Source organism: Somniosus microcephalus, unplaced genomic scaffold (assembly GCF_052327205.1).
Source record: "Somniosus microcephalus isolate GS21.2 unplaced genomic scaffold, FLI_Smic_1.0 scaffold33, whole genome shotgun sequence".
NCBI lineage: Eukaryota > Metazoa > Chordata > Chondrichthyes > Squaliformes > Somniosidae > Somniosus > Somniosus microcephalus.
Window position 1 is genome coordinate 444,339 of NW_028225220.1, and position 144,179 is coordinate 588,517.

The window sequence follows — 144,179 nt, forward strand, 5'->3', positions numbered from 1 at the left end:
TCTCTTTGAAACTTATAAAATTCTAACAGCACTAGACAGACTAGATGCAGGAAGGATGATTCCGATGGTGGGGAGTCCAGAACCAGGTGTCACAGTCTACGGATAAGGGGTAAGCCATTTAGGACAGAGATGAGTAGGAATTTCTTCACCAAGAGAGTGGTGAACTTGTGGAATTCTCTACCACAGAAGGCAGTTGAGGCCAATTCATTAAATATATTCAAGAAGGAGTTAGATATATTTCTTAAGGCTGAAGGGATCAAGGGATATGGGGAGAAAGCAGGGAAAGGGTACTTAATTTGAAAGATCAGCCATAATCTCATTAAATGGGGGAACAGGCTCAAGGGGCCGAATGGCCTACTCCTGCTCCTATCTTCTATGTTTCTATGTTTCTATTTCACGCATGGCAGACTGGTCACATAAGTAAAAGCCCATGGGATCCAAGGTAATGTGGAAGTTGGATCCGAACTTGGCTCAGATGCAGGAAACAAAGTTCGAAGGCTGTTTTTGTGACTCGGAGGCTGTTTCCAGTGAGTTCAGCAGGGCTCAGTACTAGGCCCTTTGTTTTTTGTGGTATATATCAATGACTTAGACTTGAACGTAGGAGTATGATTAAGAAGTTTGTAGATGATACAAGAATTGGCCGTTTGGTTGATAATGAAGAAGAAAGCTGCAGACTGCAGGAAGATATCAATGGACTGGTCAGGTGGGCAGAACAGTGGCAAATGGAATTAAATCCGGAGAAGTGTGAGGAAATGCATTTGGGAAGGGCTCACAAGGCAAGGGAATACACCATAAATGGTAGGACACAGAGAAGTGCAGAGGATCTCAGGGACTTTGGAGTGAATGTCCACAGATCCCTGAAGGTAGTGGGACTGGTAGATAATTGGTTTAAAAAGCATACGGGAAGTTTGCCTTCATTCGCCGAGGCAAATAATATAAGAGCAGAGAGGTTATGCTTGCACTGTATAAAACACTAGTTAGACGACAGCTAGAATATTGTTGCAATTCTGGTCACTTCATTACAGTAAGGATGTGATTGCACCAGGGAGGGTGAAGATGAGATTTACGAGGATGTTGCCCGGGTTGTGGAATTTTAGCTATGAAAAAAGATTGGATAGGCTGGGGTTGTTTTCTTTGGAAAAAAGGAGGCTGAGGGAAGACCTAATTTAGTTGTACATAATATGAGGGGCCATGATAGAATGGACAGGAAGGACCTATATCCCTTAGCAGAGGGTTCGATAACCAGGGGGCATAGATTTAAAGTAATTGGTAGTAAGTTTAGAGGGGATTTGAGGAGAAATGTTTTCACCCCGAGGGTGGAGGCAGTCTAGAACTCACTGCCTCAATGTGTTATGTTTTATTCGTGTATGGCATCTGGGCATTGCTGGCAAGGCCAGAATGTATTGTCCATCCCTAGTTGCCCTTGAGGAGGTGCTGGTGATCCGCCTTCTTGAAATGCTGCAGACTGTGTGTTGAAGGTACTCCCACAGAGTTGTTAGGGAGGGAGTTCCAGGATTTCGACCCAGCGACGATGAAGGATCAGCGATATACTTCTAAGTTAGGATGGTGTGTGACTTGGAGGGGAATTGAAGCTGGTGCCATTCCCATGCGCCTGCTGGCCTTGTCCTTCTTGGTGGAAGAGGGCGTGTGTTTGGGAGGTGCTGCTAAAGAAGCCTTTGCGGATTGCTGCAGTGCATCTTGTAGATGGTATACACTACAGCCATGTTACACTGGTGGTGAAGAGAGTGCATGTTTAAGGTGGTAGATCGGGTATCAATCAATTGTGCTGCTTTGTTTTGGATAGTGTCGAGCTTCTTGAATTGGAGCTGCACTCATCCAGGCAAGTAGAGACTATTCCATCACACTCCTTAATTGTGCCTTGTAGATGGTGGAAAGGCTTTGGGGAGACAGGAGGTGATACACTCACAGCAGAATACCTAGCCTCTGACCTGCTCTGTTGCCACAGTATTTATGTGGCTGGTCCAGTTAGGTTTCTGGCCAATGGAGACCCCCAGGACGTTGATGGTGGGGGATTCTGTGATCGTATTGCCATTGAATGTGCCGTCGTCAGTGAACATCCCCATTTCTGACCTTATGTTGGAGCGAATTTCATTGATAAAGCAGCTGAAGATGGATCGACCTAGAACACGGTCCTGAGGAACTCCTGCAGCGATGTCCTGGGGCTGTGATGATTGACTTTCAATCACCACAACCATCTTCCTTTGTGCTATGTATGACTCCAGCCCGTGGAGCGTTTTTCCACCGATTCCTATTGACTCCAGTTTTACTCCGGCTCCTTGATGCCACACTCGGTCAAATGCTGCCTTGATGTTAAGGGCAGTCACTCTCACCTCACCTCTGGAATTCAGCTCCTTTGTCCATGTTTGGCCCAAGGCTGTAATGAGGTCTTGAGCCGAGTGGTCCTGGCGGAATTAAACTGGGCATCAGTGAGCTGGTTAGTGGTGATTAAGTGTCACTTGATAGCACTGTCGATGACACCTTCCATCACTTTGCTGATGATTGGGATTAGATTGATGGGGCAGTAATTGGCTGGGATTGATTTGTCCTGATTTTTGTAGACAGGACATACCTGGGCAGTTTTCCACAGTGTCGGATATATGCCAGTGTTCTAGCTGTACTGGAACAGCTTGGCGAGAATTGCAGCTAGTTCTGTAGCACAGTTCTTCAGCACGGGAGCCGGGATGTTGTCGGGGCCCATGGGCTCTAGAGGCCGAAATCATCATCACATTTAAAAAGTACTTGGATATGCACTTGAAGTGCCATAACCTACACGGCTACGGACCAAGTTTTGGAAAGTGGATTAGGCTGGATAGCTCTTTGTCGGACACCACGGACAAGATGGGCCGAATGGCCTCCTTCTGTGCTGTAAATGTCTATGATTCTATGACCTGCTGAGTGTTTCCAGCATTTTCTGTTTTTATTTCAGATTTCCAGAATCTGCAGAGCTATGCATTTGTATTAAAATAATGATGTTAAGCGAATATAATAAAAGATGGAAAAGTGTTCTTTTTGTGATATTGCCAACGAGAAAGTTCCCTCTCCTTTCTAAACCCCCCTTGGGGCTGGAGTAGAATAATCCCCTTTGCCTTACATTGCCCGTTAAATTTCACTGAGTGCAAGTTAGCAGAGAGTGCTGTGAGTTTGAGTAAGTGTGTGAGTTCTTTAATTGTTATTTCTCTTTAAATCATTCTTGATAAGATTACTTAAGCAGTTTAAGTAAAGGGGAAAAGTTAAATATTTGGGATTCTGTTGGTTTAAGTAGAGTAAAACAAGGTTACACTGCAGTAGGAGTAAATTGGCACAGCAGGCAGTGGAAACCAGTTTTCTAACCAATCAGCAGGGGTGACTCATTTGGCTGTTAACAAACAAACAGTATAAAAAGACCAGTCCTAGTGCGAGCCAGCAGAGAGTGCTGTGAGTTTGGGTAAGTGTGTGAGTTCTTTAATTGTTATTTCTCTTTAAATCATTCTTGATAAGATTACTTAAGCAGTTTAAGTAAAGGGGAAAAGTTAAATATTTGGGATTCTGTTGGTTTAAGAAGAGTAAAACAAGGTTACACTGCAGTAGGAGTAAATTGGCACAGCAGGCAGTGGAAACCAGTCTTCTAACCAATCAGCAGGGGTGACTCATTTGGCTGTAAACAAACAAACAGTATAAAAAGACCAGGCTAGTGCGAGCAAGCACTGAGTGCGAGTCAGAAGAGAGTGCTGTGAGTTTGGGTAAGTGTGTGAGTTAGGGTAAGTGGGGTGTTAGGTGCTCTTTTCAATCTTTATCTCTGTGGGTTGTAGTTAATAAGGCCTTTCTGGTGCAGAGTGACTACTGGTAAACCATTAAACTGGTGTAATTAGAGGGATTGATTTAAATTAAATCCAATTAATTAAAGGTGATACTAGCATCTATAATCAGGTGTCCATAACTAACAATAAAAAATTTAATTAATTACATAGAATGGAGCAGGTGATGTGTTACTGTTGCGAGATGTGGGAGCCGGTGAACCCCATTGAGGCTCACAGTGATTACGTCTGTGACAAGTTTCTGCTGCTACAGGAACTCCAGCTCCGTGTTGATGAGCTGGAGTCTGAGCTTCAGACACTGCGACACATCAGGGAGGGGGAGAAGTACCTGGACTCTGTGTATCAGGAGGTGATCACACCTATGAAGTTCATTCATTCAGATGTAGCCTATGGTCAGGGACAGGACGGTGTGACTACAAGTGAGGCAGGTATGGAGAACCAGGAGGTATAGCTGGAGGAGCCGCAGCCATTGCTCTTGTCCAGCAGGTTCGAGGTTCTTACTCCCTGTGGGGACGGGAGCAGGGACTGCAGGGAGGATGAGCAACCTGGCCACAGCACCGTGGAACGGGGGGCCATTCAAGAGGGATGAGTAACTAGAAATGATGTAGTGGTAGGGGATAGTATTATTAGGGGGATAGATAGAGTTCTCTGCAGCCGAGAGCGAGAGTCCCGAAGGCTGTGTTGCCTACCCGGTGCCAGGGTTAAGGACATCTCCTCTGGGCTGGAAAGAAACTTGCAGTGGGAGGGGGTGGATCCCGTTGTCGTGGTCCATGTTGGTACAAACGATGTAGACAGGACTAGGAAGCTGGTTCTGTTAAAGGAGTATGAACAGCTAGGGGTCAAATTAAAAAACAGAACCTCAAGGGTAATAATCGCTGGATTATTACCTGAGCCACGAGCGAATTTGGCTAGGACATATAAAATTAGAGAGTTAAATTCGTGGCTCAAAGACTGGTGTGGGAGAAATGGGTTTTGCTTCCTGGGACACTGGCACCAGTACTGGGGCAGGAGGGAGCTGTTCCGTTGCGATGGGCTTCACTTGGTCAGTGCTGGGACGAGAGCCCTGGCGGATCATATAGCTAGGGCTGTAGGGAGGGCTTTAAACTAACTAGTGGGGGGGAGGTTCCAAGAGAGCAAATATTAAAAATAACAACAGAGAAGGTCATAGACTTAGGTAGCAGTGGGGAAATTAAAAACCAGAGCGTGTCAGGAAGGGGCAGAAGGTATGGAGTAAAAGGTAAAGTAATAAAAAGGGCAAAAGCAGGAACTAAGTATCACAAAACATCTTTGAAAGTTCTCTATCTGAATGCACGTAGCATTCGTAACAAAATAGACGAGTTAATGGCACAAATAACTACATATGGGTATGATCTTGTGGCCATTACAGAAACATGGCTGCAGGGTGACAATGCCTGGGAATTAAACATACCAGGTTATTTAACGATCAGGAAGGACAGGCAGAAAGGGAGGGGAGGTGGGGTGTCTATGTTAATAAAGGAAGGAATCACTGTAATACAGAGAAATGATATTGGTTCATAAGATCAGGATAATGAAACAGTTTGGGTGGACATAAGAAATAATAAGGGGGAAAAAACACTAGTGGGCGTAGTCTATAGGCGTCCGAACAGTTGCAACTATGTTGGACGGAGTGTCAATCAGGAAATAGTTGAGGCTTGTAATAAGGGAACATCTATAATTATGGGGGATTTTAACTGTCATATTAATTGGACAAATCAAATTGGGCAGGGCTGCCTTGAGGATGAGTTCATTGAGTGTATTAGGGATGGGTTTCTTGAGCAGTATGTAACTGAACCGACCAGGGGGCAAGCAACCTTAGATCTGGTGTAACGAGACAGGATTAATAAAAAAAAGGTCCTCGTAAAGGATCCCCTTGGAATGAGTGACCATAACATGGTTGAATTCCATATTCAATTAGAGGGTGAGAAGGTTGGATCTCAACCAAGCGTGCTGAGCTTGAATAAAGGAGTCTATGAAGGTATGAGAGCGGAATTGAGTAGAGTGGATTGGGAAAATAGATTAAAGGGTAAGACGATACATGATCAGTGGTGTACATTTAAGGAGTTATTTTACATCTTCCATAAAATATATATTCCACTGAGAAGGAAAGGGTGTAAAGGAATAGACAGCCATCCGTGGCTATGTAAAGAAATTAAGGATAGCATTCGACTAAAAACAAGGGCATATAAGGTAGCCAAATCTAGTGGAAGGATAGAGGATTGGGAAAACTTTAAAAGACAGCAAAACATAACAGAAAGATTGATTAAGAAGGGGAAGATAGATTATAAAAGTAAATTGGCAAAAAATATAAAAACAGATAGTAAAAGTTTTTATAGTTATATAAAAAGAAAAAGGTTGGCAAAAGTAAATGTTGGTCCCTTAGAGGATGAGACGGGGAAATTAATGGTGGGAAATGTGGAGATGGCAAAAACACTGAAAGAATATTTTGTATCAGTCTTTACAGTAGAAGACACTAAGAATATCCCAACACTAGACAAACAGGGGGCTATAGGGGGGAGGAGCTAAACACGATCAAAATCACTAAGGAAGTGGTACTCGGTTAAATAATGGGTCTCAAGGCGGATAAATCACCTGGACCTGATGGCTTACATCCTAGGGTCTTGAGGGAAGCGGCGGTAGGGATTGTGGATGCATTGGTAATAATTTTCCAAAACTCCCTGGACTCAGCAAAGGTCCCGGCAGACTGGAAAACTGCTAATGTAACACCCTTATTTAAAAAGGGCAGTAGGCAGAAGGCTGGAAACTATAGACCAGTTAGCCTAACATCTGTGGTAGGTAAAATTTTGGAGTCCATTATTAAGGAGTCATTAACAGGACATTTGGATAATCATCATTTAATAGGACAAAGTCTGCATGGTTTTATGAAGGGGAAGTCATGTTTGACAAATTTGCTGGAGTTCTTTGAGGAAGTAACATATAGGGTGGTTAAAGGGGAACCAGTGGACGTAGTGTATTTAGACTTCCAAAAGGCATTTGACAAGGTGCCACACAAAAGATTATTGCTTAAGATAAAAAATCACGGGATTGGGGGTAATATTCTGGCATGGATAGAGGATTGGCTATCTAACAGAAGGCAGAGAGTTGGGATAAATGGTTCATTCTCAGAATGGCAATCAGTAACTAGTGGTGCTCCGCAGGTGTCGGTGCTGCATCCCCAACTCTTTACAATCTATATTAACGATTTGGAGGACGGGACCGAGTGTAACATATCAAAATTTGCAGATGATACTAAGATGGGAGGGAAAGTAGTGAGTGAGGAGGACATAAAAAACCTGCAAGGGGACATAGACAGGCTAAGTAAATGGGCAGAGATTTGGCAGATGGAATGCAATACTGGAAAGTGTGAGGTTATGCACTTTGGCAGGAAAAATCGTAGAGCAAGCTATTATCTTAATGGCAAGATACTGGAAAGTACTGAAGTACAAAGGGATCTGGGGGTCCTGCTGCAGGAAACTCAAAAGGTTAGTATGCAGGTGCAGCAAGTGATTAAGAAGGCCAATGGAATGTTGGCTTTCATTGCTAGGGGGATAGAATATAAAAATAGGGAGTTATTGCTTCAGTTGTACAAGGTATTGGTGAGACCGCACCTGGAATACTGCATACAGTTTTGGTGTCCATACTTAAGAAAATATATACTTGCTCTCGAGTCAGTACAAATAAGGTTCACTTGGTTAATCCCGGGGATGAGGGGATGGACATATGAGGAGAGGTTGAGTAGATTGGGACTCTACTCATTGGAGTTCAGAAGAATGAGAGGCGATCTTATTGAAACATATAAGATTGTGAAGGGGTTGGATCGGGTGGATGCGGGGAGGATGTTCCCGATGATGGGTGAAACTAGAACTAGGGGGCATAGTCTTAGAATAAGGGGCTGCTCTTTCAAAACTGAGATGAGGAGGAACTACTTCACTCAGAGGGTGGTAGGTCCATGGAATATGCTGCCCCAAAAAGCTGTAGAAGCTACATCATTACATAAATTTAAAACAGAAATAGACAGTTTCCTAGAAGTAAAGGGAGTTAAGGGTTATGGGGAGCGGGCAGGAATTTGGACATGAGTCTAGGTTCCGATCGGACATGGCCCTGTGGCTAGCGGAGCGGGCCCAGGGGCCGTGTAGCCTGCTCCTGCTCCTATTTCGTGTGTGTAATTCTGTTAGATTCAGGAGATGGTTCTGTGATAGTAGAATGGCGGTTAGGATCAGATCAGCCATGATCTTATTAAATGGCGGAGCAGGCTCGAGGGGCCGATTGGCCTAATCCTGCTCCTATTTCTTATGTTCTTATATTCTTATGAGATTTCTGCCTGATCCCTGTGCCCCTCTATCTATATATACTGTCTGTCCAGTACATTTCTGGTGAAATTTCAACCTCACCCTCTGGGTATTATTCTGATGGGCAGATCGCACGCCCTGTCCAGAACTTGGCTGATTTTAATTCTACTGAAATCAGGTAAGAAATGAAATATTTAGTCAGACACACCAGCTTGCTATAGAATTTCACCACTCAACAAAAACAGACCTATTTCCCATCAATACTCGACTCAACAATGGAACTTAATCAGTAGTTTTTGTTCAACGACCATTGATGCAGCTCCTGGTAATTAAAGGATTTTCAGATGCCAAGGGCCTAAGCTCTGGAATTCCCTTCCTAAAGCACTTTTTTATTATTCGTTTATGGGATGTAGGCGTTGCTGGCAAGGCCAGCGTTTATTGCCCATCCCTAACTGCCCTTCAGAATGTGGTGGTGAGCCGAATACTTGAACCGCTACATTCCGTGTGGTGAAGGTACTCCTAGAGTGCTGTTAGGTAGGGAGTTCCAGGATTTTGACACAGTAACAATGAAGGATCGGCGATATACTTCTAATTCAGAATGGTTTGTGACTTGGAGGGGATCTTGGAGGTGGTGGTGTTCCCATGCGCCTGCTGCCCTTCTCCTTCTAGGTGGAAGAGGTCACAAGTTTGGGAGGTGCTGCCGAAGAAGCCTTGACGAGTTGCTGCAGTGCATCTTGTAGATGGTATATAAAGCAGCCACGGTTTGCTGGTGGTGCAGGGAGTGAATGTTTAAGGTGGTGGACAGGGTGCCAATCAAACGGGCTGCTTTGTCCTGGATGGTGTCGAGTTTCTTGAGCGATTTTGGTGCTGCATACATCCAGACAAGTGGAGAGTATTCCATCACACACTTTAATTGGGCCTTTTGATGGTGGAAAGACATTCGGGAGTCAGGAGGTGAGAGACTCGACGCAGAATACCTAGCCTCTGACCAGCTTTTGTTGCCACAATATTGATGTGGCTGGTCCAGTTAAGTTTCTGGTCAATGGCGACCCCTAGGATGTTGATGATGGGGGATTCAGCAATCGTAATGCCGTTGAAAGACAAGGGACTATGGTTAGACTCTCGCTTGGTTGAGACTGTCATTGCCTGGCACTTGTGCAGCGTGAATGTTACCTGCCACTTATCAGCCCAAGCCTGAACGTCGTCCAGGTCTTGTTGCATGCAGGCATGGACTGCTTCATTATCTGAGGAGTTGTGAATGGCACTGAACACTGCAGTCATCAGTGAACATCTCCATTTCTGACCTTATGTTGGAGGGAATGTCTTTCATGAAACAGCTGAAGATGTTTGTGCCCAGGACACTGTCCCGAGGAACTCCTCCAGCGAAGTCCTGGGGCTGTGATGATTGACCTTCAACCACCACATCCACCTTCCTTTGTGCTAGGTATGATTCCAACCAATGTAAGATTTCCCCCGATTCCCATTGACTTCAGTTTTACTAGGGCCCCTTGATGTCACACTCGGTCAAATGCTGCCTTGATGTCAAGGGCAGTCACTCTCACCTCACCTCTGGAATTCAGCTGCTTTGTCCATGTTTGGACCAAGGCTGTGATGAGGTCTGGAGCCGAGTGGTCTTGGTGGAACACAAAGTGGGCATCAGTGGGCAGGTATTTGGTGAGTAAGTGCCGTTTGTTAACACTGTCGATGTCACCTTCCATCACTTTGCTGATGATTACGAGCAGACTGATGGTGCAATAGTTGGCTGGATTGAATTTGTCCTGCTTTTAGTGGACAGGATATACCTGGGCAATTTTTCACATTGTCAGATAGATGCCAGTGTTTTAGCTGTACAGGAACAGCTTGGCTACAGACGCGGAAAGATCTGGAGCACAAGTCTTCAGCACGAGAGCTGGGAGGTGGTCGGCGCCCATAGCCTTTGTTGTATCCAGTGAGCTCAGCCATCTCTTGATATCACATGGAGTGAATTGAATTGGTTGAAGACTGTCTTCTGTGATGGTGGGGAGCTCAGGAGGAGGCCGATATGAATCATCCACTCAGCACTTCTGGCTGAAGATTGTTGCAAACGCTTCAGCCTTGCCTTTTGCACTCACGTGCTGGGCTCCACCATCATTGAGGATGGAGATATTCATGGAATCTCCACCTCCCTTTAGTTGTTTAATGGTACACCACTGGATGTGGCAGGACTGCTGAGCTTTGATCTGATCCATTGATTTTGGTATCGCTTAGCCCTTTCTGTAGCTTGCTGTTACACGTTTTAGCATGCATGTAGTCCTGTGTTGCAGCTTCCCCAGGTTTGCACCCTTTGTTCGGTACGGCTGGTGCTGCTCCTGGCATGCTCTTCGAAACTCCTCATTGAACCAAGCTTGGTCCCCTGGCTTGCTGGCAATATTAACATGAGGAATATGCCAGGCCATGATGTTACTGATTTTGGTGGAATACAATCGTGCTGCTGCTGAAGGTCCACAGCGTCTCATGGATGCCCAGTTTTGAGCTGCTAGGTCTGTTCTGAATCTATTCCTTTAAGCATGGTGGGGGTGTCATACAACACGATGGAGGGTGTCTTTAGTGTGAATACGGGACTTCGTGTCCACAATGACTGCGGTTGTCAATGTTACCAATACTGTCATGGACAGATGCATCTGCAACAGAGAGATTGGTGAGGATGGGGTCAGGCGGGTTTTGCCCTCGTATTGGTTCTCTCACTACATGTCACAGGCCCTTACTGGCAACGATATCCTTCAGGAGTCGGGAAGCTCGGACAGTAGTGGTGCTACAGAGCCACTCATGGTGATGGACATTGAAGTCCTCCACCCAGAGTATGTTCTGTGCGCTTGTTACTCTCAGTGCTTCTTCCAAGTGGTGTTCAACATGGAGAGGTACTGATGTGCGATAACCCAGAACTTACGATCTGTCAAGTTTCTTCATGGCAGATCATAACCAGCCACTACAAATTCACATTCGGTGGTGCAGATTTGTGTGATTGGCACAACTATTGCCCAGTGAATACCCACCAAACCCTTACACCTGGCAAAAGTAGGCATAAGTCTCTCTTAAATGCATGAGCATTTAAATAAATGTTAAAACAATTTTTTTAATGCTTTAAACATTCACTTACTTTTAAAATTACTTCAGGTTATTTTTGACCCGTTTATAAATGTTTGAATTTATTATTTAAAAAGTTTAATCTATTTTAAAATTTTTAATTATAGGGTATTTTAATTAACTTTGAACTTGTAATTTTTTTTTTATTTCAGTGTTGTGAAATTGTATTTATCAGGTGATTGCTATTCTGCTTATGGGAGGAAGGGTTTCGACCTGAAACGTTGACTCTATTTCTCTCTCCACGGATGTTGCCTGGCCTGCTGAGTTTTTGCAGCATTTTCTGTTGTTGTTCCGGATTTCCAGCATCCGCAGTATTTTGGTTTTGACATTTCAGTACTTGCCTATTGTATGGAGAAATAGATGTAATGAACCAGCATTATATGTTGTGGTTATATATTATATAAAAAAGAAATAATGAAATAATTTAGCCAGAATTAAACAATGCGAATCGACCATATGTTTTACCAAAACAATATCTGAGTAGAACATAAGAACATAAGAACAGAAGAAGTAGGAGCAGGAGTAGGCCATACGGCCCCTCGGGCCTGCTCCACCATTCAATAGGATCATGGCTGATCTGAGCCTAGACTCACGTCCACTTCTCTGCCCGCTCCCCATAACCCCTAATTCCCTTATCAGCTAGGAAACTGCCTATCTCCGTTTTAAATGTATTTAATGTTGCAGCTTCCAGAGCTCTCTGAGGTAGCAAATTCCATAGATTTACTACCCTCTGAGTGAAGAAGTATTCTCCTCATCTCAGTTTTGAAACGGCAGCCCCTTATTCTAAGAAAATGCCCCCTAGTTCTAGTCTCACCCATCAGTGGAAACACCCTCCCTGCATCCACCCGATCAAGCCCCCTCACAATCTTATATGATTTGATAAGATCGCCTCTCATTCTTCTGAATTCCAATGAGTAGAGGCCCAACCTACTCAACCTTTCCTCACAAGTCAAACCCCTCATCTCCGGAATCAACCGAGTGAACCTTCTCTGAACTGCCACGAGAGCAAGTATATCTTTTCTTAAATATGGAAACCAAAACTGTACGCAATATTCCAGGTGTGGCCTCACCAGTACCCTGTATAACTGAAGCAACACTTCCCTGCTTTTATACTCCTTCCCCCTTGCAATCAAAGCCAAGGTTCCATTGGCCTTCCTGATCACCTGCTGTACCTGCATACTAACCTTCTATGTTTCGTGCACCAGGACCCCCAAATCCCTTTGTACTGTAGCACTTTGCAGTTTCTCTCCATTTAGATAATAAATTGATCTTTGACTTTTTCTGCCAAAGTGCATAACCTCACACTTTCCAACATTATATTCCATCTGCCAAATTTCTGCCCACTCACTTAGCCTGTCTATGTCCTTTTGCAGGTTTTTTATGTCCTCCTCACTCACTGCTTTCCCTCCCATTTTGTATCGTCGGCAAACTTGGATATGTTGCACCTGGTCCCCTCCTCCAAATTGTTAATATAGATTGTAAAGAGTTGGGGTCCCAGCACTGACCCCTGCGGAACACCACTAGTCACTGATTGCCAACCCGAGAATGAACCATTTATCCCAACTGTCTGTTTTCTGTTAGATAGCCAATCTTCCACCCATGCCAGTATATTACTCCCAGTCCTGTGATTTTTTATCGTGTGCAGTAATCTTTTGTGTGGCACTTTGTCAAATGCCTTTTGGAAGTTCAAATACACCACATAATAATAATATAATAATAATCAACTTTATTGTCATTGTTAGTGCACAAGTGCAGCACAACAAAATGTAGGCTTGCAGCTCCCGAGAGTGTACATTTAGGTTAAGACATTTAACATTCAACATTCATTTGGCTTGTAATACATAAACATAACCATAATAAAGTGCGTTGGCAGATGTGCAGGCTTTAGAGTTTATTTGTGGAGTTCAGTAGGATGACAGCCCTGGGAAAGAAGCTGTTCCTAAATCTGGTTGTTCGGGTGCGAATGCATCTGTCGCGTCTCCCAGATGGCAGGGGGGTGAACAGACTGTGGCTGGGGTGGAAAGGGTCTTTGATGATGGTCAGTGCCCTCCGTAAACAGTGTTTCTGGTAGATATTCTCTATGGTCGGTAGCCGGGTGCCAGTAATGCGTTGGGCAGTTTTGACTACCCGCTGCAGGGCTTTCCGGTCACAGGAGCAACAGCTGCCATATCATACCACTGGTTCCCCTTTATCCAACCTGTTTGTTACGTCCTCAAAGAATTCGAGCAAATTTGTCAAGCATAACTTCCCCTTCATAAAACCATGCTGACTCTGTCCGATTAAATTAAGCTTATCCAAATGTCCTGTTACTGCTTCCTTAATAATGGACTCCAACATTTTACCAACCACAGATGTTAGGCTAATGGGTCTATAGTTTCCAGCCTTTTGTCGACCTCCCTTTTTAAATAAGGGCGTTACATTAGCAGTTTTCCAATTTGCTGGGACCTTTCCTGAATCCAGGGAGTTTTGGAAAATTACCACCAATGCATCCGCAATCCCTGCCGTTACTTCTCTCAGGACCCCAGTATGTAAGCCATCAGGTCCTGGGATTTATCTGCCTTAAGTCCCATTATCTTACCGAGTACCATCTCCTTACTGATTTTAATCATGTTTAGCTCCTACCCCCTATAGCCCCCTTTTTGTCCAGTGTTGGGATATTTTTAGTGTCCTCTACTGTAAAGACTGATACAAAATATTTGTTCAGCATTTCTGTCATCTCCATGTTCCCCAGCACTAATTTTCCAGTCTCATCCTCTAAGGGACCAACATTCACTTTAGCCACTCTTTTACTTTTTATATAACTGTAGAAATTCTTGCTATTTGTTTTTATATTTTTTGCTAGTTTACATTCATAATCTATCTTCCCTTTCTTAATTAATCTTTTAGTTATTCTTTGCTGCCTTTTAAATGCTTCCCAATCTTCTATCATCCCACTAGATTTGGCTACTTTATATGCCCTTGTTTTTAGTCGGATACTATCCTTTATTACGTTACTAAGCCACGGATGGCTGTCTTTTCTTTTACGCCCCTTTTTCCTCAGTGGAATGTATTTTTCTTGAAAATTGCAAAATATCTCCTTGAATGTACATCACTGCTCATGTGCCATCTTACACCTTAATCTATTTTCCCAGTCCACTTTAGTCAACTCTGCTCTCATACCTTCATAGTCTCCTTTATTTAAACTTAGTATGCTGGTTTCAGATCCAACTCTCCCACCCTCCAACTGAATTTGGAATTCAACCATGTTATGGTCACACATTCCAAGTGGATCCTTTACTTGGACATTTTTTATTAATCCTGGCTCATTACACAGGACCAGATCTAAGATTGCCTGCCCCCTGGTTGGTTCAGTAACATACTGCTCAAGGAACCCGTCCCTAATGCAGTCTATGAACTCTTCCTCAAGGCTGCCCTGCCCAATTTGATTTGTCCAGTCAATATGAAAGTTATAATCTCCCATGAATATAGCTGTTCCCTTATTACAAGCCCCAACTATTTCCTGATTTATACTCCAACTAACAGAGTTGCAACTGTTAGGAGTCCTATAGACTACGCCCACTAGTGACTTTTTCCCCTTATTATTCCTTATCTCCAACCAAACCGTTTCATTATCCTGATCCTTTGACCCAATATCATTTCTCACTATTGCAGTGATTCCATCAGCCCATCGGTGATACTCACATAAGAGTATTTAGATAAACATGAAGCTATTTAAACATATTGGTTTAACTATTGGCGCCTGAACTTCCCGGAGCTGCAGTTCCACCGTTCGAGGGTAGAACAGAGAATATGTGAGAAACAGTGAGCGGTGGGAGTGAGTGGGACTGGAGATGGACACAGAGAGGCGAATGAAAGCTTTGATCTAGAGCATGTAGTGACATTGTACTTTTATCAGAGGGATGGAGAGACAGAGAGAGACAGGCAGACAGAGACGGATAGATATAGAGAGACACAGGCAGAGAGAGAAATGCAGACAGAGACACAGACAGAGATGAGAGTGAACGCAATTAACTACAGCATGAGGTGACCCTGTACAAGAATCAATGGGATGGAAAGAACGTTATAGAGAAAGAGACATAGAGAGAGAAAAATGATAAAATATAGAGAGAGAGCCAGAGAGAGCGAGGGAGACAGAGAGAAAAGAGAGATATTGAAACAGAGAGAGGAGAGTGAAACCAATGAACTGGAGCACGTGAGAAACCTATACACTAATCAGAGTAATGGATAGATAGATAGATAGATAGATAGATAGATAGATAGATAGATAGATTGATAGATAAATAGATAGATAGATAAATAGATAGATAGATTGATAGATAGCATGCCAGTGAAAAAATACACTAGAGTGGTTGTCAATCAGTACACCAAATAAAGGAATGAAGAGAGAGATAGCCCACAAGACAATAGAAAGATGGAAACAGAGAACCTCGAGCAGGCAGGGTGATAAGGGAGGTAAAGTTGCAGGAGGGTTTTATAAGATCAGGACAGAGCAGCACAACCGGGAGAGACTGATTTCCGGGAAAGGTAAAAGAAGGAGAAAGACTGGGAAAGCCATTTCATGGGCTTTCTCTTCACGCTTATTTAATGGCATATGGCAGACATATACCGACATTAAAGAGTTGATGAGAATATTAAACCTTGCTGGGCAGAGCGATTGGGGTGAGAGAGTGCGGCAGGAAAGTGGCCGAATCATACCGGTGTGCTGCATGTTCTACTTCATTGTTCTGACCTCCTAGACATGCAGTAAAAGCAGTCCCTCTGCTCCATGTACAAGATCCACGACCAAGTTACGATGCGGCTTTCGGGCAAAAGGGGAACCCATTTCATGGAGGCAGGACTCAGGGTAAGAGCACTGGCAGACTGTGACATAGCAACAGTGGGGCAATCAATCCCAAGATGGGAAAACTTCTATTAAACCCCCGAACATGGGGCCGTGTATTTTCAATTCCGTAGTTGTTGGTGCGTGAGTCTGGTAAATGGTGCTGGATTTAATCTGCTAGAGCATCAAGAAGAATGACACCCTGCCAGCGGCCCTTTGTCACAGCATCCACCGTGCTGAAGGCAGTTGGCCCATCTTACGTCTAAATGGGAATCTCTGAGACTCTGGGGACAGCGCTGGAGACATTACCTGTAGCCTGAAGAACCTTCCCAGTGCTCTGTACTGGAAAACGGCCCCGGTCCGCTGGATAAACTCCTGTGGAACACTTGGACACAAGAGGTCCCGAACCCTTGGTTCTGTCAAAATGCATCTACACTCTCTGCAGTCAGGTCAATAGAGTCTGTCTGTCAGGGAGAGGGTTTGGAATCATTATCTCGACCTGTGTTTACTGCTTGACACTGGCTTACTGGAACCATTGGGCTCTCAGTTGCCCCTCCGTCATTCTGCTCCGTGTCTCTGACACTCCAGCACTGTAGTGTCGGGCTCCAAATGTGTCTGTTGGTGTCCTTACCTGTCACAGTTTCCCCAAATTTATGAGGAGCCGGAATTCTTGTTTTATTCTCCCTCACTACGTTCCTTTCTCTGTATGGAGCTGTCCTAATTATCACATCACATTTAGTAGTGGCTGGAAAGAGTCACTGGGTTTGGAGGCACCTGTTCCGCTTTTCGTTATATTCGGGAGATTGAACAGTTGTGTGAAAGCGAGTTTCATTCAGCCTGTGATTGTTAATCCCGTTTTGTTCTGTAGCGGATATTTTACATTAGAGGCAGAATGTATCAGATGTGATATCGGGAAAAGCAAATGGGCCTGAGCGACAGTTTAGTCTGGGTCTCCTTTTTCACCAGACACAGTCATATAGGCCGCCAACTAAAGGGGAATTGTCCGTGGATCGGCTCTCTACCTCTGTATAGTCCAGGGCGAGGAACACTAGGGGACGCGGTTAACGTGAATAAACCAAAGACTGAATGTTTGTTCAGAGTGAGATCATTATAGCTGCAGTACTGGGGGGACCCACTGGAACCATTGTGGGGCCGATCACTGATATTAAACTCCAGCTTTAGTGCGTGTAAGGGACGAAGGGAATTCTACCGGGTGATTAACAATCACGGTATTTATCAGAATGGAGAATGATTTCATATTAACGTGTTACATATAATTACCTCAATATGTTATAATTTAAAGCAACTGCTGCTCTCATGTGTGAGGTGACCTGTTGCTGCTCCGGGCCTGTCCCAGTGGGGTTATCGGTCCAGCTCTACCCGTCTGGTGTTGACCGCCAGCGGGAATGGTGACCGGCCCGAGTCGGGAATCTCCCGGCTCGGAGTGTTCATGGATCTCACATTCTCCTCTCTGTATCGGTGAAGTCAATTTAAAAAAGTGAGCGCCGCTACACTGTGAACCACTCTTGGGAAAGGCATTAACTGGGATTGAATCCATCTGATTGTCGGTGTTTAATCACTCAATCCTATTCCGAATACTTTAGTGCTGGGTAAAGGGCTGCAGCACATCAGAAAGTGAGAGGATTCATTCTTCTTTATATGTAATAAAATGATAATATCAGTGATAACGATCAGTAAAGTTGGTCTGAGACCAAAATCATCTCTCATGGGGATTTACGTCCGTGTTTCCCTGATAGACTCCTATTTTCACTCACAAACCGGTAATCAGTGTTGAATAACATTCGGGTGGAGTTAGCGCGGGGTCTTGGAGTCAGAGTCAAATGTGCGGCACTGTGGGAGTCTGGACTGCACAGTGGGGCACAAGAGTGTGTAGCTCTGGGGGGCTTTGGAGATTTGATAGTCAGGGGAATAGACAGGCGTTTCTGCAACCACAAATATGAGTTCCCAATGGTGTATTGCCTCCCTGGTGCCGAGGTAAAATATATCATTGAACGGGTGCAGGACATTGTGCGAGGGGAAGGGGAACAGGAGAAGTTGTGATCCATATTGGAAACAATGGCATTGGCAGGAAAAAGGCTGAGGTCAAACAGGCAGAATTTCAGAAGATGGAAAACTATTAAAGAACAGGTCCTCAAAGGTGATCTGCTCCGAATTTCTCCCAGTGCCACGTGCCAGTGAGCACATAAACAGGAAGAGAGTGCAGGTGAATGCGTGGCTGGAGAAGTGGTGCAGGATGGAAAACTTCAGATTTCTGGGGCATTGTGACCAGTTGTCGGGTAGGGGGGACCTGTACAGGCAGGACAGCTTGCACCTGAGCAGGGCTGGGACCAATGTCCTCATGGGGAGTTTTATTAGTGCCCTGGGCGAGGGTTTGAACTAATTTGGCCGGGAAAAGGGCACCAGGATGTAGCAGCAGGGAGGAGAGACCAGGTGCATAGAAACAGCAACAGAACGAACAGTAATTGCAGTAAGTAAATCTAGGAGGGACGAACAGCAACAGAACAAACAATAACTTATTAAGAGAAGTAAGGAAAATGAGGAAAGAAACAAAGCCGACTAGCATGGTTTTGGAATGCATGTGTGTTAGTGCAAGGACTGCTACAAATAATGTTGACGATCTACAGGTGCAAGTTGCCACGTGGGTTTATAATAAATTCACTTTGAAGGAAAACTGGCTTAAACATGGGCAGGAATGTGAACTAAACATTCATGGCTACAATATAGTAAGGAGGGATAGGGAAGGGGAAAAGAAGGGCTGGCAGATTGATCAAGGATAATATTACAGTTCTAGAAAGGGACGGTATATTAGATAGTTAAAACACTGAATAGATGAGCTTAGAGTTACGGGACAGAAAATGAGCTGTTACATTTCTGAATGCGCTGTTACATTTCTGAGGAATGAAACAGTACTGGATCTAGTTCTGGGTAATGAAGTAGAGCAAGTGCAGTGTGATTCAGAGTGAGAACATCTGGGTAATAGTGATCATAATATAATTATGTGTAACTTGTTATGAACATGGTAGAAGAAAAATTAAATGTGAAAATAATCAAATGGAAGAGAACTAAAATTTCACTGATTTGAGAAGTGATCTAGCATATGTGGATTAAAAAAAGACCAGGAAAACAGTAAAGGGACAATGACCGGCCTTGAAGGTGGAGATGATTCGGGCACACTACAAATATATCCCCATAAAGAGGGGAAATTGGGTATCCAAAACTAGAGCTCCCTGGATGACAAAGAAAATAGAGATTAAAATAAAACAGAAAACTGAGGATTATGACAAAAGGAAGATAGAGAATACAATTGAAACCAGGCAAATTAAAGAGAGTGCAGAGGGCAATTGAAAAAGGATATAAGAGCAAAGAGAGAGAATGCTAAAATATTAGCTTGTAATGTAAAAGGAACCCCCAAATCTTCTACATACATATAAGAAGTGAAAGGATAGTTAAAGGAATTGTGAGGCCGATTAGGGGCAAATAATGAAATATTCTTGTGGAGGCAGAGGGCATGACTGAGCTACTGAATGAATACTTTGCATCTATTTTCACAAAGGAAGAAGATGAAGTTAATGCCGGAGTAGAGGAGTGGGGAGTAGAGATATTGGATAAGATAAAAAATATAGAAAGGAGGTGCTAAATATGTTGGCACCACACAAAGTTAACAAGTCACCCGGTTCAGATGGGTGAATCCTAGCTTGCTAAGGGAAGCTAGGATAGAGATAACAGACGCTCTGATCACAATCTGTCAATCTCCTTGGATATTGGAGTGGGGCCAGAGGGCTGGAGGATTGTAACTGTCACACACCTCTTCAAAAAAGCGGAGAGGGAAAAACCAGGAAACTACAGGCCTGTCAGTCTAACGTCAGTGCTGGTGGGAAAAACTACTAGAGACCATTGTCAAGCACAAAATTAATTTTCACTTGTAGAAGCATAGGTTAATAACGGGCAGTAATTCGTTTCTGACTAAACTGATTGAGTTCTCTGATGAAGTAACAGAGATGACTGATGAAGGTGCTGCAGTACATGTTGTATCTATGGACTTTCAAAAGCCATTTAATAAAGTATCTCACAGAAGATTATTCCGAAAATAGACGCTCATTATATTAAAGGGATGATGGTAACTTGTGTAGTACATTGGCTAAGGAATAGGAGGCAGAGAGTAGTGGTGAAGGAATTTTTATCTGACTGGATAGAATTATGAAGTGGGGTCCCCCAGGTGTCGGTATTAGGACCATTGCTTTTCTTGCAATCTATAAATGACCTGGACTTCTGTGCATGGAATACAATTTCAAATATTGCAGGCGATATACATTTACACAACTTATTAAATAGTGAGTTTTATAAATGTCATAATTCATCAAGAAACTACTCGCAAAATAATGCTGGATGGCCAACTGTTGGCACCGTCCAAGGAGTATAAATACTCGGGCGTCGGCCCCAGCCTGCCAGGGACATTTTGTAAGACAAGGAACTAGTGAAGTACAACTAGACCTCCATGTTCTGAAACAAGTTGATTAAAGCCTTGCTTTATGCACAAACCAATTGTGTAGTGAGATTTATTATGTCAGTGAACATTATAGTAGCAGAATTCAGAAAGACATCGACATACCCGTGAAATGGGCAGACGCATGGAACATGCAATTTAACGTGGATAAGTGTGAAATGCTGCACTTTGAGTGGAATAATATGGAGAGACAGTATAATCGTAATGGTACTATTTTGAGGGGTGCAAGAACAGAGGGAACTGACAAATATTTGTAGATGACTGGGGAAGTTGAGAGGGTGGTTAAGAAAGCGTATGGGATACTTGGCTTTGTAAATATGGGTATTGAATATAAAAAACTAGTCAATAATGCTAAAACTTTACAAATCTCTGGTTATGCCTCAGCTGGAGTATTGGATACAATTCTGCACACCAGGCTTAAGAAAGGAGTTTCGGGTTATAGGCAAACAGCTGGGGATGTGGAACTAAATTGAACAGCTCTTTCTAAGAGCCGGCACAAGCAGAACGGGCCGAATGGCCTCCTTCTGTTCTGTATGATTCTGTGATCCGGATGCGGGGTCGGTGATTCATTTTGTTTATCAGACTCACGCAGATCAACGGCAGTGGAAGGAACCGGGGCTCTTTGCATCTATTAATGGGCAGGTTCCTTCTCATTGGTGTATTTTACCAGGCTGCAATTCACGGTTAACACATTTCAAAATCTATTGGTTATTTTGAAAGAAACATTGGTTTCTGTACAAACAGTAATCCACGAATTAAGTTCCAGTTCAGTCGGGGTGTCGGAAGGTGCTGGAGGGCCCGCTCGGTAACCGGGAACAACATTCGGTTAATGTTCATGTCCCGTCGCTGTAACTGGCTCCGGGGAAGATGCTGCGGTCTTTCCTGACCATCTTTTTACTGCAGCTTCTCAACTGTGAGTCATCGCTGATTATTAATATTACAATCTGTGCCTCATTAATACAATTATTGCTCTTTACTACTGAACATATTGAAGTGATATGGAAAGCAAATGTTATTTTCTTGAATTGTAATAATGTCATCTGGAGCTTAATGGGATGTCGGGGCTGGTTTCTCAATCGCCTTCACATGCTGCTCCTGTACAGACAGAGCAGACGGGAGTTCAAAATCTAATCGGACGATTTAAACTGAACCTGTTCGAAGTAGAGCGCGTTCACTGATAGAATGGAATGTATCGGGCTCTGGGTCCATTTACAGAAAACTGGTATATTTTATTCAAGTTTGCAATTGAGTGGGATCGTATGAGGTGAATATTGAAATGGTTTATTTAATTTGTAGAATTTTCATTTAATACATATTTTGGGCAGTTTGTTTGATTTTAAGTTCCATCAACTTCAAATAGGGAATCAATTCTCCATTTCTGTCGGTGACAATGAGCGGGTTTAGAATATTGTTCATCTGATTAACACCTATTTTAAATTCCCACTCGAGATTTGTGTAAAACTTAGATTGAAAACAGAAATCGGTCACAAATACCGCGGCAGTTTTGTTTTGTTTTGTCCCCTGCGGCTTTTGTACAGACAGAGCAGACTGGAGTTGAAATTTTAATCGAATTATTTAAACCGAGCCTGTTGGAAGTAGAGCGCAGTCACTGTTAGAATAGAGTGTATCGGTGTCTGGGGTGTAAGTGAACACGCACACATATCTGTGACTGATATTTCTCAGTAGAAATGCTGTCTGACCCCCGTGTTTTGCAGAGTTTGTCCAGCGTTAGGGTGTTGTACAAGGTATATAATATTGTATAATAAAATATTACCTAGCGGTGCAACCAATATTGTTTCAATTAGCATTAATTCTTAGTATTTGTTACTACTCTATCCCAAAAGAATATGTCACTGAAACTTCTTGAATCTCTGGGGAGTTTACTGTGAGTGTTGTTGTTTAGTTTATCTATGTATACGCTTTTTATTACCACGTTAATATAATTATTGGTCTTTACTACTGAAGACATTGAGGTGATGTGGAAATTTAAGGTTGTTTCCTTGAATTTTAATAGTGTCCTGTAGAGTTTAATGAGATATCGGACTGATTTCGCATTCGCCTTCCACCTGTACCTTTTGTACAGACAGAGCGGACTAGAGTGGAAAATATATTCGGATTATTTAAACTGAGCCTGTTAGAAGTAGAGCGGTCACTGTTAGAGAAGACTGTATCGGAGTCTGCGCTGTAAGTGAAATCTCTGAGTGCAGAACATCATTGAAAGCTGCACCTACTGCCGACTGAACTCACACACACATTTCTGTGACAGATATTTCTCACTAGAAGTGCTGTCTGACCCCCGTGTGATAGAGTGAACTGAAATATTTTTAAAAGTTTTTCAGTATTAGAATGTTGGATGAGTTTATAAATATTTTCTAATAAAATATTAACTAGTGGTGGAACCAATATTGTCAAAATTAACATTAATCATTAGTACAATTACAATTAAATACACTCTCCAACTATTGATGTTAATATAATTTCCTAAATCTTTGGAGAATTTTCTGTGTGTGTTGTTGCTTAGTTAGTGATTACCTTCTAAGTTTTGAACTTTTAATATTAAATTATTTTTCCAGATCTAACAATTACATGTACAGAGTCATGTAATAATTAAGCTTACTCAGTCTGTGTCCACATGCCCCATTCTTTTCATACAGAGTCATGTAGAATTTAATGAGCTATTGGGATTGTTTCTAAATCTCCTTCCACATTCTCCATACTTTTTATAAAGTGTCATGTAGGGTTTATTCATATTTCGGGACTTGTTCCTCAGTCTCCTTCCACTTGCTCGATATTTTTACCTGAGGTTTTTGGTCGGTGACTCCATTCAGTTTCTCTCTGTGTCCAGTGTGTGTTTGGTTATATTTATTAACCTCTATCAATAACAAATGCTGGTTACTGACAGGGAAATATTATCGTACTGCTATCAGACACTTGATCTGTGTTTAAATTTATATTATTTTTAAAAACTGATTAAATTATCTACAAAACAGGACTTTAGTATTCAAAGAACATTTTCTGCAAATCATAGGACGGAGAAAAAGCATGAAATGTGTATCACTCCCTGAATCATTTTCTCAAGTCGCCTGCTGATCACATTCAATTTGAAGAAAACGGGCATCTTTTCTTCAAATTTGTCATTCATTGGGATCGCATGAAGTGAATATTGAAATGCTTGATGCATTTTGAAGAATTCTCTTTTAAAACATATTTTGGGTTGGTTGTTTCATTTTAAATTGCATCAACTACAAGTAGGGAAACTTTACCCATTTCTGTCGATGTCATTCTATTCAGATATAAGAATATTTTACATCCGAATAGCAATTATTTTAAATTCCCAGGTGAGCCTTGAGCGAAATTTAATTTTAAAACCGAAATCTAAGGCACTACCGCATCAGTTTGTTTTATTTTGTCCCCTGCAGCTCCTGCACAGACAGAGCAGACTGGAGTTGAAATTCTAATCCGATTATTTAAACCGAGCCTGTTGGAAGTAGAGCGCATTCACTGTTAGAATAGAGTGTATCAGAGTCTGGGGCGTAAGTGAACTCACTGAGTGTAGAACACCAGTCAAAGCTGCACCTACTGCCGACTGAACACGCACACACATTTCTGTCTCAGATATTTCTCAGCAGAAGTGCTGTCTAACACCGTGTGGTACAGTGAACTGAACTATTTTAAATAGATTATTCAGCATTAGAGGGTTGGAGAAGGAATTTAAATATTGTTAAGATAGAAACTACTTAGACGTGGAACCAATATTGTTCAATTTGCATTCATTATCAGTACAATCATTGTTAAGTTTACTCTCCAAACAAATATGTTCCTGACATTTCCACACTGTCCGGGAGTGTGCTTATTGTTGTTTAGTCACTGATGACCTTCAAAATTATGAACATTTTATCTGAAATTAATCATTCTATTTCATACATTTGTATTAACAGTGTCACGTAATAATTAACGTACCTCAGTCTCCTTCCACATGCCCATGTTTTTATACAATATCAGGTAGTGTTTAATAAGATATCCGGACTGGTTTCTCAATCTCCTTCCAACTGCTCGATAACCTTTGCTGAGTTTGTCGGTCGATGACTTCATTCAGTTTCTCTCAGTTTTTAGTGTGTGTTTGGTTATATTTATTAATCTCGATCATTAACAAAGCCTGGTTTACTGACAGGGTAACATTATCGCACTGTTATCAGATGCATTGTACGTTTAACGAACTATGTTACCGTGATTTATTTGATGTTATAAAATTGATTGGAAACTAAAATCCTGCTTTATAGATAGCTTAAAGAACATTTGCTGTAAATCAGAGAACGGAGAAAAATCATGAAATGTATCCCACTCCCTGAATCATTTTCACAAATCGCGTGTTGATGAAAATCAATTTACAGATAATGGGCATATTTGATTCAAATATGTCATTCATTGGGATCGTATGAAATGAAGTGAAGTGAAGTGAATATTGAAATGTTTTTGTTAATTTGTAGAATTTTAATTTAATACTTATTTTGGGTTGTTTGTTTGATTTTAAAATGCCATCAACTTCAAATTGGAAACAATTGTTCAATTCTCTCGGTGACAGTAAATATGTGTATTATGTATTGCATCTGATCAAAACTTACTTTAATTTTCAGAGGATCTTTGTGTCAAATTTAGATTTTAAACCGAAATCGAGCACAAACTCTGCACCAGTTATTGTTATTTTGTTCCCTGTGGCTCTCGTACAGACAGAGCAGACTGGAGATGATATTCCAGTCGGTGTTTCAAACAGAGCCTGTTGGAAGTAGAGCGCGGTCACTGTTGGAATAGAGTGTATCGGAGTCTGGGGTGTAAGTGAACTCACTGAGTGTGGAACACCAGTCAAAGCTGCACCTACTGCCGAATGAACCCACATAGAGATTTCGGTCCCAGATATTTCTCAGTGAAGCGCTGTCTGACACCATGTGATGCAGAGAATTGACCTTTTTTAAAAAATGTGTTCAGCGTTGGAGCATTTGACAAGGACTATAAATATTGTAAAAGTTAAATATTAACTAGAGGTGGAACCAATATTGCCTCAATTAGTAATCATTATTAATGGAGTTCTTATCAAGTACACTCATCATAAATGATGCTATTGAAAGATCCTAAATCACACCGGGTTTTGCTGTATGCTATTTTTGTTTAATTTGTGAGGATCGTCAAAACTATGAGCTTTTTATGTTAAATTAAGCTTTCTATTCCATACATTTGTACGAACAGTGTCATGTAACAATTAATGTTACTCAGTCTCTTTCCACATGGTCCATACTTTTTCTACAGAATCATGTAGTGTTTAATGAGATAACGGGACATGTTTCTCAATCTCTTGCCACATGTCCCATACTTTATATACATTGTCATGTAGTGTTTAATGAGGTATAGGGACTTGTTTCTTAATACCCTTCCAATTACTCCATAGTTTTAGATAGTGTCATGTAGCATTTAATGAGATAGCGGGACATGTTTCTCAATCTCCTTCCACATGTCCCATGCTCTGGTAGTTTTGTGTAACAAATCCTGATTTTGTTTGTATATTTAACTTCGGCAGATAGCGATCAGAGCACTTTTTCCTGTTCTTGTCAATATTCGATGCGTGTTTGCTGATTTTCTAACCATTGTAACGTTTATCCAAGCACTAGTTAAGGGCTATGGAGATATTTTGTTTGAAATTACTCTTTGCGCTGTTAACGCTCAGAGTCTGGATTGTTTGGTGTGAGCTCCCTCTGGTGTTTTACTGGAGGTTTTAACCTACAATTAAAGATTTTCTATTCATTTGCTTCTTAAACATAACAGGACTCATTTAATTGTGAAAGCTGTTCAAGTCGGACTTGAAATCATTTAATATAAAATAATTATTTTGATTCTTGACAGACCTGATAGTCTGACATGAGAACACTTTTCTTATAAACACTCTCTAGTGACTCTATTTTGTAATCTCAAAATGACCAATTCTAACAGAAGCGTTGAGTTTTTAACGTTTTTGAGTAAATACTGAAAGAATTTTCCCACTCGTCTGTCAATGGTTAACAATAAAAGATGAATTTGCAGGACAGCAGAGTGTTGGGAAGGACTGCAGAGGCTCTCCTGGAATGGAAGTTTGTAACGCTCTGTCAACATTACAGAGCCCGGGCCAAAACGAGACCAGAGAGATTCTGTTTGGAAACTGCTCTCATTCAAGTATTCTTGACAAACGCAGCTGAGGACAGGAATCGGTTTCACGTTGTCTGTAATATACAACCGGGGGAATAGAAAGAGACCTGGAGATCTGTGGGACACAATATCATCAGGGGGGTTGGGAGCAGGTCAACAAACTGGCTGCATTTCAAAAAGCAGCAAAGCTTAAGCAGTGAATGAGAGGACCATTAACCGAACATCATTAACAGGTAAAATGATGGACCAATCGGCGAGGACAGTTTACAAGAGAATTCGCTCAGCAGGAACTTAATGAGGAACACCCAGCACGGAGATAGGAGGTGGGAACCCGCCTGACAAACGGCTCATTTTGTTTTGTTTGGCGAATTTAGAAATAAAATGAGTAGCAGAAACTTCCAGTTACAACTTTATTGAAACGTTGACATTTCCACGTGGAAAACATTGGTTTAAAATAAAAGAGATGAAATGCATCACACAATAAGATTATCTGTAACATAATTTCAATCATATTTGTGTTCCATCATGAACTTTGCATGGGAATCCTTTACCTCGCTACCTAATATCACTGTGAGAGAGCCCTCAAATTCGGCTGCCCTCAAAAGTTGTCACCATCCTCCGGCTGCTTCACGACGACATGCCATCCGTGTTCCAGACCAATGGATCCACCGCAAACCCAATTCACGTATGGACCGTGGTCAAGCAAGGTTGTGTTATCGCAGCAACGCTCTTCTCAATCTTCCTTGCTGCAATGCTCCATCTCATCCTCAGTAAGCTCCTCGCTGGAGTGGAGCCAATCTACAGAACAAACAGGAACTGTTCAACCTCCATCACCTCAAGTCCAGTTCCAAGGTCGTCCCATCCTCTCTCATCAAATTACATTATGCAGACAATGCTTGCTTCTGCGCACACTCTGAGGTCGAACTCCAAACCATCGTCAACACCTTCACTGAAGCGTACGTGAGCATGGGCCTTACCCTAAACATCCGTAAGGCAAAGGTCCTCTATCAACCTGCACCCGCCACACAATACTGCTCCCCGATTATCAAAATCCATGACGACGCCTTGGACAACACGGGCCACTTTCCGTACCTCGGGAGCCTACTGTCAACAAGGGCAGACATCGATGACAAAGTCCAACACTGCCAGTGCAGCCTTCGGTCGCCTGAGGAAGTGAGTGTTTGAAGACTAGGACCTCAAACCCAGCACCAATCTCACAGTCAAAAGAGCAGTAGTGATACCCGCCCTCCTGTATGCTTCAGAGGCATGGACCATGTACAGAAGGCACCTAAAAGCACTGGAGAATTACCACGAATGCTGCCTCCGCAACATCCTGCAAATCCATTGGCAGGATAAAGGCACCAACGTCAGTATTCTCGCTCAGGCCATCATGTCCAGCATCGAAACTTTGTCCACGCTCTATCAGATCCGATCGATGAGCCAGGACATCCGCATGCCCAGTACGAGACTCCCAAAGCAAGCGCTCTACTCGGAGCTCCAACACGGCAAGAGAGCCCCAGGTGGGCAGAGGAAACACTTCAAGGACACGCGCAAAGTCTCCTTGAAAAAGTGCAACAACCCCACCGACACCTGGGAATCCCTGGCCCAAGACCGCACAACGTTAAGGAGAAGCATTCGGGAGAAGCAGGTCCATCACCACCGCCATCTCTGGGCACCTACACACTGGTAATAAATGGGGCCCGAGCACCGTCATCACAAGGAGAGAGTGCGCCCAGGGGTCAGTGTGTGTTTGTGTGAAAATCATTCTCGATAAACTGTAGGCACTTTACAAATGTCAGGTTGCTGCATAGATTGTATTTGCGGTTTTATAAGGAATGAAGAACAGATGAAATCACAGACCCCGGTATCAGTTCTTTCGCAAATTGATGGGAAATTTTACCGCACAGTTCTTTGTATTTGTGACTTTTCTTTCTGACAGTTTTATCCATTTCTTGCCCTAGCGAACTCTAATTCTCAATGTCTCATTTCAGGCAGACCCGGGAACAGTCAAGCTCACCCGTCAGGTAATCGCCTTTTATTGTCACGTTATCTGGAATCTCTCTGCTCTGATCCATCCCATTGAATATTAAGGCTGGATGACAATCTCAGGGCCTTTTTGATCACCGATTAACCCGCTCCTCGTGTGTCCCTCGGACAGGAAGAGTGTTTCCCGCGGACTGTTACTAAAGATCTTTAATTCCAGCCGAGAGGCGGCTGCTGCCTTCATGCAGAGCGACAATAAACGGGGTCCCTGAAGGGCAGAGTGTGAAGGACCGGCTGCACTGACACTGCTGCCGGTCCCACAGCAGCTCTCACATTCACCTCACCAATCAGTGCTGACATTAGGATCACATGACCATCCAGCCCCGCCTCTTCCTCTATTGTCTCCTGGGATTGGGGGGAATTTCCTCCAATCCTGACTGGGGCTGTGCTCTCACTACGTTCGGCCAATCGGTACTGACCATGATGGACAGCTGACCATTGCAGCCACGCCCATCTCCCGACCTCTGGAGGCTGGAATATATTCTGAGCCAATCACCACCCGGCCCCGTGGGTGCCGCTCTGGTGCTGGGAACTTCCCGCTGACTCCCGGTTCCCTGCTCGTTCACACCGTTTATTAATATTTCCATCTCCCTTTTGCCATGTTTAATATTTACTCCGGGTTTTATTCGGGGTCTGGGCACAGTCTGATGTTCCCATTGATTCCTCACATGGTCCCTCTGGCCTGGTGAATGGGGGCGGTCCGTGCGCTGGGAGACTGCGGGTTTAATACACTCTAACCGCTTGATGTTATTTCTGATATTTTACAGAGACGGTGAAGCTGAGACTGGTGAATGGGGGCAGTCCGTGCGCTGGGAGACTGGAGATTCACTACAGGGGACAGTGGGGGACTGTGTATGATTATCTCTGGGACCTGCCGGACGCCGCTGTTGTGTGCCGGGAGCTGGGCTGCGGGGCCGCGCTGTCAGCACCGGGCGGGGCTCACTTTGGGGAAGGGTCCGGACCCATTGTGACGTTTAGTGTTCGGTGCGGCGGGACCGGGGCCGCTCTGCGGGAGTGTGATTCAGATCAATGGAGTCACTATTCCAGGTCACACTCCAGGGATGTCGGCGTCATCTGTGCAGGTAAACATCTTTCTTCTGTCTCTCATCTCCCGCCGCCTCTGATTGTTTCCGGAATAAAGCGGAAGTAAAATTATCAGCGGGTGTCCGTCCCCGGAAAGAGAGAGATTATAATTCCAGTATTCCCCGGTTATTATTAATGTTATATTATTAATATTAGGATTAATGTTTGTGTTATTATAATATTACTGTTATTTAATACAATAAACACCCCCACCGGGAGCAGTAAATAGCTGACACGCGGCACATTTACAATGCAGACAGAACAAGTTTCCATTGAGATTTGCCCCAAAGCCGCAGTGAATGAGCTGACCCGCTGGAAATGCCACAATCTCAATCCAACTCTCCATTCTCAACCCAACAGCCGCTACCGGGCATGCGCCGTGAGCCCGGCTCTGCGCCTGCGCTCATCGCTTGTTGTGCGATCTGATATTTTCCACAGACTGTGAATCTGAGACTGGGGAGGGTGGGTTCTCAGCCTCAGGGAGCCTGGGCAATGGGTCCGCGGTTACTGTGGGCAGCACGGGAGGAAATACACAGTAAGATCCCACAGATGCCTGTACATTCCCATTCATTTCCAGTTTTGATAAATATTGAGAAGATAAAAAGGACAGAATCTTAGACAAATGACTCCAATAGGGAGTTCAGGGGAAACAAATTTACCCAGAGAGTAGTTCATTTGTGACCCGCTTATATTTATGGCTCCGAGTTTTGCTCACCCCACAAGTGGAAACCTTCTCTATTCTACCCTATCAAATGCTGTCATATTCTTAAATACCACTACTAATTCCGCCCCTCAGCCGTCTTTTTTCTAGCTTGTTCAATCTTTCCTGATAGGTATTGCCTCTCAGTTCCAGAATCATCGTTGTAAATCTTTATTTTCTCAGTGCCTCTTTATCCTTTTTATAAATTGGAAACCCGAACTGTGCACAGGATCGGACAAAGTCAACATACATTTCCAAAGGGTAAATCATGCTTGACTAATCTACTGGAATTTTTGGAGGATGTAACTGGTAAAATAGATAAGGGAGAACCAGTGGATGTGGTGTTTTTGGACTTTCAGAAGGCTTTCGATAAGGTCCCGCATAAGAGATTAGTGTGTAAAGTTAAGGCACATGGGATTGGGGGCAAGGTACTGAATTGGATAGAGAACTGGTTGGCAGACAGAAAGCCAAGAGTTGGAATAAACAGGTCTTTTTCCGAGTGGCAGGCAGTGACTAGTGGGGTACTGCAGGGATCGGTCCTTGGACCCCAGCTATTCACAATATATATTAATGATCTGGACAAGGGAACTAGATGTAATATCTCCAAATTTGCAGATGACACAAAGCTGGGTGGGCGTGTGTGCTGTGAGGAGGATGCCGAGAAACTCTAGGATGATTTGGACAGGTTGGGTGATTGGGCAGAAGCATGGAAGATGCAATAAAACGTGGATTAATGTGAGGTTATCCATTTTGGTAGCAAAAACAGGAAGGCAGATTATTATCTGAATGGCAATAGATTGGGAGAAGGGCAAGTGCAACGAGACCTGGGTGTTCTTGTGCACCAGTCGCTGAAGGTGTGCATGCAGGTGCAGCAGGTGGTTAAGAAGGCAAATGCTATGTTGGCCTTCGTAGCGAGAGGGTTTGAGTACAGCAATAAGGATGTCTTGCTGCATTTGTACAAGGCCTTGTTGAGAGCACATCTTGAGTATTGTGTGCAGTTTTGGTCACCTTATCTGAGGAAGGATGTTCTTGCCATGGAAGGAGTTCAGCGAAAATTCACCAGGCTGATACTTGGGATGGCAGGAATGACGTATGAGGAGACATTGGATCGATTGGGCTTGTACTCGCTGGAATTTAGAAGAATGAGAGGGGATCTCATCGAAACTCATAAAATTCTAACAGGACTAGACAGACTAGATGCTGGAAGAATGTTCCTGATGGTCGGGGAGTCCAGAACCAGGGATCACAGTCTAAGGATAAGGGGTAAGCCATTTAGGACAGAAATTAGGAGGAATTTCTTCACCCAGAAAGTGGTGAACCTGTGGAATTCTCTACCACAGAAGGCAGCAGAGGTGAATTCATTAAATATATTCAAGAAGGATTTGGATATATTTCTCAAGGCTAAAGGGATCAAGGGGTATGGGGAGAAAACAGGAACCGGGTACAGAATTTGGATGATCAGCCATGATCGCATTGAATGGCGGAGCAGGCTCGAGGGGCTCCTATCTTCTATGTTTCTATGATAATCTAAGTATGGTTCAACCAAGGTTCTATACAAGTCAAACATAACTATTTTCCTTTTCAATTCTGTCCCTCTAGAAACAAACCTGTGTTTGCTTTTTCTATGGCTTTATTAACTTGCGTCACTACTTTTAATGATTTGTGTACCTGTACCTCTAGATCCCATTGCTACTCTACCCAATTTAGGCACTTACTTTCCAAGAAAAATGACTTATTGTGTTGTTTACTATCCACTCTGCTACTACCCGAACTCAAAGTGTTTATTTACACCAAATTCCCAGAATTTCCCTCTAAAACAAAAGCAAAATACTCCGGCTGCTGGAAATCTGAACTAAAATCCGATAATGCTGGAAGCACTCAGCTGGTCAGGGAGCATCTGTGGAAAGGCAGAGTTAACGTTTCAGGTCGATGACATTTCATCATTACGAAAGCAAGAGGGAATATTCGGGGGCAGCTGCTGTTATTGGGGGAACAATCCGTGTACAGAGATGGTAGCCATTATCAAACGGAGTGGTCTGTGTCCCGCTTATCAAAGGGAACGGCCTGTGACCCGGTTATCAAAGGGAGCGTGTAGAGGTTCTGGATCGTTGCCAATTAACCCTTTCACTCCCAAGTTCCAAAAGATTCGACTTGACCCGTATTGGTGACAGTAATTATATTTTGTTCAGTTTAAGTGAGATTTGATACATTACAGCATCTGAGCGGTAGTTAAACAAGGTGCAATCAAGATTTATATTTCCCGTTATGCCCTGGGTAGAAGACGCGATATCCAGGGTTCAACTCCAATCGGCCCTGGCCTCGAGGCTCGCCCGGCCGCCTGGTGTGACGCGTGTGGGTCCTCCAACAACCCGAATCCCTCCTCGGCTGGTCTGGAGGATGTTCCCAAGCTCTTTGCTGACTGTCTCTACAATCTATGTGTTTCAGAAACCCCCTTCTTATACTTCATCCCAGCAAAGCCTCTGGGGACCAGTTAACCCAATCACTGACTTACACCTGAAAGCCCGTGTACAATTACAGGGATGCCCCGAACCTAATGATCCCGCCTGCCCCCGTCAGGCCCTCATCCCGTAACACCCTGACATCATCTGTTTTTGACCATCAAGACTCCTATCTGGGGTGGTTCTGGCAACACAAACGGAACATGTCTCCATAGGCTGAGATGTGGTGTCCTTGCTGTTTGACTATGTTTTTAATTCACTGCAGATATCAGAACATTCGACAAAGTGGCAGCCACACAGGACCTTGCTAGTTCTGTTCCCACAGACACGCTGTCTGTTCTTATTATTATGTTTGCTGAGAGGCAGTTTTAAAAAGTTAATCAAGGGAGGCCCAGCGGCTCGGTTTTTTCCATTTTAAAATCTAATCAGGTCTACCCATGGCATATTACATCAGGGTTTACAGGTACAGTTATAATCAGGGTTTACAAGTATGGTTATAAATGAAGCAATAACACAATGAAATCTTTAAACTAGAATGCATAATATAATCATTGATTTAGTTCAGTTCAGCAAGAGAAAATAAAAATGCGGATTTCCCAGGATTATCACAACCTGTCTGGGACCCGGTTATCAAAGGGAGCGGTCTGGGTCCCGGTTATCAAAGGGAGCTGTCTGGGTCCGGTTATGAAAGGGAGCGGTCTGGGTCCGGTTATGAAAGGGAGCGGTCTGGGTCCCGGTTCTCAAAGGGAGCGGTCTGGGTCCGGTTATCAAAGGGAGCGGTCTGGGTCCGGTTATGAAAGGGAGCGGTCTGGGTCCAGGTTCTCAAAGGGAGCGGTCTGGGTCCGGTTATCAAAGGGAGTGGTCTGGGTCCGGCTATGAAAGGGAGCGGTCTGGGTCCGGTTATGAAAGGGAGTGGTCTGGGTCCGGTTATGAAAGGGAGTGGTCTGGGTCCGGTTATGAAAGGGAGCGGTCTGGGTCCGGTTATGAAAGGGAGCGGTCTGGGTCCGGTTATCAAAGAGAGCGGTCTGGGTCCGGTTATGAAAGGGAGCGGTCTGGGTCCGGTTATCAAAGGGAGCGGTCTGGGTCCGGTTATGAAAGGGAGCGGTCTGGGTCCGGTTATCAAAGGGAGCGGTCTGGGTCCGGTTATCAAAGGGAGCGGTCTGGGTCCGGTTATGAAAGGGAGCAGTCTGGGTCCGGTTATGAAAGGGAGCGGTCTGGGTCCCGGTTATCAAAGGGAGCGGTCTGGGTCCGGTTATCAAAGGGAGCGGTCTGGGTCCGGTTATCAAAGGGAGTGGTCTGGGTCCGGTTATCAAAGGGAGCGGTCTGGGTCCCGGTTATAAAAGGGAACGGCCTGGATCCGGTAGCATAAGTGTTGGTCGGAGTTAAGAGATCCTGTTTACTGAGAGCTGTACTGACTGTGGATTTGCGTTCCCTGAAATTAATCCGGGCAATTCGGTGTATGTGCTGAACGGTTACTCGCTGTTAGTGGCGGAGGTCGATGAGGGAGGATCGGGATCACTGCGGCTCCCTTCACATCGGCACTCTCTGTCTCAGTTAAACAGGAACCGAGGGGAGAGCGAGTGGGGAAGAGAGAGAACATGGCTGGAAATCTGCACTCCGGCCCGTGTTTCTCATCAATCATGTCCACTATAGTCGTCGTCTTGTGAGGACATTTGCTGAAGTGTTTGATTAAATGAATAACTGGTTATGGGAATTTCACTGTAAAACTTTGAATCTGATGTTAGAGATCGGTCCCTATATGGCGATGTAATATTATTAATTGAGCTTGCATCTACTGCTTTTTGTGGGAAGGAGTTCCGCACTTCTACCAACCTTAATATGAAGAATTGTTCCTGAACTCTATTGAATGGCCTGGCTCTGATTTAAAGGTTCTGTCCCCTGGTCCCAGACTCCCCGTCGGTGGAAGAAGTTTCTCTCTCTCTGTCCTACCAGTTCCTTTCAAAATTCTATAAACACCATTTAAATTTCCCCTTAACCTTCTAAACTTCAGTTAATACAAGCCTAGTTCATGTCATCCCTCCTCATAATTTAACCCTTGGAGCACTGGCAGTGTTCTGGTGAATTTGCGCTGCACTCCTTCCAAGGCCAATATCTTCGTTCTGTTGTGCGGTGCCCACAACTGGACCCAGCTCTCCAGATGTGGTCTAACCAGGGCGCTGTATAGCTGTAGGAAAACCTCCTCCCGTTTACATTTTAGCCCTCTAGATATAAAGGCTAACATTCCATTAGCATTTTTTATTATGTTTTTGTAACTGACCACTGCAGTTTAGTGATCTGCGTACATGTACCCCTCAATTTCTTTGGGCCTTCAATGTTTCTACCTTTTCAGCATTTAGAAATTCACGACTCTATCTGTTTTTGATCGAGCGTAGTTCTTGGCCTTGATCCTCAAATGTCCAATCAGCGAACAACAGCAATCAGCAAACAAACCGAATGCTCAACTATGTAAGCAAAAGAGTGCAGGGCAAATCAGGGTGTCTGGATTTCACGGAACAGAGCTCCATCCAGTCACGCCTTGTGCTGTGTGTATACATCCGGTCACGAGGCACAAGAGCTCAGAGTTAAACTAGACAGTGCTCTGACCAGGCCTCGCCTTGTGCACCGTGTATAGTTCCGGTAACGAGGTACACGGGGACAATTAAACCCTGGAAGTGGTGTAGAGCCAAAACTGGAGTCAGATCTCTACAAACCGCTGTGCTGAATAATGGGCCTTGTAGCGGGATGTGATCTGCTGGAGGCAGTAAATGGGGCGAAATCGTGAATCAGATAAAAAAAACTTTAATTTGAACATGTCAATACAACAAGGTGTGAAATACTGAAGGGAGAGAAAGACAGACTTAGGACTGGTGTCCGGATATTCTTCTCACAGAGAGCGATGGAGGATTGGTCTGGAATCTGGTGTAGATTGATTGAGGAAAATAGAATCATTGACAAGGCAGATGCGAAAAGCCGTCTTTAGGGTCATTCTGGGTTAATGAGCTGTACCGGCTCCAACCGTCATCATCAAACGGATGCATCGTGTGTTGTGTAAAGGCAGGGTGTTCCTGGAGGGAGACGGGGTGGTCGGGAAATTCTCCCCTCGGTGTCCTTCAGTTACAGGGTGAAAGCGAGGGCGCCCTCTGCCGGCCCATCTCGGCCTCTACTTTCTGGAGGAGAACATGGATGCGGCCGGCAGTGGAGCCAACCCAAAGTGGGTGCAGGGAGGACAGAGATTGCTTGACTTCGATTTACTCTTCTCTCTCTATCGATACTTTGCCGCGTTCTCTCTGCTGATACAGTGCGTGTTTGTAACATCAGAGTGACGGCCACTGGGTAAGGTACCAACAAATAAAGCAATATTATAAAAAGCCAGACAGTCACATTATAACCAATAGCGTTAGAGGAAAAACAGCATCATCGGTATTGGACCAGAATGGAACCAATCTGAGAACCAATAGTGTCAGACCTGTCATTAATCAGATGTGTACTCATTTGCAAATATTTTATGGTGAATATCGTGAGTATTGTGATTATTATGATTATTCAGATCACAGATTTCCTAGACTAGTATCCGGAGACTCCCCATGCTCGGGCAGACTGGAGGTCCAGTACGGTGAAACCTGGGGAACAGTGTGCGACCTTCACTGGGATTTGAATGACGCCAATGTGGCCTGTGCTCAGCTTCAGTGTGGAGCCGCGGTGTCCGTGCCAAGAGGGGCTTATTTTGGAGAGGGCACTGGACTTCTACGGAGTGATGTCTTTGAATGTACAGGCAGCGAGACAAGTCTGGTTGGCTGCCCTCTTTCTCCAGTAAATCACCACCAGTGCACCCACAGGAACGATGCCAGTGTGATCTGCTCCGGTGAGTACAGACTTACTGAACAACAGACAACTTCCTCCTTAATATTGGGAAAACTGAGGAAGGTGACATTCCTGTGTTTCTCTCTAACAATATCATATATAAACTAGTCCTTACAGTTTACTATTATTGTTATAGGTCTGGCCGAACACGTCAAAATATCCGCAATAATTTGTCAATAGAAAGTTTCTAAACTTAAAGGTTTCTTCTGAAGTAAGCAGATTTGTTGCTAGTTTATTTACCGCCTGCACTGAACGTATTTTTCTCTTAGACAGTTGATGTCACAATCGGTGTCTAACAACTCGCTAGTCGCGCACTGTCTCATTAAACTTGTGCACACCTCATAGACCATCACGGTAGGTTCATTAATAGGACACCGCCTCATTCACTACGGGTTATCATCATTAATCACACGCTGACATCATTGACCGAGAACATCGTTCAATGTACTTTGACTCATTAACAAATTACAGACTTTATTAACTACAGGTTAACTTAAGTAACAACTCAGAACCCTTGCTAAAAATAAGCTGACTTGATGAACTGTGCATTGACGTCATTAGTTTGGTTCCTTTTTTGTTAACCATCCCTTGATTCTGACTTGATTTGTCGTGCACTGATGTTATGGGCGGTCGATTGTCCTCGTTGCCCAAACACGGACTTTCTGGTCCCTTCACTGCGCTCCTTAACCATCCGCTGACGTCATTAAACCGACACTGTCCTAAACCCCGGGCACCATTTCCATTGCTGATGCTCCTGTGTGATGGTGCCTGCACTGCGGTCATTAGCCCAACATTCACTTGATTAACAGCGCAATGATGTCACCAGCCGTGCACCGTCAACTTTACCGGTACACTGACTTAGGAGACCCGCACTGAACTTCTCAGTGTTGCAGTCACTTTAATTAGCATCAATCGTAGTAACAAGACACTGATCACTTATCTCATTAACTGTTCACTGACCTAGATAATTGACCATTGTCCCCAAAAGTCGGACATTGACTTCATAAACGCGCATTGACCTAATTAGATACTTTGATGTGAACACCAGGCCCTATTAATTGTACCACATGGCAATAGCATTTCGACCCACCCTGTCCAGAGTCACACTTACTGAACAGCGGGGTATCAGGGGGCGGCTGTACTCCCGCACTGGTCAGTACAATCAGGCCAGAGGGAGAAGATTGGGCAGTTATATTATAGAATCAATTCTCTTTACTCCCCACAGCTGATATGATGGGAAACAAATCCATATGATCAGAAATAGGAGATTCCGTACCTCTAGCCTGTTCGGTCATTCTATTAGATCATGACTGATATGTATCTCAACTCTATTTATCTGCCTTTGAGCCATATTCCTTGCTACCCTTAACAAACAAAAATCTATCACAGTGTTGAACATTTCGATTGAACTCAGCATGCAAAGGCTTTCCTTTGGGGAGCAGGTGGAGAAATTCCAGATTTCCACTACCCTTTATGTGAAAAGTTTCTTCGCAATTTCAGTCTTTGACCCAACTATCGTCAGCTGCTTCATAAGTTGCCTTCCCTCCAACATAACGTCAGAAGTGGTGCTGTTTGCTGATGATTGCAGAGTGTTCAGCTCCATTCGCAATTCCTTAGATAATGAAGCAAGCCATGGCCACTTGCACCAAGACGTGGACATCATCCAGACTTGGGCTGATAGTTCGCAAGTAACATTCGTGCCACACAAGGGTCAGGCAATGACCATCTCCAACATGACATACTCTGACCACCTCCTCTTGATATTAATTGGCTTTACCATCGCCGATCCCCCACCATTAATATTTTCTGTGTGGCCATTTACTAGAAACCCTACATGACCAGCCACATAAATGCCGTGTCTAATACAGCAGGTCAGATGCTGGGTATTCTGCAGCGAGTGGTCCACCTTCTGACTCCCCAATGCCTCTTCACCACCGGCAAGGCTCAGGTCAGGAGTTGATAGAATCCTCTCTAGTTGGGTGCAGCTGCAACAATACTCAAGAATTTCGACACTATCCAGATGAAAGCCGTCCACTTGATTGCCTGCCCATCCACCACCTTAAACACCCAGTCCCTCCATCACTTTAAGCACTGTTGTCATTCTGCTGAATCTGCGCTGCATCACCTCCAAGGCCAAGATATCTTTTCTGAAATGCGGTGCCCAAAACTGAGAGCAGTGCCCCAGTTTGGGTCTGACCAAGACTCGGTACAACTGAAACATCACTTCCTCACTTTTATATTCCAAGCCCATTGAGATAACGGCCAACAATCCATTAGTTTTTCAGGAAGAGCTGTCAACTTTGAGTTATCACACAACTTCTTGGGGTCTTGCAGTAACTTTGATTGCTACAAAGAAATAACTATTTGATAAATTACGGACGTGCGATAGTGGTGGATAAGCTTCCCCCATTTTCTATTTTGCCCCTTATATATACTAAAGGTGATTTACATTCTATTTGAATCTGTATTTGTTTCCAAAACAGGGAACCATGGACCCCGATTGGTTGGTGGGGAGAACAGGTGCTCCGGCCGGGTGGAAGTGCTACACGGAGACCAGTGGGGGACTCTGTGTGATGTTTATTTCAGTTTAGAAGATGCCAGCGTGGTCTGTGAGCACCTTCAGTGCGGGGCAGTCACCGCAACCCCGGGAGCAGCTCACTTTGGGGAGGGAACCGGCCCAGTGTGGAAGGAGAACTACAGGTGCCGGGGGAACGAGTCCCGATTGTGGGATTGTCCGGTTTCATCCTGGGATCAGTTTCGCTGCTCACATGGAAATGACACCAGTGTCATCTGCTCGGGTGAGTCCACTCAGTGTATTGAACTGAAATACACCAACTGTTCTCCTGTCGAGCAGAGTCTCACACCAGTGGCACTATTTCTGTAAGTCACTGATTCACCCGTTTTACTGATCAAGATCACCTTCTTCCTCTGACACTAAGCGAGTCTGAGGTGTGTGTGTCGGTCGATTGGACTGAAGTATATTAGCAATGAATCAAAGGCTTTCAATCCAGTGCACGTTTAATAAATACATATCTCGTGTTACGGTGTAAATCTTTGTAAATACAAAGTAACACCCAGCGGTCGCCACCAACAGCTATTGAAACGGCAAAAAGCCCCCGGGACCACTGCTATAGCACGGAAACACTGCACCAGTATTGGAACCGTTATCAATGTTACCGGTTCAAATATGAATCAACATAGAATTCTCCGCACACATCAGCTGTATTTTAACAGAACATTCTGTTAATTTCTTGCCAGATAAATAGTGCGAGATGAGTTTTAATATCCATAAACTGCTCTGTATCTCTGATTATTTCACGAACTTTCCGCACATCACAGTTGTCACGGTGTCCTGGAACACATTTATCCATCAACCAGCCCCAGCTTATAACAGATTATCTGGTCCGTTATCTCATTGCTGTTTGTGGGAACTGACTGAGCGCAAATCAGCTCTCGCGTTTCACACTTAAAACATCGCAACATGTGGACAGGAGGAGGCCCTTCAGCCCCTCCGGCCTGTCCTGCTGCTGTCGCAGTGACAACAAATCAGAAGTACTTCAGTGGCTGTGAAGAGCTTTGGGCCGTCCTGGGAAGCGCTCCATCAATTACACTTCTGTTTGTTTCTCTCCACATCAGCTGAACTGTGAGCAGCCAGAAGCTATTTTGTGCCCGTGCTCCTGCCTTTGATCAGAGCTCATATCAATAGCCAGCCTGGGCCGCCCGCCCTCAGTTAGTTTTTAGCCCCTTTCCCCAGATTAGCCTCCGGAAGCTGCTCGGCATCTCTCTAAAATCAATTCACTGAGAAAAGGTAATGGCGGAGAGGATCACCCTACAAGCGTTGTGGGTAATTATTACAGAAATATAATCATTAAAATTAACAATAACTGTCCGGGTGAGAGTTAGTAAATTATGGGATATTTTGGCTCAGTTTAACCGTTGCTCGCAATGTGTTTCTGTTTGTAGATGAAGGTTGGCCGCCGAGACTGACTAATGGGGGAAGCCGCTGTGACGGGCGAGTGGAGATTTACTACAACGGCAGCTGGGGGAGAGTGCGGGACAACCTCTGGGACCTAAATGATGCCAACGTGGTCTGCAGACAGCTGGGCTGCGGCTCTGCGATAGCCGCTTATAACTCTTCAAAGTACGGAGAGAGTGTGGGTGAATGATGTCCAGTGTGAAGGAAACGAGTCTCGGCTCCGGAACTGCAGCTCATTCACATTGAATCCATCTCTCAATGACAGCATCGGCGTAGGGGTCCTGTGTTCAGGTGAACAAATGGTTCAATTTTACAGAACCATCAAGGGGAATATCTAATCTGCTGAGAAAAGTGGTAAATTGGTCACTTGTTCCTCGGTGTCTCTACATTGGTTATTTAACTCAGGGGGTGAGCGAAAAGCGAGAGGATACGGGCTGAACTGGAAAAAAACGAGAACTTGCATTTATATAGCGCCTTAAACGAAAGACAACCGTCGTAAGGTGCTTCACAGGAAGAGAGATGAAGGTATTAGAACAGGCGACTAAAAGCCTGGCCATTTGGGTAGTTTCAAGAGCTGGTCTTAAACCAGGAGAGGCGGAAGGTTTAGGGAGGGAATTCCTGATCTTGGGACCGAGACGGAGAAATTCACGGCCGCCAATTGTGGAGGGAGGAAGTGAATGATGCACAAGAGGCCACATTTGGAGAACAGTAGAGTTCCCGAAATGATTCGGGCTGGAGGTGGTTATAGTGATAGAGGGGGTCGAGTGCATGAAGATATTTGAACCTGAGGATGGTAATTTAAAACTGGAGGCTTTGGCGGACAGGAAGCCAATCCAAAGCAGTGAGCACAAGGATGATGGTGAGTGTGACCTGGTGCGGGTCAGGATATCAGGAGTTTTCGGGTGAGCTGAAGGTTATGGAGGGTGCAGGATGGGAGGACGGCGTTTCAGCAGCAGATGGGCCGAGGCAGGGATGGAGGTGAGTGATGATACAGAGGTGGAAGTCGGCGGTCTTTGTGACGGAGAGCACGTGGGATTGGAAGATCAGCTCGGCGGTCAAATGCGGCCGAGTTTGCAAGTCAGTTCCATTGTGCAGCATAAACGTGCAGACAGATGTGCTGGAGATTCACTGGTCTAAGTTCCATTATGTTGTGTATAAGTATGGAAGGATGTTTTGGCATGGACTGGTCTAAGTGTTATTACACAGCATATGAATGTAGACAGACATTCTGGGCCTGAAATGGTGTAAGTTCCATTATGCTGTACGTACGTTGCATTCTGCAGTATGCAGTGTGCAGCGGAAGTGATAAATAAAGCTGTGGATAAGTCTATAAGCTAGTATTACGGGGGGAGGAATCTGGTGAAATTAACATAAGCCTGAAGATAAAAGAAAGAGGAGGTCTGAGTGAATGTCAGACCAAGGTAACCAATACGGGTAAGATTAACGGTTAGGGAACAGATACACTTATAGAACAGAATTATAAATTGATTGTTAAAAATAAAGTGAGTGGCACAATTAATAAAAACAACTTAATTTGGCTGTACATCTATGTGCACAGCATTCCAAACCAAACGGGAGAACTGGAGGCAATAAATCGAACGATGGAGAAATGAATAGAATGTTATCCTGAAAGGATTAGGGGAAGTGGGGTGGGAGGAGGCTAGTGTGGAGCATGAATACCGGGTTGGACCCCTTGGGTCGAATGGCCTGACTCTGTGCTGTACATTCTGTATAATTGTATGTAATATGTAAGTGCAGACAGATGTTGCGGGATATAATATCATGTACCTGTCACAGACACATTAAAAGCACCATTTTCTTTAGCTGGAGAAGCAGCAATGTTTGGATTGAGTGATGAGATAAATGTATATTTGAAGTATAATCCTCCTGTATTGTTCTCTAACAGGACACGTGCAGTTAAGGTTGTCCGACGGTGGAAGCCCATGTGCTGGGCGAGTGGAGGTTTATTACAGTGGGACCTGGGGCTCAGTTTGTGATGATTCCTGGGACCTGGCCGACGCTGACGTGGTTTGCAAACAGCTGGGTTGCGGGAATGCGGTGGATGTGGAACTTCCTACTGCTTGTGGACCAGGCTCAGGCCCAGTTTGGTTGGATGAACTGAACTGTTCGGGAAACGAATCGTTTCTCTGGGAATGTCCCTCAGCACCGTGGGGTAAACACGACTGTACTCATAAAGAAAATGCGAGGGTGGTGTGTTCAGGTAAGGGAGCTTTCTATCTGCTCATTTCTGCAGGGTTATATGCGAGGCTTTACTCGGGAGATTTTACATAGAATCTACAGCACAGAAACCGGCCATTTGACCAAAATGGTCTGTGCGATATTTTTGCTCCGCACGTGCCTGCTCACTCCGTACTTCATCTAACTCTATCTCCATATCCTTCTGTTCAGTTTCCCTCATGTACATATCTAGCTTCAACTAAAGGCATCTACGCTATTCGCCTCAACTACTCTATCTGATAGCAAGTTCCACATTCTAACCACTCTCTGGGTAAAGAGGTTTCTCCTGAATTCCCTGTTGGACAAGCGGCTATTTTATATACAGGTAACCTTGTTCTGGACTCCCCACAATTGGAAACATCTTCTCTATGTCCACCTACCTATTCCCTTCATAATTTTAAAGACCTCTTTGAGGACACCCTTCAGCCTTCTCTTTTCTAGAGGAAAGAGCCGCAGCCTATGCAGACTTATTTGATAGTTCTAAATTTTGCGTTCTGGTATCATTTTTACAACTCATTTTTTGCTCTTTCTCCAGTGCTTGTATATCCTTTTTTAGACCAGTATACTATACATTACTCTAAGTGGGTTCTAAACCAAGTTTCCATACATGTTTTAAAGTAATTTCAAAAATAACAACAGAAAATGCTGGAAAAACTCAGCAGGCCAGGCAACATCCATGGAGAGAGAAATAGAGTCAACGTTTCAGGTCGAAACCCTTTGTCAAGACTGAAAAAGCACAGGAAATGAAACACATTAAAAGGCCAGGCTGGGAAAGGACAAAAGAGAAGTGAAGAGACATTGAGAGGTATTGAAAACGAAACGAGATGGTGATAGGAGTAGTGGAGACAAAAGACGGCTCTAGATTAGGGGGGAAGGGCCAAAACCAAAAGATGTGGATAAAATATAAGTTTAAATGTAATGGGGGCCGAGGTTATGATCTGAAATTGTTGAACTCGATATTGAGTCCGGAATGCTGTAAAGTGCCTAATCAGAAGATGCGGTGCTGTTCCTCCAGCTTATGCTGAGCTTCCGTGGAACATTGCAAGTGCCCGAGTACAGTGAGGTCTGAGTGGGAATGGGGCGGTGAATTAAAATGACAGGCGACCGGAAGCTCGGGGTCACCCTTATGTACTGAACGGAGGTGTTCCAAAAAGCGGTCACCGAATGTGCGTTTGGTCTTCCCAATGTAGAAGAGACCACATCGTGATCAGCAAATACATTATACTAGTTTGCAAGAAGTACAAGTAAATCGTTGCTTCAGCTGGAAGGGCTGTTTGGGGCCCTGGACAGTGGGGAGTGGGGAGGTATAAGGGCAGGTGTTGCATCTCCTGCGCATGCACAGAAAGGTGTCGGGCGAAGGGGAATGGGTGCTGGGGATGATAGAGGAGTGGACTAGAGTGTCTCGGAGGGAGCTCTCCCTGTGGAATGCTGAAAGGAGGGGGGAGGGGAAGATGCATTTGGTGGTGGGATCACGTTGGAGGTGGCAGAAATGGCGGAGGTTAATTCATTGAATGTGGAGGCTGGTGGGGTAAAAGGTGAGGACAAGGGAAGCCTATCGTGGTTCCGGGAGGGAGGGGCAGGGGTGAGGGCAGAAGTGTGGGAGATAGAATGGACACGGTCGAGGGCCATGTCAACCATGGTAGAGGGGAATCCTCGGTTGAGGAAAAAGGAACTGCCGCCGTGACATTGGCCATCTCCATTTCACTGCTGCCCTCACTAACTCCAACCTACCTCCCACTGAACTTGCAGCACTCCATTCTCTGATCCAACTCTGACATGCCATTAAACCTGCTGACAAGGGTGGTGCTGTTGTTGTTTGGCCAACTGACCTCTACCCAGCGGAACATGAACACCAACTCTCTGACACCTCATCCCACCTCCACCTGGACCATGACCCCACTACCGAACATCAAACCACCGTTTCCAAGACGGTCACTGACCTCATCTACTCTGGGAATCTTCCCCCAGCGGCCACCAACCTCATAGTTCCCCAACCCTGCACAGCCCGCTTCTACCTCCTTCCCAAGACCTAGAAACACGACTGCCCTGCTAGACCCATTGTTTCAGCCTGTTCTTGCCCCACGGAACTTATCTCTTCCTATCTCGACTCTATCTTTTCTCCACTTGTCCAGTCTCTTCCCACCTACATCCACAACTCTTCTGATGCTCTCCGCCACTTTAACATTTTCCAGTTTCCTGGCCCCAACCACCTCCTTTTCACCATGGACGTACAATCCCTCTACATCTCCATCCCCCACCAAGATGGCCTGATGGCACTCCACTTCTTCCTTGAACAGAGTCCAGACCATTCCCCATCCACCACCACCCTCCTCTGACAGGCTGAACTTGTTCTCACATTGAACAACTTCTCTTTTGACTCCACTCATTTCCTCCAAATCAAAGGTGTTGCTATGGGTACCCGCATGGGTCCTAGCTATGCCTGCATTTTCGTGGGATATGTGGAACATGCTTTGTTCCAGTCCTACTCAGGTCACCTTCCTCACCTCTTCTTCCGGTACATTGATGAATGTATCGGTGCCGTTTCCTGCTCTTGCCCTGAGCTAGACAATTCCATTCACTTTGCCTCCAATTTACACCTTTCCCTCACCTTCACATGGTCCATCTCTGACTCTTCCCTTCCCATTTTGGAAGGGGAGGGTGAACAGCCAGTTGTAATGGTGCATATAGGTACCTACGAGGTAGCTAAAAAACAGGATGAGATCCTAAAAGCTGAATATAGGGAGTTAGGAGGTAAATTAAAAAATAGGGCCTCAAAGGTAGTAATCTTAGGATTGCTACCAGTGGCACGTGCTAGTCAGAGTAGAAATAGATGAATACATGGCTAGAGGAATGGTGCAAGGGGGAGGGATTCAAATTCCTGGGACATTGGAACCGGTTCTGGGGGAGGTGGGACTAGTACAAACTGGATGGTTTGCACCTGGGCAGGACCGGGACTAATGTCCTAGGGGGAGTGTTTGCTAGTGCTCTGGGAGAAGGTTAAAACTAAAATGGCAGGGGGTTGGGAACCTGAGCAGGGAGGCAGATGAAAGGGGATCAATGATAGAAGCAAAAGACAGGAAGGAGACAAGCAAAGGTGGCAGTCAGAGAAATCAAGGGTTTAAATCAAACATGGCAACAGTAAATAATAATTCTAAAAGTTCTAAGAGTGTTAAAAACAAGCCTGAAGGCTTTGTGTCTTAATGCGAGGAGCATTCATAATACTGTGGATGAATTAGCTGTGCAAATAGAGATAAACGGATATGATATGATTGGGATTACGGAAACATGGCTCCAGGGTGTCCAAGACTGGGAACTCAACATCCAGTGGTATTCAATATTCAGGAAAGACAGGCGAAAGGGAAAAGGAGGTGGGGTAGCATTGCTGGTAAAGAGGGGATTAACACAATTGTAAGGAAGGATATTAGCTCTGATGATGTGGAATCTGTATGGGTAGAACTGAGAAATACCAAGGAACAGAAAACTTTAGTGGGAGCGGTATACAGGCCCCCAAACAGTAATGCGAACATTGGGGATGGCATTAAATGGGAAATTAGAGAAGCGTGCAATAAGGGCACAGCAGTTATCATGGGTGACTTTAATCTACATATAGATTGGGCTAACGAAATAAGTAACAATACTGTGGAGGAGGAATTCCTGGATCGTATACGGGATGCTTTCCTGGACCAATATGTCGAGGAACCAACTGGAGACAAGGGCATCTTAGACTGCGTACTGTAGAGTCATAGAGTCATAGAGTTATACAGCACGGATAGAGGCCCTTCGGCCCATCGTGTCCGTGCCGGCCATCAAGCCCTGTCTAATCTAATCCCATATTCCAGCATTTGGTCCGTAGCCTTGTATGTTATGGCATTTCAAGTGCTCATCCAAATGCTTCTTAAATGTTGTGAGGGTTCCTGCCTCCACAACCCTTTCAGGCAGTGAGTTCCAGACTCCAACCACCCTCTGGGTGAAAAAGCTCTTTCTCAAATCCCCTCTAAACCTCCCGCCCTTTACCTTGAATCTATGCCCCCTAGTTATTGACCCTTCTACTTAGGGAAAAAGCTCCTCAGTATCCATCCTATCTATGCCCCTCATAATTTTGTACACCTCAATCATGTCCCCCCTCAGCCTCCTCTGCTCCAAGGAAAACAAACCCAATCTGCCCAGTCTTTCTTCATAGCTGAAGCGCTCCAGCCCTGGTAACATCCTGGTGAATCTCCTCTGCACCCTCTCCAAAGCGATCACATACTTCCTGTAGTGTGGCGACCAGAACTGCACACAGTATTGCAGCTGTGGCCTAACCAGTGTTTTATACAGCTCCATCATAACCTCCTTGCTCTTATATTCTATGCCTCGGCTAATGAAGGCAAGTATCCCATATGCCTTTTTTACCACCTTATCCACCTGTTCCGCCGCCTGCAGGGATCTGTGTACTTGCACACCCAGATCCCTCTGCCCCTCCGTCTTGCCTAGGGTCTTACCATTCATTGTGTATTCCCTTGCCTTGTTAGTCCCCCCAATGTGCATCACCTCGCACTTTTCCGGGTTAAATTCCATTTGCCACTGTTCCGCCCATCTGCCCAACCCATCTATATCGTCCTGCAGACTGAGGCTACCCTCCTCGCTATTTACCACCGTACCAATTTTTGTATTATCCGCGAACTTACTGATCATACCTTTTACATTCATATCCAAGTCATTAATGTAGACCACAAACAGCAAGGGACCCAGCACCGATCCCTGTGGTACCCCACTGGCCACAGGCTTCCAGTCACAAAAACAACCTTCGACCATCACCCTCTGCCTTCTGCCACTAAGCCAGTTTTGTATCCAATGTGCCAAGGCACCCTGGTTTCCATGGGCTCTTACCTTCTTGACCAGTCTCCTGTGCGGGACTTTATCGAAGGCCTTACTGAAATCCATGTATACCACATCCAGTGCATTACCCTCATCCACACACCTAGTCACCCCCTCAAAAAATTCAATCAAATTAGTCAGACATGATCTTCCCTTGACAAAGCCATGTTGACTATCCCTGATTAATCCTTGTCTCTCCAAGTGGAGACTAATTTTGTCCCTCAGAATTTTTTCCAATAATTTTCCTACCACTGATGTTAGGCTCACAGGCCTGTAGTTCCCCAGTTTTTCCCTACTTTCCTTCTTGAATAATGGTACTACATTAGCGGTTCTCCAGTCCTCTGGCACATCCCCTGTGGCCAGAGAGGTCCTGAATATATGTGTTAGAGCCCTCGCAATCTCTTCCTTTGCCTCACACAGCAGCCTGGGATACATTTCGTCCGGGCCTGGGGATTTATCCATTTTTAGGCCTGTTAAAACCGCCAATACCTCCTCCCTCTCGATGTTAATATGTTCGAGCATATCACAGTCCCCCCGCCCTATTTCTATGTCTACATCGTCCTCCTCCATAGTGAAAACAGATGCAAAAAATTCATTTAGAACCCCTCCTACATCTTCCGGCTCCACACACAGATTGCCACTTTTGTCCCTAATAGGCCCTATTTTTTCCCTAGTTATCCTCTTACCCTTAATATACTTATAAAACATCTTAGGATTTTCCTTTATTTTGCTCGCCAGTGTTATTTCATGGCCCCTCCTTGATATCCTAATTTCTTTTTTAAGTATCCCCCTGCACTTTTTGTACTCCTCTAGGGCTTTCTCTGCCTTTAGCCTTTTGTATCTGCCAAAAGCACTCCTTTATTTCCAAATCCATTCTCGTATATCCCCAGCTATCCAAGGTTCCCTGTGGTTTTTGGAACCACCCTTGACCTTTACGGGAACATGTTGCCATTGTATGATCTCAATCTCCCTTCTGAAAGCCTGCCATTGCTCCGATGCAGATTTTCCCACAAGTAGCTGATCCCAGTCCCTTTTGGCCAGATCCTGCCTTATCCTATTAAAATCGGCCTTCCCCCAATTTAGAACCTTTATTTCCGGCCCATCCCTGTCCTTTTCCATGACATTTCCATATGTCATGAGAAAGGATTAATTAGCAATCTTGTTGCGCGAGGCCCCTAGGGGCGGAGCGATCAAAATGTGATAGAATTCTTCATTAAGATGGAGAGTGAAGTAGTTGACTCAGAGACTAGGGTCCTGAATTTAAATAAATGAAACTACTGTGATATGAGTTGCGAGCTGGGTAGGATCGATTGGGTGGATAGGCAATGGCAAACATTCAAAGATCGCACGGATAAATTACAGAATTTGTTCATCCCTGTTTGGCATAACAATAAAACAAAAAAGGTGACTCAACCATGGATAACAAGGGAAATTAAGGATAGCATAAAACCCAAGAGAGAACATACAAATTGGCCAGAAAAAGCAGTAAACCTGAGGACTGGGAGCAGTTTTGGATTCAGCAAAGGAGGAAAAAGGAATTAATCAAGAGGTTGAAATAGAGTATGAGAGTAAGCTTCAGTGAACATAAAAACTGACTGTAAAAGCTTTTATAGGCATGTGAAGAGAAAAAGATTGGTGAAGTCAAACATAGGTCCCTTGCAGTCAGAATCAGGGGAATTTTTAATGGGGATCACAGAAATGGCAGATCAATTAAATACATACATTGGTTCTGTTTTCAGAAAGGAGGACAATAATAACCTCCAAGAGATGTCGGCGAACATAGGTTCTAATGAGAGGGAGGAACTGAATGAAATCAGTATTTGTAGGGAAATGGTGTTAGGGAAATTGACGCGATTGAAGGCCAATAAATCCCGAGGGCCTCATCATCTACATCCTAGGCTGCTTAAAGAAGTGGCCCTGGAAATAGTAGATGCAATGCTGGTCATCTTCCAAAATTCTATAGACTCTGCAACAGTTCCCATGGATTGGAGGGTAGCTAATGTTCCCCCACTGTTCAAAAAAGGTGGTAGAGAGAAAACTTGGAATTATAGACCAGTAAGCCTGACATCAGTAGTAGGGAAAATGCTGGAGTCCATTCTAAAAAATATTATAGTAGAGCACTTGGAAAACAGTGACAAGATCGGACAAAGTCAACATGGATTTACAAAAGGTAAATCGTGCTTGACTGATCTACTGGAATTTTATGAGGATGTAACTGGTAGAACAGATGAGGGAGAACCAGTGGATGTGGTGTATTTGGACTTTCAGAAGGCTTTTGATAATGTCCCGCATAAGAGATTAGCGTGTAATCTTAAGGCACATGGGATTGGGGGCAAGGTACTGACGTGGATAGATGACTGGTTGGCAGACAGGAAGCAAAGAGTTGAAATAAACGGGTTTTTTTCTGAGTGGCAGGCTGTGACTACTGCGGTACTGCAGGGATCAGTCCTAGGACCCCAGCTATTCACAATATATATTAATGATCTAGACGAGGAAACTAGATGTAATATCTCCAAGTTTGCAGACGACACAAAGCTGGGTGGGTGTGTGTGCTGTGAGGAGGGTGCCGAGAAACTCCAGTATGATTTGGACAGGTTTGGTGATTGGGCAGATGCATGGTAGATGCAGTATAATGTGGATACATGCGAGGTTATCCACTTTGGTGGCCAAAACAGGAAGGCAGATTAATACCTGAACGGCAATAGATTGGGAGAGGTGGCAGTGCAACGAGAGCTGGGCGTCCTTTTGCACCAGTCGCTGAAGGTAAGTATGCAGGTGGAGGAGGCGGTTAAGAAGGCAAATGGTATGTTGGCCTTTGTAGCGAGAGGGTTTGAGTACAGGAACAAGGATGTATTGCTGCAGTTGTACAGGGCCTTGGTGAGCCCACACCTTGAGTATTGTGTGCAGTTTTGGTCGCCTTATCTGATGAAGGATGTTCTTGCCATGGAGGGAGTGCAGCGAAGATTCACCAGACTGATACCTGGGGTGGCAGGAATGACGTATGAGGAGAGCTTGGGTCGATTGGGCTTATACTCGCTTGAGTTTAGAAGAATGACAGGGGATCTCATTGAAACTTATAAAATTCTAACAGGACTAGACAGATTAGATGCTGGAAGGATGTTCCCGATGGCGGGGGAGTCCAGAACCAGGTGTCAGAGTCTAAGGATAAGGGGGAAGCCATTTAGGACAGAGCTGAGGAGGAATTTCTTCACCCAGAGAGTGGTGAACCTGTGGAATTCTCTACCACAGAAGGCAGTAGATGCCAATTCATTAAATATATTGAAGAAGGTGTTAGATATATTTCTTAAGGCTAAAGGGATTAAGGGATATTGGGGGAAGGCAGGGACAGGGTACTGAGTTTAATGATCAGCCATGATCTCATTGAATGGCGGAGCAGGCTCGAGGGGCCAAATGGCCTACATCTGCTCCCATCTTTTATGTTCCTATGTTTCTTCCTCGACTTCTCCATCTCCATCTCTGGGAATAGGTTATTGACCAACATTCACTACAAGCCCACTGACTCCCACAGCTACGTGGACTACACTTCCTCCCACTGCGACTCCTGTAAGGACTCTATACACTCTCCCAGTTTCTCCATCTCCCCTGCATCTGCTCCGTCGATGCCACCTTCCACACCAGTGCTTCCGACATGTCTTCCTATTTCCTCAACCAAGGATTCCCCTCTACCATGGTTGATACTGCCCTCGATCGTGTCCATTCTATCACCCGCACATCTGCCCTCATCCCTGCCCCTCCCTCCCGGACCCACGATAGGTTTCCCCTTGTCCTCACCTTTCACCCTACCAGCCTTCACATTCAATGGATCATCCTCTGCCATTTCCGCCACCTCCAACGTGATCCCACCACCAAACGCATCTTCCCCTCCCCTCTGCTTTCAGCATTCCGTAGGGACCACTCCTTCCAAGACACCCTAGTCCACTCCTCTATCACCCCCAGCTCCCCTTCCACTTTGCCCGGAACCGTCCCGTGCAAGCACAGGAGATGCAACACCTGCCCTTATACCTCCCCCCCTTCCCACTGGCCAGGGCCCCAAACACCCCTTCCAGGTGAAACAGCGATTGACTTGTACTTCTTGCAAACTAGTATAATGTATTTGCTGCTCACGATGTGGTCTCCTCTACATTGGGGAGACCAAACGCGGATTGGGTGACTGCTTTGCAGAACACCTCCATTGAGTCCGTAAGGATGACCCCGAGCTTCCGGTCACCAGTCCTTTTAATTCACCGCCCCATTCCACTCAGACCTCGGCCCCCATTACATTTTTACTTATATTTTTTATCCATAACTTTGTTTTGGCCCTCCCCCTTTTTTTCTCTCCCACATGGCAGCTGCCTCCCATTCTGCCAGCGCATTTCACATCTAGTCCAGAGCCGTTTATTGTCTCCACTATTCCTACCACCATCTCGTCTCGTTTTGAATACTGCTTAATGTCTCTTCACTTCTCTTTTGTTCTCTCCCAGCCTGGCCTTTTAATCTGTTTCATTCCGTGTGCTTTTTCAGTCTTGACAAAGGGTTTCGACCTGAAACGTTGAGTCTATTTCTCTCTCCATGGATGTTGCCTGGCCTGCTGAGTTTTTCCAGTATTTTCTGTTGTTATTTCGGATTTCCGGCATCTGCAGTATTTTGCTATCGTTTAAAGTAATGTCCTTGCTTTTCAATTAAATTCCACTTGAATTGAACCTCTTTGCTTTGTTTGCGTTCTTATGCCCTTGTTAACTTCCATTGCTAGTTTTAATTATTAGTTAAAGTGTATCTTTTGTTCCTCTATCCCAATTAAGCGTTTATTTTCCAAAGATTTTGTGGCCTCCTTATGCTGCTTATGAAAATGCACCACCTAACACTTACCGATAAAAAAATTAATTTACCATTTACACGCCCATTCTGCAAGTTTATTAATATCTTCTAATATTTTGTTGCAATCTTCCTCGGTATTAACTATAGCCCCCAGATTGGTGTACTCCATTTATTTAAAATTGTACTTCCAAATCCCAAGTACAAATCGTTTATGCAAATGATGAACAGTAGCAGTCCCTGTACCGATCCTTGGGGAACACTAGTTCTGAGCTTCCACCAGTCTGATAAATACCTTTAACCCCAACTATCTGTTTTCTGTTTTGTAGCCAGCGAGCTATCTATTCTGCTACTTGTCCTCTGACTCCACATCGCCTGACGTCAGTCCTGTTTCTATGACGTGCTAACTTATCGAAGACCTTTTTCAAATCCATGTATATTGCACCCACCACATTACCCTTGTCTATATTGTCTGTAACTTCTTCTTTAAATCAATAACGTTGGTAAAGCATGACTTTCTCTTAAAATCCGTGTTGACTATTCTTTATTACATATAAAAGCAAAACACTGTAGTTGCTGGAAATCTGAAATAAAAACAGAAAATACTGGAAATATTATGCAGGTCAGGCAGCATCTTTGGTGACACTGACAGAGTTAACGTTTCAGATCGATGGTTTTTCACCAGAACTGGAAAAATATGTAACAGGTTTTTAAGCAAGTACAGTAGTGGGAAAGCTGGGAGTGGAGCAAAGAACATACGCAAAGTCAGGGGAGAATAAATGACAAAACTGGTGATAGTGCCAAGCAAAAGGAGATGGTAATGGGACAAGTAACGAAACTAAAGTTGGGTCTAGTGGAGGTGTAAATGGGAACAGCAGAATCATCAGCAATGGCTGCCATCTGAAAGAAATACAGCAAAGTTATGATCTGAAATTGTTTAACTCAATTTTGAATCCGGAAGGCTGTAATGTGTCTAATCAATAGACGAGGAGCTGTTCCTTGAGCTGACATCGAACTTCCAATTTCAGCAATTGCTGTGTTTTTACTATCCGGTCTGGCCCATATGATCAGCATCCCATACGCCCCTAACTCAGTGAATTTTGAGATCGGCACAATGCTGCACTAATCTTCCATCACCATCACCTCTGTGCCCAATTATCTGGCCAGAATCTGCCCCCGCACAGAGAATGCTTCCTACCATTTTCAGAATTCTCGTTCCCCCTATACCCGTTGCTCTGGCCTCCTACCGTCTCTAGTTCCTTTCATTGGGAACTGCCAACGTGACATCGGCCGTCTCAGTTTCTCTGCTCCACTCACTCACTCTAATCTACCTCCCTCTGACATTGCAGCAATCCATTCTCTCGTACCTAATCCTAATATTGTCATTAAACCTGCTGGCAAGGGCGGCGCTGCTGTTGATTGGCGAACCGACCTCTAACTTGCAGAGTCTGAACGCCCAGTCTCTGAAGCCACCTCGTACCTCCCCGTGGACCAAGACCCCACCACCGAACATCAAGCCATCATTTGAAAGACGGTCGCCGACCGCATCTTCCCTCAATGGCCTCCAACCTCATAGACCCCCAACCCCACACAGCCCGATTCTACATCCATCCCAAGATCTACAAACAGGACTGCCCTGGTAGACCCAATGTTTCAGCCTGTTCTCGCCCCATGGAAATGATTCCTTCCTATCTCGACTTTTTTTCTCAACTTATCCAGCCTCTTCACGCCTGCATCCATGAATCTTCTGACACCTTCCACTACTTGAACAGCTTCCAGTTTCCTGGCACTACCCATCTGCTTTTCGCCATGGACTCTACACATCCATCCCCCACCAGGACGGCCTGAAGATTCTCAGCTTCTTCATTGAATAGTGGGTCAACCAGTTCCCATCCACCACCATTCTCCCCTGCCTGGCTGAAAATGTTCTCACATTGAACAACATCTCATTTGACTCCACTCACTTCTTCCAAATAAATGGCATTGCTCTGGGAAGCCGTAGCTGTGGTTGTCTTTTCGTGGGATATGTGGAACATTCTTTGTTCCATTCCTAGTCAGGCCCCATTCCTCACATCTGATTCTGGAATGTTGGTGACTGTATCGATGCCATTTCCTCCTTTTGTGCCGAACTGGCAAATGTCATCAACTTTGTGAACAATTTCCAGCGCTACCTGGCCTTGACATGGTCAACCTGAGACTCTTCCCGCCCTCGACATCTCTCTCTCCATTTCTGGGGATAGGCTATCGACCAATATCCGCTATAAGCCTACTGACTCCCACAGCTAACTTAACTACATTTCCTCCCAGGCAGCTTCCTGTAAGGATTCTATTCCATTCTCCCAGTTTCTCCATCTCCATCGCATCTGTTCTGATGATGCCACCTTCCATCCTAGTGTTTCCGATATGTCTTCCTTTTTCCTCAACTGAGGATTCCCCTCCACCATGGTTGAAAGGGCACTCGAACTGTCCTTTCCATTGCCCGTACCTCTGCTCTTACCCCATTCCTCCCTCGCAGAACCACGATATGGTTCCCCTTGTCTTTACCTTCGACCCCACCAGCCTCCACATTCAACAGATCAACCTCCAACATTTCTGCCACTTCCAGCATGTTCCCACCACCAAACACATCTCCCCTCCCCCTTCAGCATTCTGAATGGACTGTTGCTTCCGCGACACCCTGGTCCAATCCTCAATCACCCTCAACACCCCGTCCCCTTCCCACAGCACCTTCCCATGCAAGCGCAGGAGAATCAATAGCTGCCATTTTACCACTTCCCTTCCCACCATCCAGGGCTCCAAACATTCCTTCCAGGTGGAACAGCGATTTACTTGTACTTCTTTAAATTTAGTATTGAGCATTCGCTGCTCACGATGCGGTCCCCTCTACATTGGGCAGGCCAAACGCAGATTGGTGTTCGCTTTGTGGAACACCTCCACTCAGTCTGCAAGCTGACACCAAGCTTCCAGTTACCTGTCATTTTTATTCTTTGCCCCCCTCCCACTCTGACCTCGCTGTCTTCAAACTCCTACACCAGTCAATGAAGCTCAACGTAAACTCAAGGAACAGCACTTCATCTTTCGGTAAGGAAATGTACAGAGTTCAGGACTCAACATTAAGTTCAGCAATATCAGATCATAACCTCTGCCCAAATGTTTTCTTGCAGTAGCTATTGCTGATGATTCTGTTACTCCTATTAATACCTCCTCTCGACACATATTGGTTTCTTTTGCCCCATTACCATCTCCTTTTGCCTTGCACCATCATCTCTTTTGTCTCTCAATCTCTCCTGCCTTCCACTCTATCACGGACCTTCCCTTTTGTTCTTTCTCCCCTCCCCAATTTCCCGCTCCTGCACTTGCTTAAAACCTGTTACATCTCTAACTTTATTCAAGTTCTGACGAATGGTCATCGTCCTGAAAATCTAATTCGGTTTCTCTCTCCGCAGATGCTGCCTGACCTGCTGAGTATTTCCAGAATGCTCTGTTTTTATTGTTTGTTTTATTTTCGATTTCTAGCTGTATTTCCATTAAATTTCTGAAATAATTATCGACACTAGTGAACACAACCGGTGCAATATGTGTTGTGCAGTATGAACACACAGAGTTACCAATCGAACCACCTGGACATTTCTTGTTTCATTGACAGAGCACAAAGAGATGCGGCTGGTGAAAGGAAAGCATCGCTGTGAGGGAAGAGTGGAAGTGTTCTACAATGGGACCTGGGGAACAGTGTGCTCGGAGAAACTGGATCGACATGATGCAGAAGTGATCTGTAAACAGTTACAGTGCGGCCCCCTCATATCTATTGAGTATAACACTCGGTTATTCGGAGCGGGATCCGGAACCATTTGGCTCGATGAGATGGAATGTAAATCACACGAGTCCTTCCTCTGGCAGTGTCAGTCAGACCCGTGGGGGGAACACAACTGTTATCACAGGGAGGATGCAGGTGTTGTTTGTTCAGGTAACACAAGGAACCGTTCAATGTGCGGGTGTCATTTAAAACATTGCTGTCCAATAGAGTCAGCATATTTCTCTTCTCAACAGAAGTCAAAGTGACGGAGTGGCCCCACAGCTCAAGGGTCTGCGATCGAGAATCTGATCCTAAACATGAACATTCACCAGGTGCTTCCTCCTCTTCATTATATCAACTATCTAACTTGTACTCCAGGCTTGTACTAAATAAATAACAATAAATGATTCTCTGTGATAGACTCGGGACAACCATTGCGCCTGGTTGGAGGCAACACCAACTGCTCCGGGAGAGTGGAGATATTGTCCAATAACAGCTGGGGCACGGTGTGTGATGACTCCTGGGATATGGCCGATTCCAATGTTGTCTGCAGACAGCTGGGTTGCGGCCCCGCTCTATTGGCCGCAGGAGGGGCCGCAATTGCCCAGGGGGCCGGCCTTATCTGGCTGGATGAGGTGAAGTGCACCGGAAGTGAATCCTTTCTGTCCGACTGTCGTTCCTCACCGGCAGGTCAACATGACTGTGATCACAAGGAAGATGCCAGTGTGATTTGTTCCGGTAAGGGTCGCAGGGCGTTTTCTCGTTCTGTGATCATTACTCATGGATTGCGGAAATTAAGAACAACGTTTATATTTTCAATATAAAATCCTTATATTTGAAGTTGATGAACTGTTTGTACAATATATTCCACAGGACTCGATTTGCCTCCTACTGCTTCTCCGTCCACACCTGCAGGTGCTTACCATTATTAGCACTATTATTAGTATTAATGTTAGCGTTCGTATTAGTGGTATTGGTGTTATTGACATTTTCTTGGTTGTGTTAATTTCTGTAGATAATGTGAGCAGTTCCAAATTGACTGGAACATTTTTAAAATACAAGGCGGACTGTGTCTGTGTTAAACCTTTCTGTAATCTTGTGATTAAGGACAGGGAGGAAAAACCACCTCCATCCCTGTTGCCGTCTGCATAACCCTCGGAGTCCTTCTAATCTGTGAGCTGATCGCACTGATGACGGTAATACAGAGAAAGTCCACAAGAAGAGGTGAGGCTCATATCTTGCCGCTGAATTAACACTTGATCTCAGATCGCTTCATACCCGGGCGAGTCTCCAGTTCACTTCATTTTCCATAGAGTGTCATGTTGTCTTGTTAGCAATAAATCTGAATTCGCTTTTGGCGAATTGTTCCATTCAATGTGCTGCTCGAATGAGTAAAATGTGACATTTAAAAGGGAGAGTTATTTAAAGTGTCCACATTCACTGTCCCAGTTCATCAGCCGGTACATGAGATTCCTGAAGAATTTAATTGCTGCAACAATGGGACAGAAAGTTTATTGAACTGTCTGGGCTGTGCGCTCAGTTATTTATTGGTCTGTAGTGCTTCCTTTATCCATTGGGTGTCCGTTCCACCCCTTCAGTTTCTGGGTCCGGATGCCCAATCTCGAACGCTCTGACCGGGTTCTGTCCACCATGTTGAGAGGTGACAGTTTTATAGGACTTTCTGCATTCTCCGGTGATTACTCTACATCCCAACACAACTATTCCACACCTATCTCACCCGCCCAGCACACTCCTGTACTGTGTATACAGCAAGGCTCCTCTCACACTGACGGGACATGCCAAAGAACCATCAGCTCCTTACTCGCGCTTCCAAACTGATGCTGTCCGCAGAGATCAGTCAACTTCACCCAGCTTCTCTTCAGCTGAACTCCCCGTGTGGCCCCGTAACCGAGCGATCAACTGGAGCTCATTTCTCCTGATATCCCCTCATTCCCTCTTCCCGAGGTCAATACAACTGGCCGCAGTCTGCTGGAAGTGAACATGTGTCTGCACAGAGACACAGACACACACACGGAATCACACACACAACTAAACTCCTCCACATTCACGCTAACTGATTCTGACCCTTGACTATCACTATATCAGTTATTTGGATTTTTCCGCAGATGAATTCCCGTGAAACGCGCGTGAAGTGAATCAAAATGTTAATCTCCCCGCCCTCCCTCCAACAGGTGCTGTCACTCGCGGCAGGAAGTCACCTGCTTGTTTGTACCAAGCAATTTATGAAGAGATTGAGAATATTCCACCTGGCCAGGATTCCGCTCAGACCCAGGGTTCAGGTCTGTATTTTCCGTTTGATATTGAATCTTCACTGGACAAATGTTGCCTTCCCTTAAATACCCCTTTTAATGGTCAATGTACTGACTGGACACGATCAGCAGTCCGCTCACTGTCCCCATGTGAAGGAATCCTATCACAGTGAGAGTGTCTCTGTGTCCGTGTGTATAGTGAGAACAGCAATGGTTTGGGAAGATTCCCACTGGTCGGTATTTTTCACAGAATGGGATTTTGGGTTGTTTGTAAATAGAGAGCAGAGACGCTGTTTCTATTTCCCACCCGGCTCCACACGGACTCCTTCAGATATCTGAGCCCAGGAATAATAAACCCATCGGCTGATTGTATTTCTTATTTTATATTCACTCAAACATGACATGCAGTCACAGATTGATTGAAACCATCTTCATTCCTTCACTTATCGCCTTTCGTTTGGCCAGATATTCCGATCCCTACGTGTGTTTACGCGCTGTGTACGCACCCGCAGGGACATCGGAAATGCCGGTTTCATGCATGGTCTTGACAGATCCTCCACCTGCCCTGGAGAAGGGCCTCCGCGAGCAGAGAGTTCCGCTTTCTGGAGACCCTCCGCCCGCAGAGTATAGGAATAGGAAGATAGAACAGTTGAATGCGTGGCTAAAGGGATGGTGCAGGAGGGAGGGCTTTAGTTTCCTGGATCACTGGGTCTGCTTCTGGGAAAGGTGGAACTTGTACAAGTCGGACGGTTTACACCTGAACCAGAGGGGGACCAATATCCTTGCGGGGAGGTTTGCTAGCACTGTTGTGGGGGGGGGGTTAAACTAACTTGGCAGGGGGATGGGATACAGCGTGGAGCTATAGTAGGGGGTGATTTACGGAGGAAAAAACAAGTCAGCTGGGAAGGCAGAGCAAATATGTGAAGGCAAAAGGGAATATGGCAAGGCTGGAAGGCATTTATTTTAGTGCAAGGAGTCTTGCAAATAAGGTGGATGAACTGAAGTTGTTGTTGAACACATGGGAGTACGATATTGTTGCTATCACGGAGACATGGTTGAGGGAGGGTCAGGACTGGCAGCTCAATATTCCAGGGTATAGAATCTTCAGGCGAGACAGAGTGGGGTGTAAAAGGGGAGGGGGTGTTGCAATATTAATTAAGGAGTCAATTACTGCTGTAAGGAGGGATGATATATTAGCGGGTTCCTCTAATGAGGCCATATGGGTAGAACTTAAAAACAAAAAGGGGGCAAGCACTTTGCTGGGAGTGTACTATAGGCCCCCAAACAGCCAGGGGGAGATAGAGGAACAGATATGTAGGCAAATCTCAGAGAAGTGCGAAAATAATAGGGTAATAATCGTGGGGGTTTTCAACTTCCCCAATATTAATTGGGATAGTCAGAGTGTGAAAGGCTTAGAGGGTGCAGAATTCTTAAAGTGCATCCAGGAGAGCTTTTTGAGCCAACATGTAGAAAGTCCTACAAGAGAGGGGGCGGTACTGGACCTAATTCTAGGGAATGTAGCCGGGCAAGTGGTGGAAGTGTCAGTAGGAGAGCATTTTGGCGACAGTGACCATAATTCGGTGAGATTTAAGGTGGTCATGGAAAAAGACAAAGACGGCCCAGAAATAAGGGTTCTAAATTGGGGGAAGGCCGATTTTAATATGATAAGGCAGGATCTGGCCAAAGTGGACTGGGAGCAGCTACCTATAGGAAAATCCACATCAAAGCAGTGCGAGACTTTCAGAAGGGAAATAGAGAGAGTACAACACCAACATGTTCCCGTAAAGGTCAAGGGTGGGACCAACAAGCAAAGGGAACCTTGGATGACAAGGGATATACAAAAATGCATTAGGAAAAAAAGGGGGGCTTTTGGCAGTTACTAAAGACGGAGGAAGCCCTAGAGGAGTATAAAAAGTGCAGGGGCATATTTAAAAAAGAAATTAGGAGAGCGAGGAGGGGCCATGAAATAACACTGGCGAGCAAAATAAAGGAAAATCCTAAGATGTTTTCTAAGTATATTAAGGGCAAGAGGATAACCAGGGAAAGGGTAGGACCCATTCAGGACCAAAGTGGCAATCTGTGTGTAGAGCCAAATGATGTAGGCGGGGTTTTAAATGAATTTTTTGCATCTGTGTTCACTATGGAGAAAGACGATGTAGGCATAGAAATCGGGCAAGGGGACTGTGACATACTTGAACATATTAGCATCGAGAGGGAGGAGGTACTAGCGGTTTTAGCAGGCCAAAAAGTGGATAAATCCTCAGGCCTGGACGAGATGTATCCCAGGCTGCTGTGGGAGGCAAAGGAGGAGATTGCAGGGGCTCTGACACAAATTTTCAGAACCCCTCTGGCCACAGGGTATGTACCAGAGGACTGGAGAACAGCTAACGTAGTACCATTATTCAAGAAGGGTAGCAGGGATAAACCAGGGAATTACAGGCCAGTGAGCCTAACATCTGTGGTAGGGAAATTATTGGAAAAAATTCTGAGGGACAAAATTAGTCTCCACTTGGAGAGGCAAGGATTAATCGGGGATAGTCAGCATGGCTTTGTCAAGGGTAAATCATGTCTGACCAATCTGATTGAATTTTTCGAGGGGGTGACTAGGTGTGTGAATGAGGGAAATGCTGTGGACGTGGTATTCATGGACTTCAGTAAGGCTTTTGACAAAGTCCCGCATAGGAGACTGGTCAAGAAGGTAAGAGCCCATGGGATCCAGGGTGCCTTGGCACGTTGGATCCTAAACTGGCTGAGTGGCAGGAGGCAGAGGGTGATGGTCGAAGGTTGTTTTTGTGACTGGAAGCCTGTGTCCAGTGGGGTACCTCAGGGATCGGTGCTGGCTCCCTTGATGTTTGTGATCTACATAAATGATTTGTATGAGAATGTAAAAGGTATGATCAGTAAGTTCGCAGATGCCACGAAAATTGGTGGGGTGGTAAATTGCGAGGAGGAAAGCCTCAGGATACAGGACGATATAAACGGGTTGGTCAGATGGGCGGAAAAGTGGGAAATGGAATTTAACCCTGAAAAGTGCGAGGGGATGCATTTTTGACAGAAAATAAGGCAAGGGAACACACAATGAGTGGTAGGACCCTAGGAAGCACATAGGGTCAGAGGGACCTTGGTGTACATGTATATAAATCCCTGAAGGCAGCGGAGCAGGTAGATAAGGTGGTTAAAAAGGCATATGGGATACTTGCCTTCATTAGCCGAGGCATAGAATATAAGAGCAGGGAGGTTACGATGGAGCTGTACAAAACGCTGGTAAGGCCACAGCTGGAGTATTGTGTGCAGTTCTGGTCGCCTCACTATAGGAAGGATGTGATTGCTTTGGAGAGGGTGCAGAGAAGATTCACCAGGATGTTACCTGGGATGGAGCGCCTCAGCTATGAAGAAAGACTAAACAGGCTGGGGTTGTTTTCCTTGGAGCAAAGAAGGCTGAGGGGGGACCTGATTGAGGTGTACAAAATGATGAGTGGCATAGATAGGGTAGATAAAGGGGAACTTTTCCCCTTAGTAGGGGGGTCAATAACAAGGGGGCATAGATTCAAGGTAAGGGGCTGGAGGTTTAGCGGGGATTTGAGGAGGAACATTTTCACCCAGAGGGTGGTTGGAGTCTGGAACTCACTGCCTGAAAGGTTGGTAGAGGCAGGAACCCTCACAACATTCAAGAAGCATTTGGATGAGCACTTGAAATGCCATTGCATACAAGGCTATGGACCAAATGCTGGAAAATGGGATTAGATTGGATAGGGCTTGATGGACGGCACAGACACGATGGGCCGAAGGGCCTCTTTCTGTGCTGTATAACTCTATGACTCTATGACTCTATGACAGAAAACCCAAACAATTCTTACACCTGGTAAAAGCAGGCCTGCTTTAACCAGGATAAGTATTAAAAAGTAAAAAAAAACAATGTTTTCACTCATTTATCATGTAAAAATACTTTCAAAAAAGGTCAGTTTATTTTTAGCCCCGTAAAAAACTTTAATTATTTTGTTCCAAAAATATAATTAAAAAAAAAATATTTAACTTATTGTAATTTCAACTAATTTTCAAAAGGTGATGGCTTATTTTAAAATGTATTTAAAGTTTTACTATGTTTCCGGACTGTCTGTCAAGTGTATGAAGGGAGATTTCCTTCTTTGATTGGCTCCCTGGTGCCCACATGGTCCCAGGTACACTTGCGAACCGCATGTGCCTCTGGGATACGTGGGCCCGGCGCCCTTGGAGTTGGAGAAGCCCAGGAGCAGAACTATATTCACCTCAGGAGCCCTCAGGTAAGCCCGTGGAGTTTTTTCCAGATCGGCAGCCTCCGCACGCGGGAAGTCTCTGATCAGAAAATATGGCCCAAAATTGGCCTCGAAATTGCGGTTGCAGTCCTGCCGCGGGCGAACGACTCTGAACCACAACGAAAGTAGCCATGATGTGGAGATGCCGGTGTTGGACTGGGGTGGACAAATGTAGGAAGTCACACAACACCAGGTTATAGTCCAACAGCTTTATTTGAAATCACAAACTTTCGGAGCGCTGCTCCTTCGTCAGGTGGATGAAGGAGCAGCGCTCCGGAAGCTTGTGATTTCAAATAAAGCTGTTGGACTATAACCTGGTGTTGTGTGACTTCCTACAAGAAAAGTATGCAGCTACCTGCTGCCTCCAGACCTTTGCTCTGTTCCGCTCCTGGGCCTGCAGGCATCTACATGCGTAAATGCCCCATATCCCAGGGGCGCAAGCGGTTCGCAAGCAGTGTGCCAGTCCAATCAATCTCAATGGGGAATTCCTATTTTGCGTATGGGAATTCCATTTTAGTATGGAGTCTCGGTAACCAGAATGGTCCAGATTTCCTGGTGCCGATGACCGAGTATGCGGTGTGTACGCAGCCTCTAGTGCCCCGCAACCTCTGGGTTTCCACGATGCACATGCGCGAAAACCCAGAACATGCGATCTGTCAAGTATCAGCTCGACAGATCCACCGCATCCCCGGAAATGAACATTCGCTGGGGAGAACTGGGCTATTTACCCAACTACTGCCCAGCGAATGCCCGTGAAATTTACACCTGGTAAAAGCAGAGATAAGGACTTCTTTTAACAGCGTAAGACTTTCAGTAAATATTAAAATATTTTCTAATCATTTAAAAATAATAAACGTTTAAAATTAGTTTAGGTTATTTTAAGCCCCTTTAAATCATTTAAATTTATATTTTGCAAAATTAAACTTTGGCTTTATATGTTTTAGTAAATTGCATTTTAATTCATTTTGAATGTGTAATGATTTGATTTTAACTGGTGTGTAATTGTCTTTTTTATGGGATTCCTATCATGATTATGGGGATTCCCCTTTATGATTGGTTGGGCCGGCCCACGTGATCGCAAGGTATTTGCGAACTGCGTGCGCCCCGGGATACGTGGGCCTTTACACAGGTGTGCGCGGAGAGGCCCAGGAGCGCAAGTGTCCGAATATCCGTGACCATCAGGTCGGTTCGCACTATTCTTGCGGCTCGGAGGCATTCGCCCGCGGGAAGCCTGCGACCGCAAATTGAAAGCGCAGTTTCACACCACTTAAATAAAAATAAATAATCAGAGGTTCCAAATTAGTTAAAATACAATTTAATTAAACATTTAAAACAATTTTTCTTGTAGATTAAATATAAACATTTTTAATGGGGCAAAAATAACCTAAACTAATTTTAAATATTTACATTACTTTAAAAAATGTATTTCAAGAATTATTTAAACCATTACGCTGGTAAAAGAAGGCCATACCACTGTTTTTACCAGGCCTAAGGGCTTTGTGGGCATTCGCTGGGCAGTAGTTGGGCAAATAGTCCAACTCTGCACCAGTGAATGTCAATTTCCTGCGGATTCGAACGATCTGTAAAACAGAATCTGGACAGATTGCAAGTTGTGGGTTGTCGGGCATCAAACGCGTAACCCCGGAACTTGCGGGAAACTTACGATGGTGTGTGTACGCCGTCATATGTCACGGAAAATCCGGGCCATTATTTCCAGTATTAGCTGACCTTGGATTCTCTGTCACTAACATTTCATTTTATTCCCTTTAAACAATCCCATAAAAACTCGCTGCTTTTATGAGGCGACAGCCGCATTGTCCCAGATTCCATTTCTCTCGGAGTCTGGATTCCTGTATCTGGAACATGTTCCTCGCAGGAAATCCTAACCAGGGATTGGTTGTTTCTATCCGACTTACTCTAACAGGTTGTATTGTTATGTATAACTTTAATTTACAAATTGTTCTTTAGGATATTAGAACAATAACGCTTATCGAATCGGTGAAACCTTTGTCTTGGGCTATTGTTAGGGAGGGATTTAACCGTTAACATAAATCATTTGGTTAAAAAACAGATGGATGAACGAATCGGATATTGTCCTCCTTGCACTATTTTCTGGCCCATGAGTGGGGCGGGGGCCAATTTTTGCAGTCACCGCTGGCGGTTTTAGAGTCTCTGTAAATGAAAGAGATGATGGGAGGGTGGAGGGATCATGATCAGGAAACCCCGTTCACTCGCTCTGTATTAACAACTATGTTATAGACTATTCTCTCTGCTCTGATACCTGAGATATTGCCTGTACTAATGGGCTGTAATGTATATTATTGAGTCTGACAGCTGGGAGGCCGTCACTTATGATCCATCCGTAGTTTCCCTGATACGGTAATGTGGGCCTTCCTCCAGAACCGCTGCAGTCCTTGTGGTGAAGGATTCCCAAAATGGTGTCAGTTACCAAATTCCAGGACAGTGTCACAGGGGTGATGAAGCGATTATAGGGCTGGAAATTGCTGTCAGAGGCTTCCCGCGGGGGAATGCCTCTGAACCACAAGTAAACTCAGCACCTACCTGGTGCCCCTGGACCTTCGGACACTTGCGCTCCTGGGCCTCCAGGCATAAGCCTGTGTAAAGGCCCACGTATCCCAGGAGCACTTGCAAGCGCCCCTGTGATAAGGTGGGCCAGCCCAATAAATCACAAAGGGGGATTCTCATTCTTATGGGGATTCAATTTAAAGAAAGACTTGCATTTATATAGCGCCTTTCACGACCACTGGACGCCTCAAAGCACTTTTCAGTTAATGAAGTACTTTTGGAGTGCAGTCACTGTTGCAATGTGGGAAATGCGGCAGGCAAGTTGCGCACAGCAAGCTCCCACAAACAGCAATGTGATAATGACCGGATAATCTGTTCTTGTTATGTTGATTGAAGGACAAATATTTACATACGGAATCCACTTAAGCATAATAGGAATCCCCTAAAAAAGTACATTTTAACAAAACTGAAATAAAAATAAATCATCACATGGTCAAAATTAATTAAAATAAAATGTAATTAAACATTTAAAAGAAAATTTAATTTTTGAAAAATAAATTTAAACTTTTTTCAAGGGGCAAAAAATATCGGAAACTAATTTTAAACGTTTATATATGTTTAAATCATTTAAATAAATGTATTTTACTATGTATTTAAATGCTTACACTGGTACAAGAAGGCATTACTCTTGCTTTTACCAGGTGTAAGTGTTGTGTTTATTCGCTGGGCGGTAGTTGGGCAAAGAGCCGAGCCCTGCGCCAGCGAATGTCCATTTCCTGCGGGTGAGCACGATCTGTCAAACAGAATCTTGACAGATTGCAAGGTCTGCGTTTTTGTTCAAGTGCATCACATGTGGAAACACGGAGCTTGTGGGACACTTATGACCATGTACATTGTGTGTATGCGATCATAGGCCCCGGAGAATCCGGTTTATGTTTTCTGCTCCGATATCCTGAACAACCTCTCCAATAACCATCCATTATTTGTGTTTGACAGTTTATGGTTCCACTGACTCCCTCAATCAGATTGAATATTACACCAGTGACGTTTTAGGTGACACTGACCCGGGATCAGAAAATGCTGAAGGGAACGCCTCCAATATTCAGGGTGGGTACATTTTGATCTGAACCGTTGATTCTGTAAATTCTGTAACCTTGCTGCCCTCAGTGCTTCTTCCAAGTGGTGTTCAACATGGAGGAGTACTGATTCAGCAGCTGAGGGAGGGTGGTTGGTGGTAATCAGCAGCTGGTTTCCTTGCCCAGCTCGACCTGAAGCCATAAGACTTCATGGTTCTGGAGTCAATGTTCAGCACTCCCATTACCAATCCCTCCCGAATGTATAGCACTGTACCGCCACCTCTGGTGGGTCTATCCTGCCGGTGGGGCATGACATAGCCAGGGTCGGTGTTGGAGAGGTTACCTAATGGCTTTAATGTATGTTTCTGTGAGTATCACTATGTCAGGCTGTTGCTTGCTAGTCTGTGGACAGCTCGCACAATTTTGGAACAAGTCCCCAGATGTTCGTGAGCAGAACTTTGCAGTGTTGACTGGGCTGGGTGTGCCGCTGTCGTGTCCAAGGGGGATCATGATCAGGAAACCCCACTCACTCTCTCTGTACTAACCGACTGTGTTATACACTATTTTCTCTGCTCTGATACCTGAGGTATTGCCTGTCCTAATGGATTATACATTATTGTGTCTGACTGCTGGGAGGGCCGGCATTTATGGTCCATCCCTAGTTGCCCTGATAAGGTAGTGGTGGGCCTTCCTCTGAACCACTGCAGCCCTTGTAGTGAATGATCTCCCACAATGGTGTCAGTTAGGAAATCCCAAGATTTTGTCAATGGGACGATGAAGGTATTATGTTGTCTGCTCCGATGTGCTAATCAATCACTCTAATAACCATCCATTTTTTGTGTTTGACAGTTTCGGGTTCCATTGACTCCCTCAATCAGATTGAATATTACACCAGTGACATTTTGGGTGACATTGATCCGGGATCAGAAAATCCTGAAGGGAACTCCTCCACTATTCAGGGTGGGTAAATATCCCAATTACTACAATCATTTGTTGGACTTCACACAGTTTATTACCTAAAACCAACAACTAAAGACATCAGAGCTTACTCGCCGAAAAATGACAGTGTCAAGGATCCGTAGTACTAGACAGTGATTTTTGTTACAAAATATTGTGGAAATACTTTGGATTTGAAACAAAATCATATCGATTTCCCCCAATGGTATAATGGAAGGAAACATTCAGTTCATTGTGTTTCCTCACACGGCTCCATGGGCCGTGAAATGTGAAATGTGTGTGCAGCTTGGGTGGGTGATTCAATGCGATATTTGTGACTTTAACACGGAGACTAAACTACCTCGACACGACACGGTCCAATCATTCCCCCAGATAACCCCACTTCACCCGAAGACCACATTGGTCCACTCTCCCGCCCTGCAAGGCCCGGGTAGATTGATTTATAATAATATCATTCTGAGTACTCAGTGCTGGCATTTGGTTTCAGTGGAAATCTCTATTTCCTCCCAGGTCCGGTTCCGGGCGATTATGACGATGTTGAGACTGGAGTCACTGACACTCAGGGCGGTCACTTTCTGCTGGACGGTGGTCCTGATGATCTCCTCACACTCAGAAGTGCCGGCGGTGATCTCTCCACTCTCGGTGAGTTACATCTCTGATATTCCCGCAGTCACCAGCCCTCTGTGTAGGAATGGACTGGCGCTGTTTTAAATTCCCTTTTAATCGGCGGTGACACAGAGCGATGGTTGATTTAAGACCATGTTGTGATTACAGGGAATGAAGTGTTCTAGAAAAGAGATCCTGATGCTGTTCAGTGTGGATTATCTTCCTTGTTAATATTCGCACCAGGAATCATTCCAGTGCTCAAACTGAACCGCCCGATTGTCGGATATTAGACGCACCTCGTCTGCTGTCACCCAGCGGTAATGAGATGTATCCCAGGCTGCTGTGGGAGGCAAGGGAGGAGATTGCAGGGGCTCTGACACTAATTTTCAGAACCTCTCTGGCCACAGGGGATGTACCAGAGGGCTGGAGAACAGCTAACGTAGTACCATTATTCAAGAAAGGTAGCAGGGATAAACCAGGGAATTACAGGCCAGTGAGTCTAACATCTGTGGTGGGGAAATTATTGGAAAAAATTCTGAGGGACAAAATTAATCTCCACTTGGAGAGGCAAGGATTAATCGGGGATAGTCAGCATGGCTTTGTCAAGGGTAAATCATGTCTAACAAATCTGATCGAATTTTTCGAGGGGGTGACTAGTGGGGTGGATGAGGGAAATGCTGTGGATGTGGTGTACATGGACTTCAGTAAAGCTTTTGACAAAGTCCCGCATAGGAGACTAGTCAAGAAGGTAAGAGCCCATGGGATCCAGGGTGCCTTGGCGCGTTGGATCCTAAACTGGCTGAGTGGCAGGAGGCAGAGGGTGATGGTCGAAGGTTGCTTTTGTGACTGGAAGCCTGTGTCCAGTGGGGTACCTCAGGGATCGGTGCTGGGTCCCTTATTGTTTGTGATCTACATAAATGATTTGGATGAAAATGTAAAAGGTATGATCAGTAAGTTCGCAGATGACACGAAAATTGGTGGGGTGGTAAATTGCGAGGAGGAAAGCCTCCGGCTACAGGACGATATAAACGGGTTGGTCAGATGGGCGGAAAAGTGGCAAATGGAATTTAACCCTGAAAAGTGCGAGGTGATGCATTTTGGACGGACAAATAAGGCAAGGGAATACACAATGAGTGGTAGGACCCTAGGAAGTACAGAGGGTCAGAGGGACCTTGGTGTACATGTACATAGATCCCTGAAGGCAGCGGAGCAGGTAGATAAGGTGGTTAAAAAGGCATATGGGATACTTGCCTTCATTAGCCGAGGCATAGAATATAAGAGCAGGGAGGTTATGATGGAGCTGTACAAAACGCTGGTGAGGCCACAGCTGGAGTACTGTGTGCAGTTCTGGTCGCCTCACTATAGGAAGGATGTGATTGCTTTGGAGAGGGTGCAGAGAAGATTCACCAGGATGTTACCTGGGATGGAGCGCCTCAGCTATGAAGAGAGGCTGGACAGGCTGGAGTTGTTTTCCTTGGAGCAGAGAAGGCTGAGGGGGGACCTGATTGAGGTGTACAAAATAATGAGGGGCATAGATAGGGTAGATAAAGAGGAACTTTTCCCCTTAGTGGGGGGGTCAATAACAAGGGGGCATAGATTCAGGGTAAGGGGCAGGAGATTTAGAGGGGATTTGAGGAGGAACTTTTTCACCCAGAGGGTGGTTGGAATGTGGAACTCAATGCCTGAAAGGGTGGTGGAGGCAGGAACCCTCACAACATTCAAGAAGCATTTGGATGAGCACTTGAAATGCCATTGCATACAAGGCTATGGACCAAATGCTGGAAAATGGGATTAGACTGGACAGGGATGGATGGGCGGCGCAGACACGATGGGCCGAAGGGCCTCTTTCTGTGCTGTAAAACTCTATGACTCTATGACTCTAAACCCAGCACGGGGGTGTGGGTAGAAAACAATTCTCTTCCACTCACAGACGAACAAAGTCCAGCCCCTTCACCAAATTGACAGATATATGTGACCCACACTGATGCGGGTTTTACCGCCATCATTAATCCATAATCTGTCTCTCCCACAGTGTACAGCTCTCAGACCCGCACTGATCCCGGTTTACCTGTTCCTTCCACTCCTGGTAACAATGACCATGTTCACTGGGACACGTTCACAACCCCGGACATTCCGCCACCGATGGGCAGTGATTGTGTGGCTCAAAATGTTACATCTACGTCAAGCCGGTAAGAGCAATGTTTTATTATCTGTTGCATTGTTTGTGTCCCAGTGCTGGGGGAGTGTCCAATCCCGGGTGGATTCTACTGTGTGACAATGGGCAGTGAGTTCAACCGTTAGTGATACTGAAACTAGCAGAGAGAACATGCTGTGCATTTACTGTGGAAATAAATACCCCATTATACTGGCTGTAATTAATTCAATTCTGTGATTGTGGGGAGTGTGTTTAACGGCAAATGATACTGAAACTGTCAGAGAGAAGATGTTGTTTATTTATTATTTAAATAAAAGGCTAATTGAAGTGAAGTATCAGAGAGAACATTCTGAGTAGTGAAAAAGACTCCATTTGATTGTATGGTGTGTTGGTGAATTGCTTAATCCTCTCTCGCTCTCTCAAGGTGTTTTTTTTCCTTTCAGAGAGAATTAAGTGGAAAATCCAGGTTGCGATGTCTCGGGGCGTGTCACAGTGTAGCGGGAAATAACCTGTGTTAAATCTGAGCGAATATCCATTAACTTAACGAACAGTGTGAACATGCTGAATGTGCTTTTCTTCACGATATAAACATCAATGTATTTGATCAATCGCCATGTAAATTTGTTTTGAAATACATAGATTTAGCTTTTCTCTATATTCTGGCTGCGTTCTGCTTAATTAAACATTATTAAAGAGGAAGAATGTATTCGGATCATTGCTCTGTCTATAGTAATACTGTAAGACACTGCTCTGCGTGGATTAAGCAACTGTGTAAAAGAGATTAAGAACATCTGTTTATTGCTGAAGGTTTTATATAAACTTCATTTTGTAACCGCTTCACTTTTACATCCTCCATTTAAGATTGTTCAGAACCCGCAGGGGGTCAAAGGAATAGTCTGTCTGTTTTATCTCCCTTTATTGTAACTGGTCCCTGCACCGCCATATACTCGATGTACAGAGACTGCTGCAGTCTCCTACTGGAAATGGTGATGTACATTGCGTTGAAAAATAAAAATGCATTTATTAAACATTATTTGAAATCTGTGCCTTTGTCGATGTTCATGTTTTTATTATGTCCCATCAGTAAACACACACCAATCCCTAGATACAGCACAATGTTGTTTTGCTGCACGACACTTGTCCCTGGGAATTCGGCGTATGGCAGGAGACCAGGAGAATCTGATCAGAGTTCCACAGCCACTGTTTTTGGACTTTAATTCTAAAAGCTAAATATTTCAGTTATTCAGCCGCAGGGAGAAATGGTCACTCAATCAGAAAAACGCCTGTACCGTGCAGTGTCCGCCAGCAGGTGGCGATGCTTATTCCATCAGTGTGACCACTGCAATGGCAAGTGTCCACCAGCAGAGGGCGAAAATTATTATATATAAATACAGGAAATGCTGGAACCACTCAGCAGGTCAGGCAGCATCTGTGGAAAGAGAAACAGTTAACGTTTCATGTCAGTGATAACTTCAGAAATTTAAAATGTCAGAGATTAACCGCTTTTAGTAAATAAAGAGCCAGGGAAAAGGGGGCATGAAAAGATCAAAAGGCTGAAGGTCTGTGGTAGGATGGAGGGCAGGAGTGATTCAGTGAATCCTCGCTTCCCTCACTCTGAACCATGTCCCTGTGAACTTGCAGCATTCCATTCTCTCAGGTACAAACCTGACATTATCATTAAATCTGCTGATAAGGGAGTCGCTGTTGTTGTGTGATGAAAATAGCGCCACCTTGTGGGGTCTAAACACAAAGGCCCACAATTTGCGAGCGGAGGCTTCCCGCGGGTGGATGCCTCCGACCTGTGAAAAATCTCCGCATTTCCCTGGTGGCCCGGGAGGTTTGGAGGCTCGCGATCCTGGGCTTCTCCGGGTCCGCGCGGGCAGAGGCCCAGGGATCTCAGGTGCGCATGCGGCTCACAAGCGCCCATGGGATCACATGGGCCAGCTCAACCAATAAAAGAAGGGAACCCCCATTCATATTTCTGGGAGTTTCGTGCGTACGGAGCTCCCATAAGTGTGAATGGGATCACTTTAAAAATACACAAACACATAAAATAAATAAATAAATTACATATTTAAATTTAATTAAAATGCCATTTAATTAATTATTTTAAACGAAAGTTTTAACTTTTTGAAAAAAATTAAATGTATTAACGGGCTAAAAATCAACTTACATTATTGCACAGTTTTTTTTAATGTATAAATGAGTGATAACATTTTATTTTGCTATTTTTTAAAACTCTGATTCTGGTAACAGCAGGCCTCACACCTGCATTTACCAGGCATAAGAACTTCACAGGCATTCAGCGGGCGTAACTTGGGCAAATAGCGGAAATCTCCACCCGCAGAGACCCATCGCCCTGGGATACAGAGGACCTTTCAAGAAGATTCCGATCAGAAAATGCTGGAAATACTCAGCAGGCCAGGCAGCATCCGTGGAGAAAGAAACACAGTTAACGTTTCAGGTCTGGGACCCTTCATCAGAACTGGAAAAACCTGGAGATGTAACAGATAATAAGCAGGATCAGAGACAGGGGGGCGGGTTAGGAGGGGAGGAAGGAATTGAAAGAACATCCTGTACTTTTGTAAGAGGCAGAAAAGATAAAATGTTGCAAATTGGAATGGCAAAAATCATACTGCATGAAAAATGGGGGCAGGGATAATTATCTGAAATTGTTGAACTGAATGTTGAGTCCGGCAGCCTGTAAAGTGCCCAATCGAAAGATGAGCTGCTGTTCCTCGAGCTTGCGTTGATCTTCATTGGAACAGTGTAATAGGCCGAGGACAGTGAGATCAGAGCGGGAGTGAAGCGGTGAATTAAAGTGACAGGCGACCGGATGCTCAGGGTCACCCTTACGGACTGAACGGAGGTGTTCCACAAAGCGGTCGCCCAATCTGCGTTTGGTTTCCCCAATGTAGAGGAGACCGCATCGTGAGCAGCAAATACAGTATATTAAATTGCAAGAAGTACAAGTAAATCGCTGTTTCAGCTGGAAGGGGTGCTTGGGGCCCTGGACAGTGGGAAGGGAGGAGGTAAAAGGGCAGATGCTTGCACGGGAAGGTGCCGGGCGAAGGAGAAGGGCTGTTGGGGGTGATTGAGGAATGGACCAGGGTGTCGCGGAGGGAGCGGTCCCTTTGGAATGCTGAAAGGGGAGGTGAGGGGAAGATGTGTTTGGTGGTGGGATCACGTTGGAGGTGGCGGAAATGGCGGAGGATGATCCATTGAATGTGGAGGCTGGTGAGGTGAAAGGTGAGGACAAGTGGAACCCTATCGTGGTTATGGGAAGGAGGGGAAGGGGTGAGAGCAGCAGTGCGTGAAATAGAATGGACACAGTCAAGGGCCGTGTCAACCACGGTAGAGGGGAATCCTCGGTTGAGGAAAAAGGAAGACATGTTGGAAGCACTGGTATGGAAGGTGGCATCGTCAGAACAGACGCGACGGAGACGGAGAAACTGGGAGAATGGAATAGAGTCCTTACAGGAAGCAGGCTGGGAGGAAGTGTAGCCCAGGTCGCTGTGGGAGTCGGTGGGCTTGTAGTGGATGTTGGTCGAAAGCCGATCGCCAGAAATGGCGACGGAGAAGTCAACGAAGGGAAGGGAAGAGTCGGAGATGGACCATGTGAAGGTGAGGGATGGGTGGAAATTGGAAGTAAAGTGAATGAACTTATCTAGTTCAGGGCGAGAGCAGGAAATGGCACCAGTACAGTCATCGATGTACCAGAAAAAGAGGTGAGGGAGGGTTCCTGAGTAGGGCTGGAACAAAGAATGTTCCACATATCCCATGAACAGGCTGGCATAGCTAGGGCCCTTGCGGGTTCCCATAGCAACACCTTTAATTTGGAGGAAGTGAGTGGAGTCAAAGGAAAAGTTGTTCAACGTGAGAACAAGTTCAGCCAGGCGGAGGAGGGTGGTGGTTGATGGGGACTGGTTGGGCCTCTGTTCAAGGAAGAAACGGAGCGCCCGAAGTCCGTCCTGGTGGGGGATGGAAGTGTAGAGGGATTGGACGTCCATAGTGAAAAGGAGATGGTTGGTGCCAAGAAACTGGAAACTGTTAAAGTGACAGAGGGCGTCGGAGGAGTCGCGAATGTAGGTGGGAAGAGACTGGACAAGGAGAGAAAAAATAGAGTCGAGATAGGAAGAGATAAGTTCCGTGGGGCAAGAACAGGCTGAACAGACGCGATGGTGTCTACCAGTGCTGTCCTGTTTGTGGATCTTGGGAAGTAGTTAGAATCAGGCTGTGCAGCGTTGGGGGACTATGAGGTTGGCGGCCATGGAGGGAAGATCTCCAGAGGAGATGAGGTCAGTGACACACTTGGAAACAATGGCTTGATGTTTGCTAATGGGGTCATGGTCCAGGCATGGGTTGGAGGAGGTGTTGGAGAGCTGGCGTTCAGCTTCCACACGGTAGAGGTCGGTTCGCCAAACAACAACAGCACCACCCTTATCAGCAGGTTTAATGATAATGTTAGGGTTGGATCGGAGAGAATGGAGTGCTGCAAGTTCAGAGGGAGGTAGGTTGGAGTGAGCGAGGGGAGCACAGAAATGGAGACGGCCGATGTCACGTCAGCAGTTAGCAACGAAAAGATCTAGAGAGGGTAAGAGGCCAGAGGGAGGGGTCCAAGTAGAAGGAGCATTTAGAAAGCGGGAGAAAGGATTGGCCATGTTTTCACTATCCCCTCTGACCTTCCCCTCTCTGACCCCGAACGATCAGTCCTCAGCAAAGGCCTGAGCTTCATCCCCTTATGCCGCTAACTGAATGAATTTTGAGCTCGGCACAATGCTGAGCTCTTCTTCCGTTGCCTTCATCTGCGTGCCCACTTCTTTGGCCAGGAGTCTTCCCCCGCATGGCTGATCCTTTCTCCCGCTTTCTAAATGCTCCTTCTACTTGGACCCCTCCCTCTGGCCTTTACCCTCTCTAGATCTATTCATTGCTAACTGCCGACGTGACATCGGCCATCTCCATTTCTCTACTCCCCTCTCTCACTGCAACCTACCTCTCTCTGAACTTGCAGCACTCCATTCTCTCCGATCCAAACCTAACATTATCATTAAACCTGCTGATAAGGGTGGTGCTGCTGTTCTTTGGCGAACCGACCTCTACCGTGCGGAAGCTGAACGCAAACTCTCCAACACCTCCTCCTACCTTCGCCTTGACCATGACCCCACTAGCAAACATCAAGCCATTGTTTCCAAGTATGTCACTGACCTCCTCTCCTCTGGAGATCTTCCCTCCATGGCCACCAACCTCATAGTCCCCCAACCCCGCACAGCCCGCTTCTACCTCCTTCCCAAGATCCACAAACAGGACTGCCCTGGAAGACCCATCGGTTCAGCTTGTTCTTGCCCCACGGAACTTAGCTCTTCCTATCTCGGCTCTATTTTTTCTCCCCTTGTCCAGTCTCTTCCCACCTATATTCCCGACTCTTCCGATGCCCTCCGTCACTTTAACAGTTTCCAGTTTCCTGGCCCCAACCGTCTCCTTTTCACGATGGATATCCAATCACTCTACACCTCCATCCCCCACCAGGACGGGCTTCGGGCGCTCCGTTTCTTCTTTGAACAGTGGCCCAACCAGTCCCCATCCACCACCAACCTCCTCCGCCTGGCTGAACTTGTTCTCACATTGACCATGTTCTCCTTTGACTCCACTCACTTCCTCCAAATTAAAGGTATTGCTATGGGAACCCGCATGGGCCCTAGCTATGCCTGCCTGTTCATGGGATATGTGTAACATTCTTTGTTCCAGTCCTACACAGGTCCCATCCCTCACCACTTTTTCTGGTACATTGATGAATTTATTGGTGCCATTTCCTGCTCTCGCCCTGAACTAGATAAGTTCATTCACTTTACTTCCAATTTCCACCCTTCCCTCACCTTTACATGGTCCATCTCCGACTCTTCCTTTCCCTTCCTTGACTTCTCCGTCTCCATTTCTGGCGATCGGCTTTCAACAAACATCCAGTACAAGCCCACCAACTCCCGCAGCTACCTGGACTATACTTCCTCCCACCCCGCTTCCTGTAAGGACTGTATTCCATTCTTCCAGTTTCTCCGTCTCTACCGCATCTGTTCTGACGATGCCACCTTCCATACCAGTGCTTCCGACATGTCTTCCTTTTTCCTCAACCGAGGATTCCCCTCTACTGTGGTTGACACGGCCCTGGACCGTGCCCGTTCTACTTCCCGCACTGCTGCTCTCACCCCTTCCCCTCCTTCCCAGAACCAAGATAGGGTTCCCCTTGTCCTCACCTTTCACCCCACTAGCCTCTGCATTCAGCGGATCGTCCTCCGCCATTTCCACCACCTTCAACGTGATCCCACCACCAAACACATCTTCCCCTCACCTCCCCTTTCAGCATTCCGAAGGGACTGCTCCCACTGTGACACCCTGGTCCACTCCTCAGTCACCCACAACAGCCCTTCTCCTTCACCTGGCACCTTCCCATGCAAGCGCAGGAGATACAACACATGCCCTTTTACCTCCACCCTTCCCACTGTCCAGGGCCCCAAACACCCCTTCCAGGTGAAACAGCGATTTACCTGTGCTTCTTGCAATTTAATATACTGCATTCGCTGCTCACGATGCGGTCTCCTCTACATTGGGGAGACCAAACGCAGATTGGGCAACCGCTTTGCGGAACACCTCCGTTCAGTCCGTAAGGGTGACCCTGAGCTTTCGGTCGCCTGTCACTTTAATTCATCGCTTCACTCCCGCTCTGTTTTCAATTCAATTCAATTCAATTCAAATGCTTTATTGGCATGAAAGTTTACAGAGAACCATATTGCCAAAGCTTACATAGCAAAAAGGTACAGCAGGATGGCCTGCGGGCCCTGCGCTTCATCCATGCATGGCGGCCGAACCAATACCAATCCACAACCACCCTCCTCCACCTGGCCAATCTCCGTCTCACATTAAACAGCTTTTCCTTTGACACTGCTCACTTCCTCCAAATAAATTTGTCACTGGTTAACCCACATGGGTCCAAGCTATGCCTGTCTTTTAATGCTATAGAAAATAACGAATATATTGCAGTGATATTCCATTGCAATATTCTAATGCATTGCAAATTACTATTATACTGCAAAGCCATATTCTATTGCAATGTGCTACGTCATTGCAAATGACTATTATATTGCAAGGTAATATTCCAATGCAAAGTTCTATTGCATTGCAAGTCAATTTTATACTGCAAAATGTTATTCCATTGCAATGCTCTATTGCATTGCAAATGATGATTATATTTCAAATTGATATTCCATTGAAATATGCTATTGCATTGCCAATTACAATTTTATTTTAAAGCGATATTCCATTAGAATGTGATTTAGCATTGCAAATGACTATTATATTGCAAATTTATATTCCATTGCATTTTGCTATTGCATTGCAAATGACTATTTTATTGCAAAGTGATATTCCATTGCATTTAAAATGACGATTAAATTGCGAAGCGACATTGTATTCCAATGTGCTATTGCATTGCAAATGATTATTATATTGCAAAGTGATATCCCATCGTAATTTTCTATTGCATGCAAATTACTATTATATTGCAAAGTGATATTCAATTGCAAAGTTATATTGCATTGCAAATAACGAATATTTTGCAAATCGATATTCCATTGCAATTTGCTATTGCGCATTACAAATGACGGTTATATTGCAAAGTGATATTCCATTGCAATGTGCTTTTACATTGCAAGTGACTATTACTTTGCTAAGTGATATACCATTGCAATGTTCTAATGCATTGCAAATGACTATTAATCTGCAAACTGAAATTACTTTGTAATGTGCTGTTGCATTGCAAATGACGATACTATTGCAAAGTGATATTCCATTGCAATGTTCTATTGCATTGCAAATGATGATCATAACGCAATGCGATATTCCATTGCCATGTTCTATTGCATTACAAATAACGATTATATTGCAGTGATATTCCATTGCAATGTTCTAATTCATTGCAAGTTACTATTATACTGCAAAGCCATGTCCCATTGCAATGTACTACTTCATTGCAAATGACTATTATATCGCAAGGTAATATTCCAGTGCAAAGTTCTATTGCATTGCAGATCACTATTATACTGCAAAATGTTATTCCATTGCAATGTTCTATTGCATTGCAAATGACAATTATATTTCAAATTGATATTCCATTGCAATATGCTATTTCATTGCCAATTATGAATTTATTTTAAAGGGATATTCCATTACAATGTGATATTGCATTGCAATTACTATTATATTGCAAATTTATATTTCATTGCAATTTACTATTGCATTGCAAATGACTAGTAGATTGCAAAGTGATATTCCATTGCATTTTGTATTGCATTGCAAATGACGATGATATTGCAAAGCAACATTGAATTCCAATGAGCTAGTGCATTGCATATTCAATTGCAAGGTTATATTGCATTGCAAGTAACGATTATTTTGCAAATCGATATTCCATTGCAATTTGCTATTGCGTTGCAAATGACAATTATATAGCAAAGTGGTATTCCTTTGCAATGTGCTTTTGCATTGCAAGTAACTGTTACATTGCTAAGTGATATACCATTGCAATGTTCTATTGCATTACAAATGACTATTATATTGCCAGGTAATATTACATTCCAATGTTCTATTGCAATGCAAATGACTTTTATATTGCAAACTGATAGTCCATTGAAATGTTCTATCGCATTGCAAATGATGGAATTATTGCAGTGATATTCCATTGCCATGTGCTATTGCATTACAAAAGACTCTTATATTTTAATGTAATAATCCATTGCCATATGCCTTTGCATTTGAAATGGCTATTATATTGCAAATGGATAGTCCATTGAAATGTTTTATCCCATTGCAAATGACGATTATATTGCAGTGATGTTCCATTGCAATGTTCTCTTGCATTGCAAATGACTAATATATGGCATGGTACTATTCCATTGCAATGTTCTATTGCATTGCAAATGACAATTATATTGCAAAGTGATATTCCTTTTCAATGTGCATTTGCATTGCAAGTAACTATTACATTGCTAAGTGATATACCATTGCAATGTTCTATTGCATTACAAATGACTACTATGCTGTTAAGTGATATTCCATTGCAATGTTCTATTGCATTGCAAATGACGATCGTATTGCAAAGTGATATCCCATTGAAATATTCTATTGCATTTCAAATGACTATTATATTGCAAGGTAATATTCCATTCCAATGTTCTATTGCAATGCAAATTACTATTATATTGCAAACTGATATTCCATTGCAATGTTCTATTGCATTGCAAATGACGATCGTATTGCAGTGATATCCCATTGAAATATTCTATTGCATTTCAAATGACTATTATATTGCAAGGTAATATTCCATTCCAATGTTCTATTGCAATGCAAATTACTATTATATTGCAAACTGATAGTCCATTGAAATGTTCTATTGCATTGCAAATGATGAAATTATTGCAGTGATGTTCCATTGCAATTTTCTATTGCATTGCAAAAGACTGTTATATTTTAAAGTAATATTCCATTGCCATGTGCCATTGCATTTCAAATGGCTATAATATTGCAAAATGATAGTCCATTGAAATGGTTTATCGCATTGCAAATGACGATTATTCTGCAGTGATGTTCCATTGCAATGTTCTCTTGCATTGCAGATGACTAATATATTGCAAGGTCATATTCCATTGCAATGTTCTATTGCATTGCAAAAGCATAATATATGGCAAAGTGATGTCCCGTTGCAATGTGCCATTGCATTTCAAATGACTATTATATTACAACGTGATATTAGATTGCAATATTCTATTGCATTACAAATGACTACTATATTCTTATGTGATATTCCGTTGCAATATGCTATTGCATTGCTAATGATTGTTACATTGCAAAGTGATATTCCATTTGAATGAGGTAATGCATTGCAAATGACTATTATATGGCAAAGTGATATTCCATTGCAATGTTCTATTGCTTTGCAAATGACGATTATATTTCAAATTGATATTCCATTGCAATATGCTATTGCATTGCCAATTACGATTTTATTTTAAAGCAATATTCCATTCCGTGATGTTGAATTGCAAATACTATTATATTGCTAATTTATATTCCATTGCAATTTGCTATTGCATTGCAAATGACTATTATATTGCAAAGTGATATTAAATTGCATTGTTATATTGCATTGCAAATGACAATTATATAGAAAAGTGACATTGCATTCCAATGTGATGTTGCATTGCAAATGGCTATTATATTGCAAATTTATATTCCATTGCACTTTGCTATTGCATTGCAAATGACTATTATATTGCAAAGTGATATTCCATTGCAATGTTATATTGCATTGCAAATGACTATTGTATTGTAAAGTGATATCCCATTGCAATTTTCTATTGCATTGCAAATGACTATTATATTGCAAAGTGATATTTAATTGCAATGTTATATTGCATTGCAAATAACAAATATTTTTCAAATCGATATTCCATTGCAATTTGCTATTGCATTGCAAAAGCATATTATGTTGCAAAGCGATATTCCATTGTAATGAGATTTTGCATTGGAAGTGACTATTACATTGCTAAGTGATATACCATTGCAATGTTCTATTGCATTACAAATGACTACTATGTTGTTAAGTGATATGTCATTGCAATGTTATTATGCATTGCCAATGACTGTTACTCTGCAAACTGAAATTACATTGCAATGTGTTGTTGCATTGCAAATGATGATAATATTGCAAAGCAATGTTCCATTGCAATGTTCTATTGCATTGCAAATGACTAATATATTGCAAGATAATATTCCATTGCAATGTTCTATTGCATTGTAAATGACTATTATATTGCAAACTGATAGTCCATTGAAATGTTTTATCGCATTGCAAATGACAATTATATTGCAAAGTGATATTACATTGCATTGTTATATTGTTTTCAAAATAGTTGTGTTTTGGAAAATGATATTCCATTGCAATTTGTTTTGGCATTGCCAATGATGATTATATTGCAAAGCGAAATTACATTGCAATGTGCTATTGCATTGCCAATGACTATTATATTGCAAAGTGATATTCCATTGCAATCTACTATAGCATTGCAAATGACTGTTATATTTAAAATTGATATTCCATTGCTATGTGCTATTGCATCGTAATGTGCTATTGCATTGCAAATGATGATTTTATTGCCAATTGATATTCCATTGCAATATGTTACTGCATTGCCAATTACAAATTTGATTTAAAGCGTTATTCCATTACAATGCGATATTGCTTTGCAAATTACAATTATATTGCAAATTTATATTCCATTGCAAAGTGCTATTGCATTGCAAATGACGATTATATTGCAAATCGATATGACATGACAATTTGCTATTGTATTGCAAATGACAATTATATTGCAAAGTGATATTCCATTGCAATGTGCTTTTGCATTGCAAATGACGATCACATTGCAAAGTGATATTCCATTGCAATGTTCTGTTGCATTGCAAATGACTATTATATTGAAAGGTAATATTCCATTGCAGTGTTCTATTGCATTGCAAATGACTATGATATTGCAAAGTGAAATTCCATTGCAATGTGCTGTTGCATTTCAATTGAGTATTATATTACAACGTGATATTAGATTGCAATCTTCTATTGAATTAAAAATGACTACTGTATTCTTAAGTGGTATTCCATTGCAATATGATATTGCATTACAAATGACTATTACATTACACAGTGATATTAGATTGCAAAGTTATTTTGCATTGCAAATAACCATTACTCTGCAAATCGATATTCCATTGTTCTATTGCATTGCAAATGACGATTATATTGCCAACTGATAGTAGATTGAAATGTTCTTTTGCATTGCAAATGACGATTGTATTGCAGTGATGTTCCATTGCAATGTTCTATCGTATTGCAAATGATGGTTATATTGCAAAGCTGCATTGCATTACAAGGTGTTATTGCATTGCAAATGACTATTAAATTGCAAAGTAATATTCCATTGCAATGTTTTATTGCATTGCAAGTGACGATTATATTTCAGAGTGATGTTCCATTGCAATGTTCTCTTGCATTGCAGATGACTAATATATTACAAGGTAATATTCCATTGCAATGTTCTATTGCATTGCAAATAACTATTATATTGCAAACTGATAGTCCATTGAAATGTTCTATTGCATTGCAAATGATGATTATATTGCAGTGATGTTCCATTGCAATGTTCTATTGCATTGCAAAAGCATACTTTATGGCAAAGTGATATTCCATTGCAATGTGCCATTGCATTTCAAATGACTATTATATTACAACGTGATATTTGATTGCAATCTTCTATTGCCTTACAAATGACTACTATATTCTTATGTGATATCCCGTTGCAATATGCTATTGCATTGCTAATGATTATTACATTGCAAAGTGATATTCCATTAGAATGAGGTAATGCATTGCAAATGACTATTATATGGCAAAGTGATATTCCATTGCAATGTTTTAATGCTTTGCAAATGACGATTATATTTCAAATTGATATTCCATTGCAATATGCTATTACATTGCCAATTACGATTTTATTTTAAAGCAATATTCCATTACATTGTGATGTTGCATTGCATTTGCTGTTACATTACAGTTTTATATTCCATTGCAATTTGCTATTGCGTTGCAAATGATTATTATATTGCAAAGTGATATTAAATTGCATTGTTATATTGCATTGCAAATGACAATTATATTGAAAAGCGACATTGCATTCCAATGTGATGTTGCATTGCAAATGACAATTATATTGCAAATTTATATTCCATTGCAATGTTATATTGCATTGCAAATGACTATTGTATTGTGAAGTGATATCCCATTGCAATTTTCTATTGCATTGCAAATGACTATTACATTGCAAAGTGATATTCAATTGCAATGTTATCTTGCATTGCAAATAACGAATATTTTGCAAATCGATATTCCATTGCAATTTGCTATTGCATTGCAAATGACAATTATATTGCAAAGCGATATTCAATTGTAATGAGCTTTTGCATTGCAACTATTACATTGCTAAGTGAAATACCAGTGCAATGTTCTATTGCATTACAAATGACTACTGTGCTGTTAAGTGATATTTCATTGTAATGTTCTAAAGCATTGCCAATGACTATTACTCTGCAAACTGAAATTACATTGCAATGCATTGTTGCATTGCAAATGACGATAATATTGCAAAGTGATATTCCATTGCAATGTTCTTTTCATTGCAAATGACTAATATATTGCAAGGTAACATTCCATTGCAATGTTCTATTGCATTGCAAATGACTATTATATTGCAAACTGAGAGTCCATTGAAATGTTCTATTGCATTGCAAATGACGATTATATTGCAATGATGTTCCATTGCAATGTTCTATTGCATTGCAAAAGCATATTATATGGCAAAGTGATATTCTATTGTGTCCTATTGCATTGCAAATGACTGTTATATTTTAAATTAATATTCCATTGCCATGTGCCATTGCCTTTCAATTAACTATTATGTTGCAAACTGAGAGTCCATTGCAATGGTCTATTGCATTGTAAAGTGCTATTGCATTGCTAATGATGATAATATTGCAAAGTGATATTCCATTGCAATATGCTGTTGCATTGCAGATAGTGATTATATTTTAAAGCGATATTCCATTACAATGCACTATTGCATTGCAAATTCCTATTATATTGCAATGTTATCTTCCATTGCAATGTTCCATTGCATTGCAAATGCCTATTATATTGCAATGTTATATTCCATTGCAATGTTCTATTGCATTGCAAATGACAATTATATTTCAAAGTGATATTACATTGCATTGTTATCTTGTTTTCAAAATAGTTGTGTTTTGGAAAATGATATTCCATTGCAATTTGCTTTGGCATTGCAAGCGTCTATTATATTTCAAAGTGATATTCCATTGCAATGTACTGTTGCAATGCAAATGCCTATTATATTGCAAAGTGACATTTCATTAAAATGCGATATTGCTTTGCAAAGGACTATTAAATAGCAAATTTATTTTCCATTGCAAAGTGCTGTTGCATTGCAAATGATGATTATATTGCAAAGCGAAATTAAATTGCAATGTGCTATTGCATTGCCAATGACTATTATATTGCAAATTGATATTCCATTGCAATCTACTATTGCATTGCAAATGACTGTTATATTTTAAATTTATATTCCATTGCAATGTTCTATTGCATCATAATGTGCTCTTGCACTACAAATGATGATTATATTGCCAATTGATATTCCATTGCAATATGTTATTGCATTGCGAATTACAAATTTTATTTAAAGCGATATTGCATTACATTGCGATATTGCTCTGCAAAAGTCTATTATATTGCAAATTTATATTCCATTGCAAAGTGCTATTGCATTGCAAATGATGATTATATTGCAAATCGATATTACATGGCAATTTGCTATTGTATTGCAAATGACAATTATATTGCAAAGTGATATTCCATTGCAATGTGCTTTTGCATTGCAAATGACAATTATATTGCAAATTGATATTCCATTGCAATGTTCTGTTGCATTGCAAATGATTATTATATTGAAAGGGAATATTCCATTGCAGTGTTCTATTGCATTGCAAATTACTATTATATTGCAAACTGATAGTACCTTGAAATGTTCTTTCGCATTGCAAATGACGATTATATTGCAGTGATGTTCCATTACACTGTTCTGTTGCATTGCAAATGACTGTTATATTGCCAACTGGTAGTAGCTTGAAATGTTCTTTCGCATTGCAAATGACGATTGTATTGCAGTGATGTTCCATTGCAATGTTCTATTGCATTGCAAATGATGGTTATATTGCAAAGTGGCATTGCATTACAAGGTGCTATTGCATTGCAAATGACTATTAAATTGCAAAGTAATATTCCATTGTAATGTATTATTGCATTGCAAGTGACGATTATATTTCAGTGTGATATTCCATTGCAATGTGCTATTGCATTGCAAATGATGAACATATTGCAAAGTGATATTCCATTGCAATGTTCTATCGCATTGTAAATGATTGTTCTATTTTAAATTGATATTCCATTGCAATTCACAAGATCCTGCAAATCCATTGGCAGAATAGGTGCACCAGTGTAAGTGTTCTTGCTCAGGCCAACATTCGCAGCATCGAAGCTTTGACCACACTTCATCAGCTCCGATGGATGGGTCACATTGTCCACATGCCCAGTACGGGACTCCCAAAACAAGCGATCTACTCAGAGCTCCGACACAGCAAGAGAGCCCCAGGTGGGTAGAGGAAACACTTCAAGGTCACCCTCAAAGCCTCCTTGAAAAAGTATAACATCCCCACCGAAACCTGGGAATCCCTGGCCGAAGACCACACAAAGTTGAGGAGAAGCATCCGGGAAAGCGCCGCACACCTCAAGTCTCTTCACCAGGAGCACGCAGAAGCCAAGCGCAGGCAGTGCAAGGAGTGCACGTCAACCCAAGCACACCACCCAACCTCCCCTTCAACCACCGTCTGCTCCACCTGTAACAGAGATTGTAGGTCCCGCATTGGACTCATCAGTCACCTGAGAACTCATTTCTAATGTGGAAGCAATTCATCCACGGTTCCATGTACTGCCTCAGAAGATGCTAAGTGATATTACATTGCAATGTTCTATTGCATTGTAATGTACTATGGCATTGCAAATGATGATTATATTGCAATGTTCTATTCCATTGCAATGTTCTATTGCTTTGCAAATGATGATTATAATGCAATGCAGTATCCCATTGCAATGTTCTATTGCATTGCAAATGACAATTATATTGCAGAGATAGTCCATTGCAATATTCTAATTGCTATTATACTGCAAAGCCATATTCCATTGCAATGTGTTACTTCTTTGCAAATGACTTGTATTGCAAGGTAAAATTCCAATGCAAATTTCTATTGCATTGCAAGTGAATATTATACTGCAAAGTGATATTCCATTGCAATGCGCTATTGCATTGCAAATGACTATAATATTGCAAAATGTTATTCCATTGCAATGCTCTATTGCATTGCAAATTATTATTATATTGCAAAATGATATTACATTACAATGTTATATTGCATTGCACATAGTGATTTTTTGAAAAGTGTTATTCCATTGAAATTTTCAATTGCATTGCAAATGAGAATTATATTGCAGTGATATTGCATTGCAATGTTCTATTACATGGCAAGTGACGATTATATTCCAAATTGATATTCCATTGCAATGTGCGATTGCATTGCCATTTACAATTTCTTTTTAAAGCGATATTCCATTAAATGTGACATTGCATTTCAAATGACTTTTTTATTGCAAATGTTTATTCCATTGCAATTTGCTATTGCATTTCAAATGACTATTATATTGCAAAGTGATATTCCATTGCATTGTTATATTGCCTTGCAAATGACTATTATATTGCAAAGTGATATTCAATTGCAATGTGCTATTGCATTGCAAATGTCTATTATATAGCAAAGTGATATTCAATTGCAATGTGCTATTGCATTGCAAATGTCTATTATATTGTAAAGTAATATTACATTGCAATGTTCTATTGCATTGCAAATGATGATTCTAATTCAAAGTGATATTCCATTACAATGTGATAATACATTGCAAATGACTATTACATTGCAAATTTATATTCCATTGCAATTAGATATTGCATTGCAATTGACTATTATATTGCAGAATGATATTCTATTGCATTGTTATATTGCATTGCAAATGAGGATTATATTGCAAAGCGACATTGCATTCCAATATGCTATTGCATTGCAAATAACTATTATACAGCAAAGTGATATTCAATTGCAATGTGCTATTGCATTGCAAATGTCTATAATATTGCAATGTTATATTACATTGCAATGTTCTATTGCATTGCAAATGATGATTATATTGCAAAGCGATATTCCAATGCAATGTTGTATTGCATTGCAAAGGACGGTTATATGGCAAAGCGATATTCCATTACAATATGCTATTGCATTGCAAATGACTATTATATTGCAAAGTAAAATTCCATTGCAATGTTTTATTGAATTGCTAGTGACGATTAAATTTCAAAGTGATATTCCATTGCAATGTGCTATTGCATTGAAAGTGACTATTATATTGCAATGTGATATCGCATTGGTACATGAGCAGTGGTGTACATTCAAGGAGATATTTCACAACTTTCAAGACAAATATAGTCCACTGAGGAAAAAGGGGCGTAAAAGAAAATACAGCCATCCATGGCTAAGTAAAGTAATAAAGGATAGTATCCGACTGAAAACAAGGGCATATAAAGCAGCCAAATCTAGTGGGAGGATAGCAGATTGGGAAGCATTTAAAAGCCAGCAAAGAATAAGTCATAGTCATAGTCATAGAGTTTTACAGCACAGAAAGAGGCCCTTCGGCCCATCGTGTCTGCGCCGCCCATCCATCCCTGTCCAGTCTAATCCCATTTTCCAACACTTGGTCCATAGCCTTGTATGCAATGGCATTTCAAGTGCTCATCCAAATGCTTCTTGAATGTTGTGAGGGTTCCTGCCTCTACCACCCTTTCAGGCATTGAGTTCCACATTCCAACCACCCTCTGGGTGAAGAAGTTCCTCCTCAAATCCCCTCTAAATCTCCTGCCCCTTACCCTGAATCTATGCCCCCTTGTTATTGACCCCCTTACTAAGGGGAAAAGTTCCTCTTTATCTACCCTATCTATGCCCCTCATCATTTTGTACACCTCAATCAGGTCCCCCCTCAGCCTTCTTTGCTCCAAGGAAAACAACCCCAGCCTGTCCAGCCTCTCTTCATAGCTGAGGCGCTCCATCCCAGGTAACATCCTGGTGAATCTTCTCTGCACCCTCTCCAAAGCAATCACATCCTTCCTATAGTGAGGCGACCAGAACTGCACACAGTACTCCAGCTGTGGCCTCACCAGCGTTTTGTACAGCTCCATCATAACCTCCCTGCTCTTTTATTCTATGCCTCGGCTAATGAAGGCAAGTATCTCATATGCCTTTTTAACCACCTTATCTACCTGTTCCGCTGCCTTCAGGGATCTATGTACATGTACACCAAAGTCCCTCTGACCCTCTGTACTTCCTAGGGTCCTACCACTCATTGTGTATTCCCTTGCCTTATTTGTCCGTCCAAAATGCATCACCTCGCACTTTTCAGGGATAAATTCCATTTGCCACTTTTCTGCAAATCTGACCAACCCGTTTATATCGTCCTGTAGCCTGAGGCTTTCCTCCTCGCAATTTACCACCCCACCAATTTTTGTGTCATCTGCGAACTTACTGATCATACCTTTTACATTCTCATCCAAATCATTTATGTAGATCACAAACAACAAGGGACACAGCGCCGATCCCTGAGGTATCCCACTGGACACTGGCTTCCAGTCACAAAAGCAACCTTCGACCATCACCCTCTGCCTCCTGCCACTCAGCCAGTTTAGGATCCAACGCACCAAGGCACCCTGGATCCCATGGGCTCTTACCTTCTTGACCAGCCTCCTATGCGGGACTTTGTCAAAAGCTTTACTGAAGTCCATGTAAACCACATCCACAGCATTTCCCTCATCCACCCCCCTAGTCACCCCCTCGAAAAATTCAATCAGGTTTGTCAGACATGATTTACCCTTGACAAAGCCATGCTGACTATCCCCGATTAATCCTTGCCTCTCCAAGTGGAGACTAATTTTGTCCCTCAGAATTTTTTCCAATAATTTCCCTACCACAGATGTTAGGCTCACTGGCCTGTAATTCCCTGGTTTATCCCTGCTACCCTTCTTGAATAATGGTACTGCGTTAGCTGTTCTCCAGTCCTCTGGTACTAACTAAAAGATTAATTAAGAATGGGAAGATAGATTATGAAAGTAAACTAGCAAAAAATATAAAAACAGCTAGCAAGAGTTTCTCAGTTTTTTAAAAAGAAAAAGGGTGGCTAAAGTGAATGTTGGTCCCTTAGAGGACGAGACTGGGAAATTAGTAGTGGGAACCATGGAGATGGCAAATATGCTGAACAAATATTTTGTATCAGTCTTTACAGTAGAAGGCACTAAAAATATCCCAACACTGGACAAACAGGGGGCTATAGGGGGGGAGGAGCTAAACATGATTAAAATCACTAAGGAGACGGTACATAAGAACATAAGAAATAGGAGCAGGAGTAGGCCATACGGCCCCTCGGGCCTGCTCCGCCATTCAATAGGATCATGGCTGATCCGAATCTAGACTCACGTCCACTTCCCTGCCCTCTCCCCGGTAAGATAGTGGGACTTAAGGCGAATAAATCCCTGGACCTGATGGCTTACATCCTAGGGTCTTGAGAGAAGTGGCGGTAGGGATTGCGGATGCATTGGTGGTAATTTTCCAAAACTCCCTGGATTCAGGAAAGGTCCCAGAAGATTGGAAAACTGCTAATGTAATGCCCTTATTTAAAAAGGGAGGTAGACAAAAGTCTGGAAACTATAGACCAGTTAGCCTAACATCTGTGGTTGGTAAAATGTTGGAGTCCATTATTAAGGAAGCAGTAACAGGACACTTGGATAAGCATAATTTAAACGGACAGAGTCAGCATGGTTTTATGAAGGGGGAGTCATGTTTGACAAATTTGCTCGAATTCTTTGAGGGCGTAACAAACAGAGTGGATAAAGGGGAACAAGTGGATGTGGTGTATTTGGACTTCCAAAAGGCATTTGACAAGGTGCCACACGAAAGATTACTGCACAAGATAAAAAATCACGGGATTGGGGGTAATACCCTGGCATGGGTGGAAGATTGGCTATCTAACAGAAAACAGAGAGTGGGGATAAATGGGTCATTCTTGGGTTGGCAATCAGTAACTAGTGGTGTTCTGCAGGGGTCAATGCTGGGACCCCAACTCTTTACAATCTATATTAATGATTTGGAGGAGGGGACCAAGTGCAACGTATCCAAGTTTGCCAACGATACAAAGATGGGAGGGAAAGCAGTGAGTGAGGCGGACATAAAAAAACCTGCAAAAGGTCATAGACAGGCTAAGTGAGTGGGCAGAAATTTGGCAGATGGAATATAAATGTTGGTAAGTGTGAGGTTAAGCATTTTGGCAGAAAAAATCAAAGAGCAAGCTATTATATAAATGGAAAGAAACTGCAAAGTGCTCCAGTACAAATGGACCTGGGGGCCCTGGTGCATGAAACACAGAATGTTAGTATGCAGGTGATCAGGAAGGCCAATGGAATCTTGGCTTTTATTGCAAGGGGGATGGAGTATAAAAGCAGGGAAATCTTGCTGCAGTTATACAGGGTGCTGGTGAGGCCACACCTGGAATACTGCATGCAGTTTTTGTTTCCATATTTAAGAAAAGATATACTTGTTCTCGAAGCAGTTCAGAGAAGGTTCACTTGGTTGATTCCGGAGATGAGGGGGTTGACTTATGAGGAAAGGTTAAGTAGGTTGGGCCTCTACTCATTGGAATTCAGAAGAATGAGAGGCGATCTTATCGAAACATATAAGATTGTGAGGGGGCTTGATCCAGTGGATGCGGGGAGGATGTTTCCACTGATTGGTGAGACTAGAGCTAGGGGGCATAATCTTCGAATAAGGGGCTGCCCTTTCAAAACTGAGATGAGGAGAAACTTCTTCACTCAGCGTGTAGTAAATCTATGGAATTTGCTACCTCAGACAGCTGTGGAAGCTGCGACATTAAATAAATTTAAAATGAGATAGACAGTTTCCGAGCTGATAAAGGAATTAGGGGTTATGGGCAACGGGCAGGGAAGTGGATGTGAGTCTTGGTTCGGATCAGCTATGATCCTATTGAATGGTGGAGCAGGCCCGAGGGGCCGTATGGCTTGCTCCTGCTCCTACGTATGTTCTTATGTTCTTATGTTATGTTCTTATGTATTGATTGGAGGATGTGAGCAGCCTCTGGACCAATGGGAGGTTAGGAGTCACTGTGTGGGGATTGGATTAGGTGAGCAGGCTCTGGGCCAATGGCAGGGCAGGAGTCAGTGTATGTGGATTGGAGGATGTGAGCAGCCTCTGGGCCAATGGCAGGGCAGGATTCAGTGTATGTGGATTGGAGGAGGGGAGCAGGCTTTGTGCCAATGGCAGCTTAGGAGTCAGTGTGTGGGGATCCGATTAGGTGAGCAACCTCTGGGCCAATGGCAGGGCAGGAGTCAGTGTATGTGGATTGGAGGAGGGGAGCAGGTTCTGGGCTAAAATCTAGCCAGGGTAAAATGGAACCAAAGACTGACAGGAAAAACTGTAACAGAACAATGGGTGATCTTTAAGGAGGAGATGTTCCAAGTACAGGCTAGGTACATTCCAACAAGAGGGAAGGGTGAGGGAACCAAAGCAAGGGCTCCTTGGATGGCGGGGGAGATAGAGAAGATGATGAAACAAAAAAAGAGAGTCTACAATGCATGTCAGGTGAATTCTTCAAGGGAGAACCAGACCAAATACAGTAAGTTGAGAGGGGAAGTAAAGATGAAAATAAGATTGGCAAAGAGAGAATATGAGAGCAGAATGGCGGTTAACATAAAAGGGAACCCAAAACTCTTCTACCAGCATGTAAACAGTAAGCAGGTAGTAAGAGGCGGGGTGGGGCCTATTAGAGACAAAGAAGGTGATATATGCTTAGAGGTGCAGGGCAAGGCTAGAATACACAATGATCACTTTGTATCGGTGTTTACTAAGGAGGTGGTGCTGACAAAATATCAGCAGAAGTGGAAAAGGTAGAAAGGGGTGAAAATTGATAGACAGGATGTACTAGAAAGGCTGGGTATGCTTAGAGTAGATAAGTCACCTGGTCCAGATGGCTTGCATCCCAGGTTGCTAAGGGAATTATGGGAGGAGATAGCAGAAGGGCTTGCCATAATTTTCCAATCTTCCCTAGATGCGGGGGAGGTGCCTGAGGATGGGAAAGTGGCAAATGTGACACCATTGTTCAAGAAAGTGTGTAAGGACAATCCTAGTAACTACAGGCCAGTCAGTTTAACATCAGTGGTGGGTAAAGTTTTAGCAACAATAATCAAGGAAAAAATTAACAGGCACTTGGAGAGGCTTAAGCTAATTAAGGAGTGCCAACATGGATTTGTAAAAGACAGATCATGTTTGAAGAAACTAATTGCATTTTTTAATGAAGTAACAGGGAGGATTGATGAAGGGAATGCAATGGATGTTGTCTACATGGATTTTAGGAAGGCATTTGACAAAGTACCACATAAAAGGCTGGTTAACAAAATTGAGGCTCATGGGAATAGGTGGGTCAGTGGCAGCTTGAATAAGGAATTGGCTTAAGGACAGAAAACAGAGAGTTGTGGTAAATGGCTGTTTTTCAGACTGGAGGATGGTAGACAGTGGTGTTCCCCAAGGGTCAGTGCTGGGGCCACTGCTTTTTTGATATATATAAATGACCTGGATATTGTAATACAGAGTAGAATTTCTAAATTTGCCGATGACGCCAACTTGGAGGTGTGGCAAACAGTGAGGATGATACCAATCGACTGCAACAGGACATAGAAAGACTAGCAGAATGGGCAGGCAAGTGGCAGATGGAATTAATACAGATAAGTGTGAGGTGATGCATTTTGCCAGAAGGAACAGGGAGAGGCAGTATACACTTAACGGCACAGTTTTAAAGAGTGTGCAGGGACAGAGGGACCTGGGAGTTAATGTGCATAGGCCCCTGAAGGTGGCCGGACATATTGAGAGAGTGGTTAACACAGCATATGGGATCTTGGGCTTCATTAATAGAGGTACTGAGTACAAAAGTAGAGAAGTTATGCTGAACCTTTATAAAGCGCTGGTTAGGCCACAACTGGAGTATCGTGTCCAGTTCTGGTCACCACACTTTAGGAAGGATGTGAAGGCCCTTGAGAGGGTGCAGAGATTTACCTGAATGTTTCCGGGGATGGGGGATCTTAACTACAAGGACAGGTTGGAGAAGCTGGATTTGTTTTCATTAGAGCAAAGGAGGTTGAGGGGTGATTTGATAGAGGTGTACAAGATTATGATGGGTTTTGGTAGGCTAGATGTGGAAAGGCTGTTCCTACAAGTTGATGGTACAAGGACTCGGGGACACAGATTTAAGGTTTTGGGCAAGAGATACAGGGGGGATGTGAGGGAAAACTTTTTTATGCAGCGAGTGGTGATGATCTGGAACTCGCTGCCAATGGAGACACTCAATGCTTTCAAGGGGGGACTGGATAGGCACTTGAGGGAAATGAACTTGCAGAGTTATGGGGATAGAGCGGGGGTATGGGACTGACTGGCTTGCTCTAGAGAGCCGGCACGGACTCGATGGGCCAAATGTCCTCCTTCTGTGCCGTTATGACTCTGAGACTCTTTCATTCAGTCGTTCATTCAAATTTAATTCATTCTGACATTCAGTCATTCCAACCATCATTCTTTCAATTTGTCAATTCAGTCATTTCATTGAGTTAAAGATTTCTGTGTCGTAGATTGCTAGCTTTTCACTGAACTTTCAATTTTTAATAAAAACAGAAAATGCTGGAAATACTCAGCAGGTCATTTTTAGTCTGCATTGTCACATTGTGATATCTTTCAACAAAAGTGCTTACTTCACTGAGTTCCAGCTTTACCTGTTGTGGATTATTGGCCCAAACACTGTGGCCAGCAGCATCGTTCCCGAGTATCTTGATAGGCCACCAGTTCACCATTAACTTGTGGTATATTTCAAAGGCGGTATGGCGGTACACTACAAGATACGGCCATTATTTTTTTAACTGTATCCAACTCATTTTTATCCGTTCTTGTCAGTTTTTGTGTTTGTTCAGCAGAATGCTTATTACAACAACAACAACTTGTGCCTTTAATGTAGTGAAACCTCCCAAGGTGCTTCGCAGGAGCAGCAAATAAATCTTGACACTGAGCCACATAAGGATAAATTAGGGCAGGTGACCAAAACCTTGATCAAAGCTAGGTTTTAAGGAGCGTCTTAAAGGAGGAAAGAGAGGTAGCGAGGCGGAGAGGTTTAGGCAGGGAATTCCAGAGCTTAGGGCCGAGGCAACAGAAGGCACGGCCATCAGTGGTTGAGCGATTATAATCAGGGGTGCTCAAGAGGCCAGAGTTAGAGGAGCGCAGATATCTCGGGGGGGTTGTATGGCTGGAGCAGGTTACAGAGATAGGGAGCGGCGAGGCCATGGAGGGATTTGAAAACAAGGATAAGAATTTTGAAATCGAGGCGTTGCTTAACCGGGAGCCAATGTAGGTCAGCGAGCACAGGGGTGATGGGTGAATGGGACTTGGTGCGAGTTAGGACATGGGCAGCCGAGTTTTGGATGAACTCAAGTTTACGTAGGGTTGTATGTGGGAGGCCAGCCAGGAGTCTGTTGGAATAGTCAAGTCGAGAGGTAACAAAGGCATGGATGAGGGTTTCAGCAGCAGATGAGCTGAGGCAATGGCAGTCAGGTGAGGTTACGATGCTGGAAATAGGCGGTGTTAGCTGTGGCGCGGATATCCCACTGACTATCTTGCTTACCTCTACAAGACCAGCTCTCAGTCACTTCCTTTGATGAAGAAATCCGTAATTGCCAAGCATTTAACATCTTGTTGGCAATGCAGTGAAGGAAAATCACATTTAATCCCACTGATTTCATGGTGTGCAATTCTTGTTCATCTCCTCACACTGCTTCCAACTCCAGTGACAGTCTTGTACCCGTTCGCTCCTCACTGTTGTTTTATCCGGCTCCGAATGCTCTCTTCATGCAGCCCAGCTTTGAAGGGATACATTCTAGAATTGTCCCTCAGGAAGGCTTTTTAAAGAGTGAATGTTCCGCACGCCCCATTTATAGAAATCCTAGTGACAGCACTGATGTGGGTTTCTGTCCTTCCCTCCTAACTGTGAATGGTGGCGTGACTTGCTCACTCTCTGAGCTGCCATTCAGGGGCCTGATGACTTCTCTGTCCACTCCACAAACAATTACAAAATGAGTTCTACCCTTACTCGTGAAACACACGCAAGTTCAGCAATAGGATGCGCTGAAAAGTTCATCCCATGTGTCAAAATGAAACCGATTTCATGGTTATTCAAACTAAACACCTTCAGCTCTTGCTGCCTCCTGTTAGATCCATGCTGGGAGCCGGGCCTGTCAGTGACGGTGCCTGTTCATGCCAGCCCGGAGCTCTTTCAACATCATCTTCCTGCTCATTGGTACGAGGCTCCCAGAGGATGTACCAGCTAAATGAAAGGTTGCGACCTTCCGCCCCCCACCACCCCCTCCCCGTCTAAAACTGGATAGCTGAAGGTGTGATATTTATTGTTGGTGAGAGTTCATTGAGAACTTTACTAACTAATGCCCCCCCACCACATCATGGGACAAATAGACTTCTGCTTTTATAAGCAGAATTATCGCTCATCCTTCATCGTCGCTGGGTCAGAATCCTGGAACTCCCTCCCTAACAGCACTGTGGGAGCACCTTCACCACACGGACTGCAGCGGTTCAAGAAGGCGGCTCACCACCACCTTCTCAAGGGCAACTAGGGATGGGCAATAAATGCTGGCCTTGCCAGTGACGCCCACATCCCATAAACGAATAAAAAAATAATCTGGGTCTATGTCTCAGCCGCCCTGGTGTGAAAGCAGGCCCGTTGGCCCCTCACCGTACGGGCGCTGATCTGAACAACTGCTGTGCACATTAGACCGGTGGATCTAAGAGAGAGAGCGAGGGGCAGGTGAGAGGCCTCGGCTTGGGTTCATTGCTCTGATTCTATCCTATTGCGGTTGCACAGACATCCCAGCGGTTAATGTGTCAGTCAGTCACTGACAGTGACGGTGAAATGTAGTGAGTGCTCCGTTTCCTCATCAAAAGAAATTCTCGTTCCTTTCAACATTTTTTTCAGATTTAAATTTGGATTAGGATGTACAAAATAAGAACAATTTGGGTTGGAGAACCACTTAACAGTTATAAAGAAAGAAAGACTTGCATTTATATAACGCCTTTCACGACCTCAGAATGTCCCACAGGCCTTACAGCCAATGAAGGACTTTGGACTGTGTAGTGTATGTAACTGTTCTACCTTTAAGAGAACTATTGTATGTAACCATCCACCTTTAAGAGAACTATTTTAGGTGTGGCACTACTTTATCCTGGCTGCTGTATACTGTAATAGCGACGGTGACCACACCGGTATATAAGTGCTGTGGCAGAATTTATTGGGCAGATTCGCCCTGACCTTCGAATAGTAAAGTCCTGTTTAAGTTACTCTTGTAGTCTGTGTATTACTTCGCTATACAACCCACAGACTTTACAGTGGCGACGAGTTCGATCTTACCCTGCAGCAACAATACTTCTGAAGAAGTAAACGAGCGTCGAGAAGAGGCACCCACCCTCGTCGTTTTGCTGAAAGAAAACTCGAGTCTGCAGACCAAGAAAGGAGGAAGATTTCAAACACGAAGTCTTCCATCAGCAACAGGCACGGATTGTCCCTTCTGCCACAGTGGTGAGTGAGCCGATCAACACGAGAAGCAAGTCAGCCATGGTGACTGTGAGTAAAGGGAAAATAGAAACAAATAAATGGAGGATAAGGGCGGTGCACTCGACCACGGTCGAGGGGGAAAGGAGCCGGACAGAAGTCGGGCCCAGAGGCGCTGAGACTGGGGCAGCGTGGAGCAGAAGCTGCAGTACAAGCGGGCTGGGGAGCATCGTGAGACGACTAGACCGCGACGGCGAAAAAGGCCGGGCAAATACCGCGACCACGAGGCGCTGCGACCGGGATCGTAAGGCGCGGGAAGATATTAACATAAATAAGCCACGGAGAACTCAGCCACAGCCGGGGAGGAAAGCACCGGACTGCGAGAAGCTGGGAGGCGCGATTGGGGTGATAAAGGCAAGACAGTGACTGAGGCCACGAAGCACTGCGGCCGGATCGTAAGGCGCGGGAAGAGATAAAAATAAATAAACCGCGGAGAATGCAGCCGCTGCCGGGGAGGAAGCACCGGACTGCGAGAGGCTGGGAGGAGCAATTGGGTGAAAAAGGTCGGACAGTGACCGAGGCCACGAAGCGCTGCGACTGGGATCATAAGGCGCGGGAAGAGATAAAATAAATAAATCACGGAGAACTCAGCCGCAGCCGGGGAGGGAAGCACCGGACTGTGAGAGGGCTGGGAGGCACGATTGAGAGACAGAGCCCGAGCAAGAGCCGCGCGAACGGGAGAGACAGAGCCCGAGAGAGAGCGAGCGAGAGCCGCGCGAGCGGGAGAGACAGAGCCCGAGGAAGACTGAGCGAGATCCAGCCCAGCGGCTGAAACTGTTCGCCGTCAACGGGTTGTACCCAGCACCAGAGAGACAGAGCCCGACCGAGGGAGACTGAGCGAGATCCAGCCAGCAGCTGAGACCGTTCGCCGCCAACGGGTTGTACCCAGAGCCGGTTGCCCGGCCGAGAGAAGGGAACGCGCTGAAGCCGAAGAGCACGCTGCGAACCCCGAAAGCCAGCGGCCGTCGCCCGAGGGGAAAGCTTACCCCTCCCGCCAGGGGAAGAAAAGTGGGAACCGCCATCTTGAAAGTGGGCGGGGAAAGAAGATAAGCGCGGAAAACCGCGGGAAGCCGCCAGTAGGCGGAGAAAAAGACAGAAGCGGGAACCGCCATTTTGAAAGCGGCGGGGAAAGAAGATAAGTGCGGGGAAACCGCCATCTTGGAAAAAAAAATAAAAAGAAAAAAGAAAAAGAGTTAAAGAAATATTTTGTTGTTGTTTATCAGGGAGGTGAAGATGCCTAAGCGTGGTAACATCAACGATTTCGATTCTGAGGTAGAAGATTGGGCCACGTATGTAGAACGCATTGAGATATATTGTGAGGCCAATAAAATAGAGGATGATGATCAAGCTATAACCTTGCTAAACTCGATGGGGTCGAAGACATACGGGCTATTGAAGCATCTTCTAGCACCAGTTAAACCAGTGGATCAAACCTTCGGTAATATTGTTGCTGTTCTGAAGGATCACTTGAACCCCACACCGCTGATGTTGGCGGAACGATTCAAATTTTATGCGAGAACGCAACGGAAAGAGGAAAGCAACGCGGAATACTTGGTCGAACTGCGTAGGCTAGCGAAATACTGCCAGTTTGGAGGAAATCTGACAGAGGCATTGCGAGACTAGTTCGTGTGCGGGTTGTTGAAGGAAGGAACGCAAAAGCGACTGCTCGAAGAGAACGACCTTACACTGGATAGGGCTGTCCTTATTGCAGCATCACACGAAGCCGCAGCGAAAGGAACTGCGGAAATGCAGCTGAAGGCAGCCGTCCTCAGTGTGGATCAAATTACTTTGGGTGCAACGAAATGATATCGTTGTGGGAAGACAACACACGACCAGAACCAATGCTGGTTTAAAAACCAGGACTGTAGGAAATGTGGCAAACTGGGTCACATAGCCAAAGTATGCCGGTCAGGGAAGAAGACCAACAACAACAAAAAAAGCCATCACAGGAAAAGTACAACAAAGTACACAAGGTGGTTGAGAAGAGTTCAGATGAACAGAATTCGGATTCAGACCCAAGCGGCCAGGAACTGGGTAGTCTGAGAATTCATAATGTGAGTAAGGAAGCTGACCTACAAACTATCTGGGTCATGCTAAAAATAGCCGGAGTCCAAGTGAGAATGGAATTGGACACTGGATCAGCCCTATCAGTCATAAATCGAAGGGATTACAACCGGCTATTCTCACATATACCCTTGAGAGATACCAAGTTCGTATTGCAGACATACACGGGGCATAAGGTATACCCCATGGGAAAGATAAGAGTCAAGGTGAGAGACAGGGGCAAAGAACACCCCGGAATGGACTTATACGTACTACCTGAGGGAGGACCACCACTTCTAGGACGGGAGTGGATCAAGAAAATAGACATGGAATGGCACTACCTCAAAGCAATAACGAGTGAGGACTCGGGGCAGACAATCAGCTCAGACTCTGAAACGGATGACGATAAGACCAGCCCAAGCATGAAAGACAAGGCTAAAATGAACTTGCTGACTAAGGTTGGTAGAACGAATGTGGGCATAAAGGCTTATGCTCCAGAGGAGAACAAAGTTTCAGAACAGAATTCCTCTGAACAACAACATAGCTTGACAGAGAATTCTGAGTCTGTTCAAGTTACAGACATATATATTATTGAGGAACATCGAGCTCGAATGCAAACTTATTTCAGATTACGACAGCAATTAGAACAATTGAATTGCTGTCTCGAGCAAGAGATGAAAGCAATGAAAAAGTTCTATGATACCGAATGGGAGAATCTGGAAAGACAACAGAAGCAGCTGGGGAAGAAAAGGGAGCTCTCAAAAGTCATTGGAAGAGCTGAGGTGGCAACCCAGACTGAGAAGTCTGCAGCAGAACAGCCCTTGGATGCCAAAAGTACGCTGATGCATGGCAATGTAGAACAACAGAATACTGAAACAGCTACTTCAGTAGAGGGATTGAATAGTCCGATCAACCAATCTCCGAATGAAGTTGAAGTATTGAAATCACAAATGAGGTCATTAGTAAAAGACTTGCAGGAAGCCCAGAAAAAGCGGGATGAATCTGAACGCATGATGAAGTCTCTTCAGGACAGATGTCGGGATTTGGAACATAAGTCGGCTGACGTCCTGCTGGGTAAGGAGGAAATAGAAGACCCTCTCGCTGGCTCAGCTCAGGACGACACCGAATATTACCATGATCTGTTGAGTGACACTGACTATTACGAGGACCTGGTCTGCCCAGCTTGTGCCGAGAACTCCCAAAGTGCCGAAATCAGGATGAATCACTTAAAGTCTAAGGAACATAGGGAGATGGTGGCGTTACAGCTGGCAGCTGACAATGGAGCCCCGAGAGTCTCCAAGAAGAAAAAAGGAAAAGACGAAGCAGAAGATGATAACCATCTGAACCATTATTACCTCTACCCGATCACACACGTGGTCCCCCGAACGGAGCCAAATCAGTTGGAAAGTAGGAAAATTTCCCAAGGCAATCCAACTGTTTTTTGTTTGTTTTAAAAAGTCAGCAATGCTGGTTCAGAAGTGATGGAAGTAAAGCTGTTAAGTCTAGGGAAGGACTATGGGATGAGTCCCTCTAGCAAGGTGACCCGACTACACCACGGAGGCGTGGTCCGGACCGAGTCAAGAAGATCAGAGACTGAATCTGTGAACTGTTTCCCGCAGAGACTGAATCTGTGAACTGTTTCCGCAGAGACTACCTCTGTGAACTGTTGTAACATGAAGTTGGATATGTTATGATGTTATGTTAATGGGGAATAAGTATGTTGTAAGCTAAAAAGGGAGGATTGTAGTGTATGTAACTGTTCTAAATTTAAGAGAACTATTGTATATAACTGTCCACCTTTAAGGGAACTATTTTAGGTGTGGCACTACTTTATCCTGGCTGCTGTATACTGTAATACCGACGGTGACCACACCGGTATATAAGTGCTGTGGCAGAATTTATTGGGCAGATTCGCCCTGACCTTCGAATAGTAAAGTCCTGTTCAAGTTATTCTTGTAGTCTGTCTATTACTTCGCTATACAACCCACAGACTTTACAGACTGGACTCACTGTTATAATGTAGAAATGTGGCAGCCAATTTGTGCACAGCAAGCTCCCACAAACAGCGATGTGATAATGACCAGTTAATTTGTTTCAGTGATATTCATTGAGGGATAAGTATTGGCCAGGACACCGGGGAGAACTCTCCTGCTCTACGATATAGTGTTATGGGATCTTTTACATCCACCCGCGAGAGTAGACTGGATCTCGGTTTAACGTCTCATCCGAAAGACGGATGACCCACTATGAAATGAAACGGCCCCTGGGAATCTGTCTAAAAATGCATGAGACAGCTTCAGGCTCTGATTTCGGATCTGGTTGGTATTTGCTCAGCTGTAGCATCGCTTCCTGTGCTCACAATCTCTGTAAAACCAACCCTGACCCTAATGCTGTAAGCGCAGGGTTAATCAGACTGGCCTGAAGCCGACTGACGCTGTACTGCTGCTGAGCTCTCTTCATTGTGTGGCAATGTTAACCTTTCACCTTTGCTTGTTAAGTTAATTTAGATGCGGTGACCACTGAACTAAGGCTGATCTCGAAGCAGTGGTCAGTTTAATCACTTCAGTAAACCTAAAGGCATCCCAGTGCAGACTGATCCAGATATTTCACAGAACTTTAATCAGTTGATAACAAGTGTGTGAAAAACAAAGGAAACCCTCTGGGGATACATCCTCCTTTTTAATGGGGTTTCTGTAGAAGCAGAAGATTGGCTGGTATGGAATGTCACCGAATCAAAGACACATTTACAATCAAAGGTTTCACCTGGTGGAATAGCAGAAACTAGCGATAAGATAACAGAGTAAGGAGTCTCATTAACACAACAGAAAAATAACTCTAAGCAAACAAAACTAAAATTATTGATAAGGGGACAAGCTGATTAAGATTCACCTTATATGGGGCTGTAATTAAACTTTTGTACAATCTTAATGCAGAAACATGTGGGTAGTCACATCGAAGGGGTAAGAAAAAGGTATAAAAGGTGTGTGTTTGTACAGATACCACCAGGTCTGATCAACCTGTACACTGAGCTCGAAGCTGTGACACGTTTCAGTCCCCGACTAAAGCAGCAAGCCTCAGTTGTAAATGCTGTCTTTTTAAAGTGTATGTTTAAGTACTATTGCCTGTGCTGTAAGCTTAATAAATCTCTGGCCACTGATTTTCAATGTTTAAGAACCCTGTTGATTTGAGGAATGAATTATGAATGAGATCCTCTCCTCCATCAATGCACTGAGCGTCTTTCTGTCATTTGCTGCTGGTGATCAGATTCGCACCTTTAAGCAGTTCACATTGTTCTGAATGAACTCGTATAGATCTCTGGCCCTGCTTGTTCCAAAATCTGTTCTCGAGTACTTCTCCAAAATGTTGTAAAGTTGCCCTGTGAGAAAAACAGCAGAATGTTTGATGACATTACACTCAAACCAGCTCGCAAAGGTTTTTCACATAATTTCTCACCTCCTCTCCTTAAGGTACCGCCGCTTGCTGGGGTACAATCCCACGGGCGTTAGCCGTAGCCTCCCTCCCCCGGACCAGTGTGTTAATCTGTGCATGGACAGTAAGTAGTGGCCGGCTATTCAGCCACTTGGGGCTTCACATATGCACCTGAATCTACCTTTAACATGTCTATCTGTCCACACAAGCACGCACACACACGCGCACACACCCCCACGAACACCCACACACTCACGAACAAACATACACACACCCACGAACACACCCACAGACCCACAAACCCACACACATACCCACACACCCAAGAACACACACACACACATACCCGTACCCACCCACACCCACTCTCACACCCACACTCACAGCCACACCCACACCCACACCCACACCCACACTCACACGAACATGAACACACACACACGAACACACCCATAAACACGAACACGCATGAACACACACACACCCATGAACACAAACACACGCGCACCCACGAACACGCACGCATGCACAAACGAACACACACACACCCAAGAACATGAACACACACGCACCCACGAACACGACACACACACATGAACACACACACACCCACAAACATGAACACACACACACGCGCACACACCCACACTCCCACATGCACACACGAACCCACACACACACCCACCCACACAAGAACACCTACACACACACACCCACGAACACACACCCACGAACACACACCCACGAACACCCACCCACCCACGAACACCCACCCACACGAACACACACTCACGAACAAACACCCACCCATGAACACACACAGACACGAACACACAACCACCCACGAACACACAACCACAAACACACACCCATGAACACACACCCACCTACGAACACCCACCCACGAAAACACACCCACGAACATGCACCCACAAACACACACACCCACAAACACACACCCACGAACACACACCCACCTACGAACACCCACCCACGAACACCCACCCACGAACACACACCCACGAACACACACACCCACGAACACACACACCCACGAACACACACACCCACGAACACACTCACACACACCCACGAACACACACACACCCATGAACACCCACCCAGGAAAACACACCCACGAACACACACCCACGAACACACACACCCACGAACACACCCACCCATGAACACACACACCCACGAACACAGACACACACACCCACGAACACACACACACCATGAACACACACCCATGAACACACACCCACGAACACACACCTACCCACGAACACACACCCACCCACGAACACGCACGCACACACACACACACAACTACTTACAAGCAAGTATATACTAATCAAGACCAGGAGCTGGGCTGATTTTGGCCCATTCCCCCACACCCGATAAGAATGATGATGTGAATTGTAGCAACTCACCAAGGCCCTGCATTAACTCTGCTAACAAAGCACGAAGCAGGAATGGAACCTGGGATCCTCCTCTAAACCCCAGTCTCACGTTGGGAGATTAATTTTCAACTGAGCCATTACAGCAGCTCGCCTTCACACAAGTGCTGAAGGTCTCGGTAAACTGGTGGTGTAGGTATTCCTCATCTTTCCCCGAGTGATGCCACTGGATGGCTTTATTGATGGGCTCTCTACTGCTGCTCTTGCATGTCCTCGAGAGTTAGAACAGTCATAAAAGCATTGACAACTACACATTGACCTAACATTTGAGCAGCTGTGGCATCTGTTCCTGATCACTATCCAATGGCGTCGAGCAGAAAATACCAAAAACTGCTGCTGTCTCTGAGCTCACACCGTACACTATCCATCTTCTAGTAGTTTGGTTGGTACTTACCCACTGTGACATATTTCATTTGCAAAAACTGATGCATTTCATATATGCTTCTCATCAAGGCCCTGTCCCCAAAAGTAAAGTACACCACGTCCCTCTGTGCCTGAGCAGCTGCCATTATCTGAAGGAGAGCTGTGGAAAGAAAGCATGATTTCAGAGTCATAATAATTACAGCACAGCAGGAGGCCGTGAGGCACCTCAGGTCTGTACTGGTGCCCGTGCTGCAACTGCAGCCTTCTACTCTAATCCTGCCCTTCCTCTATACCTTTACCGTCTACCTTTTCAAATACTGAATCCAATTCCCATTTAAATGATGTGTGGGGCTCTGCCACAGCAGCCACACGTGGTAAAATGTTCCAGGTTCAAATAACCCTCTGCACGATCAAAAATTCTTCTGATCCTAGTGCTGACGCCCTCTTATTCCCCATTTCTTTGCCAGCGTGAGCAATCTTTCTCTGAGTACCTTGGGCCATTTTATGTTAAAGGCGCTATATAAATTTGTGTTTCTAGAATTGTTCCCATGGATGCAAGCACCTGGCTCTTTGTCTCTGGTGGATTTTTATTTTCCTTTCAGGACACAGCAGAAGATTTGCAGCATTATCACAGTGCTGTTTGTGGGAGCTTGCTGTGCACAAATTGGCTGCTGCGTTTCAGACATTACAACAGTGACTACACTCCAAAAAGTTCTTCATTGGCTGCAATGTGCTTTGGGACGTCTGGTGGTCGTGAAAGGCGCTATAGAAATGCAAGACTCTCTCCTCTTCCTGGGCGCTAATGCCACCCACTTCCTCCAGGTGGCAGTGCTGAGACCACCACCTTCCACTGAATCGACAGCGCCACCAGCAGCAGCGTGCTGGTACTACAACTGCAGTATTTACCCAACTTGTAAAACTCACAGGGAGAAATTCGGTAGCTTAGCGCCTGGCGGGGCGCTAATGGGGCACTGAGGCAGTAGCACCGCGGTGAGGTGAATCCAGCAGCGCATGCCAAATTCGACATCCCACCCCGTAGCACCGCCGCTACGATTAGCGCTGGTGACTTCAGCAGCAGGCAAACCGTAACATCAGTGAGTGTGCAATGCTCACTGGGCGCCCAATCTGCCAAATTAAGCATCATCCCCTGCTTTAGTGACTCGCCCAACAGCGGAACTGGGAGGAGGCGTGAAGCAGGCATATGTCGGCTCCAGCGGCGCTATTTGAAGGGATCAGTCACAGCTGTCAGGTTCGTGCTGTTTCAGTTTGCGATTGTGCAAGAGTTTAATTCAGCCATTTAAAAGTTCTTTAGTATCAGGAGGGTTGTGGCTACTAAAAATTAGTTACATTTATTCTGACAAAATTTCAAAGTGCTACACATCGTTACATTAATGGGGGCTGTACTGGCAGTCAACCTCACCCCCCAGGGTCTACAGCGCATGGAGCAGAGGAAGCGAGAAAGATTGCAAGATGTGGCCTGAGGGAGGAGGAGGGCCAGCAGGGCTCTCAAGAGGAGGCCTTACCCTCCGAGGGTATTCCGAGAGCACTTCTCCTACCTCCAATTAAGCGAGGAGCAGTGCATTAGAAGGCTCTGCTTCAGCAAGGATGTGGCCACCTCCTGCAACCAGACCTCGAGCCTCAGATCAGGTCGACCATGGCTCTCTCAGTGGCAGTCAAGGTCACCGTCGCCCTCAATTTCTTCGCCAGCGGTTCCTTCCAGTGTGCAACAGGAGATATAGTGAACATCTGCCAGTTCGCAGACCATCACTACATCCGGGAGGTCACAGAGGCTCTCTACAGTAGGAGAAGGGACTACATTTCCTTCCCCATCACCAGGGAGGAGCAGGACAAACGCGCATGTGGCTTTGCCGGGATAGTGGGCTTCCCCATGGGGCAGGGCACCAATGACTGCACCCACGTGGCTTTGCGGGCACTGCATAACAATCCTGAGGTCTCCATAACTGCAAACACTACCACTCACTTAATGTGCAGTTCTTGTGCGACCATAGACAGTGAACCCTCAATGTGAATGCCCGCTATCGTGGCAGCACCCACGATGCCTTCACCCTGCACGAGACCGGTGTGCCAGCACTCTTCCAGCCACCATGTCAAGCTCGCGGCTGGCTGGCTGGAGACGAGGGCTATCCGGTCTCCAGCTGGCTCATGACTCCCCTCCACAACCCAACACTCCTGCTCAGCACTCATATACTGAGATCCATGCTGCCATCAGGAACATCATCGAACAGACCATTGGAGTGCTCAAGCAACGGTTCCAGTGCCTTGGCCGCTCGGGAGGAGCCCTTCAGTACTCGGCTGAGCTGGTGTCCCATTTCGTTGTGGTCTGCTGCATGCTCCACAACTTGGCCATCATGAGGGCTCAGCTGTTGCCACCAGGGACTGCGAAACAACCTCAGGAAGAGGAAGAGAGAGAGGGGGAGGAGGACGAGGACGAGGAGGAAGAGAAAGAGGAGGAGGAGGAGTAGGAGGAACAGGAGCGAGGGAGGAGGCAGCCACTCAATCTGCCTTCTGGAAGGGCGGTCTGTGATCGCCTCATCAGACTGCAGTTCCAATAAATAAAACCCCAGATCCCCGTTGCTCACCACATCCCCATCATTCCATCCCTGTCGCAGGTCACATCACAGCACAACGCTGAAATGAGCGACATCACAAAATCATCCAAAGCCAATTAATGATAATCAGTGAACACATATTTGCAACAACAATATTAACTATTCACCCTCGTGCAATCCCTTAGTGCCTCTTGTTACTGTGCCTTTGCCTACCCTAGTGCCCCTACCAAATGTTGGCCCAGCGGCTGCAGCACGTGGGTGGAAGGCTGCTGAGTGTCCGTGCGGGAGACTTCAGATGGCCTTGTGGATCGCACTCGACCAGCTCTGGGCCTGGAAGGCCCGGCTGTAGACTGCACCACCTCAGCATTGGCGGCAGCAGTCTGGGCTGGCTGGATGACAGGCAGCAACAAGGGCAATGGCGGAGTGCCAGTGGTGGGAGCAGGAATGCTGTCATCCTGAGAGAGGACAGTAACTTCCTGCTCCACTGACACACTGCCACTCCCCCGAGGCAACACCTCAGCATCACTGCCAATCTGCTGGAGCACAGATTGCTGGCCTGCTGCGACACCGTGAAAGCTCCGGTGGACGGTGGTCGACCCAGTCACGATGGCAGCAGTCAGAGCTTACGTGGCATCAAGCTGAGACTGCATGAAAGCAGTCTGAGAATCGACGGCACCAAGCATAGACTGCATTACAGCACTAAGACGTTGCATGGCTCCCACCTGTGCTGCAATGGAAGCTGCAACATTGCCCATCACACGCGGCAACAGGTCTGGGTCACCACTGTCTCTCTGGGAGTCCAACATCCTTTGCAGACTGCAAATGATGGGCTCCATGGTGTGCTCAGAGCTCTGTGCAGACTCCTCCACGCTCCTTACCATTGCCGAGAGGTCACCCTCCGGGGAGCTGACTCCTGAGCTACCCTTTCCCCCTGGCCTTGCCGCAGCCCGCTTGTCCCCAGTGCATCACCCTGTGCAGATCCCGCTAATATACTAGCCTCTAAAGAACGTGTAGTGCCAATGTCTGAGCTGGTGCCTGTGGGTGAGACATGCAGTGACCCAGTGTGTCCTTCGTCCTCCTCTTCTTCCGCCTCGCTCTCTGTGGTACCCTCAGGGACAGGATGCTCAGCTGATTGCTCATTATCTGAAAGCATAAAGGCACAAGAGTCGGGTTAACATAGCAACATAGAAGATAGGAGCAGGAGTAGGCCATTCGGCCCTTGAGCCTGCTCCGCCATTCAATGCGATTATGGCTGATCAACCAAATTCAGTACCCTTTTCCTGCCTTCTCTCCATATCCCTTGATCCCTTTAATCTTAAGAAATATAACTAACTCCTTCTTGAATATATTTAATGAATTGGCCTCTACTGCCTTCTGTGGTAGAGAATTCCACAGGTTCACCACTCTCTGGGTGAAGAAATTCCTCCTCATCTCAGTCCTAAATGGCTTACCCCTTATTCTTAGACTGTGACCCCTGGTTCTGCACTCCCCGGCCATCGGGTACATCCTTCCTGCATCCAGTCTATCTAGTCCTGTTAATATTTTATAAGTTTCAATGACATCCCCTCTCATTCTTCTAAACTCCAGCGAGTATAAGCCCAATCGACCCAATCTCTCCTCATACCCCATTCCTGCCATCCCAGGTATCAGCCTGGTGAATCTACACTGAACTCCCTCCATGGCAAGAACATCCTTCCTCAGATAAGGTGAACAAAACTGCACACAATACTCCAGGTGTGGTCGCACCAAGGCCCTGTACAACTGCATCAAGACATCCTTGTTCCTGTACTTGAACCCGCACGCTACGAAGGCCAACATACCATTTGCCTTCTTAACCGCCTGCTGTACCTGCATGCTTACCTTCAGCGACTGGTGCACAAGGACACCCAGGTCTCGTTGCACTTCTCCTTCTCCCAATCTATTGCCATTCAGATAATAATCTGCCTTCCTGTTTTTGACACCAAAGTGGATAACCTCGCATTTATCCACATTATATTGCATCTGCCATGTGCCTGCCCAATCACCCAATCTGTCCAAATCATGCTGGAGTTTCATGGCATCCTCCTTACAGCACACAGTCCCACCCAGCTTTGTGTTGTCTGCAAACTTGGAGATCTTACATCCAATTCCCTCGCCTAGATCATTAATATATTGTGAATAGCTGGGGTCCCACGTCTGATCCCTGCGGTGCCCCACTAGTTTCTGCCTGCCACTTGGAAAAAGACCCGATTATTCCAACTCTTTGCTTTCTGTCTGCCAACCAGTTCTCTATCCAAGTCAATACCTTGCCCCTAATCCCATGTGCCTTAAATTTACACGCTAATCTCTTATGCGGGAACTTATCGAAAGCTTTCTGAAAGTGCAAATACACCACATCCACTGGTTCTCCCTTATCAATTTTACCAGTTACATCCTCAAAAAATTCCAGTAGATTAGTCAAGCACGGATTACCTTTTGTAAATCCATGTTGACTTTGTCCGATCCTGTCACTGTTTTCCAAGTGCTCTGCTATTACATCTTTTATAATGGACTCTGGCATTTTCCCCAGTACTGATGTCAGGCTTACCGGTCTATAATTCCCCTTTTTCTCTCGACCACCTTTTTTGAATAGTGGGGTAACATTAGCTACCCTCCAATCCATGGTACTGTTCCAGAGTCTATAGAATTTTGGAAGATGACCAGCAATGCATCTATTATTTCTAGGGCCACTTCCTTAAGAACCCTAGGATGTAGATTATCAGGCCCTGGGGGTTTATCGGCCATCAATCCTGTCAATTTCCCTAACACCATTTCCCTACAAATACTGATTACTTTCAGCTCCTCCCTCTCATTAAACCCTATGTTCCCCGACATCTCTGGGAGGTTATTTGTGTCCTCCTTTGTGAAGACAGAACCAAAGTATGTATTTAATTGGTCGCCCATTTCTTTGTTCCCCATTATAAATTCCCCTGATTCTGACTGCAAGGGACCTACGCTTGACTTCACCAATCTTTTTCTCTTCACATATCTATAAAAGCTTTTACAGTCACTTTTTATGTTCCCTGTAGCGGACTCTCATACTCTATTTCCCCCCTCTTAATTAATCCCTTTTTTCCTCCTTTGCTGAATCCTAAACTGCTCCCAATCCTCAGGTTTACTGCTTTTTCTGGCCAATTTATATGTCCTCTCCTTGGATCTTATGCTATCCCTAATTTCCCTTGTTAGCCACTGTTGAGTCACCTTTTTTGTTTTATTTTTATGCCAAACAGGGATGAACAGGTTCTGTAGTTCATTCATGCGATCTTTGAATGTTTGCCATTGCCTATCCACCGTCAACCCTTTGAGTGACATTCCCCAATCAATCCTATCCAACTCTCACCTCATACCATCATAGTTTCCTTTATTTAAATTCAGGACCCTAGTCTCTGAGTCAACGACTTCTCTCTCCATCTTAATTAAGAATTCTATCATATTATGATCGCTCCGACCCAAGGGGCCTCGCACAACAATATTGCGAATTAATCCTTTCTCATTACATAATACCCAATCTAAGATGGCCTGATCTCTAGTTGGTTCCTCGACATATTGGTCCAGGAAACCATCCCGTATACACTCCAGGAATTCCTCCTCCACAGTATTGTTACTAATTTGGTTAGCCCAATCTATATGTAGATTAAAGTCACCCATGATAACTGCTGTGCCCTTATTACACGCATCTCTAATTTCCCTTTTAATGCCATCCCCAGCCACCGCATTACTGTTTGGGGGTCTATATACCACTCCCACTAACGTTTTCTACCCCATGGTATTTCTCAGTTCTACCCATACAGATGCCACATCATCAGAGCCAATATCTTTCCTACAATTGTGTTAATCCCTTCTTTAACCAGCAATGCTACCCCACCCCCTTTTCCTTTTTGCCTATCTTTCCTTAAGGTGAGGGGAGCGGGCAGGAATTGAGAAAGGCATGCATTCAGCATGATTACCTGGAAAGTGGGAAAGGCTTGTGTGGTGAAGGGGAAGTGGGATATGAGGAGGAGGAGTAGGGATGTACATACCATTGTTGTCCCAAAGAGGCTCAACATCGCTGGTGGCCACAACGCCCACCACCTGGTGCCCAATAATCTGCCGCACTCTCCTCCAGCTCAGACAGTGGTTGGGTGTCAGGTTTCCCCCCGTCTGTGCGCTCCTGCTCCCTCCTGTTGTGAGTGAACTTAGCCTGCAAGAGAAAGGTAAGTGTGTGAGTGAATGCGGAGCAATGTGTTTGGGAGATGTGCCTGCCATAGTTGAATAGCTGTCATTGTTTGCAAGGTGTGAGATGTGGGTGTGAGTGTTGGTAGGTAGAGATTGTTGGTGGATGAGTGCTGGGCGTGTGGTGCTTTGTCCAGTGTGTGAAGGTTGTGGCTCAGATGGTGGTATGTAGCATTTCTTGAAGCATTGACTCACCCTGAACACCCGAGTGAGGTTGTCAAATTTCTTCCTGCACTGTGTGTGGGTCCTGGGGACCACAGTGCTGCCCGAGACCTGCTGGGCTACCTCCCTCCACATGGTGCAGAAGACTTGCGGCAAGGGCCTCCTATCACTTGCCGGGTACAGCACGGCCCTGTGTCTCTCCACAGCGAAGACCAATGCTTGGTTGCAGAATCTGCGGGCTCTCTCCCTGGGCCATTGATCTGCCATGAGTACAGCTGCTTGAATCATCCGGCTCCTTGGGCTTGTCCTGCTCCTGCTTGCTGACACAGGTTCACAGGCAGCAATGCTGAGAATGGAGTTCTGCTGCATCAATGAAGCTCCCCTCTAAGAACTGGAAAGAGCCAGTGGCAATGATGACCTTCGATTAGACTGCACCTGATATTGGTTAGCGTTTGGAGTGTAACGCCACTGAGCTAAGCCGTTAGCACGTGATTTAGTGCTGCCATCCATTCTCTGAGCGATGACACTGAATTTTGTGTGCAGCGAGATTCAATAGTGCCTGGCGCTAAATGTCAAACTTTTCCAAAGTTAGCGCCCACTCCTGGGCTATAATTAATTTCTCGCCCACAGTGGCCTCAGATGGTTGTACTCCACTTGAAGTGGCCTTTTTACTAACGGTAGTTTAACAATCAACCAACCTTTAAGCTGTACATCCCCTTTGTATGCTCCACAGCCCCAGTTGCTGGTGGCGAAGGCGAAAAGCTGACTGGCTGGTATCACACGGCGTGAGAATCCACAGAAAGCCGTTAGAGGAGACACAGCATTAAAGGCACCAGACTCAAAGCTGCTAAAACTGACCAACAAGCAAAATGCAGTCGTTGAGGCCTTTTATTTCCAGCCTTCGCCTCTCTTCTCCTGAAGGTTCTGACACTGGCTGAGTCCACTCCCGCCCCCCCACAGTCCCGCCCGATCCATCCCGCCCCCACCCCATCCCGTCCCGTCCCACCCCGTCCCGTCCCCCCACTGTCCATCCCCACCGTCCCGCACGTATCATCCCGCCCCCACCCCATCCCGTCCCGTCCCGTCCCCTCCCCCACCATCCCGTCCCCCACCATCCCGTCCATCCCATCCCACCCCGTCCCTCTCCCCACCATCCCTCCCCACCATCCCGTAACCCACCATCCCTCCGCCCACCCCACCATCCCCTCCCCCACCATCCCTCCGCCCACCGTCCCCCTCCACCACCATCACTCCGCCCACCATCCCCTCCCCCACCACACCATCCCCTCCCCCACCGTCCCTCCAACCACCGCCCCCTCCCCCACCGTCCCCTCCGCTCACCGTCCCCTCCGCCCACCGTCCCATCCACCCACCGTCCCCTCCCCCCACCGCAGCAGCCCCAAAACTGGGCTGGCAAAGCCCAGCTAACTCCGCACTGACCAGGGATCGAAGCAAGGATCGCTGTGGTTCAGTACCAGATGGGACAAGATCCTTTAGCAGTGAGTGGAACAGCAGCGACTGTGAAAGCCCCAAGCCACACCAGCAGGTCGAGAGGAGAGGGGCAGAAACCCAAATCATTTCCACAATCTTATCTGTGACCCGCAATTAAAAAGTATAATTCTACTTTTGCTGCTGATACCTTTAAGTATTGTAAATAATAAGTTATTCTCTCCCTTTTCCCAAATGGACGTCGTTGGCTACAAATGGGTAAACCTTCTCCCTGGCCTCTGCTGTGAAACTGGCTGTTGGGAAGCGAGAGCAGAAAGTCGAGGCAAAGTAGACCATTTTGCTCACGCCAGTGGGGTGACACTAGCCAAGCCCGGAGATCAGCTCCAAGGGCCCACACCCTCCAGAAGGAGGCGACCACTAATGAGAAACCCCCTTGGCTCGTCCCAACTAAAATGTGTAAATTTAGATCATTTGTAAATTGGCATCAATGAAGCGATGTCCAGGGGACCCCGCTAGTGGACAACAGGTGGCTGCACCCATGGTCACCTCGGTGTGTGACAGAGATCAGGACCAGGCAGGGAGGCTCAGGCAAGGGTCTACTTTTCACTGCCAGCTCGACAATCAGACAGCTGGTTAGATGCAGACTGGAGATCAGGCCGGCTGCAAGATGCAGTATCTAAGTCTGCAGGGGCCGCTGATTGCTGTTTTAGATCTTCATAAAATTGTACCTGTTTCAATCAACCTTGGACTTCAATGAATCCTGAAACTTAAAAACGCATGAGGTGAAGTAATGTGGTGCGCGGTAACACTTCCTCCGATATCCTTGCCTGGCTGTCACCCTGAAGCCCTGTGATTAAGATCAGGAGCTAACCTGTGGGCCGCTCTCACTATACCCTGGTACTGTGTGTGGGTTCCCAACAGGACCTGCTCGCCTTTAAGCTGGTTACCATGCACTTTGCATCCGTTTCAAGCTGTGTGACCACGGGTGTTGAATGCGGCCAGTTTCCTTTGCTGGGTTGTGTTCTTCCTGTCTCAGGGCTTATCATTCTCAGCTCCCTCTCAAAAACCGAGGTTGGTACTGGTCCATGGGGTTGCAAAGGTTCATAGCATCAATGGCCACTATCTCTGTACTGCGCCTCAGCCAGGAATCCCTGCAAAAATGGAAATGGGATGAATATTTCTGTTTGCAAAGACCCCGAACATTCACTCCCTCCTCCCCAAGGTATTAATGTGGCACGGTTGGTGATTTATTTAGATAGTGAAAATAAAATTAATTCCCACAGCAACTGAAATATTGGCAATCCGCCAGAACAAATGAAACTACGGACAGCAAATGCCCCTTCAGACCCTTTCTTTTCACAGACCGTGTACAATCTGCCCTTTCACAGATGGTTTGTCTCTTCCCACTCTCCTGAAGGTGGTGACTCCCTCACTGGAGGAGTGACCAACCCCAGCGGCATTTTCTAACAAGGTAAAACCCTGAGATTTCTCACTGATGCCGAGTGTAATGCCAGGATATTAGTCTAACGCACCTATCTACCTTATTCAGTTCTGTCCTACAGGGGGTTTATATATACAATAACGGATACCCGGGAGTGAGTTACTGGAGACATCAGCTCGGGGTTCTCTGACTTTAGCCTCTAACCTTCTGTAACAGAACTTCCTCAGGGCAGTGTCCGGGGCCCAACCATCTTCAGCTGTTTCATCAATGACCTTCCCTCCATCATAAGGTCAGAAATGGGGATGTTCGCTGATGACTGCAATGTTCAGTTCCATTCGCAACTCCTCATATACTGAACCAGTCCATGCCCACATGTAGCAAGATCTGGACAACATTCAGGCTTGGGCTGATAAGTGGCAGGCAACATTCGTGCCACACAAGTGCCAGGCAATGACTATCGCCAAAAAGTGAGAGTCTAACCACCGCCCCTTGACATTCAAAGGCATTACCATCACCGAATCCCCCACCATCAACATCCTGGGGCTCACCATTGACCACAAACTTAACTGGACCAGCCACATAAATTCCGTGACTACAAGAGCAGGTCATAGGCTGGGTATTCTGTGGCGAGCGTCTCACCTCCTGACACCCCAAAGCCTTTCTACCATCTACAATGCACAAGTCAGGAGTGTGATGGAATACTCTCCACTTGCCTGGATGAGTGCAGCTCCAATAACACTCAAGAAGCTCGACACCATCTAGGACAAAGCAGCCCGCTTGATTGACACTCCATCCACCATCTTAAACATTCACTCCCTCCACCATCGACGCACCGTGGCTGCAGTGTGTGCCATCTACAGGATGCACTGCAGCAACTCGCCAGGATTTCTTCGGCAGCACCTCCCAAACCCGTGACCTCTACCACCTAGAAGGACAAGGACAGCAGGCGCATGGGAACACCACCACCTCCAAGTTCCCCTCCAAGTCACACATCATCCTGACTTGGAAGTATATCGCTGATCCTTCATCGTCGCTGGGTCAAAATCCTGGAACTCCCTCCCTAACAGCACTGTGGGACTACCTTCACTACAGGGACTGCAGCTGGTCATGAAGGCGGCTCACCACCACCTTCTCAAGGGCAACTAGAGATTGGCAATAAATGCTGGCCTTGCCAGCGACGCCCAAATCCGATGAACGAATTAAAAAAATTCTACCCCTCTCGATATAAAGGCTAACATTCCATTAGCCTTTTGATTATTTTTTGTATCTGACTACATTTTAGTGATCTGTGTACACGGAGCCCTAAATCTCTTGGGACCTCCACTGTTCCCAGCTTTTCACTATTTAGAGGATACTCGGATCCATCCTTTCTTGGTCCAAAATGGATGACTTCGCACTTACCTGCGTTGAAATCCATCTGCCAGGGTTTTGCCCACTCACTGAATCTCTCAATGGCTCTTTGTAATTTTATGCTCCTGTCTACATGACTTACGATACCACCAATCTGTGTCATCGGTAAACTTGGATATATGGCTCTCTAATGTGTTAATAAATATAGTGAATAGTTGAGGCCCCAGCACAAATCCTTGTGGGACACCACTAGTCACTTCCTTCCAACTCGAGTACACACCCATTATCCCTGCTCCCTGTCTTCCACTGCAGAACTAATCTCCTCACTAGGTCAGTAATTTGCCTTCAATTCCACGAGCTTTAATTTAGGTCTTGTGTCTTCTGAAATTATCTTGCATTCTTCACATTATTCAAACCTGCCTGATCTTGTCTCTCAATCTGCACATCTCCCAATGCAAATCGCTCAAGTTTGGAGAGTCTTTTGATAACTTGACCCCAAAACAGTTTTTTTTAAAGTTCTATAAAGTGGGTGCTCAGAAACCCACTTCCTGCACTCTTCCCCACTCACGTTCATTCTGTTCTACAACCCAAATCAAAGCCGGAGATACATAATCCCATTCCAAACGAAGAGGGTATCCAGATCTGCACTGTGTTCAGCTGGAGTCCCAACACCTTCAGGGGCCCAGGCAGTCAGGCGGAATCGCTCTGATGCAACACCTCATATCATCTCAGAAATGTCCCAGAGCACTTCACACTCAATGAAATACATTGAAGTCAGTGTTTTATGGGCAAACACAGCAGCTAATCCGTACAAAGCAAGATCACACAAACAGCAATCAGTTGAATAACCAGTTCATCCATTTTTGGGGGTGTTAGTTGAGGGAGGTGTGTTGGCCAGGATCCTGGGAGAACTCCCTGCTGTTCGACAAATAATGACACGGGATCTTTAACATCCACTTCAAAAGGCAGGTGGCACCTCGGGCAGCTAGACTATGTGCCCTCATCCTGCATTGAGACCTGAGCCCACAGCCTTTGGAGTCCGAGACGAGAGTGCTTCCAAGTGAGCCAAGCTGGAGCACGGGTGGTTTCTGTTCAAGGTCACCATCAACAGTGTGAGTACTAAAGGCGCTCAAATGGCCAATTCTGATAATCACTATTTCAGGCAAATTGTTGCTCTAAGCATCGACAGGACAGAGGGCTCCAGATCTCCACTTTGAGCAGCCATGGTTACGATAGCCCCCTACACCCAATCACCATGTTCTCTACCTGAGTGGGATGTCACTCACCTTGGCGTCTCATCATTGTAACATCTGGCCCATCTGTACGAGTCACTGTATCCGTTATATTCACTGTAACGCTGTGCTCCTGGGAATCAGATGATTGGGATCAGTGGAATCTCTCAACATTCGATCACTTTCATTGTCTGCTGTCTTCTTCCGTGCACTGGTTCTCTTTCTCCCCTCTTTCTGTTCCAAGTCTCAGATTATCACCCGGCCTGCACCAGGGGATGAGACTGGAAATCTGCCCCTCCATGCTCGGTGACGGACGGGAGACTCCCGGGGATTAACTTTCCCATCCGTTTCCCCAGCCTTCCTTGTGAGTTAGGGCCAACTCCCCATCTCTGCTGAAGATGCTGCCTGTGGTGGGGATAGTTTTACAGGGGGGGCACTGACCCTCCAATACCTTGTCCAATTGACCATTCTTTAGGTATAAGCGCCATCAGTGAGTATCGGCATGCTTTCTGAACTGAGCCCAATCCAGATCAAAGCCAATGTCCAAGACAAACGAACACTTCCAGCAGGGGTGGCGTGGTGGATATGACACTGGACTAGTTAATCCAGTGTTAAGTCAGTTCAAATCCCACCAGGGCAGTTTCAGAATTTGAATTCAGTTTAAAAAATCTGGAAGTAAAAAGCTGGTCCCAGTAAAAGTGACCGTGAAGCTGTCGGATTGTCGTAAAAACCCAACTGGTTCACTAATGTCCTTTAGGGAAGGAAATCAGCCGTCCTTACCCGGTCCGGGCCTATATGTGACTCCAGTCCCACACCAAACTGGTTGACTCTTAATTGCCCTCCGAAGTGGCCCAGTGAGCCCCTCAGTTGTGCAGGGTGACTGGGGATGGACAATAAATGGTGGACTTGCCAGCGACGCCCACATCCCAACAGGTTACGTGATTGGACAATAAGGTGACAGATGGCGTATAATGTGGGGAAATGTGAGGTTATTCGCTTTGGTAGGAAGAATAGGAAAACAATATTTTTTAAATTGTGAGAAACTATAAAATGTTGGCGTTCAGAGAGATTTAGGTGTCCTCGTACAGGAAACACAGAAAGCGAGCATGCAGGTACAGCAAGCAATTAGGAAGGCAAATGGCATGTTGGCCTTTATTGCAAGGGGGTTGGAGTATAAGAGTAAGGAAGTCTTACTACAATTGTACAGGGCCTTGGTGAGACCACACCTGGAGTACTGTGCACAGTTTTGCTCTCCTTATCGGAGGAAGGATATGTTTGCCTTGGTGACGGTGCAGCGAAGATTCACTAGATTGATTACTGGGATGTCCTGTGAGGAGAGATTGTGTAGAATGGGCCTATACTCTCTGGAGTTTAGAAGAATGAGAGGTGATCTCATTGAAACATACAAGATTCTGAGGGGGATTGACAGGATAGCTGCCGAGAGGTTGTTTCCCCTGGCTGGAGTGTCTAGAACTAGGGGCCATAGTCTCAGGATAAGGGGCCGGCCTTTTTGGACTGAGATGAGGAGGAATTTCTTCACATGGGAGTGTTGTGAATCTTTGGAATTCTCTGCCCCAGAGGGCAGTGGTTGCTGAGTCATTGAGAATATTCAAGGCTGAGACAAATAGATTTTTGGACTCTAGGGGAATCAAGGGCTATGGAGATCGGGCGGGAAAGTGGAGCTGAGGTCGATGATCAGCCATGACCTTATTGAATGGCGGAGCAGGCTCGAGGGGCCGAATGGCCGACTCCTGCTCTTATATCTTATGTTCTTATGGGAATGAACATAAATACACCCTGAAAATGGTACATTTTATACAGCACCATTAATGCAGCAACCGTCACACGGCACTGGAGGCGGTACAGGAAAACCATGGGCAAAACGGCAGGTTTGGAGGAGATTTTTTAAAGGCAGGGGGACAAGTAGTGAGGGTGAGGGAGGGAGAGTGCAGCTACTCATTGAAAAACTCCCAGCTTTTCTCTCGCACGTTTGCTAGCGTTCCTTCAGGCAGCGAGCGTTTGCTTAGCGCAGTTTCAGAGTTTGGGAGCTGCGTCTGCCTGAACCATTATTTAAAAAAATCCATCTGAACCGGGCAGTAAATCCCGATAAATCCAAGCAGATCCCGAATTACACCCATGGAGAAAGAACTGGGAATGCTGAGAATGTTCCGAATGGGAGGTTCACCAGAAGCAGTGCAGACCATGGACCCTCGTCCAAGCATCAACCCGGTTTTCCTCCCTTCCAAATGCTGACTGACTATTCCATCAGACCCTGAGCTCTCCCGAATCCGAACGATTTAACCAGGAGGCTCGCTGCCGCTCGCAGCGCAAAGTAACTGAGTTAACAGAGCTGAAACCTCACAGGTAATAACAAGACATTCATTGTCCAGCAGTTTCTCGGTGAAGAGACGTGCCACGATCAGCTCCGGATTAATGAGAAATCGGATTTCCTCCTGGACAAGTCCAGAGCCAAGAACTCCACCTCCCACCAACGCTGCAGCAAAATCCTCCTGGAATCAACAGGCACACTGGTCACACCGCGCACTGCTCCAGCCCGCACTGGTCACACCGTGCACCACTCCAGCCCACACTGGTCACACCGCGCACTGCTCCAGCCCACACTAGTCACACCGCACACTGCTCCAGCCCACACTGTCACACCGCGCACCGCTCCAGCCCGCACTGGTCACACCGCGCACCACTCCAGCCCACACTGGTCACACCGTGCACCACTCCAGCCCACACTGGTCACACCGCGCACCACTCCAGCCCACACTGGACAAATCGCGCACCGCTCCAGCCCAGACTGGTCACACCGCGCACCGCTGCAGCCCGCACTGGTCACACCGCACACTGCTCCAGGCCACACTGGTCACACCGTGCACCACTCCAGCCCACACTGGTCACACCGCGCACTGCACCAGGCCACACTGGTCACACCGCACACTACTCCAGCCCACACTGGTCACACCGCGCACTGCTCCAGCCCACACTGGTCACACCGCTCCAGCCCACACTGGTCACACCGCGCACCGCTCCAGCCCACACTGGTCACACCATGCACTGCTCCAGCCCGCACTGGTCACAACGTGCACTGCTCCAGCCTGCACAGTTCACACCGTGCACCGCTCCAACCCACACTGGTCACACCGCGCACCGCTCCAGCCCACACTGGTCACACCGCGCACCGCTCCAGCCTGCACTGGTCACACCACGCACCGCTCCGGCCCGCACTGGTCACACCGCGCACTGCTCCAGCCCGCAGTGGTCACACTGCGCACCGCTCCAACCCACACTGGTCACACCGCACACCGCATTAGCCCGCACTGTGCACCGCGCATTGCTCCCGCCCACACTGGTCACACCGCGCACTGCTCCAGCCCACACTGGTCACACCGCGCACTGCACCAGCCCGCACTGTGCACCGCGCACTGCTCCAGCCCACACTGGTCACACTGCTCCCGCCCACAATGGTCACACCGCACACTGCTCCAGCCCACACTGGTCAAACCGCGCACCGCACCAGCCCGCACTGTGCACTGCACACTGCTCCAGCCCACACTGGTCACACTGCTCCCACCCACACTGGTCACACCGCGCACTGCTCCAGCCCACACTGGTCACACCGCACACTGCACCAGCCCGCACTGTGCACCGTGCACTGCTCCAGCCCACACTTGCCACAATGCTCCCACCCACAATGGTCACACCGCGCACTGCTCCAGCCCACACTGGTCAGACCGTACACCGCTCCAGCCCACACTGGTCACACCGCACACCGCTCCAGCCCGCACTGGTCACACCGCGCACCGCTCCAGGCCACACTGGTCACACTGCGCTCCGCTCCAGCCCACACTGGTCACACTGCGCACCGCTCCAGCCCACACTGGTCAAACCGCGCACTGCTCCAGCCCATCTGGTCACACCGCGCACTGCTCCAGCCCACACTGTGCACCGCGCACTGCTCCAGCCCACACTGTGCACCGCGCACCACTCCAGCTCACACTCGTCAAACCACGCACCGCTCCAGCCCACACTGGTTACACCGCGCACCGCTCCAGCCCACACTGGTCACACCGCGCACCGCTCCAGCCCACACTGGTCACACCGTGCACCGCTCCAGCCTGGAGAACGGCACTTCAATGTGGATCCTTTGTAAGTTTGGAAAATACCATGTTTCAGCATCTGGTTCCTTTACTACATGGGAACTCAACAACAACTTGTATCTTTATAGGACCTTTAACATAGTAACAATGGCCCGCTGTGCTTCACAGGAGTGTAAAGCAGACAAAGATTGACCCCGAGCCACATGAGGACGAAGTACGGCAGGTGACCAAAAGCTCGGTCAAAGAGGGAGGTTTTGAGGAACGTCTTAAAGGAGGAAAGGGAGGTGGAGAGGTTTAGGGAGGGAATTCCAGAGCTCAGGGCCTCGGCAGCTAAGGCACGGCCACAAATTTTGGAGCGATTAATATCGAGGTGCCGCAAGAGGCCAGAATTCTGTCTGTCCCTCCCTCTAAAAATTTGCATGTATGACCTTTCATGTCTCTAACATGTCCCAAAGTGCCTCGCAGCCAATGAATGAGTCATGTAGTCAACTGAAGATTTCTGTATTTACACAGCGGGTGATGAACAGTTCGGATGGGTTGGCAGGAAGGCTGCCTGAGACCAGGACACTGAACTCATTGAGATGAACAGCTAGGTACTGCCATGGAGAAACAGTGGGGTTTATATTCTCAGAGGGTGAGGTCAAAGGGGCAGAAGGGCCTTCTTCGATCAAACCATTATTTTATGCTTGTGTTGTGGTGCCACAGGCAATTCCCAGTTTGGCCATGCATTGGTCAAGTCCAATTGGTAAACCTGACATCCAGGGTCACTGTAAACATGGTGCAATTACACAAGCCAGGTGACGGGAATGAAATAACTAGTATGGGCTTTCAACCCCACGAGCAGGCTGTAAAACTACGCTACACCCCGCTGTATCTGCGAGATTTAGTATCCGCTTTAAATGCAGATTTTGATTCCAGTTTCCTTCCTTCACCCCTTCTCCTGAGCCTTTCACTAGTGTACAGTAATGTTGCACAGGCCAGCGGTCGGGGCCCGTTTCTGTCAGTGACCATGAGCAGCGAGATGACAAGGGTTGTCCTGTCTGCCATTGGGTGTCCTGATTGGCTGCTGGTGCACTTCCACTTTGCTCCCCGTACCAATATATGGCACTCGCCCTTCCGCAACATGGGCCTGTGCTGTGGAGATGTTGAGCAGGCTCTTATTCATATACTTCCAGGAAGGGGGTCCAGACCAGATGGGCTCTTTCCAACTTGAGGCCAAAGCTGAACGTCACTCTGCACGATACTTTAACACGTCTTAAACATACGTCTCTCCAGTGAACTGAGCTGACAGCTGGAGCCAGTGTGGAACAATACATGGAGGGAGGTGTGGGACATCTCCTACAAGTGGTGGGACTGTGAGCAGTGTTAGACCTTTGCGTCTGCCAGTCCTCTGTTACCTGCAGCATGTCATGTTCCTCTTCTATTCTGCCCTTACAGGTGATATGAAGCTTAGTCACCTTGTACATAGATCTGGAACCAAGAGAAACATTTATTGGAACAGATGGTGGAAAGCAGCCGTTGTTGTGCAGGCACTGGGCAAGAAACGAAATGACCAAGGATTATAAATGACCACATATTTACCCCCCGCCCCCCTCCAAACCCCGACCCCCCACAATTTCCCTTCTCTCTGTCTCCGGAAGTCACTGAATTCTCACTTGGGTTCCACAGGCAGTGCTCACCCAATGATACCCAGCCTCAGTGATCATTGTCCCTGTGCAGGTTCTGACCAAGTGTTGGCAGCATATCTGTGGAGGACATCAGACCTATCGTGTCCGCGCATCAATAACACATGGACTGCAGGAGAATGGTAATAACAGGTATTTACTGAACAGAGGGTATGCTGAAACTGAAAGTACAGAAGCCTGCTATGGCTTTATCTCCAGGTGTGGTCACTGCCAGTACTGCAGTATAAAAGCAGTTCTCTCTTAAAGGTACATACACAACAATTCCTCCCCTTTTAGATAAACATTCATTTAACAATTGAATAATAACCAATTACAATTACAATTTTCTTTGTACTATATACATCAGCTGAAAGTAATCATTTATAAATTCAGTCTTTGAGGAGGCTTCCTGATCCTGTCTGGATAGCGCCTTTCTCGAGTATCCTGTTCTTGCGGCGGAGTCGATTCTGGGTCATTGTCATTGGTTGGTTCATCAGCTTCCAATCCACTGATTCTTTGGTAGACGCAATCTGTACTTCGGGTTCATCACCAGGTGTGCCTGCTTGTGGTATGGGTTTGACTTGTCCCTGTGACTCTAGAATCTGGTCAGCATGGCGTCTCAGGATGCTCTCTCCAACGTCCACTGTGTACATTAGTGGTCCCTGCCATGTGCATATCGTTCCTGGCTGCCAGTTTTCCATTCGGTAATCGCAGGCCAAGACTGGTTGCCCTATCTTGAAATTCCTGGTTGGCTTTTCAGTGATGTGCTGGAATTGCTTATTCTCAACCTCTCGTCTTATGTTTGGTTTGAGCAAGTCCAGGCGACATCTTAACCCGTGGTTAAAGAACATCATGGCTGGAGTTTGGTTGGTGACTGCATGTGTCGCATTTCGGTAAACAAACAAGAAATTATCCACCTTGTGTTGCAGTGGTAGGTTGTCGTTATACATCGCCTTTATTGCTTTTTTAAAGGTTTGAACAAACCTCTCAGCCAATCCATTTGTGGCTGGATGATATGGGGTGGATGTGTAATGCTTTACCCCATTATTCCTCAAAAACCTCCAGAAATCCTCGGACACAAGCTGTGGCCCATTGTCGGAGCAAATCTGTTCTGGCAAGCCAGTCCTGGCGAAGATGGTCCGTAGGACTACAACAGTTTTCTCCATGGTGGTGGAGGACATTTTGATGACCTCTGGCCATTTCGAATATGCATCCACGGCGATTAAAAACATTGAGTCCATAAATGGACCAGCAAAATCAATGTGTACCCGTTGCCATGGAGATGAGGGCCACTCCCATGGGTGTAGCGGGGCCTGTGGTGGAGCGTTTTGGACCTTCTGGCATCCTGTGCATCTCTTGGTCATTTCTTCGATGTCTTTATCGATTCCCGGCCACCACACAAACGCCCTGGCTACGCTCTTCATTTTCACCCCTCCCAGATAACCCTCATGAAGTTCATTGAGCATTCTTTTTCTCAACTTAGGTGGAATTACCACTCGGGTCCACACATCAAGGTCCCCCGGCACACTGACAGCTGTTCTCTCCTTGGCGAGAATGCTGGCAACAGTGAGTCGCCATGTGCTGGCCAGCCCTTCACCGTTAAATCATAGACCCGAGAGAGTGTCGGGTCATTTCTGGTTTCCTTTTCTATACTTGAGTTTGTAACAGGTAGACATTCGACTATGGTTGAATGGAATATCTCAACAGGGTCCACTGCAGGTGCTTCCTCCACCATAGGCAGTGGCAGGCGCGACAGTCCATCAACGTTTCCATGCTGTTTCATGCCCTTGCCCTTGTACTCTAGGTCGTATTGATGAGCCCCTAGAAAAATGGACCATCTTTGCAGCCGTTGCGTCGTCATCACCGGAACGCCCTTCTTTTGGTTAAACATGGAGACAAGAGGCTGGTGATCAGTCAGTAAGGTGAATTTCTGCCCATGCAGATAGTGATTGAACTTCTTCACCCCCCACACCAGGCTGAGGGCCTCCCTGTCAATCTGAGCATAGTTATGCTCGGCTGAAGTTAACGAGCGTGACGCAAAGGCTATTGGCTTCTCTGAACCGTCAAGGAATTTGTGCAACAGCACCGCTCCAATGCCGTAGGGAGACGCATCACATGCCAACCTAATCGGTAGTGATGGATTGTAGTGGGCCAATACATCTTTTGAGGTGATTAGGCATTTACATTTCTGAAAGGCACGCTTACACTCATCACTCCATTTCCATGCTCCTCCAGTTTGCAGCAGGGCATTCAGCGGGTGCAGAATTGTAGACAAGTTTGGCAAGAACTTATGGTAGTAGTTCACCAGCTCGAGGAACGACCTCAGTTGTGACACATTTCCCGGTGCTGGAGCCTTGACTACTGCCTCAATCTTGTCTGGGGACTTATGTAACCCCTCTTCATCAATCACGTGACCACAATACGAGATTTGTTTCCTGAAAAACTCGCATTTGGGGCGGTTGGCTCGTAGCCCATATTCTTGCAATCTAGTGAGCACCTACTCCAGGTTGGCAAGGTGTTCACTGTCATTTCCGCCCGTAACCAGGATGTCGTCCAAATTACACTGGGTCCCCGGGATCCCTTGCAGGACTTGTTCCATCGCCCTCTGCCAAATAGCCAGAGCTGATGCGACTCCGAATACCAGTCGGTTGTACTGGTAAAGACGTTTGTGAGTGTTTATCATCAGGTATTTCCTAGATGCTTCTTCTACCTCCATTTGTAGGTACGCTTGGGCCAGATCAATCTTCGTAAAGCATTTCCCTCCAGATAGTGAGGCGAAAATATCTTCCATCCGTGGAAGTGGAAATTGTACTGTGTGAAGGATTGGGTACACAGTTACCTTAAAGTCCCCACAGATGCGAACCTTCTTCAGTTCCCCACGCCTGCTGCTCAATGACTTCTTCATTACAGGAACGATAGGTGTGGCCCACTCGCTCCAGTCCACCTTGGACAGCACACCCGAATGCTCCAGACTCTCCAGCTCTGCTTCGATGGCTGGGCGGATCGCATAAGGCCTTAAAAAAATTTGGGTTTGCGTTATCTTCCATTTTTATCATTGCCGTTATGCCTTTTAGAGTCCCAAGTCCTTGCTGGAACACCTCTTTCGTGTCAGTTAGAATTTTTGACAGTCGTCCAGGTGTGACGTCGTCATCCTTTTTGTCAGCCACAGTTAGCGCCTGAATGGAATGCCAATCCAATTGTATTTTTTGGATCCATTCACGTCCCAATAATGGTGGTCCTCCATCTTATAGTATATACAGATACAGTTCCTGTGTTTCCTTGCCGTTGTATTTAACGGGCACCCTTATTTTTCCTCTGGGGTAGACTTTTTGCCCCGTATATGTCTTCAAGACAATGGAAGTATTCTTCAAGGGAATGTGTGAGAATAGCCGCTCATAGTCTCGTCGATTCATGACTGTTAGGGCTGATCCTGTGTCCAATTCCATCTTTACTTGGGACCCTGCTATCATGTGGGTGTCCCAAATGGTTCGGTGATCCTCCTTTGCGATCATGTAGTGTAACTTTAAACAATTAGTCTCCTGCTCCCGGAGTCATTATCACTCTTCTGATCTTTCGAACTACCGTCCGTCATCTTTTGTACTTTATTGTACTTTTCCTTAGTAGTTCTTTTAGTGTTGGTTTTCTTTCCTGACTTGCAGACTTGTGCTATGTGTCACAATTGTCCACATTGCCTGCATACTTTGTCCTTAAACCAGCAATCCTTCTGGTCATGGGTTGTTCTGCCGCAGCGATAGCACTTTTCTGCTCCATATGCCATCTCATTAGTGCAATACTCTTGTGGTTTCTGTTGTATTTCCGCAGCTCCCCGTGCTGCTGCTTCGCTGAAAGCCTGTTCTAACGTAAGGTCCTTTTCTGAAAGTAGTCATTTCTGGGATCCTTCACTCTGGAGCCCGCAGACAAACTTATCCCTTAAGGTACCTGCCAGTCCTGCTCCAAACTGGCAGTGTTTCGATAACTTGCGTAGTTCCGTAAGATAGTCAGCATTACTCTCGTCTTTCTGCTGGTTTCGTTTATGGAACTTGAATCTTTCTGCTATCAGCAGCAGTGTAGGGTTTAGATGTTCCTGTAAGATATTGACAATCTCATCAAAACTTTTCTCCATTGGTTTAGCTGGGGTAATTAAATTCCGCAATAGGCCATATGTTCTCGCACCCATCAAATTCAATAATACCGATGCCTTCTTTCCATCGGCCACCTCATTTGCCTTGCAGTACACTTCAATTCTTTCCACATACGTGGTCCAGTCTTCTACTTCGTTGTCGAAAGCAATGATGCTGCCACTCTTCGGCATCTTGGGTGGTTTAAAATGGCGCCTCCCACGCTTTTCCTTCTTCCCCAATGGGTTAAAATGGCGCCTCCCACGCTTTTCCTTCTTCCCCCTGCTGCCAATGCTGCTCTTAGCGTTCTAACTCATAATGGCGGCGCCCCGCGGCTTTCTGCGCGTCTCTCTTTTGTTAATTAATTTTTCTTCGACGTTGTCCGCTGAGCGTCTCTCAGTTCCTTCCCCTTTTTCTTTCTTAACGCAGCCCGACACTTGATCACCAGCCGCGCCCTGTGCACTCCACCATCTCTCTCTCTTTTTCTTCCCGATGACGCTGCTCAGCCCCTTTGCAGAGCCGCTCGATCGAGCTCTAGCCGGCCGCAGTCCAGGAAAGGTCAGCGCACTACCTGCTACCAGCCCGATCTGCTGGGACACCTTGACTGGAGAACCAAGCCCAGCTCTACACAGCTTCCCCTGCGATTCTCTGAACTCCGATGGATCACTGGGCGGTTGCCCATGATCAACGCCTGTTGCTCTGGCTTCGACCTCCAAGAAGCTTCTTTTCAGGGATGGATCCCCGTGAGGTGATGCAGTACTGCAGGTGAGTTTGAACCTGCTCGTCACCACTATAGTGTCCGTGCATCAATAACACACGGACTGCAGGAGAACGGTAATAAAAAGTATGTACTGAACAGAGGGTATGCTGAAACTGAAAGTACAGAAGCCTGCTACGGCTTTATATACAGGTGTGGTCACTGCCGGTACTGCAGCATAAAAGCAGTTCTCCCTTAAAGGTACATACACAACAAGACCCAGGGTCTGACTGTATCCACACTCGATGTTCACAAGAGCATTTCCCGGGAGGTCGCTGGCTGGTGCTCAGGGGCAGAAACCTTGGCCAATTTCAAAGGAACAGGAGGAGGCCATTCAGCCCCTCGATGCTGTTCCGCCATTCTATTAGATCATAGCTGTTCTTACCTCAACTCCATTTACCCGCATTTTCTCCATAGCTCTCGATACCCTTACCCAACAAAAAGCCGCTTGTCCAAGTCTCGAGAACCTCAGCAGCCACAGCCTTTCGGGGGACAGAGTGTTCCAGAATTCCACCACACTTTGCACAAAGTAAATGTTTCCTGATTCCCCACAACCCCCGCTGGAGTGACGTGTGCCACCCCCGCCCCTGCTGGAGTGACGTGTGCACCCACTCCCCGCCCCTGCTAGAGTGAAGTGAGCCCCCACACACCGCCCCTGCTGGAATGACATGTGCCCCCCGCCCCCGCTGGGGTGACATGTGGCCCCCCGCCCCTGCTGGAGTGACGTGTGCCCTCACCCCCCGCCCCCGCTGGAGTGATGAGTGCCCCCACTCCCCGCCCCCGCTGGAGTGAAGTGTGCCCCCCGCCCCCGCTGGAGTGACGTGTGCCCCCACCCACCGCCCCTGCTAGAGTGAAGTGTGCCCCCACCCAACGCCCCTGCTGGAATGACATGTGCCCCCCGCCCCCGCTGGGGTGACATGTGCCCCCCCGTCCCTGCTGGAGTGACGTGTGCCCTCACCCCCCGCCCCCGCTGGAGTGATGTGTGCCCCCACCCCCGCTGGAGTGACGTGTGCCTCACCACGCCCCCACTGGAGTGACGTGTGCCCCTCCGCCCCCGCTGGAGTGATGTGTGCCCCCACCCCCGCTGGAGTGACGTGTGCCTCACCCTGCCCCAACTGGAGTGACGTGTGCCCCCCCGCCCCCGCTGGAGTGACGTGTGCCCCCCCGCCCCCGCTGGAGTGATGTGTGCCCCCCGCCCCCGCTGGAGTGACGTGAGCCCCCCCGCTGGAGTGATGTGTGCCCCCCCGCCCGCGCTGGAGTGATGTGTTCCCCCCCGCCCCCGCTGGAGTGACGTGTGCCCCGCCGCCTCCGCTGGAGTGACGTGTGCCCCGCCGCCCCCAAATGTGTGACGTGTGCCCCCCCATGCCCCCGCTGGAGTGACGTGTGCCCCCCCTCCACCCCCCCCTGGAGTGACGTGAGCCCCCCCTCCCCCCTCTGCTGGAGTGACGTGTGCCCCCCCACTGCCCCCGCTTGAGCGACGTGTGCTGCCCCAAACACCAACCCCCCCCGCTGGCATGATGTGTGCCCCCCCCAACCGCCCCCCCGCTGGAGTGACGTGTGCCCCTCCCACTGACCCCCACTGGAGTGACGTGTGCCCCCCCGCTGTAGTGACGTGCCCGCCCCACGCTGCAGTGACGTGTGCCCACTCCTGCTGACTTGACGTGTGCCCCCCTCCCCCCGCTGGCGATCCGACTCGGTGCAACTCAGCAATGAGCTCTGAACTGAGCGAGGGGGAAAGTTCTATCGTTGAATTTGGGAAGGTTGTGAGATGTAACTTTCAGCAGTGTAAGTTTTGGATAAGCAGTTCGACAAATAAAAAGACACTCTCGGCAATTTGCTGCCATCCACCAAGGCGCTATCTGGGAATAACTGAAGCTGCCCTTACAGCACTCTCTATTGGCATTTAAAAGGGCACCCATCCACCACCTTAAACATTCACTCCCTCCACCACCAGCGTACCGTGGCTGCAGTGTGTACCATCTAGAAGATGCACTGCAGCAACTCGCCAAGGCTTCTTCGGCAGCACCTCACAAACCTGCAACCTCTACCACCTAGAAGGACAAGGGCAGCAGATGCATGGGAACACCACCACCTCCAAGGTCCCCTCCAAGTCACACACCATCCTGGCTGTGGAAATATATCACCGATCATTCATCGTTGCTGGGTCAGAATCCTGGCACTCCCTCCCTAACAGCACTGTGGGAGTACCTTCACCACACGGACTGCAGCAGTTCAAGCAGGCGGCTCACCACCACCTTCTCAAGGGCAACTAGGGATTCGCAATAAATGTCCATGAAATAATTTAAAGAAAAGAAACTACATGCCACTTTTGCCCATTACCAGTTGATCATTCATGGCTTTTAACACAGGGAGTCAAGGAGCAAGTGAAACAAGGTTAAAGGTGAGGAATAATTGGAGGGTGTGCTGACGTAACCTGTGGGATTTTCTGCCACAGAAGGCTGTGGAGGCCAAGTCACTAAATATATTTAAGAAGGAGATAAATAGATTTCTCGACACAAAAGGCATCAAGGGGTATGGGGAGAGAGCGGGAATATGGCATTGAGATAGAGGATCAGCCATGTTCATATTGAATGGCGGAGCAGGCTCAAAGGACCTACACCTGTTTTATATTTTTCTATGTTTCTATATAACTCCTTCCTCCAACATAAAGTCACACATTCTGTCCTCGTTTTATACAAGACTATATTTGCAGTTAAATAACAAATGGTATAGCAGAAAAGCAGCACCACCGCAGGTGGGAGGATGTCATTACAAGTTCAATCTGCAGTTCTCATTCTGAACAGAGGAAATTAAAATGGGGAACTTGTGCACGGATGCGTGACACCAGGAAGTAAGGTTTTGTAGACAGGAAGTGTGCACAGACAGCAGACCTGGAGTCTCCGCTCAGTTGCGCTGTTTTTTTGCGCAATTAGCCTGAAATCGGCGCCAAGGATCGCGGAATTTATAAGTGCAAATTACACTCAGCGCGAATTGAGTTTCGGCGATCTGTTGCGCCGGTTTAAAGCCGGCCCCTCCCACGAAACCGGCCACGCCACCAGATCGGATTAAACACCGCGGTGCGCTTCCGCTAACTGCGCCCGTTTGCGGTCCTTCGATGAGGCTCCAAAAAACCTTTTAGATGCAAAGACACTAATGGGCACGTTTTAAAAGCTTTTGATCACAATTTTTTTGAATTTACTAAGAAACTGTCTGCTGTTCACCAATGAAGCTAGTAAAAGGCTAGGTAAAGTTTTGAAAGTCTTTTTCAGTTACTGATAGTGTAGAGGGAGATTTACTCTGTACCTAACCCGTGCTGTACCTGCCCTGGTGAGTGTTGGATGGGACAGTGTAGAGGGAGCTTTACTCTGTATCTAACCCGTGCTGTACCTGACCCGGGAGTGTTTGCTGGGTAATTGCAGATGGAGCATTACTCTCTATCTAACCCGTGCTGTACCTGCCCTGGGGATTGTTTGATGGGACGGTGTAGAGGGAGCTTTACTCTGTATCTAACCATTGCTGTACCAGCCCTGGGAGTGTTTGATGGGACAGTGAAGATGGAGCATTACTCTGTATCTAACCCGTGCTGTACCAGCCCTGGGAGCGTTTGATTTGAGAGTGCAGAGGGAGCTTTACTCTGTATCTAACCTGTGCTGTTCCTGCCCTGGGAGTGTTTGATGGGACAGCGTAGAGGGAGCTTTATTCTGTATCTAACCCGTGCTGTACCTGCCCTGGGAGAGTTTGATGGGAGAGTGTAGACAGAGCTTTACTCTGTTTCTAACCCGTGCTGTACCTGCCCTGGGAGTGTTTTCTTGGGGCAGTATGGAAGGAGCTTTACTCTGTATTTTACACGTGCTGTACCAGCCCTAGGAGTGTTTGATGGGACAGTGTCGATGGCGCTTTACTCTCTATCTAACCCGTGCTGTACCTGCCCTGGGATGTTTGATGGGACACTGTAGAGGGAGCTTTACTCTGTATCTAACTCCTGCTGTACCTACCCTGCGAATGTTTGACGGGACAGTGTAGAGGGAGCTTTACTCTGTATCTAACCCGTGCTGTACCTGCCCTGGGAGTGTTTGATGTGACAGTGTAGAGAGAGCTTTACTCTGTATCTAACCCGTGCTGTACCTGCCCTGGGAAAGCTTGATGGAACAGTGTAGAGAGAGCTTTACTCTGTATCTAACCTGTGCTATTCCTGCCGTGGGAGTGATTGATGGGACAGTGTCGAGGGAGCATTACTCTGTTACTAACCCGTGCTGTACGTGTCCTGGGAGTGATTGATGGGCCAGTATAGAAGGAGCTTTACTCTATCTAACCAGTGCTGTACCTGTCCTGTGAATGTTTGATGGGGCAGTGCAGAGGGAGCTTTACCCTTTATCTAACCCGTGCTGTTCCTGCCCTGGGAGTGTTTGATGGAATAGTGTAGAGGGAGCTTTACTCTGCTTCTAACCCGTGAGATAACTTCCCTGGGAGTGTTTCATAGGACAGTGTAGAGGGAGCTTTACTCTATATCTAATCTGTGTTGTACCTGCCTTGGGAGTGTTTGAATGGACAGTGTAGAGTGAGCATTACTCTATATCTAACCCCAGCTGCACCTGCCCTGGGAGTGTTGATGGGGAAGTGTAGAGGGAGGGTTACTCTGTACCTTACCAATGCTCTACCTGCCCTGGGGAGTGTTTGATCGGACAATGTAGAGGGAGCTTTACTCTGTATCTAACCCGTGCTGTACCTGCCTGGGAGTGTTTGATGGGACAATGTACAGGGAGTTTTACTCTATTTAACCCGTGCTATACCTGATCTGAGTGTGTTTGATAGGACACTGTAGAGGGAGCTTTACTCAATATCTAACCGGAGCTGTTCCTGCCCTGGGGAGTGTTTGATGGGACAGTGTAGAGGGAGCTTTATGCTGTATCTAACCCGTGCTGTACCTGCCTTGGGAGTATTTGATGGGACAGTGTACAGGGAGTTCTCCTCTATTTAACCCGTGCTATACCTGATCTGAGTGTGTTTGATAGGAATGTGTGGAGGGAGCTTTACTCTGTATCTAACACGTGCTGTACCTGCCCCGGGAGTGTTTGATGGGACAATGCTGTGAGAGCTTTACTCTGTATCTAACCTGTGCTGTTCCTGCCCTGGGAGTGTTTGATTCAACAGTGTTGAGGGAGCTATACTCTGTATCTAACCCGTGCTCTACTTGCCCTGGGAGTGTTTGATGGGACAGTGTAGACGGAGCTTTACTCTGTTTCCATCCCATGATGTACCAGCCCTGGGAGTGTTTGATGGGACAGTATAGTGGGAGCTTTACTCTGTATCTAACCGGTGCTGATCCTGCCCTGGGAGTGTTTGATTGGACAGTTTAGAGGGAGCTTTAATCTGTATCTAACGCATGCTGTACCTGCCCTGGAAGTGTTTGATGGGACAGTGCAGAGGGAGTTTTACTCTGTACCTAACCCGTGCTGTAACTGCCCTGGTGAGTGTTTGATGGGACAGTGTACAGGGAGCTTTACTCTGTATCTAACCCGTGCTGCACCTGCCCCAGGAGTGTTTGATGGGGCAATGTAGAAGGAGCTTTGCACTGTATCTAACCCGTGCTGTTCCTGCCGTGGGGGTGTTTGATGGGGCAGTGTAGAGGGAGCTTTACTCTGTATCTAACCCGTGCTATTCCTGCCCTGGGAGTGTTTGATAGGATATGCAGAGGGAGCTTTACTTTGCATCTAACCTTTGTTGTAACTGCCCTGGGAGTTTTTGATGGGACAGTGTAGAGGGAGCTTTACTCTGTATCTTATCCGTGCTGTACCTGCCCTAGGAGAGATTGATGGGACACTGTAGAGTGAGCTTTACTCTGTATCTAATCTGTGTTGTACCTGCCCTGGGAGTGTCTGATAGGACAGTGTAGCGTGAGCTTTACACTGTATCTTAACTGTGTTGTACCTTGCCTGGGAGTGTTTGATGGGACAGTGTAGAGGGAGCTTTACTCTGCATCTAACCCGTGCTTGTCCTGCCCTGGGAGAGTTTGATGGGACAGTGTAGAGCGAGCATAACTCTGTATCTATCACTAGCTGTACCTGCCCCGGGACTGTTTGATGGGACAGTGTACAGGGAGCTTTGCTCTGTATCTAACCTGTGCTGTTCCTGCCCCGGGAGTGTTTGATGGGATAGTGTAGAGGGAGAGTTACTCTGTACCCAACCCGTGCTGTACCTGCCCTGGGGAGTGTTGGATGGGACAGTGTAGAGGGAGCTTTACTCTGTATCTAACCCGTGCTGTACCTGACCCGGGAGTGTTTGCTGGGTCAATGCAGAGGGATCATTACTCTGTATCTAACCCGTGCTGTTCCTGCCCTAGGGATTGTTTGAAGGGACAGTGTAGAGGGAGCTTTACTCTGAATCTAACCTGTGCTGTTCCTGCCCTGTGAATGTTTGATGGGACAGTGTAGAGGGAACTTTACTCTTTATCTAACCCGTGTTGTACCTGCCCTGGGAGTGTTTGATGGGACAGTGTAGACAGAGCTTTACTCTGTGCCTAACCCGTGCTGTACCTGCCCTGGGAGTGTTTGATGGGGTAGTATAGAAGGAGCTTTACTCTGTATCTAACACGTGCTCAGCCCTGGGAGTGTTTGATGGGACAGTGTGGATGGGGCTTTACACTGTATCTAACCCGTGCTGTACCAGCCCTGGGAGTGCTTGATTTTAGAGTGTAGAGGGAGCTTTACTCTGTTTCTAACCCGTGCTGTACCTGCCCTTAGAATGTTTGATGGGACAGTGTAGAGGGAGCTATACTCTGTATCTAACCCGTACTGTTCCTGCCCTGGTAGTGTTTGAAGGAACAGTGTCGACGGAGCTTTACTCTGTATCTAACCCATGCTGTACCAGCCCTGGGAGTGTTTGATGGGACAGTGTAGGTGGAGCCTTACTCTGTATCTAACCTGTGCTGTTCGTGTCCTGGGAGTGTATGATGGGACAGTGTAGAGGGAGCATTACTCTGTATCTAACCCTAGCTGTACCTGCCCCGGGAGTGTATGATGGGACAGTGTACAGGGAGTTTTACTCTGTATCTAACCTGTGCTGTTCCTGCCCCGTGAGTGTTGGATGGGACAGTGTAGAGGGAGATTTACTCTGTATCTAACCCGTACTGTTCCTGCCCTGGTAGTGTTTGAAGGAACTGTGTCGACGGAGCTTTACTCTGTATCTAACCCATGCTGTACCAGCCCTGGGAGTGTTTGATGGGACAGTGTAGGTGGAGCCTTACTCTGTATCTAACCTGTGCTGTTCGTGTCCTGGGAGTGTATGATGGGACAGTGTAGAGGGAGCATTACTCTGTATCTAACCCTAGCTGTACCTGCCCCGGGAGTGTATGATGGGACAGTGTACAGGGAGTTTTACTCTGTATCTAACCTGTGCTGTTCCTGCCCCGTGAGTGTTGGATGGGACAGTGTAGAGGGAGATTTACTCTGTATCGAAGCCGCGCTGTACCTGACACGGGAGTGTTTGCTGGGTCAATGCAGAGGGAGCTTTACTCTATATTTAACCTCTGCTGTAACTGCCCTGGGGAGTGTTTGATGGGACAGTGTAGAGGGAGCTTTATTCTGTATCTAACCTGTGCTGTTGCTGCCCTGGGAGTGTTTGATGGGACAGTGTAGAGGGAGCTTTCCTCTGTATCTAACCCGTGCTGTACTTGCCCTGGGAGTGTTTGATGGGACAGTGTAGACAGAGCTTTACTCTGTTTCTAACCCGTGCTGTAGCTGCCCTGGGAGTTTTTATGGGGCAGTACAGAAGGAGATTTACTCTGTATTTAACACGTGCTCTACCAGCCCTAGGAGCGTTTGATGGGACAGTGTAGATGGAGCTCTACTCTGTATCTAACCCGTGCTGTACCTGCCCTGGGAATGTTTGATGGGACAGTGTAGAGGGAGCTTTACTCTGTATCTAACCCGTGCTGTACTTGCCCTGGGAGTGTTTGATGGGAGAGTGTAGACAGAGCTTTACTCTGTTCCTAACCCGTGCTGTACCTGCCCTGGGAGTGTTTGATGGGGCAGTATAGAAGGAGCTTTACTCTGTATCTAACACGTGCTCAGCCCTGGGAGTGTTTGATGGGACAGTGTGGATGGAGCTTTACACTGTATCTAACCCGTGCTGTACCAGCCCTGGGAGTGCTTGATTTTAGAGTGTAGTGGGAGCTTTACTCTGTTTCTAACCTGCGCTGTACCTGCCCTTAGAATGTTTGATGGGACAGTGTAGAGGGAGCTTTACTCTGTATCTAACCCATACTGTTCCTGCCCTGGTAGTGTTTGAAGGAACAGTGTCGACGGAGCTTTACTCTGTATCTAACCCATGCTGTACCAGCCCTGGGAGTGTTTGATGGGACAGTGTAGGTGGAGCCTTCCTCTGTATCTAACCTGTGCTGTTCGTGTCCTGGGAGTGTATGATGGGACAGTGTAGAGGGAGCATTACTCTGTATCTAACCCTAGCTGTACCTGCCCCGGGAGTGTTTGATGGGACAGTGTACAGGGAGTTTTACTCTGTATCTAACCTGTGCTGTTCCTGCCCCGTGAGTGTTGGATGGGACAGTGTAGAGGGAGATTTACTCTGTATCTAAGCCGCGCTGTACCTGACACGGGAGTGTTTGCTGGGTCAATGCAGAGGGAGCTTTACTCTATATTTAACCTCTGCTGTAACTGCCCTGGGGAGTGTTTGATGGGACAGTGTAGACAGAGCTTTACTGTGTTTCTAACCCGTGCTGTAGCTGCCCTGGGAGTTTTTTATGGGGCAGTACAGAAGGAGATTTACTCTGTATTTAACACGTGCTCTACCAGCCCTAGGAGCGTTTGATGGGACAGTGTAGATGGAGCTCTACTCTGTATCTAACCCGTGCTGTACCTGCCCTGGGAATGTTGGATGGGACACTGTAGAGGGAGCTTTACTCTGTATCTAACCCGTGCTGTTCCTGCCCTGGGAGTGTTTGATGGGAGAGTGTAGACAGAGCTTTACTCTGTTCCTAACCCGTGCTGTACCTGCCCTGGGAGTGTTTGATGGGGCAGTATAGAAGGAGCTTTACTCTGTATCTAACACGTGCTCAGCCCTGGGAGTGTTTGATGGGACAGTGTGGATGGAGCTTTACACTGTATCTAACCCGTGCTGTACCAGCCCTGGGAGTGCTTGATTTTAGAGTGTAGAGGGAGCTTTACTCTGTTTCTAACCCGCGCTGTACCTGCCCTTAGAATGTTTGATGGGACAGTGTAGAGGGAGCTTTACTCTGTATCTAACCCATACTCTTCCTGCCCTGGTAGTGTTTGAAGGAACAGTGTCGACGGAGCTTTACTCTGTATCTAACCCATGCTGTACCAGCCCTGGGAGTGTTTGATGGGACAGTGTAGGTGGAGCCTTACTCTGTATCTAACCTGTGCTGTCCGTGTCCTGGGAGTGTATGATGGGACAGTGTAGAGGGAGCATTACTCTGTATCTAACCCTAGCTGTACCTGCCCCGGGAGTGTTTGATGGGACAGTGTACAGGGAGTTTTACTCTGTATCTAACCTGTGCTGTTCCTGCCCCGTGAGTGTTGGATGGGACAGTGTAGAGGGAGATTTACTCTGTATCTAAGCCGCGCTGTACCTGACACGGGAGTGTTTGCTGGGTCAATGCAGAGGGAGCTTTACTCTATATTTAACCTCTGCTGTAACTGCCCTGGGGAGTGTTTGATGGGACAGTGTAGACAGAGCTTTACTGTGTTTCTAACCCGTGCTGTAGCTGCCCTGGGAGTTTTTTATGGGGCAGTACAGAAGGAGATTTACTCTGTATTTAACACGTGCTCTACCAGCCCTAGGAGCGTTTGATGGGACAGTGTAGATGGAGCTATACTCTGTATCTAACCCGTGCTGTACCTGCCCTGGGAATGTTGGATGGGACACTGTAGAGGGAGCTTTACTCTGTATCTAACCCGTGCTGTTCCTGCACTGGTAGTGTTTGACGGAACAGTGTAGAGGGAGCTTTACTCTGTATCTAACCCAAGCTGTGCCAGCCCTGGGAGTGTTTGATAGGACAGTATTGATGGAGCTTCACTCTGTATCTAACCCGTGCTGTACCTGCCCTGGGAGTGTTTGATGGGAAAGTCTAGAGGGAGCTTTACTCTGTATCTAACCCGTGCTGTACCTGCCCTGGGAGTGTTTGATGTGACAGTGTACAGGGAGCTTTACTCTGTATCTAACCCGTGCTGTACCAGCCCTGGGAGTGTTTGGTGGAACAGTGTAGAGGGAGCTTTACTCTGTATCTAACCTGTGCTATTCCTGCCCTGGGAGTGTTTGATGGGACAGTGTCGAGGGAGCTTTACTCTGTTTCTAACCCGTGCTGTCCATGTCCTGGGAGTGTTTGATGGGCTAGTATAGAAGGAGCTTTACTCTATCTAACCCGTGCTGTACCTGCCCTGGGAGTGTTTGATGGGACTGTGTAGAGGGAGCTTTACTGTGAATCTAACCTGATAAGTAACTGACCTGTGACTGTTTGATGGGACACTGTAGAGGGAGCGTTACTCTAATCTCTGCAGGACCTGCCCTGGGAGTGTTTGAGGCAGCGTTACTCTGTATATAACCCTATCTGTACCTGCCCTGGGAGTGTATGATGGGACAGTATAGAGGGAGCTTTACTCTGTATCTAACCCGTGCTGCACCTGCCCTGGGAGTGTTTGATGTGACAGTGTACAGGGAGCTTTACTCTGTATCTAACCCGTGCTGTTCCTGCCCTGGGAGTGTTTGATGAAATAGTGTTGAGGGAGCTTTACTCTGATTCTAACCCGTGCTTTACGTGTCCTGGGAGTGTTTGATGGGACGCTGTAGAGGGAGGGTTACTCTGTACCTAACCAATGCTCTACCTGCCCTGGGTAGTGTTTGATGGGACAGTGTAGAGGGAGCTTTACTCTGTATCTAACCCTAGCTGTACCTGCCCCGGGAGTGTTTGATGGGACAGTGTACAGCGAGCTTTACTCTGTATCTTACCTGTGCTTTTCCTGCCCCGGGAGTGTTAGATGGGATAGTGTAGAGGGAGATTTACTCTGTACCTAACCCGTGCTGCAACTGCCCTGGGGAGTGTTGGATGCGGCAGTGTAGAGGGAGCTTTACTCTGTATCTAACCCGTGCTGTACCTGACACGGGAGTGTTTGCTGGGTCAATGCAGAGGGAGCATTACTCTGTATCTAACCCGTGCTGTTCCTGCCCTGGGTATTGTTTGATTGGACTGTGTAGGGGGAGCTTTACTCTGTATCTAACACGTGCTGTACCAGCCCTGGGAGTGTTTGATGGGACAGTGTGGATGGAGCTTTACTCTGTATCTAACCCGTGCTGTACCAGCCCTAGGGGTGCTTGATTGGAGAGTGTAGAGGGAGCGTTACTCTGTATCTAACCATAGCTGTACCTGCCCCGGGAGTGTTTGACGGGTCAGTGTACAGGGAGCTTTACTCTGTATTTAACCTGTGCTGTAACTGCCCTGGGGAGTGTTTGCTGGGTCAATGCAGAGGGAGCATTACTCTGTATCTAACCCGTGCTGTTCCTGCCCTGGGTATTGTTTGATGGGACAGTGTAGAGGGAGCTTGACTCTCTTTCTACCCCGTGCTGTACCTGCCCTGGGAATGTTTGATGTGGCAGTGTAGAGGGAGCTTTACTCTGTATCTAACCCGTACTGTTCCTGCCCTGGTAGTGTATGATGGAACAGTGTAGATGGAGCTTTACACTGTATCTCACCCATGCTGTACCAGCCCTGGGTGTGTTTGATCGGACAGTATAGATGGAGCTTTACACTGTATCTAACCCGTGCTGTACGTGTCCTGGGACTGTTTGATGGGACAGTGTAGAGGGAGCGTTACTCTGTATCTAACCACAGCTGTACCTGCCCCGGGAGTGTTTGATGGGACAGTGTACAGGGAGCTTTACTCTCTATCTAACCTGTGCTGTTCCTGCCCTGGGAGTGATTGATGGGACAGTGTACAGGGAGCTTTACTCTGTATTAACCCGTGCTGTACTTGCCCTGGGAGTGTTTGATGGGACAGTGTAGACAGAGCTTTACTCTGTTTCTAACCCATGCTGTACCTGCCCTGGGAGTGTTTTATGGGGCAGGAAAAAAGGAGCTTTGCTCTGTATCTAACAGGTGCTCTACCAGCCCTGGGAGCGTTTGATGGGACAGTGTAGATGGAGCTCTACTCTACATTTAACCCGTGCTGTACCTGCCCTGGGAATGTTTGATTGGACACTGTCGAGGGAGCTTTACTCTGAATCTAACCCGTGCTGTCCCTGCACTGGTAGTGTTTGATGGAACAGTGTAGAGAAAGCTTTACTCTGCATCAAACCCATGCTGTACCAGCCCTGGGAGTGTTTGATGGGACAGTGTAGATGGAGCTTTACTCTGTCTCTAACCCGTGCTGTACCTGCCCTGGGAGTGTTTGATGGGACAGTGTAGAGGGAGCTTTACTCTGTATCTAACCTGTGCTCTTCCTGCCCTGGGTATGTTTGATGGGACAGTGTCGAGGGTGCTTTACTCTGTTTCTAACCCGTGCTGTACGTGTCCTGGGAGTGTTTGATGGGCCAGTATAGAAGGAGATTTACTCTATCTAACCCGTGCTGTCCCTGCCCTGGGAGTGTTTGATGGTCAGTGTAGAGGGAGCTTTAATCTGTCTCGAAACTGAGATGTACGTGCCCTGGGAGTATTGATGGGAGAGTGCAGACGGAGCTTTACTCTGTTTCTAACCCGTGCTGTGCCTGCCCTGGGAGTGTTTGATGGGGCAGTAGCGAAGGTGCGTTACGATGTATCTAACACGCGCTGTACCAGCCTTGGGAGTGTTTGATGGGACAGTGTTCATGGAGCTTTACTCTGTATGTATCCCATGCTGTACCTGCCCTGGGAGTGTTTGATTGGTAAGTGTAGAGAGAGCTTTACGCTGTATCTAACCTGTGCTGTACCTGCCCTGGGAATTTTTGATGGGACAGTGTAGAGGGAGCTTTACTCTGTATCTAACACGTGCTGTTCCTGCCCTGGTAGTGTTTGATGGAACGGTGTAGAGGGAGATTTACTCTGTATCTAGCCCGTGCTGTGCCAGCCCTGGGAGTGTTTGATGGGACAGTGCAGATGGAGCTTTACTCTGTATCTAACCCGTGCTGTAACTGCCCTGGGAGTGTTTGATGGGACAGTGTAGAGGGAGCTTTACTCTGTATCTAACCCGTGCTTTTTCTGCCCTGGGGTTGTTTGATGGGACAGTGTAGAGTCAGCTTTACTCTGTATCTAACCTGTGCTGTTCCTGCCCTGGGAGTGTTTGATGGGACAGTGTACAGGGAGCTTTACTGTGTATCTAACCCGTGCTGCACGTGCCCTGGGAGTGTTTGATGGGACACTGTAGACGGAGCTTTACTCTGTTTCTAACCCGTGAGATAACTACCCCTGGGAGTGTATGATAGGACAGTGTAGAGGGAGCTTTACTCTATATCTCATCTGTGTTGTACCTGCCTTGGTAGTCTTTGATGGGACTGTGTAGAGGGAGCTTTACTCTGTATCTAACCGGTGCTGATCCTGCCCTGGGAGTGTTTGATGGGACAGTGTAGAGGGAGCTTTAATCTGTATCTAACGCATGCTGTACCTGTCCTGGGAGTGTTTGATGCGAAAGTGTAGAGGGAGCGTTACTCTGTATCTAACCCTGGCATTTCCTGCCCCGGGAGTGTTTGATGGGACAGTGTAGAGGAAGCTTTTCTCTGTACCTAACCCGTGTTGTAACTGCCCAGGGGAGTGTTTGATGGGCAGTGTAGAAGGAGCTTTACTCTGTATCTAACACGTGCTGCACCTGCCCCGGGAGTGTTTGATGGGGCAATGTAGAAGGAGCTTTGCTCTGTATCTAACCCGTGCTGTTCCCGCCCTGGGAGTGTTTGATGGGGCAGTGTAGAGGGAGCTTTACTCTGTATCTAAGCCGTGCTATTCCTGGCCTGGGAGTGTTTGATAGGATAGGGTAGAGGGAGCTTTACTTTGCATCTAATCTGTGTAGTAACTGCCCTGGGAGTTTTTGATGGGACAGTTTAGAGGGAGCTTTACTCTGCATCTTACCCGTGCTGTACCTGCCCTAGGAGAGTTTGATGGGACACTGTAGAGTGAACTTTACTCTGTATCTAATCTGTGTTGTACCTTGCCTGTGAGTGTTTGATAGGACAGTGTAGAGGGAGATTTACACTGCATCTAACCCGTGCTTTTCCTGCCCTGGGAGAGTTTGATGGGACAGTGTAGAGGTAGCTTTACTCTGTTTCCAACCCATGCTGTACTTGTCCTGGGAGTGTTTGATGGGACAGTTTAGAGAGAGCGTTACTCTATATCTAACCCTAGATGCACTTGCCCCGGGAGTGTTTGATGGGACAGTGTACAGGGAGCTTTACTCTGCATATAACCTGTGCTGTTCCTGCCCCGGGAGTGTTTGATGGGATAGAGTAGAGGGAGATTTACTCTGTACCCAAACCGTGCTGTACTTGTCCTGGGGAGTGTTGGATGGGACAGTGTAGAGGGAGCTTTACTCTGTATCTAACCCGAGCTGTTCCTGACCCGGGAGTGTTTGCTGGGTCGATGCAGAGGGAGCATTACTCTGTATCTAACCCGTGCTGTACCTGCCCTGGGGATTGTTTAATGGGACATTGTAGAGGGAGCTTTACTCTGTATCTAACCTGTGCCCTGCCCTGGGAGTGTTTGATGGCACAGTGCAGAGTGAACTTTGCCCTGTATCTAACCCGTGTTGTACCTGCCCTGGGAGTATTTGATGGGACAGTGTAGACCGAGCTTTACTCTGTTTCTAACCCGTGCTGTACCTGCCGTGCGAGTGCTTGTTTGGAGAGTGTAGAGGGAGCTTTACTCTGTATCTAACCTGTGCTGTACCTGCCCTGGGAATGTTTGATGGGACAGTAGAGAGGGAGCTTTACTCTGTATCTAACCCGTACTGTTCCTGCCCTGGTAGTGTTTGATGGAACAGTGTAGAAGGAGCTTTACTCTGTATTGAACCCATGCTGTACCAGCCCTAGGAGTGTTTGATGGGACAGTGTAGATGGAGCTTTACTCTGTATCTAACCCGTGCTGTTCGTGCCCTGGGAGAGTTTGATGGCACTGTGTAGAGGGAGTTTTACTCTGTATCCAACCCATTCTGTAGCTGTCCTGGGCATGTTTGTTGGGACAGTGTAGAGGGAGCGTTACTCTGTATCTAACCCTAGCTGTACCTGGCCCGGGCTTGTTTGATGGGACAGTGTACAGGGAGCTTAACGCTGTATCTAACCTATGCTGTTCCTGCCCCATGAGTGTTTGATGGGACAGTGTAGAGGGAGATTTACTCTGTACCTAACCCGTGCTGTACCTGCCTTGGGGAGTGTTGGATGGGACAGTGTAGAGGGAGATTTACTCTGTAGCTAAGCCACGCTGTACCTGACATGGGAGTGTTTGCTGGGTCAATGCAGGGGGAGCATTACTCTGTATTTAACCTGTGCTGTAACTGCCCTGGGGAGTGTTTGATGGGACAGTGTCGAGGGAGATTTACACTGTATCTAACCTCTGCTGTTCCTGCCCTGGGAGTGTTTGATGGGACAGTGTAGAGGGAGCTTTGCTCTGAATCTTACCCGTGCTGTACTTGCCCTGGGATTGTTTGATGGGACAGTGTTGACAGAGCTCTACTCTGTTTCTAACCCGTGCTGTACCTGCCCTGGGAGTGTTTGATGGGACAGTGTAGAGGGAGCTTTACTCTGTATCTAACCCGTGCTGTAACTGCCCTGGGAGTGTTTGATGGGACAGTGTAGAGGGAGCTTTACTCTGTATCTAACCTGTGCTTTTTCTGCCCTGGGGTTGTTTGATGGGACAGTGTAGAGTCAGCTTTACTCTGTATCTAACCTGTGCTGTACCTGCCCTGGGAGTGTTTGATGGGACAGTGTAGAGGGAGCTTTACTCTGTATCTAACCCATGCTGTACTAGCCCTGGGAGTGTCTGATGGGACAGTGTAGATGGAGCTCTACTCTGTATCTAACCCGTGCTGGACCTGCCCTGGGAGTGTTTGATGGGACAGTGTAGAGGGAGCTTTACTCTGTATCTAACCCGTGCTGTAACTGCCCTGGGAGTGTTTGATGGGACAGTGTAGAGGGAGCTTTACTCTGTATCTAACCCGTGCTTTTTCTGCCCTGGGGTTGTTTGATGGGACAGTGTAGAGTCAGCTTTACTCTGTATCTAACCTGTGCTGTTCCTGCCCTGGGAGTGTTTGATGGGACAGTGTACAGGGAGCTTTACTGTGTATCTAACCCGTGCTGCACGTGCCCTGGGAGTGTTTGATGGGACACTGTAGACGGAGCTTTACTCTGTTTCTAACCCGTGAGATAACTACCCCTGGGAGTGTATGATAGGACAGTGTAGATGGAGCTCTACTCTGTATCTAACCCGTGCTGTACCTGCCCTGGGAGTGTTTGATGGGACAGTGTAGAGGGAGCTTTACTCTGTATCTAACCCGTGCTATACCTGTCCTGGGAGTGCTTGATGTGACAGTGTACAGGGAGATTCACTCTGTATCAAACCCGTGCTGTACCTGCCCTGGGAGTGTTTGATGGAACAGTGTAGAGGGATCTTTACTCTGTATCTAACCTGCGCTATTCCTGCCCTGGGAGTGTTTGATATGACAGTGTACAGGGAGCTTTAATCTGTTTCTAACCCGTGCTGTACGTGTCCTGGGAGTGTTTGATGGGCCAGTATGGAAGGAGCTTTACTCTATCTAACCCGTGCTGTACCTGCGCTGGGTGAGTTTGATGGGACAGTGTAGAGGGAGCTTTACTCTGAA

At 45.9% G+C, this 144,179-nt stretch overlaps 1 pseudogene; it reads left to right on the top strand.

Annotated features, from left to right (window-relative positions):
- The first annotated feature begins 21,456 nt into the window (after positions 1 to 21,456).
- Positions 21,457 to 70,502, top strand: LOC147083872 (scavenger receptor cysteine-rich domain-containing protein DMBT1-like; annotated as a pseudogene).
- The last annotated feature ends 73,677 nt before the right edge of the window (positions 70,503 to 144,179 follow it).